The sequence below is a fragment of the Mustela nivalis genome, assembly GCF_964662115.1.
Source record: "Mustela nivalis genome assembly, chromosome: 13".
Classification (NCBI taxonomy): Eukaryota; Metazoa; Chordata; class Mammalia; order Carnivora; family Mustelidae; genus Mustela; species Mustela nivalis.
The window spans coordinates 15,780,875-15,925,053 of NC_139032.1; the positions used below are offsets into that span (position 1 = coordinate 15,780,875).

The 144,179-nt window shown below is 42.3% G+C and overlaps 2 protein-coding genes and 1 pseudogene across 13 annotated transcripts; 1 reads left to right on the top strand and 2 right to left on the bottom strand.

Annotated features, from left to right (window-relative positions):
• Positions 1-4,290: 4,290 nt before the first annotated feature.
• On the bottom strand, positions 4,291-28,342 carry NMRK1 (nicotinamide riboside kinase 1). 10 transcript variants are annotated; one of them, XM_082694493.1, is made up of 9 exons: positions 28,109-28,342; positions 24,555-24,608; positions 19,678-19,768; positions 19,311-19,359; positions 13,532-13,679; positions 13,383-13,454; positions 12,661-12,767; positions 10,230-10,313; positions 4,291-5,200 (listed from the first exon to the last, which is right to left on the bottom strand). In XM_082694493.1, exons 2-9 carry the CDS (start codon positions 24,581-24,583, stop codon positions 5,181-5,183), a joined length of 600 nt encoding a protein of 199 aa, XP_082550619.1. In that variant the 5' UTR covers positions 24,584-24,608; positions 28,109-28,342; the 3' UTR covers positions 4,291-5,180. The 10 variants fall into 10 exon arrangements, with proteins under 10 accessions (XP_082550619.1, XP_082550617.1, XP_082550613.1 ...); XM_082694491.1 differs by having other exon boundaries at positions 28,075-28,314; XM_082694487.1 differs by having other exon boundaries at positions 24,368-24,608; positions 28,075-28,199.
• OSTF1 (osteoclast stimulating factor 1) lies at positions 28,270-80,130 on the top strand. 2 transcript variants are annotated; one of them, XM_082694498.1, is made up of 11 exons: positions 28,270-28,705; positions 50,337-50,383; positions 59,020-59,070; positions 62,289-62,352; positions 64,050-64,103; positions 65,985-66,092; positions 67,014-67,063; positions 70,358-70,436; positions 72,990-73,088; positions 79,053-79,083; positions 79,503-80,130. In XM_082694498.1, exons 1-11 carry the CDS (start codon positions 28,672-28,674, stop codon positions 79,540-79,542), a joined length of 657 nt encoding a protein of 218 aa, XP_082550624.1. In that variant the 5' UTR covers positions 28,270-28,671; the 3' UTR covers positions 79,543-80,130. The 2 variants fall into 2 exon arrangements, with proteins under 2 accessions (XP_082550624.1, XP_082550625.1); XM_082694499.1 differs by lacking the exon at positions 79,053-79,083.
• A 41,863-nt stretch (positions 80,131-121,993) lies between these two features.
• On the bottom strand, positions 121,994-122,685 carry LOC309845950 (large ribosomal subunit protein uL6 pseudogene; annotated as a pseudogene). The gene has a single exon. The product of its transcript is annotated as a large ribosomal subunit protein uL6 pseudogene (transcript).
• Positions 122,686-144,179: the final 21,494 nt, after the last annotated feature.

Sequence of the window (144,179 nt, forward strand, 5' to 3'; positions counted from 1 at the left end):
TAGTTACTATACCTCTCAAAACCTCATTATTTCTGTGGTCACTAATGAGAGCCAACCCTTGTTGGAGAAGGTACTGCCATGGCTCACGAATGCCTGGAAAGCAGCTCTGGTGCCATGCTGATCTAACTCTAGAAATCCATCCTCTGGAACTTTCAGGAATCTCCCTCTTTAGGGTGCCATGCCATGAAATGCAGCTCCACAGGGAGCTGCCTCCCCAGAGGTCCTCAGCTATAGTTGCCAACCCACAAGAACCAGAGAAAATCCTTTTCTTCTGCTGTGTCTCTCCAGCGCCTTCTATGCACAAAGACTAACATCATTCTACCTGGGAAGGGAAAAATATATGAAGGGCCCAGATTAACTTTTGCAGATGAGGCAAAAAGGAAGAATCTGGAGTGATCAATCCAATAACTAGCACATGCGTGATTCTATAATATCTTTCAGGGCTGAGAATACTGATCCTTTCAGGCTGGTAGTGTCCAAGTAACAGCCAGCGGGGCCCGTTCTGGGTCTGTGAGCTGCTGTTGGTCATTCTGAAATGTGTGGTCCCTAGGTCAGCACCATGGGCATCACACGGGGAACTTGTTGGAAATGCAAATTCTAAGGGGTGCCTGGGTGGCTCAGTCAGTTAAGCAGTGAAGTGTCTGCCTGCAGCTCGGGTCATGATTCCAGGACCCTAGGATCGAGAGGCTCACACTGAGCTTCTTGTTCACTGGGGAGCCTACTTCTCCCTCTCCTTCTGGCACTTCCCCTGGCTTGTGGTCTCTCACTTTCTCTGTCAAATAAATAAATACAATCTTAAAAAAAAGAAAGAAAGAAAAAAAAATGCAAATTCTACTACCTTATCCTGGGCTTACTGAGTCAGAAACTCAGTAATGTGTTGAACAGGGCATTGGGGACCTGCTTCTCTGTTCTAACAAGCTGTCCGAGTGATTCTGGTACATGCTAAGGTTTGAAAACCACTGGTATAACAGTAAGTTCCAGGATCTTGTTGTGCAGGTTTGGAGGCAACAGTCAATACAGATTTCTTTGGCCAAGCTTTAGTCTCAGTTTTTAACCTTGAAGAATGTGACCTAACTTCTCTGGAATCTGGAAGCTCACAGGGAGCCCATTATTCTATCTCCAGGTCTGAGTTGACAATGTGTTTCTGGACTTGTGGGCATGCACATATCAGATATGCTCGCTTTGGTAAGAAAGTCTGTTTCTGATGTTCTCTTAACATTTCTTTAATGTTCTCAAGGTCATACTCCCCTGATTAGAGCCCTGAGCCAACTACTGCCATTTCCATCTATTTCTGCATGTTTGTAAAAAAGGAGTGCAATGCCTGTTCTACTTTTCCCATATCCTTGCTCTTCCCTACTCTCCACCCCCACGGATGGACGGTTGGAGGAGCCGCTAGAGCCTCAAGCCGAGGGTCAGCCCAGCCAGAGAGCAGCACGGAGCACACATTAGCTTCCCCCCTCGTGAGCAGGCTTGCCTCCTTGACCAGGTTCCAACAGCCCAAAGCAGGAAGTTTCACGTTTCCCTGACTCAGCCCTTGTCTTCCCAGGCTCCTCAATTTGCAGTCTTCAAAGGAGAGAGAACAGATGATGCAGTCTGGCAGACGACTTTTCTGCCCTTCTTTGCTTTGAAATTAAAATGTGTGCGTGTGTGTGTGCGTGTGGGTGCGCGCATGTTTGAGCGGTGTGGGGATGGTGGCCTGGCTCCGGTCCCTCCACTAACTAGCTGCGTGGGGCTGGTCAGGTCACCAGCTCTGGTTTTAACTTCCATCCTGAAATACAGAAGGTTGAACCAGCTGTTACTGCTCCAACATTTTATGATTCTGTGTACTGCCACAAGCATGGCCTTAAAAGGTTAACTTGGTTTGAATCTTACCCTGTGATAGTCTTTGTGATTCCCTCCTCTGTGTGATATTAAGTATGATGAAGCCTTCCTACAGCACAGTCACCTAAAAGGACTGAGGCTACTTACGTACAGAGAGTGGAGATGTCAACCAGGATTGCTCCTTTCAATATATAAAGAGCTTGTGCTTTTTGAAATAGATGTAATGTCTCATCAATTGTGTGGGTAAGAGGAGCTGCACTGTGAAAATACTCAGCCAGAAATCAGAAAGGAGGTAGTCTTCATTTTGAATTCCTGATTTATTTCCCACCGAGAGTAGCAAGCATAAAGATACTTATTGCCTCTCAAAATGATTCGGCTATTTTTATTTTTAATATCCTTTAAGCTTTTTCATCTCCACTTCAAGGTAAAGAGTCTTTCTCTGACCTAGATTTGCATGCTGAAGTGGGGAGAAAAGTCAAGTGTAGTGATCCTCAGTCAGCAGGGACATCCTTCTTGGGGGGAGGGAGGGGTGCGGGGAGAGAGGGTCTTTCAGAAAATTATTGGAAATGATGTTTAAAGAGTTATGTCTAGACTTTTAGTCCTTTTTTTGGTTGTTGTTTAAGATTTTTTAAAAAATCTATTTATTTGTCAGAGAGAGAGAGAGAGAACACAAGCAGGGGGAGCAGCAGGCAGAGGGAGAAGCAGGCTCCCTGCTGAGCAAGGAGCCCAATACGGGACTCGATCCCAGGACTCTGGGATCATGACCTGAGCAGAAGGCAGACATTCAATGAACTGAGCCACCCAGGCATCCCTAGACTTTCATATTTAAAAAATAATAGTGATAAAATTAAAAAATTAAAAAAAATTCCTACTGTTTTGAAAACGGTAATTTGGAATGTGGAATTAGAGCAATCCAATCTTGATGAAATCATGGCCAGGGAGGGTAGGCAGAGAAAAGGTTGTGGTAGGCACTTTGGGTTGCTCATCTGTTCCCTCCTCCTTCCTTGCTAAAAGAGGCTTGATTTTGTTCCCGTGGCAACATCCCCAGACAATGAATCATAATCAGTTCAAATCTGTCATGACAGCCTCCGACTCGCCTCCCTTGCAGTGAGAAGTGGCCATGTGAGCCAATCCTGGCTCCAGAGACATCTGAAGGAGTCTGCTGGGGACACTGTTGGGGGATGTTGGAAGACGTGGGGCTATCTGTACCCCCATACCCCCACACCATCTTTCTGCTTTGATAGCTGACAATATGCTGGAAACTTTCAATGCCTTCCTGTGACCTCCTAGTGATAGGGCCACAAGCTAAGGATGGAAAATCTTGCCTTTTCTCTGAATTTTCGAGTTGCTGCAAAAGCAGAGGTGCCGGATAAAACACAGACACCCAATTAAATTTGAGTTTCAGAGAAACAACAGTCTTACATATGTAGTATTTGGGACTTACTTATACTGCAGTTATTTATAAATAACTCTAGTTTATCTGAAATTCAAATTTAACTGTGTGTCCTCTACTTGTGTTTTTGGGGATTCCCCCCCTAAACCTGACAACTCTATGTTGGACTGCCTGCCTTGAACTTTCTTCTTATGTAAAAAAAAATAAATAAATCCCAATGAGTTTAAGCTACTACTACTCAAATAACATATTGGTTGCCTGTGGATTCATTCTTGGTGTAATAGGAATTTACTTTTGTACCCAATTCTTCTTTGGGTGCTTCTCATGTACTAGACACTGTGCTGGCTCGCAGGGATGTGTGTGTGACTCAGTCACAGAGGCAAGACCTGCCTTTATGGAGCTTCTGTGTAGCTGGAAAGACTGTTGCTAAATGAGCGATTCTGGAAGTGGTAGTGTGATTCCAGGTGTGATGAGTGCTCTGAAGGACGAGTAGGGAGGCTTTGCCAGCATCTGCAGAGGGAAGTTCTCCTTGAAGCAGGACATCAGGGCACTCTGAAGGAGGGGTGTAGGGGGGCAGGCTGATTGGAGGGGAGGGTTGTGGAAGTTTGCTCTGAGCCCCAGGAACAGCATGTGTGCCCACTACAAGGCAGGAAGTGTTCTGGAAAGTTTGAGGAGAGGAGGTCACGGTACTGAACAGCAATGGGTTGAGTGATGGGCAACGAGAATAGAGAGGCACAGAGAAGCTAGTTCAGGCAGTGACTCGGAGGCCATATTAAGGATTTTGAACTTGATCCTCACTCAATACTACACCCATACTAAGTACTGTTGATACCCCCATCTTACCAAGAGGAAATAGAGACTTTGAATTGTTTGCAGTAAAGACTTTCCATAATTTGATCAGAGTCACACAGCTGTTGGGGAAAGAAGTGCCACTTGGGTTCAGGGTTTGTTTTTGTTGTTGTTGTTTGCTTGTTTAGTGTGTATGACCAAAACACCCTCCTTAATTGCCACTGAGTGCAAGCTAGTTAGAAATACAGAAATAACGAGAGCTGATCAAGTGAATCTGTAAAGATCAATTAACGTTAATGTAACAATATATTTCTATTTGTAAAGATTGAGAGGATTGGGAGCAATCTCTAAAAAATAAGAGGTTGATCAATACAGTAGATATTTAAATTCCAGCATTGAATAAGGCCCCCCAAAATTATACAATTCAGATCTTCTGAGTAACCATAAGTGGTTTCTGTGACTTTAGACCATTGGTTTGACAGAAATAAAATAAAACATCAACAACAAAAATACTCCCTATTATAATAAAGTATCAAAACAAGTGACACAATGATCCAGTGGTTTTACACACATGTAAGAAACAGTAACAAAACACACACAAGAAGGACACTCTAGGTAAATTGTTGATCTATTCAATGTGACTGCTACTCTCACTAAAGCCTTTATTTGTAGGAAATAGGCATTGATATTAGATGGTAAAGAATATTTAAAATGAATTTAAAAATAGAAAAATATTGGTGTGCATTGAATCTAAGGTAAATGCTTTGTGATACTTGATAGGTGTGTATACACACACACACACACACACACACACAGCCACATTCAAGCACAAGAGATTACATAAATACTGGATTGTGATGAATCTTATTTTGTACTCTGGGTCCCATTCAGAAAAGTTTGACAATCATTGGTCCGGACGAACTGACTCATTGTGAGCTATGCTATCTCTCCGTACATCTTAGAGGAAGAACAACTCCTGAAGGTAAATCCCTGTCTGGTGCTGTGTGGATAACCATTTACTGTTCCACATGTCAGAGAAACCACGTGTGATAACACAAACAAACGAACCAGCAGCTGTTATCAGACCAAAGCACTTATTGAATCTTGGTTAAGGTTCTCAGATACACTCCTTTGAGTTTCCTAATTCATCCCAGGAAGGATTCCGCGTACTCCGACTTTATGTTGTTACTTGCAAGCCTTGCAAACAAACACAAGTAGAAAGAAATTCATAGAGAATTCCAATTTTCATTGTATTTAATCTTCACATTATCAACAGTGAATCTTAATCTACTATTAAGATGACAGGGATTCTGGAGCCAGAAATGCTGCTTTTCCATCGAGAACTAAATAAAGTCTAAAAAGAACTCATTCTTTGAATCCTTAGACTAAATTTTTTTTAAAAGATTTTATTTATTTATTTGACAGATAGAGATCACAAGTAGGCAGAGAGGCAGGCAGAGAGAGAGGAGGAGGCAGGCTCCCTGCTGAGCAGAGAGCCCGATGCGGGACTCGATCCCAGGACCCTGGGATCATGACCTGAGCCGAAGGCAGAGGCTTCAACCCACTGAGCCACCCAGACGCCCCCCCTTAGACTAAATTTAAGCCTATCTTAAGGTATCAGATATCTAACATCATTTGCAATTGGTGTAATAATTGCTGGCTTCAAGGAATGAAATAGTTTGAAAATTAGAAGAATATCACAAAGGGTGGCTGGTTGTAGTAGAATTATTGTTTTAGAGCATTTTCCTTGATCTGGGGAAAGAGCATGGGTACATTTACTTTTTTTTTTTGCTTAAACCAAGGAAGCCGAGTTGAACATTTGGTGACTTTGGTTTGAAACTCAACGATAAACCTATTGAATTCGTATCATAGAGTTAGTGTTGGAGAAACAAAGTTTTTTAGTGTAGTATTTAATTTCTGAAGTATATACATATAGGTATGACTATACTCTTTGATCGTTACTTCTGAAAATTTTTTTTAAAGATTTTTATTTATTTATTTGACAGAGATCACAAGCAGGCAGAGAGGCAGGCAGAGAGAGAGGAGGAAGCAGGCTCCCCTGCTGAGCAGAGAGCCAGATGCAGGGGCTGGATCCCAGGACCGAGATCATGACCTGAGCCGAAGGCAGAGGCTTTAACCCACTGAGCCACCCAGGCGCCCCACTTCTGAAAATTTTTAATAAAATTTCAGGAGAAGAAAATAAGTGATATGTGTAAATATTTTTATAGCATGTTACTTGCCAATGTGAAAAACTTGTAAAGGTACTAAACACTCAGCAGCTGTGAAATGGGTCATTAATCCTATGATAATTCTGGCTATTATATCAGATAATTATAGTATTACTTTTAATTGGACATTATATTTTAAATACAAGGTAGAAAAATGCTGCAAGAAAAATAAACACCTTTTACTAAATTTTTATTTTGCAATTTCTTATTCCTTTGATTTGAAACGAGACATGTGACCTCTTTCTTTTGCACTGAGATGTTAATGCCAAGTCTTTTAACTCATTCTTAATGAGGAAAGCAGAACTCGGCCTTGACTCCTTTAATTGGAAGAGCTGTTTAGTTTTACTCAGTTTCATTATATAATAAGCTCTATAAAGCTCCTTTAAGTATTAAATACTAGTGTAAAAACATTGCAAAAAAGAAATGCGTATGGCGATTAACCATGTAATCACGTAAGAGGCTGATGTGAACAGCAAAAATGCTGATTGTGTACTCACTAAGATGTTAACATTGCTGATTGGGGGGAATTCGAGTGACTATTTTCTTTTTAATATTAAAAGTTTTTCATAATGAATATGCTTTTATAATGAGATGGTAATAGACACTCCCTCCCCATCCCCCGCCTTTTCCTCTCTACATGTGGAGCCAATCTCCCATCAAGACTTGCCAGCTTCTATCTCGCATATGTGGTAGAGTCAGGCTCCCTTGAAAACGCAACCAAGCGTGCCAGAAAGCAAGCCATCACCATGAAAATAAACATTCTCCAAAGGGATCTGAAATTTCTGGTAGCTAGACAGCCTTGTCCTTGTGAGGAGAGGCAATGATTAAATCTTGCCCCAAACACTGAATGTAAGTAAGGATTAAATTAACATATGACTTTATGTTCTTACTCTCTTGGGTCATTTGTTTCATTAATCATTACATTCGATCTCTGTTTTCCTCCCATTATTGTGACTTGATCACAGTTACGATTTTATGGGCTTAGAATGGGAAGTTGGTGCAGCAGGTTTCAGAGAGGTTCTGAGGAGCCTACAGAGTGGTCTGTGGAAACCTAGGAAAGGCCTCCCTGCTCGCTCAGCCCCTGAGTGTGGGTTTAACCAGGCCATGGTTTAACCATGGCCTGGTTTAACCCACCAGGCAGCTCTGCCAAGGCACCGCGGTTGTGAGAACTGGGAAAGGTGGTGGGTTACTATAAATAAGACTGTAACTTATTTATGCAACTGGAAAAAAAAAAAAAGCTGATATAGATCTTAAGAGGTAAGAAAAGCAGATCTGCTTTGGATTTTATGTCTCTTCTAATATTTGTTATGATTTTTTTTTTCCTACTTAACTTTATCTGATATCTAGAACCCAAGCAAGAGAGCCTGGAAAGGCTCAGGTGAACACTTCTCAGCGGCCTCTAGGACGTGAGCAAGGAGAGAGGGCTGCCGCCCGCACACGGACGTGTACTCCCTCGTGGGGTTTCGGTGTCTGTCAAAACAGACCTGCTGTTCTCGGGTCTTGGAACAGACGGGAAAGACCGGCATTCGATCTGCAACAAGCTGCGGTCTGAGCCACCTGGCGAGGGCTCCCTTCATCTTTATCAGTAGATGGGCCGCAAGGCTGAACTCCAGAGTATGACTTAGCCACTTAAAAACGGACTTCAGCGCTGGCCATTACCAAGGGATGGAAAGGCATAGGTGTCCAGCAGCTAAAACACCCTGAAGTATCTCATTAGGGTCAGAAAGGGGGACAGCCACTCTCAGCAAAGTGGCTCTGCCTCAGAGCTGGACTCCTCGCTTCACTCTATACTCTATAGCTATCACGTTGGCGCCCTGAGCTTCCCCGGGTTTCACCAAAGAAACAGACGACAGGGGTGGGGTTGGGGGACAGGCATATCAGCCAAGGACTCTAAGCTCCACTTACAAGAAGCTTTCAAATGGTCCTGAAATTTCTCCAAATGGGAATGGCTACATGAAGGGCTGATGCTGGAATCAGGAGTGTGTAGGGTCAGTGCACGGGCTGGGCTCCGTCCCCTTGTAACATAGGAATTTACTGAGAACAAGGGAAATCTAATTCCTTTTTTTGTCTTAGATTTTATTTATTTATTTGACACAGAGAGAGATCACAAGTAGGCAGAGAAGCAGGCAGAGAGAGAGGGGGAAGCAGGCTCCCTGCTGAGCAGAGAGCCCTGTGCAGGATCGATCACCCAGGTCCGAGATCACGACCTGAGCCGAAGGCAAAGGCTTAACCCACTGAGCCACCTAGGTGCGCCACAAAATCTAATACTTTTTTTTTTTTTAATTTATTTGATAGAGATTACAAGTAGGCAGAGAGGCAGGCAGAGAGAGAGAGGAGGAAGCAGGCTCCCTGCTGAGCTGAGAGCCCAATGAGGGGCTGGATCCCAGGACCCTGGGATCATGACCCGAGCCGAAGGCACAGGCTTTAACCCACTGAGCCACCCAGGTGCCCCAGGAAATCTAATTCTTTTTTTTTTTTTTTTTAGGAAATCTAATTCTTATTAAGAGATGATTACATCTGGCCTAGGGGAGTTCTCAGGACTCACACTGTCCTCTTCAATGAGCGAATGACTACATTTTGCACATGTCAACTGTGAAAACCCTTTTAGTTGCAATAGTTCAAATACAACAGCAGCTGGGGGAGGGGTGGGCATCTGGTGGCTCAGTCCTTAAAGTGTCTGTCTGCCTTTGGCTCAGGTCATGGTCCCAGGAGCGTGGGATTGAGCCTCATCTTGGGCTCCCTGCTTGCTAATAAGCCTGCTACCCCTCCCCCCCCACCACTCCCCCTGCTTGTATTCCCTCTCTCACTGTCAAATAAATAAATAAACTCTTAAAACAAAACAAAACAAAACACAACAAAACAGCAGCTGGGTCTATAGTTTTGCTCTCCCAGCACGCTTTTCCAACCTCCTTCTGGTTTCTACCTCCTGCTGTTTTCCTTCTGGGGAATTTCTTCTGCTAAACAGGAGGCCTTAGGAGAGGCGTTCAAGGACAAGATGAGTCCATGAGTCCGCGATCCAGTCCTAGCCAATCAGAGTATCCCATCTCCCTGGCTGAAGTGATTAGGTTAGCACAAGCCCTGCGACCCAAGCGGGACCAATCAAAATCTCCCGTTGGGTTAAAATGCAAAACGGCTTTTTACAAAAGTGTTTAAAATAAAAAAACCTTAAACAAATGCTAGAGTAGTGAAAATTATAAACAAGCTCCTTGGAGCCCAACACTCAGCCCTGACATCCATCAATTCCTGGGAAAGCTAGAGAAAGGATGAACTGTCTTTCTCTACTGGGCACGCTGCATCTGGGAGCCTGGTGCTGCCAACAGCCATCGGATCTGTCGGTGGAGAGAGTCTGCCTCCAGAAGAAACCCCAAGAGCAGCGTGGAATTGTGGCAGAGCCTTGAAGGCTACATTGAGCTGCTCAGTGCGGCTGAGCCTGAATCCGCAGCTACCCTGTACTTTCTTCCCACTCAAGCCAGACGGAGGAGGGGTTCCGGTAATTGAAAAATGGGTCATCTAAGATGAAAACCTTAAAGAAACACTCCATAAATATATATTTTTTAACATCCTGTGTTTATTTTTGAGGTATCTGGGAAAAATAAGTTCATGGGAAATCTTCAAGAGAACTGAAGCAGAAGGGGAGCTCTAGACATCTTAAAAGGGGATCATTAGCCTTTTAACTTCACTCTGCCCAAAGGATGTCAGTCCCACTGAAATGACAGCCACCTACTAGAAAATTTAAACTATGTAACATAACCATCGTTAAGGGCTGTAACGTTGGGTGGGCATTTTCACCCTTAAAAAAACAGCAACAACAAAAAACAAAGCCTCATAAACAAAATAATCAAGGCCTCAAACCCATTCGGAGTCTCTGATTTGAAATTGTCTTCAAAGCAACGAGGGAAAGGAGACAACCGCTCCTACAGGAGCACTCTGGGAAGCCCCTTTTGGGTGTGCAATGAACGCTTCTTCCTGGCCGTTCCTTCACCGTCCACGACACTTACACTTATGCTTTGCTAGTTCTTGTTTTAGCTCTTCATACACTTGTGAAAAGAGGTCCTCTTCTGATTTGGTTCCATCTAGGTAAACTAGGAAGGAGAAAGGAGAGTGGTTCAAATGCCAGGGGGCCTCTTAGCCGTGGATTCTTACTCTGCCATCTGCCATCCCTTAAGAATACTACCAGGTTCAGGTTCAGGGGCGCCTGGGTGGTTCAGTTGGTTAACTGGCTGACTCTAGATTTTATTCAGCTGAGGTCATGACTGCAAGGTACTGAGACGGAGCCCCTTGTCCGGTTCTGTGCTGGGCATGCAGCCTGCTTCAGATTCTCTTTCTCCCTCTTGCTCTGCCACTACCCCCTCAAAAAAAGAGAATATTAACAGGTTTAAATAAAGAACACAGGACCTTAGACACTTAAAAAGAAATTGATAGCCATTAAAGACAGAAATAGATTAGAGTCAGGAATAATAGGTAAAGAAAAATTGGTTTAATAGGGGGAAATCCATATTAACAGGTATGGAAATTATTTTTTGAAAAAGAAAGAGTCAAATGGCATTGGGTATGTGGTCCTTTAGCAGCCCTGAGGAATCATTCCAGGGGCTTGTTCTCCAACTGTCTTATATATCAGGATCCCTGTGAAACTTTTTTTTGGGGGGGTGTGCAAAAGGTGATTTTCTTAAAGCACAGGGATAGGACCTGTGGGCAGAAAGAACCATGCAGGGGTCTGGGCTCTGCCATGTTCTCCAGGCCCAGGAGATATGCATTTTTACCCAAACTGGCACAGGTAATTTTGGAGAAAAAGTAGAAGTTATATAGGTTAAAGGAAGAAAAGAACACTTTTTTAAAAAAAATTTATTTATGACACACAGAGATCACAAACAGGCAGAGAGGCAGGCAGAGGGAGAGGAGGAAGCAGGTTCCCTGCTGAGCAGAGAGCCTGATGTGGGGCTCGATCCCAGGACCCTGGGCTTATGACCTGAGCCGAAGGCAGAGGCTTTTACCCACTGAGCCACCCAGGAGCCCTAAAAAGAACACTTTAATCAGAAAACTGGTGGTAAGTGATCAGTTTGCTTGTTCAGCAAGGGATGCACAGTTTGGAGGGGCTAGAATGTGGGAACCAGGGACACTAGAGAGATGAGACTTTAGAGCAAGCCTGTCTAGGCCTTAGTCTTTAGGGGCCTTGAAGCCTGACTGTTTGGATTTTATGCCCAAAAGTTGAAGACTCTTTGTAGGTATTTAAGCAAAGTGGGTGTGTGGTTAGATCTGCATTTTTTTAAAAGATTTTATTTATTTATTTGACAGAGAGAGAGATCACAAGTAGGCAGAGAGGCAGGCAGAGAGAGAAGGGGAAGTAAGCTCCCCGCTGAGCAGAGAGTCTGATGCGGGGCTCGATCCCAGGACCCTGAGATCATGACCTGAGCCGAAGGCAGAGGCTTTAATCCACTGAGCCACCCAGGCGCCCAGCATTTTTTTCTTTTTTAAGGTTTCATTTTAAGCAATCTCCCCACCAAACATGAGTCTTGAACTCATAACCCTGAGATCAAGACTTGCATGCTGCACTGACTGAGCCAGCCTGGCACCCCCAGATCGGTAAATTAGATGGAGAAGGAGAGAGAGGCACCCTCCAAATCTCTTCTCTCATTCTGTTCTATTGAGCACCTGCATCTACGCTCACATAGCTAGGGGAATCTCACTAACACAATAATTTGTTATTTACCATGTCCTTGTTTAAAATCTCTCTGTGGAGGGCTTCCCATTTCTCCTACGATAAGGACTGAAGTCCTTAATTGGCTTATGGCCTTGCAGAGTTTAGATCTTCCTTATGTCTCCAGCATCACTCCTTCTTCTTGGTTCTCTACCAAAAATACACCAACCTTCTTTCAGATGCTATTCATTCCTTACCTATCCTGGCCTTTTTGTGCACTGTTTGGGGTGATTTGCTGTCCACCCAACCTACCTCCCTTTGTCCAGTGGTTTAAGTGACTTCCTCAAGGAAGCCTTCCCTGGTGGCTGGGACTCGCATAGTCCCCCTGGAACTTGGTGTCACAGCACTTAGCATAGCTAGAAAGGGCATGCTCGTGCAGCTAGTGTCCCCAATGCCTGTTTCCCTGAGAGAATGTTGGCTCATAAGAGTAGTGGCTGGGTTTGTCTTATTTTCCTCAATATCACCAGGGCAGTGCCTTGTACACAGAAGGCATTCAGTTAATATCTGTTTCACGAAGGACCCTCTAGAAGCTGACAGGCTTTGACAAGAGCCTTAGAGAGAGAAACAGAAACCAGGACAGTCCATTGTGGAAGGGCCTGGAGTATTCTGTCTGGTTTAAAGTGTTCCTTTATAATGTAATCCATGAGAAAAATTGCCTCCTAAAAATCCTTTCTCCTGCGGACTTTGAGCAACGACAAGCGAAGGCCTTCTGCGGAGGAAGAAAAGGTACTTACTAATCTCCCACGTGATGTTCTCTATTTCTTGTCTGTGCTTCAGATACATGGGCCACACGTGGCCATCAAAGTACCCTGGGACGTCTGGGGGCTCATAGACCCTTGTACTATCAAAACACAGAGGAAACTTTATGTGGACAGAAACGCACAATTGATACAAGTAAAATAATAATGGTCAGAATAATGGGAAAAATCACTGAGACTTAACTCTAAACAGAATTAAGGGTATACATTTTAGATTCAACACTAGTTACAAAGACAACAAAATGGATTTAAAGTTCTGACCCAAACAAATTACTTTTGTAATTCGCTATCATTCATAATCATCTCCCCTGCCTTCAGTAGAGAATTAAGAGACAAATGTCAGTGTAAATAATGACAGAGAACTTGCTATGTTGGGTTAAGCTTTCAATTAATTGGTGTTCTTTGTGTTTGTAGCAGAGTTACGGCTCATGAATGGAAAATCGTAATCAACATATTTTTTTACTTAAAAATTTTTCATTGTTAATTGAAGTATGGTTGACACACAATGTCACTTTAGTTTTGATCGTACAGCATAGAGATTCAACTTCTCTGTACGTTAGGCTATGCTCACCGTGAGTGTAGCCACTACCCACTGTGTTGTTACAAATACTACTGACCCGACACCCTATGCTGTGATTTGCACCCCTGTGTGAACTGTCTTTTGAATTAGGATCCACAAAGCTGATTTCAACACTCACCTCCTCCTCCTCTTACACTCTTCATAAGGAATTGTCAGAAAGTAGCTTCTGTTCCACAGAGCGTCAAGGGGCCTAAAATCACAGCATCTTTAGTTCACAAGGTTTCCCCCCCATTCATTCTGAGTCAGTATTAGGTTGAGGACGCTTACTTATAGTTAAAGAGAAGGAAGCCTTCAATGATTAATATGGGAATTTCCTCGGTGCTACCGGAGTCTGTTGATACCGGAGAGTGTCTTGGGCTTTCCATCCAGCGGGAAATGGCAGACATCATTTTTTCCATGTTAAGCGCTTCAAGCACTTCAAACAAAAATACAAGAATATGAAGTCAATATAACAAAATGTTTATGATGTGGCTTTCTATGATGAGTATATCCAGGGCTCTAAAAATATATAGAATAATGCTATTTTACTTACCCTTCAAAATATGGAATAAATATTTTAGACAAATTGGTATGTTTGCAACATTTCTAATATGGAACATTTCAAATCTATATATAAAAGTAGAGAGCAGGGTACAATGAATTCCCATGTCCATACTACCAGCTTCGACAATCATAAACTCATGGCCAATATTACTTTACTTATGATGTCTGTTCCCTCCTGACTATACAAAAGTTCAATATTTTTGGATGACAAAGTATCTATAAATTAGTTAGAAAGATAAATGACACACTGGGGAAAATATCCACTATGTATTTCACAAAGAGCTAAAAAAAATTTCTCTTAAAAAAATATTTATTTATTTGAGAGAGAGAACCAGAGAGCATAGACAAGAGGGGTAGAGGGGAAGGGAGAAAGAATCTGAAGCCAACTAAGCACTAAGCGTGGAGCCCGACGTGGGGCTCCATCCCAAGACTGCAAGATTGTGACCTGAGCCAAAACCAAGAGTCAGGCGCTTAACCAACTGAGCCACTCAGGCACCCCAAAAGCTAATATCTTTAATATATATACGGCTCTTACAAGTAAATAAGAGAAAAATCATTAAAATTTTATAAAGGACACAAATATGTCCTTTTTAAACTCTAAAATGTACATACTTTTTGAGCTTACAATTATAGTTCTAGAAAATTATTCCAAAATACCAATTCTCAAAGTGTAGGACCTAGACCAGCAGTGTTACTATCACCTGGGAATTGACCAGAATTACAATTTCTGGGTGCGTGGATGGCTTAGTCGTTAAGTGTCTGCCCTTCGGCTCAGGGCCTGATCCCAGGGTCCTGCAATCAAGCCGCACATTGAGCTCCTTGCACAGTGGGAAGCCTGCTTCTCCCTCTCCCAGTCCCCATTCGTGTTCCCATTCTTGCTATTCTCTGTCAAATAAATAAATAGAATCTTAAAAAAAAGAAGTATAATTTCTAAGCCTTACTCCAGAACTACTGTATTGAGCCATCTGGACTTAAGAGTCTTTTTAGTGGAAAGTTTATAAATTATGGATTAACTTACTCAGTAGACATAGGACTATTAGGATTTTCTTTTTGATCTGGTGTTAGTTTCGGTAAGTTGCATTCTTCTAGGAAATTGTCAATTTCATTAAAGTTTTCCAATTTAGCTGCACTGATTGTTCATAATATACTCTTTCAATGTCTGTTGGATCCGTAGTGGTATTACCTTTTTTGTTCTTGGTATCTGCAACTTGTGCCTTCCCTTTTTATTTTCTTGGTCAGTCTTGTTTAATCTGTTTGGGGATCAGATTCTTGAATTTGTAAGTTTATGTCTTATGCCACGTTTGCAATGTTTTACACACATTTACTTATTTTTATTTTTATTTTTTAAGATTTTATTTGTCAGAGAGACAGAGAGATAGAGAGAGCACAAGCAGGGGGAGCAGCAGGTAGAAGGGGAAGCAGGCTTCCAACTGAGCAAGGAGGCTGATGCGGGACTCCATCCCTGAGCTCTGGGACCATGACCCAAGCTGAAGGCAGATGCTTAATGGACTGAGCCACCCAGGTGTCCCCATTTCCTTTCTGAGGGTCCAATGATATAAATGTAACAGCTTTTGTTATTGTCCCATATTTCTCTTAACTTTTTTTAAGTCTCTCTCTGTTGTTCAGATAGAGTAATTTCTATTGTTCTGTCCTCAAATTTCACAGATTCTTCCCTCTATCACATTTATCCTGCCGTTAAGTCCCTCTGGTGAGTTTTAAAATTTTGGTAACTATATGTTGTCAATTAAAAAATTTCTATTTGGAACACCTGGGTGGATCAGTGGGTTAAAGCCTCTGCCTTCGGCTCAGGTCATGGTCTCAGGGTCCTGGGATCGAGCCCCGCATCGGGTTCTCTCTGCTCAGCAGGGAGCCTGCTTCCCCCCTCTTTCTGCCTGCCTCTCTACTTGTGATCTCTCTCTGTCAAATAAATAAATAAATAAAATCTTTAAAAAAAAATTTTCTATTTGGTTCTTTTTATATCTTCTATTTCTTTACTGAGGTTTTCTAACTTTTTACTAGATTCAACAATGTTCACCATCACTCACGGAAGCCTTTTTATGAATGCTGCTTTTATTATCCTTGTCAGATAATTCCAATATCTCTGTTGTCACGGAGTTGGTGTCTGTTGATTGTCTTTCCTCACTCAAGTTGAGAGTTGCCTGGTTCTTGGTATGACAAGTGTCTTTCAGTCTCGTCCTAGATAGTTGAGGTATCATGTTGTGAGGCTCTGGATCTCATTTAATCTTCTTTTTTATAGGCAGTGACCCAGCTTAGCTGTAGTACGCAGGTCCGCGAGGGCGTGGACGGTCACCCCCCCTGCTGAGCCTCATCAACATGGAGGGGGAGGCTGCCACGGGAGGAGGAAGAGACACGTGGAATGCTGGTGTGGCTTCACTTGGTGGGGACTGCCAGCAGCTGATGCTGTTTGGGTGAGGAGAGTGGAGAGCCAACTGGCACCACCTCACACTGCCTCATTCGGTCGCTGCTGCTAGATGGGTGTGGAAATTCAGTTCGCCATCTGGCTCTACTGATAGGATCACTGTGGGGTTCCCTGCCTGGCTGGTGCCACGTGGGTCTAGAAGTCTTGCTCCCCACGTGGCCCTGTTGACGCCATGAAAGGAGGATGGTTTTCCTTTTTATGTTTGGCTACAGTAAGCTGGGAGATTATCAAGACGATTTTCTGTTTGGTGTGCCCCTCTCTTCCCGATCTTTTGACTCCAGGGAACAGTCTTCTTGGGGACTCTTTTGTCTATACATTGATGACATCATGTTCCACACCCCTTCAGGACCCCTTCCTGGATATATGACCTAGAGCATCACAGCTCCATCATTCCTCAAATCCCAAAGGTCTAGCCAGTCTGCTTTCTTTTCATCTTTGAGTCTCCCTTTGTTGCTGTGCTCCATCCAAGATTTTCAGTTATAAGAGGGAGCAAGCGTAAGGGACGGGGCTAATCCATCTTAGCTGGAACCAGAAACATCATTAGTTCTAATATATTTTCATTATTGTTTAATTAAAAGTATCTTCTAATTTTCACCGTGACTCATTCCCTAACCCACAGGATGTACAGAAGTGCTTTGCTTCAGAAGAAACGTGATGGCATCTGGAATTTACTTCAAAAAATATAGAAGGAGAGAGTGGGTAAGGGCATAGATGAAATATATATAGGTCAAGAGGGCATCATTTTAAAAGATGGATGAGAAATTCATGAGAGGTCATTATACTTTTCTGCCTACTTTTGTGTATGTTTAAATTTTTCCAGAAAAAAAAAGGGTACTGATTAATTTCCAAACAGGAATTTTCTACTTACTCTTTTGTTACTGATTTCTAATTCAGTTCTCTGTAGTTAGAGGATATCTCTATTTTACTCCAATCTACTGAAATTTACTAGGACTTGCTCCATGCCCTTGTGTATGCCTGCCATTTTAATTAATGTTCCTGTTTAAAGAAAACAAAAATGCGTATTCTGCTGTAACTGGCCACATGTTCTATATATGTTAATTCCGTTAACTTTGTTAATTGTGTTGTTCAAATCTGCTATACCCTTACAACTTTTGTCTGCTTTTTCCATTAGTTATTGAAGAACTTGTACTAGAAATCTCCCACAATAATTAAAGATTTGTGTATTTCCCCATTTAGTTTTGTCAGTTTTTGCTTAATGTATTGTGAGGTTGTTATTAGATCATTTATCTTCCTGCTGCATTAACCCATTTATCTCTGTTTATCTCTAATAAAAGTATCTCTAGTGATACTCTTTGTGTTTACTTTGTCTCATATCAGTAGTTACACCAGATTCTTTCAGTAGGTGTTCATATGGCAGATCTTTTTCTAGCCTTGTCTACTTTTCTTTGTCCTAATATTTAAATATATCTTGTGTAAGGTACTTATACTTGGGCTTTTCTTTCTTTCCTTCTTCTTCTTCTTCTTTTTTTTAATAAATTTGACAACCTTTGGCGTACTTTAGTTCATTTAACTTAATATAGCTACTGATGTATTTGGCTTAAATTTATCATTTAAATCTCTTTTTCTACTTTTCTATCATCTTTCGACTTCTTTAAGTTCTCTATTTTTTATTTCTGACTTTGTCTTTATCAACTACATTTTAATGATTCCATCTCTTTATAAACTTGTCAGCTATACATCTTTAAACTATTCTTATGGTGGTTATTGTAAGGTTTCACCATTACCTTGATTTACTTTAAATTTGTACACTTACCTAAAAATTTCAGATTTTTTCCCGGGATAGATTCCTGGAAGTGGGACACTTGACACATGGCATGAGTGTTTTAAGATCTTTGGGATATATGCTCAATCTCCCTTCCAGAAGGGTTATGTCAATTAATATTTCCATCTAAGAGAGTTTTTGTTTTACTGAGCCATCATTAGATAATTAGACAGCTGTGCCATCATTAGGTAATCATTGCTTTAAAAATCTGTTTATTAGGTAAGTGAGAAAAAGAAGTAATTTACAACTCTTTGACTACTTCTGAGGTTGACTTTTTATTGTAATATTTATTAATCAAATAAACTTTCGCTTTTATGAATAGCTTATTTATATCCTTGGACATTTTTCAATTGGAATATTAGTATTTTTCTTATCAGCTTATAAGAACTCATTTGAACTACGAATAATTCTTTGTCAAGTGTTGAAAACAGTTTTTCTTTGTTTAACGCTGTTTAAGAATCGTCCTCACTAGCCATTAGACATGGGACAAAAAGAAAAGCATATTCTGGCTGGATCTCAAGACACAAGAACAGGCAGTGAGTCAAGGATTTTGCTTCTCTTAAAACTATCAAGTGTCTGTAAGAACTGATTACACAACATTTTTCCTTAAAGGTCGTCGAAGTTAAAAATAACATAGTTTATGGCTTTTTAAGAGAGATGTTTCTGTTGCCAGTTTGCTTAAGTACTCAGTGATCATTTTGTTTGTCATAAAAGTTGATAAGACCATTAAATATAGTTTATTAGCATGATATTCTCGTTAGCAAAATAAATATCTTCTCATGGACCTTATACTCTTCTGGCTTCAGTGTTAGATTGGGCAAGGGAGAGAGGTGAATCCATCTCAAAAACATCCACTAACCTTTATGAGCAGTGGAAAGAAGAAACCAGCTGTCCAGGGCCCCTGGGTCACTGGGAAGGGAAGCCCAGAGGAGGTGCTTAGAGTTTGCTTCAGGGGAGATTACAGGGACGGGGTGAGGGAAGTATCCTTAGTTCTGTGTGCCCCAGGCAGGGATGAGTGGAGTACCAGCAAACTTACCTTGCTCTACCTTTAGAAGAAAAATCTATTTTTTCAATGTTTTCAGTCTTACACATAAAACCGGGGAAAAGGTTTCATCTATTTAAATAGCTGGATATAAATCAGAAACCTTTACAAAGGTATGCGTAAAGTACAGCAATATATTTAAGCACATTTTTGAGACGGTCTTTATAGATAGAAAAGGTATTCAGGTTTGGAAAAGAAAATGAACATTGGCGAATGAGTCACAAACTCATCTACTTACCGTCATACTGCAGAAATCCGTTTGTATCTGTCTCTATCTCTGACTGTGGCTGGAAAAAAGAACAAAGCACCCATCAAAACTGTGCACTGCAGAAATAACACAATTACAGAATGAAGAGGGCAAAAAACTTTTACTAAATACTCTGGAGGAGGAGAAGACCAAATCAGAGCCACGCCAATAAGTAATGCCATCTAGTGGATAAGGGACGTTACTGCATGGAACCGATCTTCGCTACAAAAACTTATTACTCAGCAAACGCTTTTTGGATGTAATTTCTTTTTTCCTTTTTAAATAATGTAATTTCATTAACTTTGCTATTAGAACTTTGTTGTATTAAGTGAATTATCGAAGAAATTTTTATAGATACCTTAAAGAAATCATCCTGAGAGATGACACTGCAGTTTGGGAGGTGTTTCTGCAACTTCTTAGCCAGTGTTGTCTTCCCGCCATTTGTTACCCTGAACAGAAAAAGGAAAAGAAAAAAAAAATTGAGCATACTAAGAAGGAAGATGCATTTAATATAAAACGTTTATTTTATTTTTTTTAAAGATTTTTATTTATTTGTCAAAGAGAGAGAGCGAGAGAGAGAGCACACACACACATACATGTACATGCATGCACAAGCAGAGGGAGCCCTAGGCCAGACGGAGAAGCAGGCTCCCCATGAAGCAAGGAGCCTAATGTGGGGCTAGATCCCAGGACCCGGGGATCGGGACCAGAGCTGAAGGCAGACCCTTAACCGACTGATCCACCCAGGCATCCCTAAAACATTTTAAAGTGATCCCAAAAAAGGGTATTTAAAACAATATGTAATACCTAAGAAGAAATTTATTTCTTTCATAGATGTGTTGGTAATAGCATAAGCCTGAGTAGATCTACTGTGGTAAATGAGGACAAATAAACTGGAAAAGATGGAGGAGAAAAGTCACTAAGCACCGGGCAAATAGACTGGGTGATACTAAGACTTAAAATGACAGCTACTGGGTGGGAAGCAAAAGAATGTTCCGTCTATACGGAGCCATTCCCAGGGCTCATGAGCAACACTGAGAATACGAGTAGCATGTTTTAGTGCGAGTCTGTCCATCCGCTCGTGGTCCCTGTGATTTTGTTTCAGTGCGCCATGGAGCAAAATGGAGGACGGGCTTCTGACAAGCCAAACAGCATGTCTCCCCATCTCCGCTGTGCGGCTCCCTCCCAATGGAGTCAGTTACTTGTCCCTCCTGGCTGGGCTGTCACAGTGGGGAGAACAGGGAACTTGGCTAACTTCCCTGTGTATCTAGTTTTCCAGAACCACACATGGCACCTGAGAGGGGCTTCTGCAGTCAGTCGCTCAGTCAGAGGTTTTTTTTTTTTTTTAACCCGGGGCTGCTGCCTCAAAAGGTCTGTGGCCCCATCTGTGGACTCTGTGAACTTGAATGGGAAAGAAATTACATCTTTATGATTATTACATTCTAACAGAATTTTAGCCTTCCCTTTAATTATAAGTAACAAACATCAGTAGTGGTAACAGCACCTGTGGCTCTATCACCACTAGAAATCATAGATATTTTCATATCCTGGTGCAGGGGGTGCAGAGATCTTGAAGCATGATTGATATTCACTATTATTTCAAACTGATGGCAGTTGTTAGAGCCCCCCCTGGACACTGTTATTTAATAAGCTAACTATGTAAATATCACAAAGCAACAATTTTTAAAAATATATTTTTAAAGATTTTATTTATTTATTTGACAGAGAGAGATCACAAGTAGGCAGAGAGGCAGGCAGAGAGAGAGAGAGGGAAGCAGGCTCCCTGCTGAGCAGAGAGCCCGACTCGGGACTTAATCCCAAGACCCTGAGATCATGACCTGAGCCGAAGGCAGCGGCTTAACCCACTGAGCCACCCAGGCATCTTGTTTTTTTAAAAAATATTTTTATAACTGTATTTCAACACAACTGGTTTCTTTTGTATTTCTGTATTTTATTTTGTGCATTTAAAACCATTACTCTAAATCAAGATTTCATGATGCCACCAAATGTTGGCGGCACACAAAAAAACCTCTTAACTGCACATTTTTATGCAGGAACCTGTGCTTAATCCCAGATGACAGATTGCAATGTATTCATAATCTAGAAAAGAAACAAATACTCATTCATCAAAACTATGTATTGGCTGTAATTCAATTATTACCTAAATAGCTCATACTTACAAAAGTACAAGGAACTTGATTCAAAGCTTTTTTTCATTAATTTTTAAAAAAATATTTTATTTATTTATTTGAGAGAGAGAGAGTGAGCCCAAGGTGGGGGAGAAGGGGAAGGGGCAGAAGGGCAGAGGGAGAGGGCAGAGCCTTCAATTCCAGGACCCTGAGATCATGACCCGAGCTGAAGGTAGCCACTTAACTGACTGAGCCACCCAGGCGCCTCGTAAAGTTTTTTCACTTAAACTAAGAATACACAATTGGGTAGGATACGGTCCATCTCCTTGAAAAGACAGAAGTGCCTGCGTGACTCAGTCAGTTTAGCGTCTGACTCTTGATTTTGGCTCAAGTCCTGATCTCAGCGTCCTGGGATCCAGCAGGCTTGTCAGCTCAGTGGGGAGTCTGCTTCCTCCTTTTCCCTCTCCTTTTGCCCCTCCCCCTGCTCAAGCTCTCTCTCTCTCTCTTCCCCTGCCCCCTCAAACAAATAAATCAAAATTTTTTTTTTTTAAAGAAAAGACAAGGAAGTGGTGGGTATTACCCTTTGCCTTGAGAAAATATTGGTACAAAATTTCTCCCTTTTAACAAAAATGTCTGTAATTCATACTTCGCTTCCATAGTTCAGATATTGAACGTTGGTTTAAAAGGGAGAGTATGGGGTGCCTGGGTGGCTCAGTGGGGTAAGCCTCTGCCTTCGGCTAGGGTCATGATCTCGGGGTCCTGGGATCGAGCCCCGCATCGGGCCGTCTGTTAGCAGGGAGCCTACTTTCCTTTCTCTTTCTGCCTGCCTCTCTGCCTACTTGTGATCTCTGTTTGTCAAATAAATAAATAATTTTTAAAAATCTTAAAAAAAAATAAATAAAAGAGAGCAAACAGGGCTAACTTTTTTGAACAACCTGGCCAGAAAATGCGTCATTTTCTAGACTTATCTCTTTCAGATGATATAGTCAAACCAACCGTACATAGATCCCTTCTCACTGACTTAGCTGGAGACAATGAGAAGCAAGCACTCCAGTGTCACAGACTTGGAGGAGACAGACCAGACAGAAGGTAGTACAGGTCAGGGAGAGGAGAGGGCTTTAATGAGAATTTAACAAGTCAGAATGACGCAAGTTCAAGCCTATGATCTATACTTGGAATTCTGGTCAGGGGACACCTTAAAACTAACTCTTCCCTTACAGCATAAATGCACAAGTCCTGTCCATTTGTTTTTTTATGTGCCAAGAGACAGGAAGGGTGAGTGTTTTCGGAACATGACAGGGGAAGTTAAAAAGACTGTCTGCAGGTACTTTAGAGGCAAATCCATTCTGTAGCAGGTAGGTATTAATATTACCATTTTACAGCTGAGGAAACTACGGACTGAAAGACTATATACTCATAAAACTTGCCAAAGGTAACAACTAGCAAGTAATGGGGATGAGATATAAAGTCTAACTCCAAAGCCCATGGATCTTTTTTTTCCCCCCCAAAGCCCATGAAACTTCTATATTCTAACATCACAGAATTCTGTGAGCCTCTGATGAAGATTATATGTCCCTTCCCCAGAAAAATGAACATCTTCACACATGCATTCCATTTTCGGGAGGATCTTGAATGATCTTGGAATCCTTTGAAATCCCTGTTGTTCCCTGATGTCTTAACTGAATGACCCCTTTGCAGCGTAGCAAGTGGTAAGTACACAAGGAGTCTGGACTCCACAGAGTCTGGACGAAGGAGTAATGGCAGGAGCAGAGGTCACTGTGGCTGAGTGTGGCAGGTGCTTCTGTGAAGCCCTGAAAGGAAATCCTGGCCCTTGCTGAGGAAAAGAGAGTGAAGGGGAGGCTTTCTTAGGGAAGTGTGGTTAGCACCTAACGCATGGGGCAAAAAAGCACGAGGCAGGTTTCTACACCTGGAACATGGAGGAGAAGGGAATGCTCCTCCTACACATGCAGAATGAAAGTTGGTTTGGATGCCAGAGTTGACCTGGTAGAATCTGGAATCTCCCCAGATTCTACCCTGGTTGCTGAGGTCTGGTTTGGGCTCCAGAGCAGGGCCAAGAACCTCTGCTAACCCCCTGTACCCCAAAAGTGCAGCCAACTCTAGGAAGACCAAAGAAGAGAAGAAAAGTCATGGAGTCTTTGGTGATACCCCTGAGCTCCTGGATCAAACCTTCCCTGCAGCCTCCATGCCACCGAAGCTAATACATTTCTTTTACTATGTATGGATGGTCTTCACACACCCGGATATTCAGATTTTGTTCTAGATAACTGGTAACCACTGTATACTGTTCACTAGGTGAGAGAATATTTAAACATTTCTGCAAGAAGATTCAGCTGGTGGAGAGGTGCCTAGGAAAGGATAAGAGGGGGAGGCTGGAATTAGGGAACAAAGGCTTGATTTACAATGGTGGCAGTGAGCGCAGAGGGGAAAGCCTGTCCAAGAAAAGCAAGGCAGAGAAAAACAGAACTCTGGTTCTGGTCAGATGGGAGAAAACGAGGTAGAATTCTGACACTGGATTCATTCCCTTTTACCTCTGATTACTTGCTATAGTAACATAATACAACAATACAACAAATCACAAACGTTTAATTTTAACAGTCTCAAGTATTTTGTTCATTGGACCATACCTAGTATGAAGGTACTCAGAAGAAAGATGTACACAAAAATGCAGCCAAACAAACAAAGTCCTTTGGAGCTGTTGTTGGTGTCTTATTTGCATGCATACCTCTGGTACCACGGGAAGGGTGACCCTATAATTTAGGACACTTTTGAGAGGGAGGGGCACACAACTAATAATTATGCCAGGGCAATCAGGATGTCAGGATAATAAGGATAAAACATGTCTCGTGTCAACCCCAGAAAAGAAATGGTAAGGCAGGCAGATTTTGCTTACCTACTTACCCTGTGTCTCTGTTTAGGGGAGACTCTCTCATCTCCTGTTGCCATTTCTGTAGCCGGTGGCCCCCTGTTTGATATCCAGTGGCCTGCTCTCTTCCTGAGGACTCAGGAATCCTGACCCTCCATCCCCTACAATACCCCTGGGACATCTGCAGTATCTCCACCAGCTGTTTGTAGCAGAATTACTCACCCACTGATTCCAATGACAAATGTTTTCATAATTAGCTTTGAAAATCACGTCTTCCTAAAATTAAAGACAAAACAAAAGAAGACAAATTGAATTCTTATCAGTGAGATGTCGAAAGAAAAAAAAGAAAGAGACCTACAATAGGAGAGCCAGCTGAGGGGGAAAGTTGACCATGATCTCTGGGGAACCCCTGCTCCTGGATTAGCCACAGTCCTTAAAAGAGCTTTACAAAGTATCAGCTTCTCTCTGCGAGATGCTCTCCCCACTAGACTCCATAGCTAAATCCAACAGAGGGTCTGTGCCCAGTAGGCCACACCACAGTGTCTCAGAACTCTGAAACTCAAGAGTTTCAAGATTCAATCACCTGGGTACACCCCATTTATTTCCCCAATGCCAGGGAACACCACAGAGCTTGCCCCTCTCCTCTTCTGAAATGGGGAAAACATCACTGCTGGCCGGAGCCAAAAGGCAGTTAATTCTCTTTAACGGTGCAATTTCCTCATTCAGAAACCTAAGTCCAGGGCCAGTGCAGGGAAACTCTTTCCAAAAAGGGCCAGGTAGGAAAATATTTGAGGTTTCCGTGGGCCCAGAGGCAAACTGAAAGTTACTACGGAGGTACTTATGTAACGAGAGAGAAAACACATTTCCACAATGTTTTTGACGAAAGTCAACGCGTAACCATTGAGTACAATTTTGTTGGTGGTGGTTGTAATAATACAACTTCTACTTATGAGAAGAATGGAATTCCTTTCTTATTGGGATAATATTTCTCTTACCGGATTTCAGAGTTAGTGTTCTCAAATCAGACACGTGACTGCAAATGTTCAGGCTGAGGGCCAAATTTTAGACACTGGCCATTGTTTGTTGACCCCTGGCTCTGGGGAGGTGGGAGGTTGAGGGCAGTTTCACACGGGGCCCCCTGAGGTCCAGTCAAGCCGTCCTATGGATATTCTAATGAACCATTTTCACCTCTTTCTGTGAAAAGGTGGGGCTCAGCTGGAGGGAACCTCAGATCAGAGGTTCCTGAGGGTTGCCTGACCTAAGGCTGCTCTTTATTCCAGACTGCTCCGGTTGGGTGATCAGGGACCTAAGCTGGGCCTCCGGGGTGAGGTGAGTGGCTCCTGGGCTGGAGACCCCCAGCGGCCCTCCCAGTTCCTATCCCTGACCTGTGTCCTAGCGAGTTAATTTCTTTCTTCTTTCCAGCCTGTTAAAAAGCACTTTATTGCCAAAAGCAAAGAAAGGATGCTGCACATGGGCTGGCTTAATTGTGAGGCTCTCATGTATAATGGATGCCATTTTTATTGATATATTATTAATGGTTGAGCACACTGAATGGCAAGGACTAAGGGTCCCCCTGCTTCGTGCCACATCTGTGCACACATGGGAGGAGACCGAATCAGTTACATAGTATGCAAATAACGAGTGTGGCTGTGGCACTGGAAACATCCTTGAGGGGGGTTATTTGGGTGGAAGCTAGCAATTCTGAAATGAAGACTTAAGGAGAGTCAAGAACCTACTTATAAAATTGTTTGGGTTCAGGAGGGAATTCCTACCATCAAAGGCAAGTTTTTAACCGAAACAGGAACCCTTGGTCCTATATTAGTTAGCTAACAGAGCTATTACCCAAGACAGGGTTTGGGTAAATACTGGGCACAGTCTATTAGCCCTAAAGGGGTGACAATTGTGGGGGAAGGGGTAGGGAACTGGGAGAAGCCAAAGCAGGGCAGGTGCTGGGGTGACAGCAGGCCTAGCAATCCCAAAAGTCATTCATTTCAAAAACCTTGCCGGATGCACAGGGCAGCACCAGGCGGACTCCAAATTCGGGACTGGAATCCTCTACCTCCATACTACTTGGTGCTATGACACCCCCTGTTGCCCTCTCAGGGGACTATTTCAAAGCACACTTACTGAAAAACTTACAACCAGGAGCTGTCAGGTTCCAAATACATGCAACAGACTCCATGAGGCAAAGACAAGCTCATCAACTACACTCAATCACTGGGTGTCTCCAGAGACAACCACCTGAACTTTGCAGTTTCATCAACTCGGGGCATCTGATTACTTGGAATATAGACCCCCCCCCCATCTCATGGGATGTTTATGTACCTTATCCTCCCCATAAGTGCCAGGTTTTCCTCCACAGCAGAGTTATTTGCATAGAGGCAGGAGAACAAGTGAAGATCGCCAGGGGCAAACCCCAAAAGGAGTATTTTAATTTCTTTTTTAAACCCTAAGTAAGAGAGATTGTCCAGTCCTTTGTTTCTTATTATGCGGATTCCTCTAATAAACAAGGTACGTTTTGCACTTTAAAACGGTCAGGGGTGGTATGTGCGGAAGTCAGCAGATGATAAGGAAGCCAGCAGCCTTCTAACACAAATGAATGACAACATGCTAAGGAATCGTTGTGCTTGTCCCTGACTCCACAGAGCAGCCTGGTATTTTTAAACCAGTGAAGTGTTTCAGGACTTCTCACTCACTTGCCTTACTCAACAGGTATTTTGATTATCTTCTTCCACCCACCAGGCAAGTCTTTTCCTACTATTGTTTCAACTTTGCCCCCTTTCAGTAAACAGAAATCACCCACGGTTAGAATTTCTGAATCCCTTAACCCATGCCTCTTCCCCGTGGAATCACTTTTATCTCTCACTGATCCCTAACAAAAACTTGCAGGCTTCATTTTAGGTAGACTCTCACGTCAAGGTTTTTCCATTTTGTCTTCCCTCGGACATTCTACGGGTCTGGAACACCGAGCCATCTCGAACCGAAGGCGCGCTGCGTTTCTGGGTCGCTCCGGCCCTCGCCTCCCCTTGGAGGACCGATCTGCTGGGTCTGGGGTCGGCCGACCTCGTTTGAGTCAACGTTTTAGGCTTCGAGGGCAGCGTGTTGGGAAGAGCAAAGCGGCCATAAGCAAATAAGCGCGGCCGTGCTCTCGCAAAACTTTATGGACACCGAAATTTCAATTTCTTATCACTCCCAGTGCCACAAAAATCTTCTGATAGCTCTGCAACCCTCTGAAATGGTAAAGCCATCCTCAGCGGGCAGGCCGTCCGGTCAACAGGTGGCAGGCGGTCGTACTCGGTGCACCCTCCTACTGGTGGAGCAGAAGCCTGCCTCGTCCCGCAGGGATCAAGACCTGACCCCGAACCCTGGCGACTTCTCTCCACAACCCGCACCGTGTCTTGGAGGTTGCCTCCCTTTTTCAGGATCGGTACCGGGGGTTAAAAGCGCACACACTCCCTGGCAGGCCAGCCATCAGCCCGCTCAGAGCGGTAAGAGTTCCCCCCAAGGCTTGCAAGACGCAACCCGGTTCAGGCTCCAGCGCAGCCGCACGTCGCGAGCACCTCCAGGCCTCGGCGAGGCGGCGCCGCGCGGCCGGGTCGCGCAGGTAGTCACCGGGCGCCAGTTCGACCCGCCGCAGCAAAGCCGCAGAAGCGCGGGCCGAACCTGCGCCTCTCGCCCACCCGCCGCGACCCCCGAAGCTCCTAGCCTAGAGGCCCACAGGCCCCCCACTCCGCGCCCCTACCGGGTCAGAGGCGGCCCCGGTAGAAGACGCCAACCTGGAGGTGGATCCGTCCGACCCGAGCCGGACGCGGTGCGGGTTCCAGCGCCCGGGTGGGGCGGGGCGAGGCGGGGCGGGGCGGGACTCCCGCGACCCGGGCCCCACGAGCGCGCCCCCGCAGGGTCTTGGCCCTTTCTCGTCGGGGGCGCGCGCGGCCCGGCCTGTCCCGGCGTGAGCTTGCTGCGCCCTCTCTCGGCTCCGGCTGGTTCCGCCGGCGTCATCGCCGCCGCGCGCGCTGCCGTGCGCGCCGCCCGCGCTCCCGCCGCGCCGAAGCTGCCCGCCCGAGAGCCAATTAGCGCTCGGCGAGACGGCGGCCACTTCCTCGTCGCGGGGGCGCGCGCTCGGGCGGCTCGGGCGGCGGCGCGGCGGGGCGGGGCATCGCGCGGAGCGGCTCTGCCTGCGTCCGCTCGTCCGACGGCCAAGGGTGGGCGCAGATCCCTGCAGGCGCTCCGCTGCGAACCCGGCAGAAAGAAACTTTGGGGCCCCCGGAGTGCCGGCTGGCGGGGCGTTCGGCCGGCTTCTCGTGCTTGGTCTTGAGGCTCAGCCGCTCCAGGAAGCGCGATGTCGAAGCCGCCACCCAAACCGGTCAAACCAGGTAAGGGAGGCGCTCGCCGGGTCCCCTGGCCGCCGCGGGTCCCCTGGCCGCCGCGGTGCCCTGCGCTTCCTCTGCCGCTTGGCAAGGGCGGACCGCGCACGTACCCGGCCTGCAGCCCCGCTCTCGGGAGCCGACCCGCCGGGATGGGTCGCTTTGTTGCGTTCGCTGCAGGGAGGGATCGTTGGGGATAGCAAGAGGATTTCGAGGATTTTTTAAAATTTTATTTTATGTTTAAAGAGGAGTCGCCCTCGATATTGCGATATTGTCATTCGCGGCAACTTTCTAGTGGGTGGGATGGTTACGTCCCATTGAAGCTTGACTGGAAGACGGGGATATTGATTCCCTTAGGGGGGAAAATTATATATATGCCTTGAAATGGTCTTTTGACCACTTCCTCTTTTTTTTTTTTTTTTTTTTTTCGTGTATGTGCAGTGTCAAGTTAGAGTTCTTGACCGGCCGGAGCGAACGGGAAGTGCGCTGTTTGCAGGGTGGGGTGGGGGAGCGAGTCTCCTTTGGGACTTTGGAGAGGAGCCGCGGACGGCATTGCCCTCGGGATCTTGGGAAAAGCATTTGGAAAACTCTGTGCGCGAGCCCTCGCGGCGAGAAAAATGTAGGCTGCGGCAGAGTAATCTCGGCTTGTTGCTCTTCGGGAGTGTCCCTGTAGCGTGCATTGCAAGTCCTTTGCCTCCGCTTCCCCCAGGGAGCTTGCCCTGCGAAACTGGAGAGGTCGAGGTGACCAGTTTCCTCAAAGCGCTGGTCGTGGCGGGTAGTCTGTGCATTTTTTATTCTATTCTTAGCCTGTTTTCTGTGATAGGGAAACTCGAGAATGTAACAGAGAGTGACGTATTTCAATTCAAGACTGTAACAAACTCGTGCATTCATTTGGTGAGTAATTACGGGAACCGTAGGATGTGGAAGATAAATGGCTTTGATGCACTTGGGGGCGTTTCCTTAGAATCTCCCCTAATTTAAGTATAGCACGAGCTGAAATGTACCCACTTAACATCAAACTTCGAAGTGATCGTGGTTGCAGGCAGTACACCTTTCATGATTTTCTAGTTTTCTTTCTTCACCATCACACAGTGGCGGTTTCAAGTCATTTTATATGAAAATTAAGTACATACTCCTATACTTGACAGTCATTCACTGGGGACTGAATTTTTTTTGTTGGGCTGGGTGTGAAGGAAGTTGCGGGGACTTTGGCTTTGCGGTGAGCAGAGATGGGGTGTGGCTAGTATTGGGCTCCCAGCTTTTTTATAAGTGGAATCTGATGAGGGGTTTGCTTTTTAAGTGCAAGTGTAGGAGGAGGTGGCAGCTTTCTCAATTTGGATGTAAATCAGGACCTCAAGCACCCAACAAAGCAGAGTTGTTCTTTGCTGGCTAAACAAAGTACTTTATTTTAAAGAATGACCCGAGAAGTTAGCTGTTCAAGAGGTTTTTCATCTCCAGACTTTAAGTGATGTCAGTGCTGCGGCTGGAGGGGCACTGACTGTGGTGTGCAAGCGTGTCCATGACTTGTGCGTACACTGGTTTGGTTGAAGGATCGGATTGTTACCAGTTAGGAATACACACCCAGGAAACCATCTTCGCGGTTGGACCCGGCTGCTTTCTCCTTCTCTTTAGCAAATCAGAAAGCAGAGGGTTGAAAATGTCTCCTGTTTTAGAGATGGTTTTGACCCCATACTGATTTATAAATGAGATCCAAACTCAAGGTCAGCGTAGACATCAGTTTGTTAGTTTACGAATTTACAATGAGAAATACTACTTTCAGCCCGCCTGGAAACGTTGGGTGGCCTGGCTTAATTGAAAACAAAACTGTCCTATTACTGGTCTACATTTACCATGTGCCCGGCACTGATGTAATCACTTTATATATATTAACTCATTTGCTCCTCCTCACCCTGTGAGGTCAGGACCATTATTGTTTCCATTGCACAGGTTGGGAAATTAAGGCATGGCACAGAAAGGTTAAGTCACTTGCCCAGAGTCAGTGGCCCAGTGGGGGAGGAACAGGCAGGATTAGTAAGCACTCAAGTAGTCTGATTTAAGAATCTGCATTCCTGGGGCTCCATGAAGGCTCAGTCGATAAGCATCTGCCTTTGGTTCAGGTGATGATCCCAGCGTCCTAAGATCTAGCTCCACACAGGCACCCGGCTCTGCCAGAAGCCTGCTTCTCCCTCTCCCACTCCCCACGCTTGTGTTCTCTCTCTCTCACTGTCTCTCTGTTAAATAAATAAACAAAATCTTAAAAAAAAAAATCTGCTTTCCTAGTCATAATGTTCTTCTGCCTTATATCACCATTCCTGCGTGAGGTCTTACGTAGTTTTGAACTAGTGAGTGGAATTGGAAAGGAAAATGCCTCTCGTCCTCAGTCAGATCTTGTGGTCACAGATGCACAGAAAGGGTTGGTAGCCGTGAGGAGAGTAAGCTTGACTTCCTTGTCCTGCAGGCAAGATGCATGGGTGAAAAGTGTCTGAAGCTATTTGGAATTGGGAGTAGATGGTTGTATTAAATTTTTGATTTCCTGGTTTGTTTATACTGAGCCTCATCCCAGATGAGAGTTTAGAAAGAAGGGAAGAAAAAAAAGAAAGAAAGGGCCAAATAGAGGGAAGAATAAGAGGGAGCCAGAGAAAAGGTTAACTTACAGACATGTGTGTCCTAAGGTCTACCAAGGTTTCTGAAGAGTAGCTATAGATTTGGCTCTTGGCTTCCTGCATAAAGGTAAAAAAATCAATTATAAGATTCCTACTCTTTGTAATGATAAAATGTGTTACTTTCTCCGAGAAGAGATATGTTGATGGTACTGAGATCCAAAAAGCTTCCCATGCGGCCTCTCAAAGTGTTGGAGCGGACTGTACGTCTCTGTTAAGAAACACAAGCAGGGCATCCTGATCGTGGTCCCTCTAGCTTCCTGCAGGGCAAGACCCGGGCAAAACAGCATGGTTCAATTCCATCGGCTGTGCTGAAGAGTAGTGTATCTATTGGGATGATTGGCATATATCCCATAAAGAGACTGTTTTCTCTTGTACCTTCCTAAGGTTATACCAGACTTTGGGTTTGTAGCCACATCCAAAATTCATTTGCTAAACATTTCTTGATGTATGCGGCTAATGTTTTTGGCCTTGTGCTAGACATTGGGGTTCCTGGGAACAATAAAATAAGGTCTCCTCCATGAAAATATTGAGTCTGATGGGGGAGATTTAGGTATCTATAGATAATAACTTAAGTTGACCCCTATCCGTAATTGGATGGCTGATCTTTTACCCGTTTTGTTAGGAAAAAATCTTGTCATTAAAAATAAAAGTAATATTTTTTTCTTCTTTCTTCTTTTCTTCAAACCTTGTAGTACATTTTTAATGGGAAAGTTAGAAAATACATATAGAAAAATGTATGAAAATATAAATATTATCCCTACTTATCTGGTGATAATCACTGCTTTCTATCAGGTGTTGTTTTTCTTCATCAAATTTTCATTAAAAAAAAGAAAATACAAGCAATTATTTTCAGAATGGAGTCTCAGTTTCAATTTTCAAGTGTTTTACTGTTGATTGGCTTGTTTCCTATAGTGGGTATACTGTTGCCGAAGCTCTGCTTGAAAAATCAATTTTCATGTTTTTGACCTTTCCTTGCCTACTGATGTATTTTTTTTTTTTTTAAGATTTTTTTCATTTATTTGAGAGAGAGAGTGCAAGAGAGCAAGAGTGAGAGAGCATGAGCGGGGAAGAGGGAGAAGTAACCACCCCATCGGGCAGGGAGCCCAATGTGGGGCTCCATCCCAGGACCCTGGACCATGACCCAAGCCTAAGGCAGATGCTTAACCCACTGAGTCACCCAGGCGCCCCTCCTACTGAGGTCTTTCTGTAGGGTCACTTTTGGCCACTCAAGGTCTGTCATTGAAACTCTCCCCTCTCATTGTTAGATGTGCCACCAAGGTGCTCAGCTGCTAAAAAATGTCATGTTTCATGGTCTTCAGTTCATTCATCGTGGGACCCTCCTCCTTCTTCGGGACCAGTGTGGCCTCTCAGGTTTATCCATCAAGCTCTTTGGTTCTTGTCGGCTACCCTCCCAAGCCTTGCAGTTCAATTAGGGTGAACCCGCAGGGCATGGTAGAGTGTAGATGACACCTTGTGTTCTCACAAAAACTCTTCTTTTTAAAAGACACTTTATTCTGAGACTGTGTCCTATAAAAATGGCCAAAGGATATTGAGTGAGATTTGGACTAGAATCCTCTCGTTCTAAGTCAGTTTGATAACCCTCCACTGTAGTTGGAAGCCAGAGGTCTGACCTTGACCAGTTCTTTCAAATGGCTGATTGATCTTGGTGGTGGAAGTAAAGCAGCATAAATATTTTATGTGTCTTAGGAAAATAAATTCATGGGACTTTGAAGAAGCAAATGCCAGTATTTTGGGTTCTTTTGTATTTACAGTAAAAACATCATAAGCTTCAAAGATGTCACCCATATGCTGCTTATATAACATTTTTGAGAGGAAAAAAAGGCTTCTTCTAAAATGATCTGAGCTTTTGTGTATTTTTTTCCGCTCTGAATAAATGAATTAGTCAAAGGCGAGAGTATGGGATTGGCTGGAAATACACATATGGATAGTGTCCTTCTTAAACTTCATGCTCCATGGATGTCTGGTGGCATCAAAGTTCAGGAAGCATTTTGGAAATTCCAGAATGATGGTGATGATTACAATAGGAATACTTAACATTTATTTGGCCCTGAGTGTCAGGTACTGTGCAAAGTGCTTGATATGCTCCATCTCATTTAATTATTCTAACTTCCCTAGGAGGTAGGTCCTAATATCCCCATTTTTCTGGGTGAAGTAGGACTTAGTGAGGTTAAGTAAACCACTTAAGGTCTCAGAGCTAGGAAGTGGTTGGTTTGACCTGGGAATGGAACACAAACTTTAAGTGGAAGCTGTGCTTTTTGGGCAGAGAAATCTATGAAGACTCCATTAGTTTGGACCGACTTTTGTTGGACAGTCAGCTTCATTAACTTACGCGATTGTATTATTTGCAATTTTGTTGTTTAACTCCCCTCTTTCAGTGCATCTGTATTAGGCTATTAGACACTTTTTAAGAGTAGAATAACCTTTAGTTTTCTTGTACCTTTGCAGCAACTAAACTTTTTTGTTCATGGCAAATAAATACAAACTCTTGATACATAACCAAGTTTTTGTCTGGAAGAAGGTGGGGTAGGCCAGGGTTGGGTACCTCTTAAAGCTTTACTATAAAGCAGCAAAGGCTGCATGCAGTATCCATCAGCACTAGTTCTGGAAATAGTGGGGTCAACATTCACACAGCTTGACTCCCTCTTCTTATGTTTCAACATTCACACAGCTTGACTCCGGTGTGACTAGTGCCATGAACTTTTCTGACATACTTGTGTAAGGGAGGGAAAATAAAACCTTTCCTCTCTACCCTCTTATGTTCTGTTTCTGGGTCCTGCAAATTAAGCTGACACAAAATCAGATTAACAGGAAGAAAAGGCATACAAGTTTAGTTGATATTTTCAGGTTTACCTGCACAGAGGCTGTGCAGAAAAGAGGTGAAAATCCAAAGAAGGGGTAGATTTGGAAGATTATTGGGCATTTTAACAAAGGGTGATACATTGTGGAGAAGTGACGGAAGGAAAGAGGGGTTTTGTTTTCTAGAGGCAGTACATTGTGGGAAGGTAAATATATGGGGAAACTAGTGGAAGCTAAGGGTTATTTTAGTAAGGTTTCTTTATGCAGACACATTTAGATGTCATCTCCATCTGATAGTAAGAGTTGTTCTCTTGTATGGAGCAGAACTCCTTCACAAGGGGAATTTATGCCCTGCTTTTAGGCAAGTGAGGGGAAGGTAGAGAGTTCTTCTGTGTCTGCTTTTTCTCAGTAGAGGTCATTTCGGGTCAGAATAATTCTTACACCTAGTGGCATACTGACGGTGGCATATTGTGATCTGCATTTACTTCATACCTCATGTCCAGTGAAAACCATTGCCAAAGTAGTACTCAGTTGCTTAGTGCTTAGGGGAAGACAAAATACATGAGAGAAGGAGACTGGGAGAAAGAGAGAGGCAGAGGGAGAGCAGGAGAGGGATGCAGAAGCAGCTTTCAGTGGACTGATGGGAGCTGTCACATCAAGATTGTCTTATCACTTTGGGTTGCCAGGGTGGCTCAGTCAGTTAAGTGTTTACCTTTGGTTCAGGTTTGGGATGGAGCCCCATATCAGACTCCCTGCTTAGCAGAGAGCCTATTTCTCCCTCTCCCTCTGGTGCTCCCCCGGCTTAGGTGCTTGTGTGCACTTGCTCTCTCTGACAAATAAATAAATAAAATCTTAAAAAAAAAAAGATTTTCTATCAATTTGTCAATACTTCAAAAAAGCTGGGCATGTGGGTGCCTTAGTCGGGTAAAAGTCAGCCTTTGGCTCAGGTCATGATCCCAGGGTGCTGGGATCGAGCCCCTTGTCTGCTTCTCCCTCCTCCCCTCTGCCTGCTTATGCTCTCTCTCTCTCCCTGGCAAAAATAAAGTCTTAAAAAAAAAAATTCAAAAAAGCTTAAAAAAAAAACCCTTCAAAAAAAAGCCCCCTCCCTCCGAAAAACATACTCAAGTATATTAAAGGAGTTTGGGGACAACATTGCAGATAACAGCACAGAGAGAGTTCCCCATGTGCTTTTGAACAAGGCTTGACAGTGCATTGCGTCTGTTTAATCAGATCCCCATTGATGCACATCTAGATTGTTTCCCTCTTTAGTTAGTTACAACAGCCTTGTTCCTTACTAGGGTGGGAGTAAATCCCTGAGGGACGGTCCTGGCAGTGGATTGTTGTAGCAGAGTGTATGGGCAATGTTGTTTTCTTTCTTTCTTTCTTTCCTTTTTTTTTTTTTTTTTTTTTAAGATTTTATTTATTTATTTGACAGACAGGGATCACAAGTAGGCAGAGAGGCAGGCAGAGAGAGAGGGGAAAGCAGGCTCCCGGCCGAGTAGGGAGCCCGATGCGGGGCTCGATCCCAGGACCCTGAGATCATGACCTGAGCCACTGAGCCACCAGGCGCCCCGCAATGTTGTTTTCACAGACGTTTCCAAAATGCTCTCTAAAGAGGGTTTTACCACTAGACCTTCCTACCAAAAACGTGTGAGCATGCCTTAAACAGAAACTTCACGATGCATGGGCTGGGAGATGGGAATCGAGAGGCTGGGCCACAGTCCAAGGCAGAGAGTTCGAGGAAGCTGGGAGGGTGTCATCTAAGCGGGGAAATTTAAGCAGAGTCTGGAATGCTGTGTCGGAGTTGGGTAGGCAGAAGAGGGGAGACCATCATTGAACTCAGGCAAAATTAGATCACTTGATGTGCTCTTCTCTTCCTTTGCTTGACTGCATAGGGCTAGTCTTCTCTCAGAGAAGCCAAGAAGACAAGGTGGACGCATGTGGAAGCTGTGACCTGGAGAAGTTTGTTCCGAATTAAAGAGAAAGCCATTTGCCTTGTGCTAACAGTTTGTGGAAAACCGTACTTTCCACGCAGAAAGCGAGACTTGGGGTGCCGGCCCGTGGGTCCTCTGGGTTCGCATCTGCGTATCCGTCTGTCAGGACGTCAGCAAGAGCTGTGGTGTTTGGGGGAAGCCATGTGTTAGGGTCACAGCTCAAAGTCACTTCAGTCACTGGTGGGACTGCTGTGGCCACTTCCTCCTAATGGATTCTCGCTTGTTGTTTGCCACTTTATGTTTGGGCGGCTGTCGAGTTTTCAGAGAGTCACAGGGCAAATTCCTCAACTTGCTCTTAGGGTCCGAGTTGGGGGGGAGAGTTTTGTATTTGCATTTTGGTTAGCGTGGGATTTTAAAACTCATTAGCATCCCTTAGAATTTGATAAACTACTCTGATTTAATATTCTTGGGCCCAAAGAATGCCCTGAACAGGAGTCCTTTCCTAGCCTCTTGCTCCTGATTTCCAGGGAGCCTGAGGTGATCTGAATTTAAATTAAGAAAGGCCTTAGAGACTAGCTGGTTTACTCTCCCGCTGGAGGGTCTGTCTCGGGCCCCTTACAAGGGTCTGGAGGCAGCCTTGAAGTCTTTCTGGCATCCCTGCACTCCAGGGGTTTTGCTTGATTCTGGGAAACGTGTAGATTTCTATCAAGGGAATCCCTCATCAGGGCAGAGAGACTTAAATCAACTCACTTGCATGAGACAAAGAAATGACTTCCTCCTGGAGAGTATTCTGGGGTGGCTCTGTCTTCTAGAAACCTCTTGACCCAATCCATTACGTGCGGACACCTGCCTCCAAGTCCCAGGTCTCCGAGCCGTGCTAGGGGCAGCCAGGCAGAGCGAAGTCCCTTTTGCCACAGTTGGCAGGTCTCTCAGATTCCAGATTTGGAAGGTTCCAGAAAGTCTTAGATTTCCTTGCTTGAAAACACCAGAATCTGAAGACGTTCTCTAAAATGTTGCTTACGCAGGTTTACAGGATTCTACGGCTGCATTTGGGCCTCTTGTTTTGATGAGTCAGTGTGAGTTTGTTGATAGTAACCCAGAGAACAGAAGGTATTCTTGCTGGGTTTTTTTTTTTTTTTTTTTTTTTGGGTAAGGAAGCTGGCTGTGGAGCATTGCAACAGAAACCTGTCCCTCCAGAGTTCATCTCTGAATGGTGCGTCAGGTTGACATTGTCCTCAGCCTAATTTTTCTGTTAGGGAATAATAATAATAATAATAATAATAACGACGATGATGATGATGTTAGGGATTCCTCCGCACTCAGGTTCTTCATTAGAGTCACCCAAGCAGCTGCCCTCTGGGACCTGGGCCTCTGAGAAGTGGGAGTCACGGCTTAGGGGGACCGCCTACTTGGTCTTTCAGGGAGCCTGTCCCCTCGACAGGGCTGCCTCTTGTCCTTGCCCAGTGCCTTCCTACTCTCAACGACCAGTTCTGTACCTAAGTACTGGGGCTCTGAAGGGTGCCCCGCACTTGACCCTGGCTTGGTAGGAGCTCTATTCTCCACAGTGGGCTCCTGCCCATTTCCTGATTTCTGCTCGACACCAGGTCTCTCCTGTGTCTTGACATCTGGCCCAGCACTCTGTGTTGAGCAGCACTGGGAAATCTGCTCCTTAGTCTCTCCTGAGTCCTGGTCATTGGCTGCTTTTTCCCTTCTTGGATACGTGCTCCCTGTCACATGGACCTTTGGCCAACACATTGGTGCCTTTCTGATGTACTGTGACCGAAAGACTAGTATGGGTCTGTGTCTACTGTTTTGTTTGTTTTTTAATTTTATTTATTTGAGAGAGTGAGAGCATGAGCAGGGAGAGGGGCAGAGGCAGAGGAAGAGAATCTCAGGTAGACTCCGCACTGAATGCTGAGCCTGTTCTGGGGCTCCATCTCCCAACCCCAAGATCGTGACCTATGTGATCGCGACCTGAGCCAAAATCAGGAGTCAGATGGTTATCTGCCTGAGCCACCCAGGTACCCCACTTAACCAACTGATTTCACTTAGACTGGAGCTACCAAGGACAGGGGAGTTTGTTTTGTCTGTCGATTCTGCTTTTTTTCTCACTTGCCTGGAGCAAGATTACCTTGGGTGGCCTTGCGGAAACGTGTCCCATGAGATTCCAGTTGGGACAGTTGCAAAAAATATGTGTGTGTGTGTGTGTGTGTGTGTGTGTGTGTGTGTATAATTCATGAATGGCTATTGGGACGTTGAGGACTTTTAATATTTGGAAAACATGTAAAGTTAACTCTAACTCAGTAACATCAAGCCTGTAGATTGGAGCTCTAAGAATATATATATTCTGCTAGTTTTTTGAAATTAAGTCTCTGTAAAATACTGTTCTCCCATCTTTTTCCTGTCCTTTTGGGAGGTGACCGTTTTAAGCCATGGACTCAAGTTCAGAGCTTGCTTGGTAGAAAGTCTCAGGAAGGTTTCAGAGCTTCTCTTAGCCCACCCATCACTTTGTAAGTTATGTAGGGCTCACACAGAAACCAGAAGCCTTTTTTAAAGAAGCAATTGAGAGAGAGAGATTGAGGACGAGTTTACGTGCATGAGTGGGACGGACCGAGGGAGAGGGAGAGACCATCCCAGGCAGCCTCCGTGCTCAGCGTGGAGCCCCAGGTGGGGTTTGATCTCACAACCCAGAGCTGCAACCAAGATTTGGATGCTTAACCAACTGTGCCACCCAGGTGCCCCTCTTTTTTCTTTCTTTTTTTTTTTTTTTAAAGGAAGCAACATTTATATACTCATAGGGTTATAATGACAAATTTAAGAATGTAGCATTGTGATGATGGGAATAAATGTGATTGCTATAATTTTAGAACTCAAAAAGAATTCTGTTCATAGTGAAAAACCAAATGGGAAGTTACTGTCCCCGAGAGCACAGAGTTTTCCTCTTCTCTCCCTGGGGGCAGAAGTGATTTTCACTGTCATTCCATCCACATTGTAAACAGCAAATGTTTCTTCGGGCTCAAGGGTTTGGGAGGGGGCTGAGTTCTTCCTAGACATTTTAGGGAAAATTCCAGTGTCTCAGTCCCCTGCCTTCCCCCCACCGATGACCCCACGTTCAGAGAATGATACATGATCTTCTGGACATCCGTTAATGAAAAAAAGTTAACAACACACACAAATTCCGGGAGCTCATTGCAGCCCCAGGAACAGGTGTCAAAGGTGCTGTGGGTCTTTCTTAGAGCTGCTGAGGTTAGTTGTTGAATGTGAATGTATGACCCTGGGGAGTGCCATCCAGGCTCCTGCCCAGAGGTTAGGGAGATTTTCCTAAGAATGGTCCTGTAATTACCCTGTTTTAATTACAACCCAAGAATGCCACAGCTTTTCATTTGTCCTGCCTTGCTCTTCAGGGGAAATCCAAGTTCATTCTCTCACATCCTTCTTCCTCCTCCCCAGGCCCAATTCTGGGAAAATACCTGAGCATTTCTTTGGGTCTAACATTCTCCCCTGGCCTTTTCTGGAGTTACTTGGACTCCTTGGGTTTTCCCAGACCCCCAGACCTCTGTCTAGCCCCTCCTTCCCATAAATAGTCTGGACTTTGGGGACCCAGGCAAGTTGGGAGGAAGAATGGGTCAATCACCTGGGCCATCGCCCTGCCTGGGCCACACCTTCAGCAAGGTGCCACGTGCGTGGGGCCCTGGGATGGCGGTGGGTGGAGCTTGCACCAGTGTCCTGGCCCACGTGTCCAGGGCCACTAAGTGAGGCTCAGCACTTTCACAGTCCATCAGAATGCAGCCCTCTGGAACACTTAGTGAACCTTGGGAAGGGGCACCCTTGTGTGTCTTGAGAGAGGCTGAAATTAGGGAAATAGTTTCTAATTTAAAGGCTGTTGTCCTAGTAAGTAGCTGATGAAGAAGTAACTATCATAGACCTCTTGTTGGTTTCCTATGGGCGTCCTCTCTAGACCCACTCCCTAGTTTCGGTTCTGTTGTAATTTGGGATTTTTTTTTTTTTTTAAGATTTTATGTATTTACTTGAGAGAGAGAATGAGAGAGCATGAGATGGGGGAGGGTGGGAGGGAGAAGCAGACTCCCTGTGGAGCCGGGAGCCGGATGCGGGACTCGATCCTGGGATTCCAGGATCATGACCTGAACTGAAGGCAGTTGCTTAACCAACTGAGCCACCCAGGCACCCGGGATATGGGTTTTGGCAGAGTTTCTTATATGTGTTGCAGAAAATTTGAATCCTTTTGTTTCCTGAATGAGGGGAGCTCAGTTTCAAGGTTATTGCTTATTCATTGCTCTCTACTTAGTTTTTCCTGCTGTGTTTGATAATATTTCTCACTCATCCAGAGTTTGTATTAGTATACGAGAGCCTTTGTATTGAGTAGAAATAGAAAAATGCCCTCAGCTACAGCTCTGTCCCCTGTGTGTCTATCAGGTAAACTTCAAGTAAGCACCTTCTTTAAGCTTGGGTCTATGTCTCTAGAGAGTTTTTCTTTTGGAGACAAAGAGAGAGAGAGCACACAAATGAGCACCGGGGGTAGGGACAGAGGAGAAGAAGAGAATCAAAAGCAGACTCAGCAGAACACAGAGTTCTTCGAGGGGACTCACTCTCACAACCCTGAGATCATGCCCTAGACCTGAGCCAAATCCAAGAGTCACGACTGAACCATCTAGGCACGCCTGTCAGGACTAGCATCTCAATAAAAAAAGAAGGAAAGAGAATAGAGCAAGAATAGAAAATTTCAGAGGGGATCATTCAAAGTAAGGATAAGCATTTTTCTTTTTTTAAAGATTTTATTTATTTATTTGACAGACAGAGATCACAAGTAGGCAGAGAGGCAGGCAGAGAGAGAGGAAGGGAAGCAGGCTCCCTGCGAAGCAGAGAGCCCAATGCGGGGCTTGATCCCAGGACCCTGAGATCATGACCCGAGCCAAAGGCAGAGGCCTTAACCTACTGAGCCACCCAGGCGCCCCAGGATAAGCATTTTTTCGTGAAACAGTGTTTCATTGTGTGTGTGTTTCCTAAGCCCTGATGTACAATATGTTTCTTAATGTAGGTCTCAGAAATATCTGAGAAACCTGTGCCCTGTCTGTGCTCATGTCAGCATTTCTCCCACCCAGCCTCAGGCACCTGTTTCCTTCACGCTCGTCCTGGTTCCTCCGCGCTGGTCCTGGTCTCCAGGCGTCTGGGCCTGTATTCTGGGTCTGCCCTGCCCCTCTTTCATTGGCAACTCCTCTTATCCTGCCAAAACCAAAGTGGATGCCACCTCTGGTACAGCCTGCACTGACCTACGAGTCTCCCCACGGTCGGCATGACGCACACTTTCCTCCATCTGAATTCTCACCCCTCTAAGCACAGTTGGCAATGTGGTTGCTTGGCCCCCCCTCCCGAAAAGCCGATTTTTCAAGGTCACAATAAATCTTTTTTAATTACTATTGTTGGACCTCTATTCCAACATATGTACACCTTTACATGTTCTTTCTATAATTCTATATTCATAGGTGTTGAATGTGGGCTGAATGTTTATGTGCCTCCAGAGGTTTAAAAGCCGATTTTTCAATTACTATTGTTGGACCTCTATTCCAACATATGTACACCTTTACATGTTCTTTCTATAATTCTATATTCATAGGTGTTGAATGTGGGCTGAATGTTTATGTGCCTCCAAAGTTCCTGTGTCAAAGCCCTAACCCCAGTGTGATGGTGTCTGGAGACGGAACTCGAGGAAGCATTAGGTTTAGAGGAGGCCATGAAGGTGGGGCCCACGTGGTGGGGTTAGTGGTTTTGTAAGAGAGACTCTCTCTGTGTGTCCTTGCACACAGGAAGGGCCGTGCGAGCACACGGTGGGCGAGCAGCCATCTGCCTGGCAGGAAGAGGGTTCTCACCAGAAACCAAATTGGGTAATATCTTGATGTTGGACTTCTCAGCCTCCAGAATGGTGCGAAATTAATGTCGTGGTGTTCAGACCACCCAGTCTGTGACATTTTGTTATGGTGGCTTGAGCAGATTAAAGACAGTAGCTGTAGGGTTCAAAAATGACAGTTTTAAACTCACATTGAATCCTTGAATTGTCCATAAGAGGTATAAATAATATTACATATCATGCTTTGTTGGCTTAACAAAAGCATGAAGATTTCTTGGCTGGGGTGTTGTAAATGTTAAATTCTCAGATCTAGAGGAATGGGATTTGGGTAAATGCCTGCCTTGATAGTGGGGATAAAGACGCAAGGAATAGCCCCCCCCCCCCCCCAGATTAGCTAAAGATTTGTAGCAGTTTGTAATAGCTAACACTCATGGGCACAGAAAGTGCCTCAGGAACAGCACTCAGTGCTTTATGTACATTGATTTGTCTTGCTGAATCCCAGCATGTGGGCATCGAAAGCTCAGATCTCTTGAGCCACATCCAGAGTTCAGAGCATGAGCTCTGAGTCAGACAACCTGGGTTTACACCCATCTCTGCCCCCCTTTTTAGCTGTGTAGACCTGGAGTAGCTACTTCACTTCTCTAACCTCAGCTTTTTCATCTGTAAAATGGGCTAATGAATACATAAAGTATTTTCGGCCCAGGATTACTTTGAGGATCAAATGAGTTGTGGCAAGTCAGCGCTTTGTATGGTGCCTGGCACATGGTAGGTGTCCCATAAAAATGAGTTTAGATGGGTAATACCATTTTGGATGAAAGATTTTAGTGTCAGAGGATCTTCTGTTTCAGCCTTGGGTGTATAGATGACCAGTCATTTCACATAGGATGGGGCTGAGAACCACACTGCTTGTGGTCTGTGAGAGACCGATTTGAGCCCTTCATGCTGTGATGCTCCTGTGGTCTGACTTGTTACCAACAGGAGTAGGGACCAGAGGAGAGGGGGGCGCAGACTTTCTTCGGTAAAGGTCCAATTGGGAAATATTCTAGGCTTTGTGAGTCACGGATGGTTTCTGTTGCAACGATTCAACTCTGTCACCGCAGAGCGAGAGCAGCCATAGATGGTGTGCAAGTACGGGCTCCATTCCAATAAAACTTTATTTATGGACACTGCAATTTACATTGCAGATAAATTTCATGTGTCTTGAAATAGTAGTATTCTCTGACCCTCCCACTTGCCCCCAACCATTAAAAAATGCAAAACCGTCTTAGTTCCTGGGTCACAGAGTAACCAATTGTTGTCTGTCATGGGTCAGCCCTCTTGCCTTTTGCAAGAAAGTGGCGTGACCAGTGTTGCCTTTTTTAGTTAAATTCCAAGGATTGAAATAAAGATTTTTCTAACATTCTTTACAGTGGGTCTCCTCAGAGTGACTTTGGAAGCAGTTTGTCTGGGAGCAAAAGGGACTTCCAGGCCACTGCTCCCTCTCTAATGTTTAGCCAGTCAAGACATACATAGTTGACAATGAGCGCGTCATTTGAAATTTTGCTCTTTGGGACTTTTATATTAGACCACGAGAAGAAATAAAAATAACCAGCAGTTATGGCTCCTGAAGACATAAAAGTCACCACATTTGCTGAAAGGCACTGAAAAAGTATAAGCAAAGGAAAAAATGGATAAGAAAGGCACAGTGTTAATAAACAGAACCCTCTTGTCAGAAAACACACTGGCTACTGTTTTTAACGAGTATGCCATTCCTGCAGCTGAAATCAAGACACGTTTCAAATTCTTCAGTTTTTTTTTTGTGGTTTTTTTTGGAGGGGGGTCGGATGAGGGGAGGCAGCAGGGAAGAGGTGATATTGGTGTAAGGAGGGATGGAAATATTATGTTCATAATCTTTTTTATTAGTTATAATCCTTTAAGGTATATATGCAAATGGGATTCATTGGATTTGATTTTATTACTCCAAGAATAGAAGTTTGAGGGAAGAGACTTCCCCTTACACTGGAAACTCTTAGGCATTGCTGTGCTCACAAGATGGTTGTCTCTGCAAGGCTGATAGCTTCTGGGTTTTATCTTCAAGAGCAGTGTACTTTTGTGGAATGACATGAATAGAGATGTTCACCCAGAAGCCTGTTCTGAGTTAACTACCTCCTTTATGGGTGTTGGAATCCACAAAGCCCAGGGGAGCCCATGTTGGCCCAACAAAGCACACAGCTGTTTCCTCTTACCGCGCAGTCGAAATGATGGCCTTGACTCTTGGATGTTATCACATTCTGTTTTGTTTTTGAGCAGAAAACATCCTGTTTCATCATGCATGTTTAATAGAATCATTTAAATATGTCTAGTAGAAATAGCAATATTTTTATTTGCCCTGAGAATATTCGAAGGGGATGACGGGTGTTTCATACCGAGGGGGGTATAAATCAAGAAGCGACAGTCCTTTCTCTTCAATAAATACGAGAACTTTATGTGGTAAATTGTACCTTTCTCTTCGACAAACAGGAGAACTCTGTGTATGTGGTAAATTCTTATTTTTCCAGGATGTTCCCTTGTTCAAAGAATTCTCTTCCTTTCCTTTCCTTCTTTCTTTTTTTAAGATGTTATTTATTTATTTGACAGACAGAGATCACAAGTAGAGGCAGGCAGAGAGAGAGAGAGAGAAGGAAGCAGGCTCCCTGCTGAGCACACACACATACACACACACACACACACACGACCGTGAAGTTCACCTTAGCCTCAAATTTCTTCGTAAATCTGCCAGTCAGCTTCAGCTAACTGGTCAAATGGTGGAAAGCCTCACTTCAGGGTTGGTTCTGGTACGCCTAGACTTGAACGTGAACAAGGATTGTAGACTGCACAGGTAACTCTCCTTTCTCACCATGTAAGTAAGGCAAATGGGGCATGCCATTTGGATTTGTTACCGTAATATTTGCTTTGAAAAGCAGGTAGATACTCTAAATGTAACTGTGGCGGTGTCCCATTTTATGCTCTGTGTATGGAAATTGAGTCAACCAAGAGTACCAATGTCTAATTTTTATTGGAGAGTAAATACTGCAAACATTGACGATGGTGAGGCACTCAATTCTATGTGTCTGAAAATGATGATATAAATATTAAAAAGTGCAGGTGTAGATTGAGAATTAGCCTTAAGAGAGGACAGTTGCTAATAATTTGGGGGAAACCGTTGTCTCCTTTGTGGGATAGGCTTCAGTGAAATTGCATCATCAGCATTAAGCAAGTCTTCAGGCCCAGAAGGTGAAGAGGAGGGACGTCTTGACCTCGCTCTGTTTCTGTCAGGGAGGAAGGAAGGCTTGGCAAGTCTCTGGCAGAATCCTTCCAGGCAACAGCTAGGCTGGCACCCGAACATCTTGCTTTTACACAGACCTAATTTTTAAAACACTTATTCAGTTTTGCAGAAGTCTCATCAGGCCACAGTTGGTCATGCTGAGGAATTACGGCTCCTGCCCTTTTATGTCAAACGTTTAAAATGGGTCTGCCAGAATTTTTAATAATAAAATTGTGATCGTAATGAATTTTTTCAACAACATTTCAGAATTCTTCTTGTTTCCCAGCAGTCCCTTCTGTAAAGCAGTCTCTGGCTTCGGCAAATACTGATTTTCTTATTTTGGCCATTTGGCAGTATGCCAAAAGGTGTATTTGGTAGAATTGCTAGAATCAACACGAATCTGTCCATCCATCTGTCCAGTCCCCCACGAAAGAATCTCACAAAGCCATAATTGTTTCTGTCATGTGCACTGTGCCATGGTCATTTCTGTTCTATTTAATATTTTTGAAAGCCACTAAATCAGTTTCTTGATGTGCAGTTAAAAAAACGTTGAGACTTCCTGTCCTTGGTGGCGGGGGGCGGGGGCGCTGACACCGTCCTGGAGGGGTCATTTTTGTATGGAGCATCTTATCCACAAAGGATGAGACGAGGGTTTCCTCGTTAAGTTCCTTTCCCAGAAATGTAATTTAAGGTGTCAAAGGCATGTGAGGACTTCCAAACAAATGAATGGATGTCAGAGCCAAAGAATTTTCTCCAGTGGTCTTAACAGTTTAGACACCCACGCAGACAGTGTGTCTGAGAATTCCGGTTGTTCTGTATCCTGAACACTTAGCGTTGCCACTATTTTTCATTTTAGCTGTCATAGTGGGTATGTAGTGGTTCTCGTGGCCATTTTATCTTTTATTTAATTTTTAATTTTTTAAAAGATTGTTTACTTGAGAGAGGGAGCAAAGGAGAGTGAGTGAGCAGGAGCGGGGGCGGGGGGCCGAGGGAGAGGGAGAGGGAGAAGCAGACTCCCCGCTGAGCAGGGAGCCCCATTCAGGACTTGATCCCAGGACCCTGAGATCATGGCCTGAGCCAAAGGCAGATGCTTAACCGACTGAGCCACCCAGGCACCCCCTGTCATGGCTGTTTTAAATGAAGTCCTTCTAAGATGTCTTGGGCCTTCGAATGTCTTTAAGCAGAACGTAAACGAAATGGTCGATCTGTTGCGGATCACTAGGTTTGGGTATTTCGAATGGTCATTCCTTTTGGGGTTGATGGTATGCCCACTCATTATAATAAGCGGTCCTTTGTCAATGCTGTCATCGCGGCTCACTCTGCAGGCTTCTCTACCCCGTCACCAACAGAGGACACACTAGACTGGAAACCGTGTTTGAGTTTTTACATCCGAGGTCCTTCAAGTGCAGCACCAGGGCCGCAGGAGCCGTATGTGTACATATCTGTTGGCAGACTTCAGACACAGAAGAGTCTCGTACCCTTTGCCGGCACAGGGCTCTGTCCCAGAGTCCCTGCTCTCTGCCTTGCTTGCTGCAGACTAGGATTCCTTTACTGTCGCCGGGGTCAGCCTTCCGGTGTTTGGCAGCTGCCCCGCGCTCTCATCCCTGCTCTGCAGGGCCAGGGTGGGTTTGCAGGGAAAAGGGAAGGGTGTGGCCCCCTAGGTGAGGGGCCCGCGAGGGGAAAAGCCAGCAGGCCCGGCTGCTGCCAGAGGAAAATGGGAATCTGCCTATCTTGTTGACGTCAGGAGGCCAGTCCTCCTGTAACTCTGAATACCATTCCCTCGGGATTCCCTGAAGACATTGGACAAAAGACTGGGTCTCTTCCCAGTCTCCATTCAGGGTGAATTTCAGGGTGAATTCCAGGGTGATGTCAGGTAACGCGGACAGTCGTCTCAGTTCCACGTCCTCCTTGGCACGTCTCCAGGCTTCCATGAGAAAATGGTCAAGGTGGAGGGTGCCCGGAGGAGGCGTCTGATTGAGCCTCCCCGCCTACCCAAGAACACCGTGATTTTACATTTCTGAATCTGTCTTCTTTACATATATTTGCAGTGGATCAGTGCCTGCTTTTGATGATTCGTGATGTTTACGAATACTTTTTTAGATGTCTGCCAGGACATATGATAGAAACCCAGAGTACCCTGATTCCTTCCCTTCACGGCTCCGTGTGAACCCCTGCCCCCACAGAACAGTGAAATATGATGTAAAAATGCACCGTGAATTATCTCCTATTGATTATTACTCTCTTGAGAGACCATCCAGGGTTGTAGACTGTAATCATCAAAGTCATCTGGTTTTCATCTGTATGCGGTTCTTTCCTATCCTCTGGCTGTTTCTTTGGCATTCTTTCATTTCTGTTTGAGTCAGGGTTGAGAGCTGAATAAATTAAGGCCCAGAACTTTTATAATTTAAGGATTAAAAAGGAGTCTCACGAGGCTAATGTTCCAACATTAGTCAGTAAATAGGATAGCGGAGGTGAGAGTGTTTTCTACAGCTTCGCACAGAGAACGTTCCCTTGCGTAATGGCCTCAGAGTGGCCTGATGTTCAATGTGTTGTAGAAGTCAAAATGTAAATAAATCCCCCACTTCCTTTTAGCTGTGAACATTTTAAGTTGGACACAAAAGATATAGTTATAAAAGTCGGCTTAGATACACTCCTAAATATTTACTTATTTTAAAGGATTATTTATTTATTTGAGAGAGGGAGGGAGGGAGACAGAGAGAGAGAAGGAACAGGGAGAGGGAGAAGCAGACTCCCCACTGAGCAGGGAGCCCAATGCCGGGGCTCAGTCCCGGGACCCTGGGATCATGACCTGAGCTGAAGGCAGACATTAACAGACTGAGCCACGCAGGCAACCCAAGGATGTTTTTTTCATGTTCTTTAACTTGTACTGAATTTTATCTAAGTCCATTAAGTTCCTATTGGATCTGGTTTCCACAATTAGCCATTCGTAGGCCATCTCATTGCTTGCCATTCCCTCAAAGCAACAAGAAAGTTCTGTCATTATTGATTTTGGTCACCAGGATCTGCTTCCTCGTGTAACTTCTCTTTGGAAAGTTTGAAGTAATCCAGATAACGGATCTCCCCTCTCGGAGAGGCAGTCAGGTCAGCGGCTATCTCTCCTGGCAGCTCTTCCTTCCTTTTGGTGTTTCCTTTCTCAGGCCTGTGGTGTGTGTAAAAAACACACTCCAGAAGAAAAAAGGTTTCACCTTTGCTTCTGCCTTCCTCCTTCCTCCTAGAAGAGCAGGGAAGGAGTGGCACTAGAACTCAGATCGCAAAAATCACGTTTTTTTGCAAACACGCTAAGTTAAGTCACAAGGGATCTGAGCAGGGGATTGACTGTATAGGGGGCATTTAGGAGGAAGAAATGATTGCCAACCCCACATCCCCCAAACCCCACCGCCTGCCATGAAAGTATCTGTTTTTATTGGTTATAAAAGTAATACGTGCTGAACATAATAAATATAAACAGTATTTGTGAAGTAGAAGGTTCCCCATAGTCAGTGCTGTTCTTCGAGGGTTATATGTGCGTGTATATTGTCAACAGGAATGGAATGGTCCTTGGCATACTGTTCTGTAGTTGCTTTTTTCCCACTGAATACCTTGCAGGATCTTCTCTACGTCAGGGTCTGCGGATCTGTCTGCAGCATTCTTACGATGAGTCAGAGTTGATTTGCATAATCCCGCTCAGTGGACATTGTGGTCATTTCCTGTCTTCTAATATTCTAAACATGGTTCCATAGGTAGCCACCAGCCACCTGTGACAATTCAACTTAATCAAAGTCAAATAATGTTTAAAAATCAGTTCACAGTCAGACTTGCCACATTCCAAGCGCCCGGTAGCTGTACGTGGCTAGCACCGAGGAAGAACTTCCCCAGTGTGGGGTGAAGTTTATATTGGACAACACTGTTCCAAACTGCTGGTTTTCAGATTTTTTTTTCAAGTACATGTTTCCATTCCTTTATTCATCCATTCAACAAATGATTCCTGAGTGCCTCCTGTGTGCCAGGCGCCGTGCTTGGTACATGGATGTCTCACTCAACCAAACATAAATACCTGTCCTCATAGTGCTTGACTTTCTACCAGCGAAAGGTTTTGAGTGTTCACTCCCAATAGCTACATATGTATCCTTTTATGTTGTTTAAAGATTTTATTTATTTATTTGCCAGAGAGAGAGATGGCGAGAGAGGGAACACAAATAGGAGGAGTGGAAGAGGGAGAAGTAGGGGCTTCCCACTGAGTAGGGAGCCTGATGCGGGGCTCAGTCCCAGGACTTGGGAGCAAGACCTGAGCTGAGATGCTTAAGGACTGAGCCCCCCCAGATGCCCCCTGTTTTTTTTTTTTTTTTTCCTATATGTAGGCTTTTTCCTACAGTTTGAATTTGTTCTTTTATTTACATATTAATTTAGTAAGCATTTATGAAGTTCTTACTGTATGCTAGTGGATGCCAGGAAATGGAACAGGTCAGGATTCCTGCTCTCAGATGAGACAGGCCAGCAAAGCATTTATTCTAATACAAGGTATTATGGAAATGCAAGAAAGAGGCGGGCATATAATGAGAGGCCTTGTTGGTGAGAATGGAAGACAGCTTTCATGACCACCTCTTTGCTGAGTTACTGCACTCTGTTTTGGGACTTAATGGAGTCACATATTTCTCCAACAGATACCATGTTTCTCCATGGTATTTTCTTTCGAAAAATATAAAATTCTAAATCATCAGTTTAAGGATATTAAACCGCTGTCGACTGTCTTTATGTTAAATGCTTACCTTTCGATTTTTAAACTTAGATCTTAGGGTTGGAAGGGCTCTGTATAGGACAGAAACGAAGTCCAAATAATTTTGTAGCTCCTGTTTGAGAAGGGGAAACAAATTCATCCCCAGAGATATGTGTTGATTCATGCCTTCCTTTAATACATATTTACAAAATATCCTCTATGCAGAAAAAAGCATTTTAATTCCAAAATAAATTTCTCACATGGGCATTTAATTAGGGAATTCTGAAGACTATAATGGATAGTATTATTTAGAGTAAACTTAAAATGAAAGAATTGATCATGTGTTGTTTATTCCCTCTCTTTTAGGGCAAGTTAAAGTGTTCAGAGCTCTTTATACGTTTGAACCCAGAACTGTAAGTATTCAATCTTTAACCTCAAAATTGGCATAAAAACTTAAGGTGATTTTTTTAGATACTTCCTCTGGCCTAAATGGCCTGTCTTTTCTCTGATAGCCGTAAATGATTCACCGGAATGGATGGTCAGTCACTTCCCAGGCGGTCCAGAGGTGTGAGAGCTAAGTCCCTTGGGTTGACCTGAAAGTGTTCCCCACCTTGAGGTCATGCAGTCCATCCTATTTTGCCTTTTCCCCTAGGGTGACATCATTCACTTTAAAAATCACTAAGTGACCCACATGTAAAGCACATGACCTTGTCTTAGTCATCCTTCCTGTGAATCTCAACGCTGACCTTCCTCTTCTTCCTGTTGACCCTCTACCTCAGCCCACCTCATAATGGCACCTTTAACCAACTATCTAGAATAATTTTTTCTGTTTTTGCTCTTTCTGGTGTTTATCCATCCATCTACCCATCCATGCTTGGTTTAGTGAGCACTTACTATATGCCAGACCCTGACCCAGGCCTTGGGGACAGTGCCACGTCAACAGAAAGGTTGGCCCCATGAAGCTCCCCTCCCAATGGGGGGAGACAGACAGTTAGCAGACAAATGAACATGGCTGTCAAGGCCTGATCAGTGCAACGAAGAAAAATACAGAGGGTACGGGGCCAGAAGTTTCATGGAGAAAAGAGTTCTTTTCAGCAGGGTGTTCGGGGATGAGCTTTCTATAAAGGTGACATTCGCGTGGAGATCTGAGGGAAGTGAGAGAGCCATGGGAACAGCAAGGAGCGTCTTTGGTGGGTTCTAGAAACAACAGGGAGGACAGCAGCTTAGAAAGTTGCGCATAAAGAAGAGGGAGGTAGGAGATAGGTCCAGAGAGCCTGGGAGGAGGAGGAGGAGGGCAGATTGCGTAGGGGCTTCGTTGTGGGGGGATGGATGGTGTTGAGTCCAGGGTTGACCAGACAAGTTTTAGAAGAGCCACTCTCCTGCGGAGTGGGAAACCATCCCGCAGAGTGAGCGTGGGAGCAGAAGGTCCAGATAGTTAGGAGGCAGAGGAGAGAGACTGAGCAAGGAAACCCACCCTCTCTACTTCCCCGTCCTACTCACTAGCGACAGGAGCCTTCGTGCTGGGGGTAGCTAGCTTGCCACTGGTTTTGTCTGGTTTTGCCCTAGACCCTGACCTCCCCAGAGCTGAGCATCTCAGAAGGTAACACAGAACCAGACGGTGCCAAGCGTTGGCTCATTGCCTTCAGGAGGCGGCCGGCCCTCAAATTCCAGATCTCTGTGGCCATCTGTGTCCTCATCAGCCATGCTGCAGAATTTGGCTGTGAGCGGGGAATGAGATCGATATTTGAAGTAGGGAGTAGTACACTAATACGGGATGTGCTCGTGCTCCGATGAATCCTCCCAAGACTTCATAAACAAAGTGTTCCTGGACCAAGAAAGGGGTGGGGTGGGTAGAGGTAGATCTTAGGTTTTCATTTTTATTACCGGGATGTTCCAGTGGCATCTGGCCTGTGTTGGAGGAGGCGGTAACGAACGGGCCGCATGTCAGCTGGCTACGGCTACAGAGCAAAGTCCTTTGCTTAACCGACAAAAATTTTTCTTAGAGGTTCGGAAGCAAAGAGTCACATGGAGGTGTGGACAGGGTTGGTTTCTTCCAGAGCCTCTCTCTGTGGCTTGTAGATGACTGTGTTCTCCTGGTGTCCCCAAGTGGGTCATTTTTCCTCTATGCTTGTCAGTTTCCCAGTCTGCTCTTTAAAGGGCACCAGTCCTATATGGGTTAGGGTTCACTTGAATGACCTAATATTAACTTAATTACCTCTTTAAAGAATCTGTCTCTAAATACTCTCAACATCCTGAGGTATTAAGGGTTAGGACTTCACCATATGAATTGGGCGGGGTGGAGGTGCACAAAAAGGTAAGGAAGTATGAGCCCCAGAAGTTGTTGTCTTTGTGTTTGTCCCTTGCTCACAGGAAGGCTGTCATTTCCTGCATCTGGTTGTCCTGATCGATGGTTTCCTAGGTTGCAAGCCCCCTGAGGCTGATGGAAGTGGGGGTTGGGGCGTGCGCATCAGCTGCCCTCCTGGGCTGGTCAGTGAATAAATACTAGATCATTCTCTAAAGCCTCCCTCACTCCAGGAAGGGACCTGCATGTGCTCAGTTTGAGACCAGACATGAGTCCTGACTCTCCCCCCAATATCCTGTTGGTCATCACCTTTGTCCTTTGTTACTGACCTCCTCCTCCTTTGGTTCTCTTGTGCTTTTTCTTGCTTCTGGCTCAAGGACTCCAGCTTCTCTCCATTCCTTCCGCATTCTTCTTCCTGATTTATTTTCCTAAAATGTAGCTTTGCTTCCGTTATCTGCTTCACCTCTTTATTTGACTTCGGAGTCCCCTAGACTCCAGCGTGTTTCTAGCCCCGCAGTCCTCTGCTCCTTTCCCTTCTTAGACCATTCTAGCCTGGATTTGATGCACAGCAGAACCCATCTCTGAACCCTTTCTAGACTCATAGTATTGCCCCTCTCTAGGCTCTAATAACATACTTCCTTTTCTATAAAGACTCTCTGAGTAACCCAGCCAAGAGCGGGTTGCCTTTTACACTTGGCATTTCTGTCCAGCTCCCCATAACACGTGTCTGGGTCGGGGGCAGAACACAGGGCTGTTCAGAGCTGGCCATAGGTTTTAGGACCCACTCTGCCTCGTTAGCATCTGTGTGACCTGAGAAATTTGGGAATTCCCTATCTTTGTACCCCGGCGTGCTCCTCTGTCAAGTGAGAATAATAATAATCTCACAGGGTTTTAATGCAGAGTAGGTGAGATTAATGTGTGAAGCTGCTATTACGGTTCGGAGGGATCGTGGGTGCTATCTTTATAGACATTTAGCTAATAGTTTTGGTGGGTTGACATATTGATTATTTTAATTCACCTCCAGTTCTGCTGCAGGATGGAATTCTCTACAACTTTTTTTTTTCTTTTTTTAAATCTTCGTTATTGCGGCTCCCGCATGGCTCAGTTGGTTATGCATCTGCCTTTGGCTCAGGGCATGATCCCAGGGTCTTGGGATGGAGCCCCACGACTGGCCCCCTGCGCAGTGGAGGGGGGGGTCTGCTTTTCTCTCTCTCCCTCGGCCCTCCCCTCCTGTTCTTGCTCGCACTTTCTGTTTCTGTCTCTCAAATAAATAAAATCTTAAAAAAAAAAATCTTTGTTATTATTGATGTGCAGAAGGAAAAAGATATTTAATTCACTAGGGTTTTTGAAGAGTCCATATTTAAAATGTTTTTTTTTTTTTTTTTTTAATATCCCTGGTCCCAGGGATCCTGAGCTGTGGCGCAGGCGCTAATCCACCCGGGATGTACTGCGTGCTCAGTAATTAGTATCCCGCGCCTGGTGCCCCCGCAGTCTGCCGTTTCCCACCTCCCCTCGATGCAGATGTTAAAGGGGAGGTGGCTGGCTGGGCAAGGAGCCTCTAGCTCCCGGCCTTCCTTGCTGCTTAAGTGCCTGTGCTAGACCAGTTACTCGATGTTCTGAGTGTCATCCCAGTGCTAGTTTAGTTTTACATTCTTTTTCTGAGTAAGGAGTTCTGTTGGATGATGCGGGAAGCTCAGTTTGTCTCTCTCTCCCGTCTCCCCGAGTAGCCACGCCCGGCAGGATGGGTGCGGACCAGGCCTCCTCAGAGTCACTGGGACCAGGCAAGATGCAAGGGCTGAGCTGGCTTCTGTGGGACACTTGCTGACAAGGGCGGCACCCTGGGAAGGCCTACATCCAGCTTTTAACTGCTCTTCTCTCATCAGGGAATAGGGCTGGCAGTGCCAGCTTCAGTCTCGGCAATCTATGGGACAGCAAAAACACTAGGCAGTTTGTCACTTCTGGTTCTTCCTGCCAACCCATTTCTGTTCAGTTTTGCTTGAAGGCAGGGGAGTCCTGGCACCACCCATACATGTTTGGTTCTTCATTCTTGCTCAACCCCTCCGTCCAATAAAGTCTCATACAGAGATCTGGCTGGACTGGATAGACCAGTGTCAAGATGCACCAGGAGAAAGGGAACAGCATTTTCTGTGTGTTGGTGGTGTATTGGGAAAAGGGAAAGCAGCAGGACCCCGCTCTGTTGTGTCCCATTTTCTGGGCTTCACTAGGTTTATCACACTCAGCGGAGAGGCAGGAACCCTAGAATGGGGACTGCAAAAGCTGAAGCAGGAGCCCAGCCCCGCCACTCTCTCACTGTGTGGTTTGTGGCAAGTTCTTCAGCACCCCTCTGAGCCTGGTTATGAAATGGAGATGATACCCGTATTTCAGCCCTGCCCTAATTAATGGGTCATCATGAGGATTAAACGAGGTTAAGCATGCTTTGCAAGTGTAAGGGGTTGCTGTTGGTTCTGTTGTACTGCATCACGAAGGGATGGGAGTAGCGGCAAACCACAGATGCTTTCCGTGGCCACCACGTTTTAACCTGGTCTTGATACCAAGATGACCAGTTATGGCTATACATGACCCTCCCGTAAGAGAGCAAGCATAGGTGCTGGTGAAGATTCCAGACTCTAACTGTCGTGGTTCAAGTCTAGTGTCTACCATATACTTGCTCTATGGCCTTGGATAAGCTTCTCATCTACAGGGTGTTGATAAGAGTAACACCCACCTCATGGGGTTGCTGGTGAGGATTCATGTGTTAATATTTGCCAGGCTAGTGCCTGCACTTTGTAGTCCTATAAAGTGGTAAATAAAAATATCCAGAGAAAATTTGATTTGTAAAAATATTTTTATCAGTTCTTGGGGTTCCAGGTTGACACACCTGAAAAGTTTCATAAGGATGTTATAGTCTCTAAACTTTTTCATAAAATATATTTTTTCATAAACCAAGCAAACGAATGCCTTGGGAATTACATGTCACCAAGAATACATGAAACAGGAATGAGAATATATATTACCAAGTTTGTACTCATCACTCTGACATTCCAGTGGCCAACAATTTGCTTGTCCTGATACCTTGTGGTTCTTCAAGGAGAGGGGAAAAGAGGAATGTGGTTGAAAACCAAAGAACAATCTAGAAATAAAGTGCTTGCTTGATTGTGTCACTATTTCCCCATTTCTTCTCCATGAGTATAATGCCAGGAATTTAAAAGTAGACCCTCATCAAATCATTTAAGTGCCCTACAGGCAGTTTCTTAAGGGAAAGTGTGAATATTGTAGGTAAAATCTATTTACGTTCTAAAATCATGATAATGACCTTATTGTCTATACAGCTAGTAACAGTGTGAAGAATTCGGTGGCTAGGTTAGGAAAAACTGCCCCTGGTTCCTTTGGAAGAGCTATTTTATGGGCAGTAGCACTCTCCGACTGGGAGCTATTGATTAAAAAGAAAATAAACTGTCCACTCTTTTTTCTTAGTATTGAAAAATAGTGAGACCTTTTTCTCCCCTGACTGAAATCGGCGGCAGTTGTCATCCCCTCAGCTGAAAAAAACAGTCTCACCTAATAGGTGGCTTGTGGCAGACAACAGTGTTTGAACAACAGCCATTATTTTAAAAACCAAAGCAGCACTGAGAAGTATCGAAATGACCGTGCCGAGTGACATTTTCCAAATGATGCGTTTTACCAAACCGCAAAGGACGAGAATTACTTAAAAGACAATAAGAACTGTAACTGTTCTGGGTTTTTTATTGCCTCTAAATTTATTTTATTTTTTATTGCCATTTGAAAAATTGAGGTAAAAATTCACATAACATAAAATTCACCGTTTTGAAGGGAACAGTTCAATGTTATTTAGTAAATTTATGGTGTTGTACAACCCCCACCTCTATCCAGTTCCAAAACATTTTCATCCTCCTGAAAGAAAATCCTATACCCATTAAGCACTTATGGTCCATTGTTGTGGGTTTTTTGTTTTTTTGTTTTGTTTTGTTTTTTGTTTTTTGTTTTGTTTTCATGAGAAGGTCTCATCACAGGGTTTTTTGTGTGTGTGTGCTTTTTTGAACCTGTTTGTTCGGTTCCTTTTCAGACACACCTTTTTGGTTCAAGGGTGAATGAACTTACTGCGTGTTGAAATTTAGGCAAACTTGACTTGCGGTTTTAAAAGGAGGCCAACACCATAAGTAGATCTTTAACTTCCGTGAAAGCCCCTTGCTAGACATAAGTGGCAAGGTTAGGTCTTGGAGAGGGATGGGGTAAGATGTGCTTTGGATGACTCCAAGACCAGAAATATCTCTTAAAGACGTTGCACTCTTTCGAAACTCCGGGAAACTCAGAGTCCCTCCGGAAAAACGCCAAGCTTGCACATGTATTCTGCTTTCCTTCCTAGTTTACATTCTCCTCATTCTCTCCTCCTAACCCGTATTGTCATCTCAAGGAGACAAGTCAAAGCATGTTGAAATGGCCAGTGAAGGTGGACCCTCCTATTACAGGGATGGCCAGTGGGTCCAGCTGGGGTGCTGGGTGGGCAGTGTGAACCCTTTACGGCCTCACTGGGAGTGATCCAGTTTGCAGCAAGGAAATACTTAAAAAAAAAAGTAGTACGTTTCCCTAGTCACTTTCTATCTCTATCATAATTGGTAGTCTGTTGATCATAAATCATCAGAACATGATAGGAAAGGATTAGGGGACTTTACTTTTTTTTGCCCTAAATGTCTATTTCTAATAATCTTACAAATCTATGTTATTGAGTCAACATAGGCTCAATTAATTTTGCATAGCTTGTGCTGTGTGTTAAGTCTGGATTCAGTGAATGCAACAAATACTTCAGGAGGTACCTTTTAAAGGAACTAGGCAGAGCGCCTGGGTGGTTCAGTGGGTTAAGCATCTGCCTTCAGTCCAGGTCATGATCTCAGGGTCATGGGAGCGAGTCCCACATCAGGCTCCCTGCTCAGCAGGAAGTCTGTTTCTCCTTCAGTCTCTGTTCTTCTCACTACTCATTTTCTCTCTCTCGCAAATAAATAAATAAAATCTTTAAAAAAATAAAGGAACTCATCAATTTTTTAGTATCATTAATTACCATTTGGTAATTTTTATATTTGAATGCATAATGTGCCTGAGTGATTTATGTGTGTGGTTGGTTTCAGCATGGTGTAGCTGATCTAGTCTTCATTTATATTCAGGAGGATATAGTTATAATAATACAGATCAGCTTAGAAACTAAATAAATTAGTAGCTCAGAGTCATATTTGCCACTGTGGTCTGTAACAGAGAGGAGATAAACAAATGGAAAAATCAGTCGATGAAATTATTTGTTTGAGTTTTATTTGTATGGAACAGTAACTATAATCAGAACTATCAAAGCATGTTTAAAAAATATTTTTCCAACCCAAATTATGAAAGTAACACAAGCTCATGATAGAAAATTTGGAAAAATTTTTCTACATATTTCATATTTCATACATAATTGTGATCTTATCCTACATCACATTCTGTGCTCCACATTCTTCATTCAACATGACAACGTGACTATTTCCCAGTATCTGAAACTTGATCCTAATAGGCAAGGTCCTATATACTTACAGAGTCATGCTGGTAAGCGTTAATTTCGTGATAGAAAAAAGATGCTTATTAAAGCACATGGCTGTATTCAGAGCATTTGCAGGACAAGCTGGAGTGCATGTCGTCTGTGTGGTCAGCTAAGCCCTGAGAGCTGCTTATGGTCTGGACTGACCGAGTTACTGCTTCCTGTTTTCCCCACTCTTTAGCCTTATTAATGGTTGAATTACATATTAACTATTCTTTTTTTTTTTTTTTAAGATTTTTTTTATTTATTTGACAGAGAGAGATGACAAGCAGGCAGAGAGGCAGGCAGAGAGAGAGGAGGAAGCAGGCTCCCTGCTGAGCAGAGAGCCCGATTTGGGGCTCGATCCCAGGACCCTGGGATCATGACCTGAGTGGAAGACAGTGGCTTAACCCACTGAACCACCCAGGCGTCCCCATATTAACTATTCTTATATAGGAAATGTTCATTCTCTCTGAGCATGAAAAGATAGGATAATTGTTTTCTCAAAATAAGCAGGTAGCAGATGTTGATCTGAAAGTGGATTTAAGGTTGCCTGGGTGGCTCAGTGGGTTAAAGCCTTTGCCTTCAGCTCAGGTCATGATCCCAGAGTCCTGGGATCAAGGCCCGTATCGGGCTCTCTGCTTGGCGGGGTGCCTGCCCCACCCCCCGCCTCTCTGCCTGTTTGTGATCTCTGTCAAATAAAAAAATAAAATCTTAAAAAAAAAAAAAGAACGTATATTTAAGGATTGAACCTAATCCCTTAGACAAGAGCCAAGCTCCTGGCTATTTTGCCTGGTTTTAAATTCTAGACATTTATCCTCTTACGAAAAAATGTGTATCACCTTTTAGACTTTTTATGAGAAAAGTTTTATTAATATTTTATTTTGATAGAAAATGCTTTGCTTTCATTGTGAAAGAATGTAAGATGTGTGCGTAGGGGGAAATCTTATATGTCATGTATGCAATTCTTTGAAGTTCATCACAGGAAAAATTCAGCTTTCTATACATATGTTAGTTTGTCAGTGATGTTTCGTTAAGTGGTCTGTGTGCAGATTTAAGTATTTAAAACCACATTGTCTGTAAGGTACTTTAGTATTTGAAATTTGTGTAATTATTAGCATCATCATTATATTCTAATTCATGAAAAATCACATGAAGTCAAACTGTGTATATTTTCTTTCTTTCAGCCAGATGAGTTGTACTTTGAGGAAGGTGATATTATCTACATTACTGACATGGTAAGCCCCGCTAATATTTTGTAATACTACATATGAACTAAAGATACATAAGGCTATTTTGTGTAGCTGTAATATTGTACAGTGTTTAAATGTTTATTTGTATAGAAATGCATATGCCCGTGTTTGTTCATTTTAGCACAATTTGTAATAATAGCATAAAATTAGAGGTAGCCCTTATGTCCACCTGTAAGGAGATAGTTGAATAAGCTTTGATATATCCACAGAGTTTTATGCATTTATAAAAAAGAATGAGCAATATTTCCAAATGCTATTATAGAGTAATTTAAGTGAAAAAACTAAAGGTAAAAAAAAAAATGTGAACAGTATGCCTTATTTACCTGAGAGGTGATATGTGTAACGGTTTTCTTCAGTTTAAAACAAAAGGTCAGAGGAGGAATCATCGAGTAAAATTTAAAAAAATAGTTTCTTCTATGTGAGGGAAGGCAGATAGGGTAAAGGAAACATGGAATATAGCCTTTTAAAAAAAAATCACACCTTGTTTTGGAGATCTGACTTTGGAGTCATATACACTTTTGCATAATTATGAAATGAAATGGCAAAAAAGCAGTCCTTGAAATTTAAAAGCAGAATGAATCAAATGAAGTTAGTTACACCCCGGGGAATTGGCACAACCCCACAGAAAGGAACTGTTCCAAGTGAACTTAAAACCCAGCAGTCCGAGGGAACATCTCCAGTAGAATGAACCTGAAGGACAAAAAGGCCTGGCAGGAGGAATGACTATGCCCTGCTTTCAGTCATGGTCCTGTAGCAGAAGCATTGGCGTTTCTGTGCCGAGATTGCTGCGTTGTATTGTGGTTGAGAGTAAATGAGTCATTAGGTCAGTGAAACTGACACGGGGATTTTCAGCCGGCGGGAAAAGGTACACAGATGTTAGATCAAGGAGGCTAAATGAAAACCCCGTGGCTCTGCACCTGTATGGCAAGTACGTTGTACTTCATCTACAGTAAAATAAAAATAGGTCCTGCTCTGTCCTTTGTAAAGGCCTAGAAAAAAGAATGACTGGTTAAGCGGCTACCTTCGACTCGGGTCATGATCCCGGGGTCCTGGGATCGAGCCCCACCTTGGGCTCCCTGCTCAGTGGGATTTTTCTCCCTCTCTCTCTGCCTGCCGCTCTGCCTACTTGTGCATGCGCTCTCTCGCTCTCTCTCTCTCTCTCTCTGGTCAAATAAATAAAATCTTAAAAATATAAAATTCAATTAAATTTAAAAAAGAAAGTAGGAAAGCCTTCAAAACAAGGGTCACAGTAGAAGGACAGGAATGAAGTCGAAGAGGCTGCCACTAGTCAAAGATAGGACAATTCGAGTAGTTAAATAGGGCAACAATCCCCTGGAATTGAAGCACATTTACTGTGTTTAAATCCGTGAGCTGTCAATATACTTCCAAAAACCAAGCATCCTTCTTCACCCTGAGCAGATGCTAGGGAACCAATGTTTTATTCTGTTCAGTTAGGGAAAATCATGAGCATTGATTCTGCCTTTTCTCTATGAACTTCATCTCTGGGTAACCTGAGACTTGATGAGGGAAAATTGTTCTTTAAAGAGATGCTCTGATTGTTTAAGTGAGAAAGGAGTGATAGAATGTTACCATTTTGCAGCTCCCAGCAAATTATGGACCCAGCTGGTGCTCTTCAGTGGCTAACTAACCTTACAAAAGGAGAGACCATAAGACATTATGTGTCTTTTTTTTTTTTTTAAAGATTTTATTTATTTATTTGACAGAGAGGAATCACAAGTAGACAGAGAGGCAGGCAGAGAGAGAGAGAGAAGCAGGCTCCCCGCTGAGCAGAGAGCCCGATGCGGGACTCGATCCCAGGACCCTGAGATCATGACCTGAGCCGAAGGCAGCGGCTTAACCCACTGAGCCACCCAGGCGCCCCATTATGTGTCTCTTGATGGAAGAAGTCGATACTACCTATAAAATAGTCTTGCCCAGAAAACTGAATCTGAATCTAATTAAGCCTCTAGAACTAACAACCAATTTATAGACAATAGGGGGAAGAAAGGAACACATTTTTGGTAAGACAGAGAGAGGGAACAGGCAAAATCCAGACTGTTTGAAACTCAGAGGACCAAATAAACTGGTTCCTTCAACAAGTGTATAATCAAGGAGTGAAGAAAAAAAAAAGAAGAAAAAGAAGAAACCTATATACTAAAAGAGACAAGAGACAAATAAATCCATCATATTGTATGACCCTTACTTGAATTCTAAATTGTGGGACAACTGGAAGAGTTGAATATTGATCTAGATATTTGATGATATTAAGGAATTATTGAAATAAATTTTATGTGATGATAATGGTTTTATGTCTTCGGAAAAAAATCATCTTACTGAAATACGGACAGGTGAGCTAATACAATGTCTGCCGTTTATTTCAAAATAATCCGAAGGGGAGGGAGGTTGTGGGTTCGATAGAGGAAACAGTTGGCCCATGAGTGAATAATTTATGCAGGTGGGAGCTGAGTTTATGTAGGTCCATTATCCTGTTCTTCCTACCTTTTATAGGTTTGAATTTTTCTAAAATAAAGTTTCCCTCCAAATGAAACTAAAATAAGATATGTTTAGGGGCGCCTGGGTGGCTCAGTGGGTTAAAATAAAGACATGTTTAGAAAAAAAAAATCTTCCAGCTACAAGAAATTAGACTCTGGACAAAAAAATTCTATGGGTAGTTTAGCTATAATTGTTTTCTTCCCTTTCCCATGATCTCTGATGTGTGTGGTTGTTGAGGGTCTGTGATGAAGTGTATTGTGTTATGTCGCAGGTCGATGGGGGTACATTTGTACTTTAATGAGAGCGGTAACAGGCGTCCGTAACTAGGGGGTGAGGAAACTTGATGTGACCGGGGCTGATGGACATTCTGTAGGGCAGGGCAGACCATGAGCAAGATGGGTTTTTGTTTTGTTTTTTTTTTTTTTTTGGTTTGGTTTTTGTTTGTTTGTTTGTTTTAAAGATTTTATTTGCTTATTTATTAGAGAGAGAGAATGAGCGGGAGGGGGTGTTGTGGAGAGGGAGAGGGAAAAGCAGGCTTCCTGCTGAACAAGGAGCCTGATATGGGTCTCGATCCCAAGACCCTGGGATTATGGCCAGAGCAGAAGGCAGATACTTTACTAACTGAGCCACCCAAGCGCCCCAAGCCAGATGGTTTTAAAAGTGATTGAATATAAATTTGGTGCCACTTAATCTAACTCTTCTTTCACTAGAGTGATACCAATTGGTGGAAAGGCACGTCCAAAGGCAGGACTGGACTCATCCCAAGCAACTACGGTAAGCTTGGCTGGGTTGGTTATTACTTCGTTTCTACTCTGTGGACTTTCAGTGTTGCAGTTCCTGAAGCCTTTCTGCTTGCTGCCCTAGCCGAGACTCAGTGGAGTCATTGCCAGGATAGGACATTGTGTACTCCATGAAGCTCTCCTTAATAAAAGGCGGAGTGGGCACTGGAGGCACTTGAACTTGACTCTTTGGCTTAAGAAAATGCATTGTTGCACCCTCAGTAGAACCCCAGGTCTCCAAGGAAGTGCTTATGGCTTTCCTTTATCTAGTTCTTAGCATGTTGTTTTTTGTTTTTCTTTTTTTCCCTTTTCCTTTGCTGTTAAACCAAATCTCAGGTGTTTTCTTAGCCTAGCCCTTTCTCTGGTGACGGAGTGACCTTGCCTTGTTCTTTCACGTCTGAGGCAGTTGTGTTCACTGGGTGGGTGTCGAGGCAGTGTGAGGAACTTGGGGAGTGAGAGGCGGCCTCTGCCTTGAAGCCACTATCAGTTGGAAGAGGACAAACAAAGTACTTCTGCAGAAAATGGCAAAGTAGAGTAAAAAGAGCCCGGGATGGGTAAACAGGGTTTTAATCCTTTTTCTTCCACTTCTTAATAACAAGGGGCTTTAGCCAAGGCCCTTCTCCACTGTCCCTGGGACTGTTTCCCCACCGTGTCGTGAGAGGTTTGATTTCAGTCACTTCCAAGATTCCTTTTGACTTCAGCACGGGATGAGTCTCAGGACCACTGGGATGGTGTCAGGCCGAGTTCCAAGCACTGGCACAGGACTTAGAAACTTTCAAGGAAGAGACTGTTGCAAAGTCTGTGGGGAGCTAAGAGGGTGAGGGGAAGGGTGGGGTGGGGAGGGCCCCACGGAGGGGCCCCGCTTGCCCTGGTCTAAAGGTGATACCATTCCGGGTTAAAAAAAGACTCGAAACATTTCTACTCCCCTCCAACCTTTGCACTCCATTTCCAGCGAGTCACAGACAGTGAGCATGTAAAATGCTCCCCCCTGTTGCTTTGCACCCTCCAGTAGCCAAGGGCATGTCCCGTTTTAGCTCTTGATGGCGGGAGGGTGCGGGTCTGACATCTGTTTTGAACCGCAGTCTGCGTGTGGTCGTTCCCGCTGATTGTGGGACAGCAGAGAACTCTTCACCTTCCTCAGAGGCAGGTAGGGACGCCGCTCGCCCTTTGTGAATACGGGAAGTGAACTCTTTCCCCCTCATGCGTGCCCCCCACGTGCACACACACACAAGGGAAACAATTATTTTCGACCGTCTTCGAAGTCGGGTGTTTTTACAGAAGGTACAAATGAACATCGAATGGTTTCCTTCGCATTTCTGTGACTCCGTTGAGGACAGACTTGGGTGTGCTGGTATGCAGGCTGTGATCTGCTTGTTTTTGCTTATCCTTGCAGTTCATTACTGCGTGTGGCTTTGTTTATACACCAGTTCCTTGCCATGGTGTTGCCTTACTGCTCAGTTTGGTTTCATTTGCAAATAATTCAGTTTCTTTTAAAGCAGGAAGCATCTGTTTGATTTTCTGCTTCTTCTTTTTTTTTTTTTTTTTAATTTAAATCCGCACCCAAAGGGCTGCCATGTGGTGAAAGGCCCTGGCACTCGGGGAGCCAGGGGGCTGCGAAGTGGCTTTAGTGAGTCATGAGTCACCGGGGTGGCACTCTCAATGTTGCCTTTGCTCTTTCTGTTTTCAATCTAGTGGCTGAGCAGGCAGAATCCATTGACAATCCATTGCATGAAGCTGCAAAAAGAGGTAGGTGTGATTGTTTTTGATTGAGATACGCAGTAGAGCAAAACACAGATTTTAATTATATCGTCTGATGACTTCTGACTGGTATATACACCCATATCGCCAACACCCAGAGTAAGATCTAGAACACTTGTGTCATCCTAAAATGTTCCCATTCCAGTTAAACCCCCATGTCCTCCAGAGGCGATCTCTGTTCTGCCTTCTAGCACCCTCGAGAGAGAAAATGTGATTAATTTTTTTTTTTTAATTTCTTTAAGTAAGCCCTACACCCCCGAGTGGGGCTTGAACTCACAACCCCGAGATCAAGCATCACATTCTCTACCAACTGAGCTGGCGGGGTGCCCCTGTGATTTTAATTTTTAAAATATCAGCCACCAAACACTTTTTTTTTTTTTTAAAGATTTTTATTTATTTATTTGACAGAGAGAAATCACAAGTAGATGGAGAGGCAGGCAGAGAGAGAGAGAGGGAAGCAAGCTCCCTGCTGAGCAGAGAGCCTGATGCGGGACTCGATCCCAGGTCCCTGAGATCATGACCTGAGCCGAAGGCAGCGGCTTAACCCACTGAGCCACCCAGGCGCCCCCACCAAACACTTTTGAGTCCTTTATTTAGTCTGTGCTCAGTGGCAGGTGGAAAGGCATTGCTTGTAACTCCCGGAGCCCAGAGTCTGGCCGGGGGTGCCATGTGTGTAACAGATCATCACAAGATGATGTCAGAAGAAAAGCAGTTGAAGTATGTTTAAGTTAAGCAGGTTATAGAGGCCGCAGTGAGTAACCAGAGGGCAGGAGGGTGGAGACTTCTTGTGGGCGTTAGCATTTAGGAGAGTGTTGTTGTGTGGGATGAGGTTGAGGTTGGGGAGGAAGCAACAGGGATGGGCCTTGGTCCCATGCATCTGTGGTTTCCTCCGCCAAACCCTGAGATATTCAGCAATGCCTGGAGACATTTTGACTGTAGACGTGGGGATGCTCCTGGCACCTTTTGGATAGTAGATGCTGGGGACATTGTCAAACTTACTATGGGGCACCGGTTAGCCTCAACAGCAAGGAATTCTGCAGGCCCGCCATCGATAGGGCTGCTGTTGAGAAACCCTGCCATAGACAAGGGGAGTTGTTAGTAAGTCCTCAGGGCGCTCTCTTCCATTCTATTCCAGATCTTTCTGAGTTTTTAAAATGATTTTATTTATTTATTTGAGAGAGAGAGAGAGCATTAGAAGGGAGAAGGTCAGAGGGAGAAGCAGACTCCCTATGAAGCTGGGAGTCCGATGTGGGACTTGATCCCAGGACTCTGGGATCATGATCTGAGCCGAAGGCAGTTGCTTAACAAACTGAGCCACCAGATACCCCGGATCTTTTTGAAATGTGAATGTACAAAAGGAAATCACTGGTTTAGAATGGTGCATACGTTATAGAATTGCAAAGATGACATTTAAAAATTCATTAGTACCTGAACCGAATATTACACTCTTTGTTAAATAACTGGAATTTAAATAAGCCCATAGAGACCCCGGGGAGCTCTCCTGCCTTTTCTGTCCAAGGGGTAGAAAGACAGTGTCCATAAACCAGGAAGCAGGCTCTTACTGGACACTGAATCTGCCAGCACCTTGACTCCGGGCGTCTCAGAACGTGACAAATAATTTGTGCTGTTTAAGCTCTTCCAACCTTCCCCCTACCCCATCCCCAAGTCATTGTCAATGTTTTTCATTAGCAAACTGGAAGCAAAAATGTACCATAATGAATGCATTGTGGGTTGGGTCTTAATTTCAGACTTGCTAACAAATCCATTGTAGATGGGAATTTGTGGAGGATGAAATTGATTTTGAAGCAAAACAAAACAAAACAAAAAAACCCTTTTTCTCACGTTTTTATCAATTTGAAACTTTCTCAGGCAACTTGAGCTGGTTGAGAGAGTGTTTGGACAACGGAGTCGGCGTTAATGGCTTAGACAAGGCTGGAAGCACTGCGCTCTACTGGGCCTGCCACGGGGGCCATAAAGGTACTAGCTTCTGTGTGCTGTCCTCACCGTCCGCGCTACCAAAACCGTGCACCGCAGAGAGGAGACGGATTTACAGAAACAAAAAACAATCGATTCTTTTCAAGTCCTTTAGAACTTCGGCCAAAGAGCCTTGTTCCTGGAAGGTCTGGGAAGCAGTCGGTAGAATACTCACTGCGTGGACCTCCCTCACTGGAAAGCCTGGAAACTTCCTTTCCTCTCCCGGGCTTGGAAAGGTTACAGGAAAACAATAGTTGTGTAAAAACAAACCCCACGATCTGATCTTACAGAAGAAAGGGGCAACAGGGACTCCTCCAGCTCAGTTTCTCCCAACATACGCTTTCTTGATTTACATTTTAAGTTAAATGCACGCTGTTAGATGTAGGGGAAGGACAGCATTTGCTTAAGTTAGTGATCAAGTTGATAAACTTCTCCATTAAAATCGATAATAGGACAAGTGGAATTTCTACATGTGTTTCAGCCTGACCCACACCCATTTACCTCTCCCTACAGCACACACACAAAACAAACACAACAACCAGAAACAAAGCATCTAGCAGATTAATAAATAGCAGAGCCAAAGGAGAAGTTTCTGGCTGTTTCCCAAAAGGAAGCCAATCTTATTTTAGCTGATAAACACAGATTAGTTAAATGAATATAAAGTAGCACAACAAATGTAGAGTTAGTTCTACAGTGGTTGCTGTGTCAAAATGCAGAAGCCAGATTATCTGAAAACAACTTTTCCCTAGATAATTCTCCTTTTTAGGTTCTTAAGTCCTGTACTTCCATACATTTAAACAATTTTGTTGTACAGATGTTCTTGAAGATTCTTCTAAAGAATCCTCTCTTTCAAAACTATTATGCCTAGCCTTATCAGCCTTTTCCTTTTCATTCTTAAAAAATATCTCTCCTTTTAAATTTCAGACGTAGTGGAAGTGCTGTTTACTCAACCAAACGTTGAACTGAACCAACAGGTAAGATCGTTTACATGGAAGTCAGTGGTCATAACATACCTACCTTGTTCTCGGCTGCTTATGGGTGGCTTATGGGCGTGCAAAGGCCTGTCTTGGTGCCTTGAACTGACCTCTTCTCATTTCATATCTTCCATACACTTTTTTTTCAAAGATCTTTATTTATTTATTTGACAGAGAGAGACATAGCGAGAGAGAGCACAAGCAGGGGGAGTGGGAAATGGAGAGGGAGCAGCAGGCTTCCCGCTGAGCAGGGATCCCAATGCAGGGCTCGAACCCAGGACCCTGGGAACATGACCTGAGCCGAAGGCAGACACTTAACAACAGAGCCACCCAGGCGCCCCTTTCATACACTTTTTAATCAAAACACTATAAACACGTAGTTAAAAAAGTACTATTGTCCTGAAGTCCAAATTGTTTAAGCCCAAAATGCGTATCGTACTCCATCTTACCCACTCACTCCTTTTGGCTGTTAGCGCTTTCCTCTTGCCGTCATGTTATTAAGGAAGATGCCCACAGAGCTGTCCCCTAAGTCAGTATCTTCATAATGCTCTGGTGTCCTGTCTGAAGGCTTCTGCTTCTTCCTGCCTCCACTCTGATCTGCCATCTCCCAACCTTTGCTCCTCTGGTCATCTGCCAAGTATCCTATTAGAGTTTCCGGTATGCTACTCTGTAGAGTAACATTGTAATGCTTACAAGTATTATGGCTAAATATTGCTCACAGTTTGTGTCATTTCTGTTTCTGGCCTTACTTTTATTCAGCTGGTTTTTAGTTTTTGTATCTCACTGGAGACTTCTACACTGTTTCATGTTCTCTTGACATGCTTTTCCAAAATGTGTAAGATAACTGTTTTCTCCCTGCTGCTGGCCCCACCCCGCCCGGGAATATACTGGTACCTCCCGACGTCCTCCTCCTCATTCTTTGATCTGAGCAGCTTGGTCTCTGCTGCCCGTTGCTGTCTTCCTGCGAAGCCTTTCCTTCCCCTCCCTCCTGTGATATGCCTTCACCTGTTTGCATTCCGCGTTTGTCCTCCTGTTGCTGAGAACCTCTTCAAGCAGATTGCTAAGAAAGGGGTCCAAGGGATTGACTGGGCTGAGAGAATTCCAGGTTGAAAATGAATTCCATTGTATTCCCTTGGAGTTTTGCAGGCAGGCCTCTAGGGTACTCAGTTTTTAGGATTGCTTTCGAGAGGTTTGATGCCATTTTGATTCCCATTCTTCTGCGTGTGGTCTGCTTTTTCTCTCACCCAGAATTGTCCCTGTGTCCGTGGTGGTCTGAAATTTTACCATGATGTGGGTCTCTTCCCAGTAACAGTGGTGGACTCTTTCAGCCTAGAAAAATATTGTCTGGTGTTTCTTTTCCAGCTTTTACTGATGATTGTCTTTGTTCTTTGGTTCTGGAATGCTTGTTCGTAATGAGGTAGGACCTCTTAGCATTGAGGCTCCAGTTATTTTAGTTTTGCTCAGAGATCTTCTTACCTTCGTGTTTTATCTTGGTTACCTCTTTAGTTCCTTTCTGTCCTGTGTAAGTTTTCTGTTGCTGTGTAACAAAACACCACAGACTCAGCAGCTTAAAACAACACCCATTTGCCTTATACTTTTGTAGATAGACTGGAATTCTGGGTGTGGCACAGCTGGGTTCTCTGCACAGGGTCTCAGGGGCCAGAAGCAAGGGATTAGTTGGACTGGTTTCTCCTCTGGAGCTCAGCTCCTGCTCCAGGCTCACTCAGGTTTGCCAGGAGGATTGAGTTTCTTGCGCCCATAGTGCTCTGGCCCTTAGCTTTCAGTTTCTTGCACCTGTAGTGTCTGTGGCTCTCTCCACAGACATTTCGCAACATGGCTGTTTGCTTTCTTCTTGAAGGCCAGTGGAAGATTGTGTCTCCGATGCTCCCCCTTTGGAAAAGGGCTCACCTGATTAGGCCAGGCCCACTCCGTATAATATCCCTTTTGATGAAGTCAGCATCAACCGATTAGAAACCTAATTAGGGGAGTGATATCCCATTGTATTCCTTAGTCTCACCCATACTCAAGGTGGAGGGATTCTTCAGGGGGTGGATCCCAGGAGGCAGGGACCTTAGGCACCGTCTTAGAATTCTGCCCACTAAAAGCTTTCTCTTTTACTCTGATTATTATTTTCAAGTAGCATTTTTTTGTTCCATTATGCTCTTTCATGTTATACCTCAGATCTATGAATTGGAGCTTTTTAAAACATTTTCTGCCATTCACTGTGTCTTTTTCCCCTGAGCTCCATTAATTTTGGTTTAATCTTTTCTCAAATAATGGAGGCTTTGCTAGTACCTAGTATTTCCACATACCTACTGTCTGAAGTGTGGTAGATGTTCTGCCTGCTCACGGGGCTTCTCTGTAGGGTGACGTAAGATATTGGCTGTTTCGCTGGGTGATAACCAGATGTCAGCATGAATACCCTCTTCCTCCTCTGCATGTGAGGCTGTTGAGCTCCACTGGAGAACTGTCCTGCAGCCTCCTGCCTGGGGGTAGATGCTAGACCATGCACTCTGGGGCAACTTGTCGGTTTCAAGCTTAGCCACTGCTTTTAGCTCCTAGCCTCATTGCCACCTTACCTTGTACCTCTACGTCCCATGGGCTTGGAAACGATCTGGTTAATTTCTTGACAGGGTAAGTCTGCCATCTGCACAGGGTCACCTGACAGCAAGGAGTGAGGAGGGTGATCTAATTACTTCCATAATAAACACTTTCACCCAGTCCTCTTGTTTTCACTCCCACGCCTCTTGCCCGCTCTAATGTCTCCGGGCATCTCCAGTTGCTAATTCATGTAGGGTTTCTGCAGGGACAGATCTGCTTGCTTCCTCCTGGTGTCTCCTGCGGGCATCTGCAGGTCACCTGGTGTTCTTCCCAGTTGGTTTCTGCTCCTCCAGCCCATCCCCTCCCCCCACATGACTTTTCTGTCATCTTCTGACTCTTCTTTCTCTCTCTGGAATTTTATATGATTTTGTGACTTGTTCTTGTTGTAGGTTTACTTGGGGTGAACCTGAATTCATGCACATTTTCTTTTCTTTTTTTTTTTTTTATGATTTCATTTATTTATTTGACAGACAGAGATCACAAGTAGGCAGAGAGGCAGGCAAAGAGAGAGGGAGGAAGCAGTCTTCCAGCCGAGCAGAGAGCCCGATACGGGGCTCGATCCCACCCTGAGATCACGACCTGAGCCAAATGCAGAGGCTTTAACCCACTAAGACACCCAGGTGCCCCTCATGCACATCTTCAATCCACACTCTATTTTTAAAATGCTGCTTTCTCTCTCTTAATTCACTGTAGAACAAGTTGGGAGACACAGCCTTACACGCTGCCGCCTGGAAGGGTTATGCAGATATTGTCCAGTTGCTTCTGGAAAAAGGTAAAGGGTGTGCCCAGTTTATCCAGCCTTCACGTACCCTGGAAAAATAGGCTACGTTCAATTATATTATTTGAGATAGTAGGAAGAATAATAGTCTCTGTGTTTTGAAACTGGGATTTTAACTCACTCTGTCTGTATCACAGGGTTGTTACAATAAGATGAAATTACAGTATTGAGGTGAATTGTGTGAAGCTTTTAGTATTAAATTGAAAGTTTGGTAAGCTTTAAGGTTACACATATTACTTTCAGGACTTGTTTATTGTATATTTCTGCAGGATTAAAGGGCCTTAGAAGAAAGGTGTGCGTGTGTGTGTGCCTGTGTGTGTGCATGTGTAGAGAAGATTCTATCTCGGAAGGCTGTGTGGGTAAAGTTGCTGAGGTCTCTGTTCACACAGGAAAGTCTTGATAGATAAGAAAGCAAGCTGTAGCTATAACGTTCAGCTTTGAGACGGACGAAGAATGAGAAGATCCCTTGATTCCCTATTTCTCTACAAGTCAGAGGAGACAGTGAAATTATGGGCTGACCATCCATCTGTCCATCCACTTGTCCCGCACATATTCATTATAACCGTTTCAGAGGGCCAGGCATCCCCCCCACCCCAACCATGCTGTACCCTGGTCCAGAAGGCTATAAGTAGCTTGAATTCCAAGGTGTCCTATAGGTGCGCTGTCATTAGGGCTCCTCGGAGCAATGTTGTGGGATATATGAAGAAAAATGTTAACTGGTTTAAAGTGTGTTGATGGTGTAAACCTCAGGTGTAAAAAAGATCAGCGTGAGGACCACTATAGCGCCCCCTTAAGATTATGCCTAGAACTGCGCCTTCTGTGCCTCTGCCACTAAGCTGGGAAAATGAGCCTCGTCTGAACTGAGATGTGCTGCATGTGTAAAATGCACGTCGAATGTCAAAGACTTGGTGAAAAAAAGATGTAAAGCATCAGAATCATTTTTATGTTGGTTCTATGATAGACCAGTCACCTTTTGGATATACCGGGTTAAAGAAAATGTATTACGAAAACGAATTCCTCTTTTTTGAAAATGTGGCCACTAGAAAACTTAGAAATGACATATATGGCTCACATCGCATTGCTGTTGGGTAGTGTGGGTGGAGAGGGACACAGGAAATGGTTATTTCTTCTCCTGCAATGCTGGCTCTGAACATTTCCTGGCCTGACAGAAATCATGTACATGAGTTCTAAAGTGTAATTTAATGTAGGATACAATTAGCCACAGTACTCTTAACCCTCAGGATTTTTTTTAACCTGTAGCACAACAAGAAAATGAGGTTTCTAGACCCTTCGCTATGGGTAGATCGGGATCTGCTCATGAGGGAGATTTTTATACACGTCGCCATATTCCTAATTAAATAGGCCAAGCTTTCTTAACTATTTTTGTGCCTTTGAGTTTCATACATTTATTTTTTTGTTTATGGAAGAGGATGTGGTTACAAAGAGAACGGCGCTCTCCTATACTGTGGCAGAAAGTGCAGATGGGTAAAGCCTTCTTGGAAAGCAATCTGACAGTACCTTGCAGAATGAAAAATGTACATATCCTTACATTCCAGCATCACTTCTAGAAAACCAGACCTTAAAAAGATGTTCAAGGAGGTATACAGCAGTGCTGTTTGTAATAAAGGAGCAGCCTAAGTGCCCCTGGTGATTAAATAAATTTTACAGTGTCCACAAAATTGAATACTTAAACAAATGTTTAAATAGATTGAGTTATAAGGATGTGTATTAATAAGGAATAGTATGAAGGAATACCACTATGTATTGTCAGGTTAAAAAATCAGTTTATAGGCCAATGTATGTGCTATGAATTTGTGTATATATGCATAGAAGTCTGTGAATGCATTCACGCACCTAAGGGAGATGAGGGTTGATGCCCACTTGCTGGGAATGGTTTCCTGTGGACGAGCTAGAAGAAGGGGAAGGGATGGGTGAGTTGGAGGATGAAGTGGGACTTCAGCATACTTCTATGTTTTTAAATCTCTAACAACGAAAATGTACTCTTAAGTTCTGATGTAACTTTTACCATCGTGAAGACAAAGAAAAAAAGCAAGTAGAAGCTGGGCTGTGGGAACAATGGATTGCCTCTAGGTTTTATTGGGTGACTTTTCTAATTTGCACAGGAGTCCACTTACAGATATAAAATATTAATCCCCTCAGGCACCAGCCATGTGTATTTTTTCAAGAAGCAACGGGTGTATTATACTGAGTCTCCAAAAACTAGTGCCAAGACACTGTGGAGTCTGACTGGCTCAGGATTCACCTTCGGGAGGGGCCCCCTCCCTGCTAAAAACTCACATGCAGTATTCTAGGCACTTGAAAGGAAAGGGTAATTTTAATGGTGCCTAATTATCAGGGGTACAGCAGCAGGCCCCTGGATTAAAGATGCCAAGTGGGCTCTTACTGTTCTGAAAAAGCTGACTTTAGCACCAGAGGGGTTTTCTCGTTCGTTTGGGCCCAGCTGATTAGTTCGAGTGGAAGGAAGACTGTCTGCTACTCTAGATTCTTCAGAAACACCTGATGTGCTTTTCTTGTGTTGCGGAAAAGGTGCGAGAACAGACTTAAGAAACAATGAGAAGAAGCTGGCCCTGGACATGGCTACGAATGCCGCCTGCGCGTCTCTCCTGAAAAAGAAACAGGGCACAGGTATTCAGCTTTCATCCTTTTTTTTTTTTTTTTTTAAAGATTTTATTTATTTATTTGACAGAGATCACAAGTAGGCAGAGAGGTTGGGGGGCGGGGAGCAGGCTCCCCGCTGAGCAGAGAGCCTGATGTGGGGCTCCATCCCTGGACCCTGGGATCACAACGTGAGCCTAAGGCAGAGGATTTAACCCACTGAGCCACCCAGGCGCCCCTCAGCTTTCATTCTCTGTTCTCCTCTGGCACCATCATGACCAAAGGTTATCATCTTAGAATGGGCAAAAAACCACTCTTCTCAGGAAACTCTTCATGTGGTTCTGAAGTTAGGTTTTATCTCCTGGGTCTAATTTGGAACGTTCGCCTTAGAAGAAATACCTTCATGCAAATAAGTTGAAGAGACATTGACCTTTTAGTATTTTATTGTATGTTTCCTTTGTTCCTTACAATCAGGTTGTAATCACCTTGCTTTCCATTAGAGCCCTTATCAGAGAGCCCTGGTCTCCATATGCTCGTTTCAGAGAGGTTTTTACTATCTCTAAATATATTTTTTTCAATTAAGCACTAAAGAGCTCCATGGTTCTATTTGGTTTTTATTTTAAATGAGAGTATCAATAAACGATAATCAGAATATTCTAGACTTGGTAAGCAATTTGGTGTTTACTTAGAGACTCTGGGTGGTTTTTAAAAGTAAAGTTTAGGTATATATCCTTAAAGATAAAAATATCTGTTGGTGTGGGAGAATAGGTTCGAAAGAAAAAAAAAATGAAAGGTTTGTGTGGTTGTTTTGAAAAGGTGTCAAAGAAAAGGTGTTAAACGCATTTGCGTCCTTCATGATTACTGTTCAGAGACCTCTCAGCACATAACCTACTGGACGAACCATTCTAAGGAACATGCAGACATCTGTATTGATTAGAAATACTGGCGGGATGTGTTTTAACTCTTCTTCCCATTCCCCTGTCCTGTCTCTCCCTTTCATCTGCCATCAGCCTCCTGACCCACGAGGAATTCAGAGGTAGAGAAAAGAAAAGTAGGAGATGATTTGGTTGGAGGGCACATTCACTCTCCCTCCTCTGCTTCTCAAGCCTTCCTCTACTCCTGTGTTTGGCTCTTTAATGCCACTTTGAAGGAGAAGCCAATGATTGATGCATCTCTCCCGCCATTTTCTAGAATGGATGCTAGTATAATGGAGAACTTACTTTTCACAAGTCTTCATTTCACATCGCTACTCACCATTCCAACCCTACTCTGTGTTGCTTTGGAGATGGAAGTTGAGACTGATTCATGCTGGTGCAGAATCACCAGATCAGCCTCTGATGCATTTCCGGTATAGAGGCTCCGTCCATTTGTTTCCATTTTAAGCTGAGTCCGATCACTGTCAGAGTTCTGAGCTTGTGTAACGAGGTACTAATTTCTGATCCATCACGTAAATCACACTCCCATTAATTTTTGAACTTTGGGAAAGCTTTTTTCTTCCTTAGCTAAGTACCCTTTGTTTTATAAGAAGAGGCAGCGTTATCTTGTCTTATATATAGCCCAGTTCCAGCAGAAGCAACAAAATAAAGTCAGTCCTCTGGTTTCCTGCTTTAGTCGATCAAAAATCGCAAACAGAGCTTATCTCTTCCTGACTTACCAAGGGAGCCTCCAGAATTATCCTCCTTGTCTGTCCGTCACCACATTCCCCTCCTAGCCCTCCTCATGAATCTGCTGTTCCTTTGTTCTTTACTCCAGATAGGTCTTTGCTCCAGATTTTTATTTCTTTTAGCTTTCAGTTCAGATATAGTGCAAACCATTAAACCATTAAGAAACTTGGGTTCCTTAATTATTTAAGCCATGAATTCTCACTGGCAGAGATAGTGTTTCTTTAAAGTAATTACTCATGCATAGATGGATTGAGGGTCTGCTAAGTGAGTGAGAAAGTATTTACCAGCTGAGGGGTGCTCCTTAGCAATCCTACATTTTGATTGAGAAGCCATATATGTACCTACGAGGGAGAAATACTTTTACTTGGAGCCTGTCTCTACCTTCCTGCTGCCTTGGTTGGGTCTAGAAGTCGGACTATGGCCTAACTTCTTTTTTCTGCCGCTGACTTCCTGTTGCTCTGTTTGCTATGTGGGTCCCTTCAGAATGTCCTGATCATGGAGTAAGACTTCTTATGAGCTGAAGGTTATCAGAGACTCATGTACACTATAAGCTTGATCATGGTAGACAAGGAAAATGCCACACTTGCATTAGACCCCAGCGAGCTGTACCCAGAAGCCTCCACGTGGGCAGCAGGAGCTGGGGGAGGCAGAAGGCAAACTGCTCTTTTCCGCCTCACCTTTCTACAGTCCTTGTAGAATGGGGCTGGGAGGAAAGTCTCTTTTTCTCTGTTCATGCCAAGTGTCTTTAGGCTACTTTCTTAAATTTGTATTGATTAGATAATGGACTCATTAATGAGGTAATCTGGGGGCCTGGCACACAGAGGCAAGAAATGAACTTTCACATTTTAGTTTTCATGTTACCTTTTTCCTCTCTTTTTTCTTGCTTCATTCCATAATCATCCAGTAAAATATTTCAATTTGTATTGTGATCCTAGTTGGAATCAGAGTTGACTATTGGGCCAGATAGGTAATTATCAGCACAAACTCTGCACTGAAAAAAGTATATCCTGATGTTTCTTGCCCACTTTTAAGAGCACATCTTGGATTTTAGGAAGAGAAAAAAAAAGTTCCATTTTTGTAGTTACCTTGGGTAACTTTGGGATATGAGTGCAGGACCAGGGTTCAACCCCACCTTAAGAGTTCCACACTGTAAATTCTTTTTCCAGTTTTTACAAATTGGGGCATAATTTATATTAAGTAAATACATAAATCCCAAGTTTACATCTTGATGCATGTGTGTGTGTGTGTGTGTGTGTGTGTGTGTGTGTGTTTTAACTGTGCTCACACCTATTTGCCGCAACCCAGATCAAGGTAGAGCATATTTTCCATACCCAAGAAGCCCCTTCCATATTCTCCCTTTCTCTCATCATTTGCCTGTGCTTGAACTTGATATAAATGGAACCAAACAGTATGTACTTTTTTTGTGTTTAACTTCTTTTCACTTAATACTCTGTCTGTGAGATATATTTAGCTTACTGTGTCTTTCTTTCTACCACTTATTTATTTATTGTTTGTTTGTTTGTCTTAAATACTGGTGCGTGATTTGGAATGTGCAGTTCTAGGTCAGTGACACTGGGGAGAAATGGAAGTGACGTAGGAAAGAAGGGGATGTATCACTAGGAGATACATTACTATCATCATGGCCACGGCCCAGGATGGGCGGGCTGTGAAGAGATACAGCTCCTCAGCACTTGGCCATATGAGAAGTTTCCAGAGAAACTGCCTGAGCACGATCTTTGAAAGGAAGGAAGGTGGAGGAGTTTATTTGCCTGGCTCATTCCTGTCTCTTGATTTCCTGTCAGTAACGTTTGTATCATGGCGAGCCACCTTCTCTTGCTAACAGGAGAAACGAGGTTGAAATAAAAGGCAGAAGTAACCATGGAAGGACAAAGACTATCTCAAGTGGCAAAACATAGGATTGTAGTAATGAAGTAGAGTAGGAAAGAGCTTTGATATTGTCTTTTTGTCTGTGGCTCAGAAGGCTTCTTTTCCTAAGTTTATAGCCAATCTGAAGGTTGTGAGTATGTGTGGGATAGGACAAAGTATATTCTATCCAGGTCTCCGAATTTCTCATAAGGTGGATGGACACAAATACCGAAACCTGGAGACTTCTAGGAGTTTGGAAGCTGCTGTGAAATCTTTGAAGTTTGCCTCTGTTCTGCTTATATCCACTTGTTCCTTCATGTTTCCTTCTTGTAGATAAATCCATTTCAACTTCCCTTGTACCAACTCTCCCTTGTCCCTTCCTTTTTTGCAATAATTCTAAATTTATAAAGATAATGACTGAAAAAAACTATAGTATCATCAGCATGCATAAAATTAATGATGCCTTTGTATCATCAAATAAATCTTGTCATTGCCCAAATTTCCCCTTTTTTTCCATATATGTTTGTTTATGCTTTATTTACCTATTTTTTAAAGATTTTTTTAAAAGATTTTATTCATTCATTTCACAAAGAGAGAGAAAGAGATCACAAGTAGGCAGAGAAGTGGGGAAGCAGGATCCCTGCTGAGCAGAGAGCCTGATGTGGGGCTCGATCCCAGGACCCTGAGATCATGACCTGAGCTGAAGGCAGAGGCTTTAATCCACTGAGCCACCCAGGTGCCCCCGTGTTTCTAGCATTTAAAAAAACATTTCCACCCTATTTACTATTATTTATTTATTTCACCACTGAGTCACCCAGGCGCCCTTTATTTACCTATTTCTATTAGAGTTTACTTACTTGTTTATAATTTAAGTCAGGGTCTGAATAAGGTCAGGCTCTGATTGGTAGGTACATCTCTTAAATCATTGCTTTCTCTCCCTCTCCACTTCCTCTCTTTTGCTAGCCTGGTGATTTACTTGTTAAAAAGCTGGGTCACTTTTCCTGAAATTTCCGGTCTAGATGGCATACGTGCATATGGGCCTCTCCATAGTGCTCTTTGTCATGTTCCTCTTTCCTCTGTATTTTTGTCAGTTGGTGTTAGATCTAGAGCTTTGATTGGATTTTCCATTTTATCCATCTACCTAAGGGATAGAGGGAAACATGCTTCATGAAGACAGTTGTTTCATCAGAGACACAGAATATCTGTTACTTCTCCTGTGACATTACCATTCATCGATAATCATTGTCTGGATCCACTGTTTCACGGACAGTTGCAAAATGGTGATATTTGAATTCTGTCACTCCTGTCTCAGTTATTAGCTGGAACATTCTGTTAAAAAAAAAAAATTCCCTTCATCCATGGCTTGATTACTCAGAAGTAATAGTTTGTGCAATAGGGGCAGAATAAAGGCTTAATTTTTATCCTTTGTTAATGAATTTTCAAAATAAGGTACTGGTTCCCTATTATTCTCCAAAGAGGTCTGGTGAATTCTCCTTGGTGTATGTCAAAATACGTGCTGTGTTTCAATCCACTGTATTAGTCTTTATTTTTTTAAAAAAACATTTTATTTATTTCTTTGACAGAGAGAGAGATCACAAGTAGGCAGAGCAGCAGGTGGAGTTGGGGGGGGTGAAGCAGGCTTCCCACTGAGCAGAAAGCCCAATACAGGGCTTGGTCCCAGGACCCTGAGATCATGACCTGAGCTGAAGGAAGGGGCTTAACCCAACACTGAGCTACCCAGGTGCCCCAGTATCCTTATTTTTTAAAAAAATTTTTTGAAGATTTTATTTATTTGCGAGAATGCATGAGCACAAGCAGGGGGAGTTGCAGAGGGAGAGGGAGAAGCAGACTCCCCATTCAGTGGGGAGCCCGATGTGGGGCTCGATCCCAGGATCCTACAATCATGACCTGACCTGCCTTAACTGACCGAGCCCCCAGGCGCCCCTAGTATCCCTATTGATAGTCCCTCTTTGGCTAGTGGAGGCCTCTTCAGGTTGGATCATGAGTCTTTTTAAAATGATGCTCTCTTTGATAGCATCCGTGCTTTATGCTAGGTTCCAGGTGAATTTTTACATTTTCTGCCCCAGACTTGGGATCAGTGACATCTCCAGTGAGCATAGGGATTGAGTGTTTAGAAACCATGATCACATACATTTATTGAACTCTAACAGCTCTTATACTTCCATTTCCGTTTCCCCCTAAAGTGATACCTCATGTAACCTGTTGCTTATAGGCATTTAACTAGACACTTGAATAGGTGAACAGTTAAAGATCAGATGCCTTCTTTTTGAACCCTGTCCAAGCCTGATTTAACATATGGTGGGATACTGTTCTTTCCGTTTCACACTTTTATTTATTTTGTTTCGTTCTTTTGCTTCTGAGCCTACTTTATCCGTAGTTTTAAAAGTGAAACTGAAGCTTCTGTGTTTTCATTCTCTTTCTTTTCCTTTTTCCCCCACATTAGTTATCTTTCTACCCAGTGACCTTGCCCTCAGGTAAGGCCTCGCGGGTTGTCGACTGACTGAAGCCACGTGTGTGCACTTGTCTTTGGGAGAGGAGGTTGGAAGTACACTGGTCAGAGTGGAGGGGCTTCCCGTGTGTTCCATGCTGGTCATGGTGCATGGGGCTGGTTGCATTTTGTGCAAGGTAGATTAATGGTGCATTAGCATCACATGCTTTATTTTTTTGCATGTCTAAGGAACATGCAGACATCTGTAATTGTCAGCCTCTGTGGCAGCAAATCCTCAGCAGTTAGGCAAGAAAGCAAAAGTTGAAAAAGATCCTTGGGGGCAGTACAGTCCCAGGGTCTGAGGAAAGATTACAGCTTGTGGAGCTATCAGGAGCTTTGAAAGTGAAAACAAAATCTGAGCAATTTGTAATGTCTCTGTTTTGCTCTGCCCTCCATTCTGTTTAGATGCTGTTCGAACATTAAGCAATGCCGAGGAATATCTTGATGATGAAGACTCCGATTAATTCCCTTCTGGAGATTCGAGAGCTAAAACATCTGTTGCTTTTGCCATTCCAAAACCTTTGTCTTTGCCAGAAGAGTGTTGGTAACTGTTTTTTGTCTTTTTTTTTTTTTTTTAAGTCTATATGAACATGGAAGTATTGCACTGCGTTTGCATAGAATGTGTAAATGGGTAGGTTTTCACCTTCAGTTTGCCAATAAGTGACTGGATACTTTGCTGTATAAAGTACATTTTTGTTCGCCAGAGTAGAACAAGAAGAGATTATTTCTATTTATCAAGTTTTAAAGGAATTAAAAATTTTTTTTCTTTAAAAAATCAGAATGGTTTTTGGTTTTGTTTTTTTGTTTTGTTTCGTTTTATTTTTGTTTTTTTTAAGTTCTTTACCTCAAGGATTGAAATATTTTGAATGGATTTTTCAAGGGAAAAATGCTTGTTATAATAATGAACCAAAAGACTTAACAGAAAGTCGTCAGCTATTCTGACAAAAATAAACATTTAAGAGACTGTATTCCTTTTGTCTGTTTTTGTGGATCACTCTTTGCTGGTAAATAAAGCTCTTTATATTTAGGTAAAGGCTGATTTTATTTTTTAAGTCCTATTTCATATTTATTAGCACAAAGGAATCAAAGTAGCCACATTTCTGTTCAACTTTATATATATATTTGATTTAACCTGATTAAAGTCGAGACAATAATCATGGAGAAGATACATTTATAATGAAATACATAACTTCAGTAATTATTAGACTCCAGTTTTATCTCCAAGGTTATACATAGTATGAAGAAATCCAGCAACTCATTACAGTTTGCTTGTGGTCTGAAAGATTAAAAAAATTGATTTCCTTATCATGGAAGATGTCATCATTTCCTGTAATGGAGTAGCCAGGAGCCATGAAATTTTTTTGTGGTAAGCTTTTCACTTTGATAGCATTTGTTTTCCCAGAGTGTGCCTCTAGCTCATAACAGTTCAGATTCTTTTACTAAAACATCAATTAATATTGCAGGAAGCCTTCTGTAATATTGAAGTGACCCTTGATTTGAGATTCGAGTTCTAATTTTGTCATCACTCTTGGCGTTTGCCTAGATTCTAGGCCCTCGGCCCAGAACCCTATTTTGTAAGAAGACTTAAATGCTGATTTCAAAAAAACACATTGGTGCGGAGAAGGAAATGTTTGAAGAAGGAAGTGGGGTTAGCTCAGGAAATGAATAACTGTAAGAGGTTTCTGTCTGTGACTGTTTTTTTTTTTTCCCCTCTGTGGGTACCTTGAGGAAGGGTATCCTGAGAAGCCTGTTTGAGGTCTTTCAAATACCCCAACCAAATTTTTCTTTTTTTTTAAAGACTTTTTATTTATTTATTTGACAGAGAGAGATCACAAGTAGGCAAAGAGGCAGGCAGAGAGCGGAGAGGAGGAAGCAGGCTCCCTGCTGAGCAGAGAGCCTTATGTGGGACTCAATCCCAGGACCCTGAGATCATGACCTGAGCCGAAGGCAGCGGCTTAACCCACTGAGCCACCCAGGCGCCCACCCCAACCGAATTTTAATAGAAAGAAATCTGTGTAAGTAGCGACAACAGAGATAGAAAACAAAATCTGAAATTGATATCCTCAAAATAAATTGATATCCACAAAATAAAACAGAACTTGAGTTAAGGATTTGCATTCCTTCATAAGCACAAACTTGAAGACAGGAAATCCTTGTTGAAATTGTGTCTGTTTGAACCATAGAACCTTTAAGGATTCATTCTTTATTTTTAAACTTTTTTTTAAAGGAAGAGAGCACAAGCCGGGGGCAGGGGTTGCAGAGGGAGAGAGAGAATCCCAAGCAGGTTCCATGCTCACCACCGAGCCCCACACGGGGCTCCATCTCGTGACCCTGAGACCATGACCTGACTTGAAATCAAGAGTAGGATGCCCAACTGATTGAGCCACCCAGGCGCCTCTAAAGATTCATTCTTTAAAATGGGGTTTGTGTGGGGCTCCTGGCTGGCTCAGTTGGAAAAGTGTGACCCTTGATCTTGGGGTTGTAAGTTTGAGCCCCATGGTAGGTGTCAAGATTGCTTAAAAATAAAATCTTTAAAAGGAAATGATAAAATACATGGCTTCTGCCTTAACAAAAAGCTTTTGGAAATCTCTGACTTCTTGTTCCTGCATACTTTGGGACTGGTGTGATTAGGATAGATGCCAACTAAACACTTTTAATTTTTCACATGGGCAGAGATAATACAGTTTATATGAATACAGATAATTTACAGATAATTTTTATGAAAATGCGGTGTGCTTGATGTGGGTATATTATTTATGTCTTTGAAGAAAAGAATAGTGAGTGGCATCACTAACATTGCTTTTAACATTACTGAACTTAATGAAAATTCTAGAAAGTTGGCCAACCAGAATTTTTGGGGGGTGGAGGGTGGACTTAGGTATATGCATGAGTTGCTGGTGAAACAAAAAAAGGACAACACATTTTGCCGTGGTTGAAACTTCATGGGAAAATTTACTTTTGCTTCTTGTTTCTTTAGCCTTGCCGATCTGAGCTTTTTCAGAGATGTCGAATGCTGAACTCAGCAACAAAAATCAGTTCTAAGAACGTGTCACTCCTCTAATTCTGTGCAGAGGAGAGCTTTGATTATGTTCTGGAAATGACTTTGGAGGTTTTGCTGTAATCTGAGCTTTCTGACAGTCCCTGTGGCCTGAATGCCTTCCCAGTCCATTGTGTGCTTTAGATAGAAAATGGCTCCCAGCCCGTGGGGGCGTGAGATAGACCAGCTTTACACCCAATAGCCTCATGCAAAGAACGGTTTTTATCAGTTTCCCATTTTAGCTTCCTTTCTGGGACTGGTCTGTAGGCATTACATTTGTCAATTTCTGTATTTCTCTGGTGAGCTCACTCCCCCCATTGTCTTGTTTTTTTCAAGTGTGGCCATGTTGTTACCCAAAGGGAAATGTTGAACAAACTGATGATGACCCTATTTTTTCTTAACTCTTAAAAACCGAATTGGAAATAATGCTGAAAATGAAATCTCAGATAATTTTAGGTAGAGGAAAATAAAAATTTTCTATATAAGCTTCCTTCATAAGGTTTCTTTATCGTGTAATTTCTAATTTACTGGCATTTCTTCTTGTGAGCCCTGTGCCTCTTACGTTTGTGAAGGGTAATTTCTTCTCTGATAGGCTGTATGGAGTCTAATGCTTAACATCAGCATTTCCCTGTTGGCTTTGATTTTGTGCTTATTCCCCTGAATTTTATGTTGAAAATAGGTTGATAGTGGTAATGCACAGACAACCATACATTGGACAGCCAAACTGCAAAGTCTGTACTGAAAGTTGAGGTTTTGGGGAGAGAAGGATTGCAAGAGTCTATCCTCCCTATTTTAACCAAAAATACAGCTTCAGTGAAGTTTTCTCAAGTGAAGGAAAAATTGCAGACCACAAATTTATGGTTGCTTTCCCCTTATTTTTTAATAACAAGCCTTTACATCTGCCCGTCCCTTCAAATGACATAAAATTAAATAAAACTACCATTTATTAAATGCCTACCCTGCCCGTTCCTATGCCAAGCAGTTTCGTAGACATGATGTCATTTGATCTTTACAGCAACCCCTGGCAGGGAACATTAATGCCCCTATCTTTTTACAGAAAGGCTGAGTTTTGAAGAAGTAACTAGCTCAAGGTCACACTGCGAAGTTGGAAGTGCAGGTCTGGTCAACTCCTGAGCTAGTGCACCTGCAGCCCTACTGCATCTAGCAGGTGATGCCTTTCATGTTTGGCCAGAAAAATAGGCAGAAACGAACCAGCTTCTTTCTTACTTGAGCCCTGGATCTAGCATCTAATAAATTCAGCATCTCTGCCAATTTACTTAAATGTGTTATGTAAACCAACCCTAAGAGATTTTTTTCTTTGTTTTTTTAAATAAAGTATTTCTCCCTCCCCTCCCCACCCTATCTCATCCCGGAAAATTTTGGCAGAAATTTTTGGTTCCCAGTAATCCTGAAGAAATACAATTTAATGAACAAGTTTCCCAATTTTCCTGTCTGCGCAAAACTATAAATAAGTGCCAAAGGAGAAGAGCCTCAACCAGCAGCTGATCACCTTGCTCAGAGTTTGTACTGCTAACTTCAGCATTTCCTCAGATAGTCCAAGAGCTCCTGACTTGTTTCCATGTAATCATGAAAAGAACTGTGTGTCTGGGAAGGGTCAGGGAATATTGTCTTACCCAAGTCTGGGAGCTCTCACGGACGTGTCGGTTCCCTCCCACTTCCCAGGGAGTTCTGCTGGTGTCTCCTGCCAGCGGCCGCCTGCACGGGGTTCCCATCACGCTCAGCCCTCCACCTACACTCCACTGTTGCCAGTGGGGGGCCGGGGTGAGGTCAGGTTCCTGGCTGTGGCTGAGAAAGAAAACTGAAGACATCCAAAAGTATGAGTTTGAAAGCCTTAGAGGGAGGAGGAAGGAAGGAAGGAGAAGAGAGGAGGAGGGAAGAGGGCGAACAGCAAAGGAGAAATGGCGCCCCCCCTGAGGTACACATGGTCCTGATATGAAATCCTAAAGCTTCGAGAAGTGGGTATGGGCTTTGGGGAGGAACTGTGGATTCGGGTCTGGCTCTGCAGCCCATTGCTGAGTGGCCTTGGACAGATTACGTAAAACATCTAGATCCATAAGCTGTAACACAGGTAAGTAATAGTGTCTATTACTTATAGATACTGAAGTTAAGAAGATTAAATGTAGTGATCTCCGTAAATGACTTAAGAGAGTGCTTGTCAGAATGATCGCCTCATAAACATTGGCTGTACCCATAAGCCCAAAGGAGGACGTTTTCATTAAATAAATTTGTATGAAGGTTGGGTCAAACATGTTTTTTCAAAAACATGGCCATCATTTTAAGATTTCCTAAAATACATTAAAAATGAGTAGAGGACAGTGATACTTCCTTCCGCTCCTTTAGGTATGCTTACATGCGGTAGAGCATTTTTCAATATAAATCTACTTATTGGGGCACCTGGGTGGCTCAGTTGAGTAAGAGTCTGCCTTTGGCTCAGGTCATGATCCTAGGGTCCTGGGATCCAGCCCTGTGTTGGGTTCCCTGCTCCGTGGGGAGGGTGCTTCTCTCTCTCTCTCCCTCTGCTCTTCCCCCTGGCTGTGCTCCCTTTCTCTGTCAAATAAATAAAAACTGTAAAAAAAAAAATTAGAAAAATAAATTTACTGATTGATTGAGAGTTACAGGGAAGACGTATCTAACTCAAGAAGACCTTATTATTCAAATAATTCAAGGTCAAGTGGGGAGAATGCTGGCCACCATTTCAGTTTTACATTGTTGCTCTGTTGCTCTGGAATAACCATTCCAGAGGGAGGGCTTGAATGGGCTTGAGCCATTTTAGATGGGGGGCTTGATGGGCTTGAAAGACCATGGATGGGTTTACTATTTGGTACATTATGATTTCAAATTGCCCTTACATGTCTTCCAACTACGAACAACCCATCTTTTGAATGGATCAGGTTCCTAACTTCATACATTTCCCTGACAAGGTCTAAGTTTCAAGACGTGGGTCTGCGGGTGTTAACGACACAAGAATCTAAGACATGAGAAGTGAAGTGTCATACAGTCCTCCCTCACTGTGACCAAGAAGGCTACAGAGGAGGAATTCAATTGGCCATTTCATTTGCCATCTTAGAAGGGAAATTTGTGGGGCCCCATGAAAATGCTTTCTTAGAAGTGAAGACTAAGGGCGCCTGGGTGGCTCAGTGGGTTAAGCCGCTGCCTTCGGCTCAGGTCATGATCTCAGGGTCCTGGGATCGAGTCCTGCATCGGGCTCTCTGCTCAGCAGGGAGCCTGCTTCCCTCTCTCTCTCTCTGCCTGCCTCTCTGCCTACTTGTGATCTCTGTCTGTCAAATAAATAAATAAAATCTTAAAAAAAAAAAAAAAAAAAGAAGTGAAGACTAAGATGAGGACGTGAGGCCTGTTGGGACACAGGCTGGTGTGAAGGTCACTGACTGACTGACGAGAAGTAGCTTCAGAGAAGCCGACAGCTCTGCAGGGCTCTTCAGTAGAGGGTTTGCACCACCATGACCCCATGGCTCAGGAAAAACCCATCCTGTGGCTGTTACCCACCATTTTGGAGCCCGGTGACTGGCCAGGCCTCTTTGTCCTTTTGATGCACCAATCATGAGGATCGGGGGACACTGGTTTCTGTGAATTCAAAGTGGTGTCGCTCCATCCATCTTTAAGAGGAGCTCGATCAGGGGCCTTTTCCCAGGACCTCAGGTTAGAGCTTAAGCCACTGTGTTGCTGGGTCAGCTTTCCAGCACGGGATACCTCTCGTCTGCAGTTGGATGTGTGATGAACCCCACCTTTAATCTCAGAACAGGGGTTCAGATAGCAGACCTTGGTGGAGAAGAAGAATACTTGGGGTTCCTCCACGTTGCCCCTGTGGGATTTTTGTGAATGGGATGGGGTACGGTGGGAGGTTTTCACTGTATCTCTCCATCTGCCTTTGTCAGAGCTGTAGGTTTTGCCCTTCTGTGAGTCAGATGCGTTTCGTTATATTTTTAACCTTTGGGTTGTCACAGGTAACGGCACGAAACTTGTGGATGCCGTTCTTGTCTTAAAATTGGAAATGGTGCCTTATTTCTCTCTTGCTCCATTTTTCCTTATTAGTTAGCAATGTCTTTCTTCTGAACTGTTACATGAATTCATTAATTATGCCTGCTGCTACTACCTCAAGCTATTGAGCATTTATTCCCCGCAAGGAAATTTCAGCAAGAACAGTGGAACTGCTAATATAAGAATTGTTCTTAAACTTTGTCCTTGAACAGTCCTTGGATGTGATTTATTCAGTCTAATATCTGGCCCGTCTCCTTTTTAAATAGATAGAGCCCGAGGTCCAGAAGTGGCTGGCTTGCTTGCTTTCTTTCAAGATTTTATTTATTTGAGAGAGACAGAGACAGAGACAGAGAACGACTGGGGGAGGGGCAGAGGGGGAAGCAGGCTCCCCGCTTAGCACGAAGCCTGATGGGCTCAATCCCAGCACCCTGAGATCATGACCTGAGCCAACCGCAGATGCTTAACCAACTGAACCACCTAGGCACCCTTTTCCCTGTTGACTTTCTATTATAAACATAGCAAGGTCATGGCAGAAATTGTCATTGATGAGAAATCAGTCTCACAGGATTTGAGATCATTGCCATGGGGCTTGTCTTTCCAGATTGTGTTGTTTTGTGAGAGATTGTTTTCCCACTGTAGACATGCTTTCTTTTTTCCAGGTCCTGTATATTCTTCTCTCTCACCATCTTTCCTTTTTGCCCGCCCCCCCCTTCAACTGCACTTTAGCCACACACAGGGAAATGGGAAAGGTCTGATTGCATCAACTAATTTTTTTTATACTTTTATCTCCCACTAAAAGGTTAATAGGGGGAGAAATTGAACAGCTAGCCAAAATAAAATTTGAAATGACTGAGTTTATTAGCCCTGTTTGTGGCTGGCCTCTGTTAGCTGTCCTAGATGAAAAGGAGTTGAAATTCTTGTGTCCTAATTTTTCTAGTGTCTGAGTCACTACGATAATAAGACGACTGCATTCTGTGGAGTATGTGCAGTCACAGTCTGTCCCTGTTCATTGTGCTTTCTGTCTCGTCCATCAGCAAGGACTGTGGCTGGGTATTTTGTTAACATTTGTATGCCAAAGGTGCCTTCTCTTTAAATTGAAGAATAATAACTAACTATGTTCAATGGTTTGACTTAGTACTAGTCCAGCAGCCTCATCATTTTGACCCACGGACAAGAAATGAAACCGTGGTAAGTAGGCAGTGTTTCACTCAAGGTTTGTGGCTCTTGTGTTTTCCTTTGAATGATGAGCCCTGTAAACTCAGTAATGACTTCAAATGAATAGGAATGCAAGGCTCGGTTTTCATTGATGTGCCTTGCTTTTTAAAATGGTTTGCATATATTTTTTATTGCAGTGTTAATAATGACTTCACATATATTCATACCAAGAGGTATGTTCAAATCAGTCGGTGGGTCGCTTGTATTGCATACAGTTGCGGTTTAATACTAAAACTATAGCAATACACATTTAGTACTATCAAATTTTCCTTTTTACTACAAGCTATATAAGAAACTTTATTCTCTGTATGTTATTCTCATTTCTCTTTCAGCCTAATTTCCTTACTGTGAGAAAAGCTGATTCTCATTTTTAAAGAATTCTTCAATCATATATTATTTTCTTTCTATTTTGTAAAATCCATGATAATTCTTTCCTTCTCTCCATGCCAGTAAGGAGTTTTGTTTGTTTGTTTGTTCTTAAAGATTTTATTTATTTATTTGACAGAGAGAGAGCGTGTGCTCCAAGCAAGCAGAAGGAGAGGAAGAAGTAGGCTCCCCACTGAGTAGGAGCCTGATGTGAGACTTGATCCCAGTACCCCGGGATCATGACCTGAGCTAAAGGCAGTTGATTAACCAACTGAGCCACATAATGTCCGCCAGTAAGGAGTTTTTATTTATGATGTGAAAGATGGTCTATTATTTGATCTCTCAAAATTGGATTACATCATGCTGTTGCTTGAAATACCTTTAAGTTTTTATTTGAAGTTAGAATGGTCTATTCTCAAATATTATTTAATTGCCCGGCATATATTTCTTAAATGAAGAAAAATTTCATTTATAAATATCGATTAAGGCAAACTAATATTTAAATACAGTTGTTTGGGGCATCTGGGTGGCTCAGTTGGTTAAACATCTGCCTTCAGCTCAGGTCATGGTCCCAGGGTCCTGGGAATGCATCAGGGCTCCCTGTTCAGCGGGGAGCCTGCTGTTCCTCTCCCTCTGCCCCTTCCCACTCCCTGCTCATGCTTTCTCTCAAATAAATAAGTTAAGTCATTAAAAAAAAAATAAATGCAGTTGGACAAGAATAAAGCAATCAACAAACTTTCATTTCCTTTAGAACTTTGCTTCCCAATCTGTTTGTTTTCTTCCCAGCTCCTTCATCCCTTCCATCCAATTTGCAACCCAGTCTTATTAGTTAATACTAACTCCCAACCCATGTCCCTTCAAACTGTGCTTTCCCTCCCATTCCCGCTACAATTGCCTGGATTCTCAAGTTGGGAGTTTGTGTCCCTTTTGGGGGGGCACCATCTGTGCAGAGGTTGGTGGAGAATAACGTAAGCTGAGCAGGGACGTTCCTACAGATTTCAGGATATACTGCAGATAAGAGGCAGCATAATTACAATGAGGAAGACCCAATGTTGTAGCAAGGAAGATGAACATATGCCCTGTATTTGTAAATGAGGCCCCAAAACTTAAATGGTGGGAATAAAATGTAGAAGTGAACCAGGTTTATTTTCCACATGGTTTCTAGGTCACGCCTATAGACCTGGGCGGTGGGGGGGGGGGGGTGGGTTCCACTCCCTGCAAAGCCTTGTTGTGCTAGACCGCCAGCACCCCAGCTCAGGCTCTCCCCAAATGCCTTGTCTTCTAACAAGGCACATTTTCTGTCCTCAGGTGCTTCTGTCCCATCCCTGCCGCACACTGCTGACATGACAATATCTCTAAATGATCAGTTGCCTTCTGCTCTTGAAACAGATCCAATGCCATCTCTGCTCTGAAGCATTTTTAAAATTTAATTTTATTTACATTCAATTAATTAACGTAGAGTGTATTATTAGTTTCAGGGGTCGAGTTCAGTGATTCATCAGCTGCTCATTCCTTCGCGTGCTCTCCTTAATGCCCAGCCCCCAGTGGCTCCATCCCCCCGACCCCTCTCCCTGAAGCATTTTCTGCTCAGTTAAACTAGAGATTTCTTTCCTCTTTCATTGCATATAACATTTGCTCCTTTTATTTTTCAGTTATCATAGAGCAAATATGTTTGTGCCGTACTTTGTGCTTATATCTATGCCTTATTTTATGGAGCTCTTTGATGAGAACGGTCCACCATGGCTTTTGCCTCACATAGCATAATGCCTGGCGTAATGCTTACGTTAGAAAAAACAACAACAGAGTTCTGTATAAAACAGACCCCCCCTTTTCTGTGTAAAGTTCTATGAATGTTAGCACACATATAGAGTTTTATAACTATCACCATGATCAGGATACAGAGCAGTTCTGGCACCCCAAATTACTGTGTGCTCCCCCACTCCCCAGCCCTTCCCAATTCCTGATCTGTGCATCCCTCTAGTTTTGTCTTTTCCAGAATATCCTATAAACGGAATCATAAAGCATGTAACGTTTTGGGACATACTTCTTTCCCTCACCATAACGCCTTTGAGATTATCCAAGTTTGCTGCTGATACTGCCGCCTATGAATGGAACACGTTTTCTTGCTGAGCATTTGGGCTGGTTCCAGTTTTCAGCAATTATGAAAAGCGATAAACATTTATGTACAGGTTTAGTAAGTCCTTGTTTAATTAAATTACTTTTTTGTTGTTGTTTTTCCTAATTGAGAGCAAATCAGATTTCCCTTTATTTCTGTTTTTGCCCCCAGGGTGAGGCTGCCGGAAAGGTTTCGGCGCCTCCCACCTCTGCGTGGACGGTTTCCTGCACCCGGGCCTTGCCTGCTTGTCTTTCAGGTGTTTGTGTGTGTGTGTGTTTCCTTCCCCGGGCATCTACTGTGGAAGCCTCCGTTGCGTCCACAACCCAAAACCCAACCACGGCGCAGGCGCACAGGATCCCTGCCGCGGCGTGAAGAACACCGAGCTCTGCCTGCAGATCCAGGCAGGCACCTTCATCACGGGGAAGACTCCGGTCGCCCCACGATCAGTGTCGGTGCTCCTCCGTGCCTCTGCAGCAGCCCGCATCCCTGTTGCGCCAACATTTCCCGTGGCCAGTCTCCCGGATGCGAGCGTCCTTCCTGCCTGCCCCAGCCCCCACCCCGCTGGGCCTCCGGACCCAGTGCCAGCCCCCGTCCCGAGCGCTTTTTGCATAAGCTGGTGAACACAGGATTGGTACAGGTTCAACACTTGGTCCTATGGACTGCACAGGTAAGCAAAATTTGTGATAGGCCTCAGTAGAGAGTAAAACCCCTTCTTTCTCTACTGTCCACGCATCTGACACCGATGTGTGGAGTTTCTACAACAAGCCTTCTCCAAGTCTCTCGACACCCACGGGGTGCCCTGTATTTCAATTCAATTCTGACAACAGTCTACCTGGGGTTAGTGCCAGACCCCACAGATGAAAGCTCAGTCCTTCAAGACTGTCGTCTCCACACCCCCCCCGCCCCCCCAACCCTCACTCCAGAGGCGCGTCACAAGGCCAGGCTGTCACCTGTGCTTCTCATTGGCTGCTTATAAATCAGATGTGCCTGTGAACCCCTATTCAAGTCTGATAAGGTGTGAGAATGGCTCACAGAACTCAGGAGTAAGTTTACTAGTTTGACCGCCAGATGGAAGAGACGCATAGGGCAGGGTATGGGGTAAGCGTGTGGAACTTGATGCCCTGAGTGCACCCCCCCTCCCGGCACCTTCTGGGTTGGTATCGCCAACCCAGAAATTCTTCAAACCCCTTTGGCGGGGGGGTTTTACAGAGGCTTCTTTACACAGGCGCGATTGATGAAACCATTGACCACAGGTGATTAATTCAACCTCCAGTCTCTGTCCCCTCTGATCACAGGGTTGGTCCTTCTGTCAAATAGCTTCCATCCTGAGGCTCTCCAGGAGCCCCCAGCCATTAGTCATAGCATTAATATACAAAAAGACACGTATTACTTAGGAGATTCCAAGGATTTTAGGAATGATGTGCCAGGAAAAGGGGAAGACTATATGTATATTTCTTACTGTGTGCTCTATGTTCTATATATACTTGAAGAATATATATGTAAATGATGTATGTTTATACATGATGAGTCATTCTAAAATCGACATGTCCTTTCAGATTTCAGGAAAAGGTAGGATTAGTTGTGGGTGTCACTGACATATAATTAATACTAAATGAATTCTGAAATGAACTCAATGCTTCCCAGACAGATGCTTGACAGTATGAATCAAGGAAACACATGAACTTGCATAAAGATTTGTTTATTTTGTGACTTATATAGAATTTATTAATTTTGAAATGCTCACGAGAAGTCCAAACTATCAATTTGTATCATTGACAGAATCATTCCCAATGATTCAGAAATACCAAGCACTTTAAATATAGATTTCTTAAGAACTTATCACTGTTGACATTCTGGGAAATTTCAAACAGAGCAAGATATTCTCAGAAAAAGTAAAAACAGTGCAAAATATCCTGACTTCCCCTTTTACTAACAGAAGACAATATGCTTTACAAAGTATGGCAAAGGGAATAGTGCATTCACTTTCAGGGAGAGCTGAATTTGAGTCACAGATTAGCTACAAACTTGCTGAATCATTTCAGGCGGGTCACCCAACCTCTCTGAGCATCTGTTTCCTCATCTCTAAAAGTGAGAGTACTTTTGATTACCACACAGGATGATTGTGCAGATTTAAGAGATAACATGCAGAAACTGCTTGTGATATTATTCATTCAGTAAATGTTAAGTTCCTGCCTTCTTGTCTGAACTTTTTTTCTTCAATTTATTTATTTATTTAATTTTAAAAATTATTTTCATTAAAATATAATGTATTATTTGCCCCAGGGGTACAGGTCTGTGAATCATCAGGTTTACACATTTTACAGCACTCACCATAGCACATACCCTCCCCAATGTCCATAACCCAACCACCCTATCCCTATCCCTCACTCCCAGCAACCCTCACTTTGTTTTGTGAGATTAAGAGTCTCTTATGCTTTGTCTCCCTCCCAATCCCATCTTGTTTCATTTTTTCCCTTCCTATCCCTGGCAACCCCCTGCCCTGCCTCTGAAATTCCTCATATCAGAGAGTCATATGATAATTGTCTTTCTTTGACTGACTTATTTCTTTCAGCATAATATCCTCTAGTTCCATCCACATCATTGCAAATGACAAGATTTCGGGTTTTTTGATGGCTGCACAGTATGCCATTTTTTTAAAAGATTTTTTTAATTTATTTGACAGATGTAGATCACAAGTAGGCAGAGAGGCAGGCAGAGAGAGAGAGGAGGAAGCAGGCTCCCTGCTGAACAGAGAGCCTGATGTGGGGCTCAATCCCAGGACCCTGGGATCATGATCTGAGCCGAAGGCAGAGGCTTTAACCCATTGAGCCACCCAGGCGCCCCTCCATTTTATATATAAATAAAGAAGTTATGAGATATATATCTCATATCTTTTATCCATTCATCTGTTGATGGCCATCTAGGTTTTTTCCATAGTTTGGCTATTGTGGACATTGCTGCTATAAACATTCAGTGCATGTGCCCCTTCAGATCACTACATTTGTATTGTTAGGGTAAATACCCAGTAGTGTGATTTCTGGGTTGTAGGGTAGCTCTATTTTCAACGTTTTGAGATCTCCATGCTGATTTCCCGAGTGGCTGCACAAGCTTGCATTCCTACCAACAGGTAGGAGGGTTTCCTTTTCTCTGCCTCCTTGCAAACATCTGTTGTTTCCTGACTTGTTAATATTAGCCATTCTGACTGGTGTGAGGGGTTATCTCATTGTGGTTTTGATTTGTACTTCCCTGATGCCGAGTGATGTGGAGCAGTTTTTCATGTGTCTGTTGGCCATCTGCATGTCTTCTTTGCAGAAATGTCTGTTCATGTCCTCTGTCCATTTCTTGATTGAATTATTTGCTCTTTGGGTGTTGAGTTTGGTAAGTTCTTTATATATTTTGGATACTGGCCCTTTATTTGATAAGTCATTTGTGAATATCTTCTCCGATTCTTTCAGTTGTCTTTTGTTTTCGTTGACTGTTTCCTTTGCTGTGAAAAAGCTTTTGGTCTTGATGAAGTCCTAACAGTTCATTTTTGTCCTTGCTTTCCTTGCCTTTGGTGATGTTTCTAGGAGGAAGTTGCTGCAGCTGAGGTCGAAGAGGCTGCTGCCTGTGCTCTCCTCAAGGATTTTGACGGATTCCTTTCTCACATTGAGGTCTTTGATCCATTCAGAGTCTATTTTTGTGTGTGGTTTAAGGAAATGGTCCAGTTTCATTTTTCTGCATGCGGCTGTCCATTTTCCCCAACACCATTTGTTGAAGAGACTGTCTTTTTTCCATTGGACATTCTTTCCTGCTTTGTTGAAGATTAATTGACTATAGAGTTGAGGGTCTATTTCTGGGCGCTCTATTCTGTTCCATTGATCTATGTGTCTGTTTTTGTGCCAGTACCGTACTGTCATGATGATGACAGCTTTGTAATAGAGCTTGAAGTCTGGGTTTGTGATGCCACCAACTTTGGCTTTCTTTTTCAACATTCCTCTGGCTATTTGGGTTCTTTTCTGGTTCCATATAAATTTTAGTATTATTTTTTCCATTTCTTTGAAAAAAAAAAAAAGGATGGTATTTTGATAAGGATTGCATTAAATTTGTAGCTTGGTCTAGGTAGCATAGACATTTTCACAATATTTGTCTTCCAATCCATGAGCATGGAACATTTTTCCATTTCTTTGTGTCTTCCTCAATTTCATTCATGGGTACTTTATAGTTTTCTGAGTACTGGTTCTTTGTCTCTTTGGTTAGGTTTATTCTTAGGTATCTTATGGTTTTGGGTGCTGTTGTAAATGGGATCAACTCCTTAATTTCTCTTTCTTCTGTCTTGCTGTTAATGTATAGAAGTGCAACTGATTTCTGAGCACTGATTTTCTATTTGACACTTTACTGGATTCTTTTATGGGTTCTAGCAGTTTTGGAGTGGAATCTTTTGGGTTTTTAATAAAGAGTATCATATCATCTGCAAAGATTGAGAGGTTGACTTTCTTTGCTAATTCGGATGCCTTTTATTTCTTTTTGTTGTCTGATTGCCGAGGCTAGGAATTCTAGTACTATGTTGACTAGTACTATGTATACTAGTACTGTGTTGACGTGTTCCTGACTTTAGGGGGAAAGTTGTAATTTTTTCCCCATTGAGAATATTTTCTGTGGCTTTTTTCATAGATGGCTTTGATGATACCGAGGTATGTACCCTCTATCCCTATACTTTAAAGAGTTTTGATCAAGAAAGGATGCTCTACTTTGCCAAATTCTTTTTCAGGATCTATTGAGAGTATCATATGGTTCTTATTCTTTCTTTTATTAATGTATTATATTAACAACTGATTGATTTGAAGATGTTGAACCATCCTTGCAGCCCAGGAATAAATCCCACTTGGTCTTGTTGAATAATCCTTTTAATGTACTGTTGGATCCTATTGGCTAGTATTTTGGTGAGAATATTTGCATCTGTGTTCGTCAAGAATATTTGTCTGTAATTATCCTTTTTGATGGGATCTTTTTCCGGTTTTGGCATCAAGGTAATGTTGGCTTCATTAAATGAGTTTGGAAGCTTTCCTTCCATTTTAATTTTTTCGAACAGTTTTGGGAGAATAGGTATTAATTCTTTAAATATTTGGTAGAATTCCTCTGGGAAGCCATCTGGCCCTGGACTCTTGTTTGTTGGAAGATTTTGATGACTGCTTCAATTTCCTTACTGGTTATGGGTCTGTTCAGGTTTTCTATTTCTTCCTGGCTCAGTTTTGTTAGTTTATATGTCTCTAGGAATATATCCATTTCTTCCAGATTGTTAAAATTTGCTGGTGTATAGTTGCTCGTAATATGTTCTTATAATTGTTTGTATTCTTTGGTGTTGATTGTGATCTCTTCACTTTCATTCATGCTTTTATTAATTTGGGTCCTTTCTCCTTTCTTTTTGATAAGTCTGGCCAGGGGCTTATTAGTCTTATTAATTCTTTCAAAGAACCAGCTCCTAGTTTCATTGATTTGTTCTTTAGGTTTCTATTTTATTGATTTCTGCTCTAATCTTTATGATTTCTCTTCTCTTACTGAGTTTAGGCTTTCTTTGCTGTTCTTTCTCCAGCTCTTTTAGGTGTATGGTTACTTTGTGTACTTGAGACCTTTCTCATTTCTTGAGAACTGCTTGTATTCCTATATACTTTCCTCTCAGGACTGCCTTTGCTGTGCCCAAAAGATTTTGAAGAGTTGCATTTTCATTTCCATTTGTTTCCATGAATTTTTTCAGTTGTTCTTTAATGTCCTGGTTGACCCACTCATTCTTTAGTAGGATGCTCTTTACCCTCCATGTATTTTAGTTCTTTCCAACTTCCCTCTGGGGATTGAGTTCTAGCTTCAGAGCATTGTGGTCTGAAAATATGCAGGGAATGATCCCAATCTTTTGGTACTGTTGGGATCTGATTTGTGACCCAGAATGTGATCTGTTCTGGAGAATGTTCCATGTACACTAGAGAAGAATGTGTATTCTGTTGCTCTGGGATGGGATGTTCTGGATATATCTGTGATGTCCATCTGATCCAATGTGTCATTTAAGGCCTTTATTTCCTTGCTAATCTTTTGCTTATATGATCTGTCCATTTCAGTGAGGGGGGGGGGGGCTAAAGTCCCCTACTATTATTGTATTATTGTCAATGTGTTTCTTTGATTTTGTTATTAATTGGTTTATATAATTGGCTGCTTCCATGTTAGGGGCATAGATATTTAAAATTGTTAGATCTTCTTGTTGGATAGGCCCTTTAAGTATGATATAGTGTCCTTCCTCATCTCTTATTATTGTCTTTGGCATAAAATCCAATTTATCTGCTATCAGGATTGCCACCCCAGCTTTCTTTTGATGTCCATTAGCATGGTAAATGGCTTTCCACCCCCTCACTTTAAATCTGGAGGTATCTTTGGGTCTAAAATGAGTTTCTTGCAGACAGTATATTGATGGGTCTTGTTTTTTCATCCATTCTGATACCCTGTGTCTTTTTATTGGGGCATTCATTCCATTTACATTCAGGGTAACTACTGAAAGATATGAATTTAGTGCCATTGTATTGCCTGTAAGGTGACTATTACTGTGTTTTGTTTCTGTTCCTTTCTGGTCTACTACTTTTAGACTCTCTCTTTGCTTAGAGGATCCCTTTCAATATTTCCTGTAGGGCTGATTTGGTGTTTGCAAATTCTTTTAGTTTTTGTTTGTCCTGGAAGATTTTCTCTCTCCTTCTGTTTTCAATGACACCCTAGCCGGGTATAGTATTCTTGGCTGCATATTTTTCTCATTTAGTGCTCTGAATATATCATGGCAGACCTTTCTGGCTTGCCAGGTCTCTGTGGATAAGTATGCTGTCAATCTACTAATTCTACCATTGTATGTTACAGACCTTTTGTCCTGAGCTACTTTCAGGATTTTCTCTTTGTCACAAAGACTTGTAAGTTTTACTATTAGGTTATGGGGTGTGGATATATTTTTATTGATTTTGAGGGGGGTTCTCTGTGCCTCCTGGATTTTGATGCTTCTTCCCTATTAGGGAAATTCTCTATTATAATTTGCTCCAATATACCTTCTGCACCCCTCTCTCTTTCTTCTTCTTCTGGGATCCCAATTATCCTAATACTGTTTTGTCTTATGGTATCACTTATTTCTCAAATTCTCCCCTCGTGGTCCAGTACTTGTTTGTCTCTCTTTTGCTCAGCTTCTTTATTTTTAATCATTTGGTCTTCTATATAACTAATTCTCTCTTCTGCCTCATTTATCGTATCAGTAAGAGCCTCCATTTTTTACTGCACCTTATTAATAGCTTTTTGGATTTCAACTTAGTTAGGTTTTTGTTCTTTTATTTCTCCAGAAAGGGATTTCATTTCTCCCTTTAGAGAAAGGGATTCTCTAATATCTTCCATGTCTTTTCTGAGCCCAGCTAGCACTTAGATTATCATCATTCTGAACTTTAGTTATTAATTAGGTCCCTAACCATTGGTACTACCTCTTGTTCTTTTATTTATTTATTTATTTATTTATTTATTGTGGAGAGTTTTTCTGCCTTGTCATTTTATCCATATAAGAATATATGAGTAGAGAGAGTAAAATACTAAGAGGTTGGAAAGACCCCAGAAAAATATACACTAACCAAATCAGAAGAGACCTGAAACTGGGAGGAGATAAAAGGGGAGGGAAATGAATAAAATATGTGTGTATATATATATATATATATATATATATTTATATTTATAATAGGTGAATAGAACAGATCCACCCACTTGGTTTTGTGTTTATTCTGTTCTTTTAGAAGAAACTACCTCTCAAAATTTTAAAGAAAGAAAAAGTTATATATATTAAAAAATAAGGGTAAACATGATGAAGGGATGGACTATGACTGTAAAGATGAAAATAAAGGAAGATTCTGAAAAAGGAATTGATAAGTTGGTTGGAAAAAGAAAAAAAAAAGAGGAGAGAGAATGTGATCAGGGTAGAGCTAGATTTAGGGTATGTTTTGATCTATTAGAAGAAATTATATCCCCAAATTTTAAAGGAAATAAAAACCTATATGTATATAAAAAATATGGTTAAATATAATGAAAGGATAAAATATGACTATGGGGCACCTGGGTGGCTCAGTGGGTTTAAGCCTCTGCCTTCAGCTCAGGTCATGATCCCAGAGTCCTGGGATCGAGCCCCGCATAGGCCCCTCAGCAGGGACCCTGATTCCTCCTCTCTCTGCCTGCCTCTCTGCCTACTTGTGATCTCTGTCTGTCAAATAAATAAATAAAATCTTTTTTTAAAAAAATGACTATGACAATGAAAATTTAAAAAGATTCTTTAAAAAAGATATTGATAAGATAAAATAGTTAAAAGATGTTAAAAGAGGAAAGAGGATAAGTTATAAAAATGGAGTGAGAAAAAAATAAAATTAAAAAAAAAATTAACTTCACAAGGCTAAAGGATCATGGGAAAAAGGCCATGAATTCTGTTTTGCTTTCCCCTCCTCTGCAGTTCCGCAGTTCTCGTTGATCCAGTGAACTTGGTCTTTGTTGGATGTTCTTGCTGATCTTCTGGAGGGCCGGGATCCTGTTGTAGTGATTCTGAAATGTCTTTGCCTGAGGCAGATTTGTGCCACCCTTGCCAGGGGCCAGGCTAGGTAATCTGCTCGAATTTGCTCTCGGGAGCTTTTGTTCCCTGAATGCTTTCTGTAGAGCTTTGGAGGATGGGAATGAAAATGGTGGCCTCCCAATCTCCAGCCCAGAGGAGCTGAGCTCAGGGACCCCCTCCTCAGTGCACCTTCAGAGAAAAGCAGTCAATCACTCCTGTCTCCCTGGTCTCCAGCTGTGCTCTGTGCTCACTTGGCCTGTGAAAAGCAGTCAATCACTCCTGTCTCCCTGGTCTCCAGCTGTGCTCTGTGCTCACTTGGCCTGTGACAGAGCATTTCTATCTCTGGTGCATGGCCCCACTTGGAATCTCCAAACCCTGCAAATTCCTGCCCCACACTTGCATGCCACTCCTCTTGGAGGAGGAAGGAAGGGGTCTCCCTGAATCTGCCACTTGTGGGATCCCTGCTCGAAGAGCTGTGATCCAGCTGTGCCTGGGATCATGGTTTAAGGTAAGCCCAAGCTGAGACCTCACTCTTCAGCTCCGTCTCTGTAGCCAGCTTCCCTACTCTGATACCTGGGAGCTCTGCCACACTCAGACACGTCTTTCTGTGACCCTGTGGGTCCTGAGAACACACTGTCCCCGCCAGGGCTCCACCCCAGCTTAGCCTTTGGAGTTGACATCCTTCAGTGGAGCTGACTTCTAAAAGTTCTGATTTTATGTTTTGTTGCTCCAACGCCTGCCAGGAATCCACCCCTCCCCTCCATAGTCATCTTCCCATAGCTTCGGATTCACTTCTCTGCATGTCCTAAGTTCCTGACAGTGGTCGATTTTGTTTCTAGAATTGTTGCTCTTTTCTCTTTGATCTCCTGTTGAGTTTATAGGTGTTAAGAATGGTTTGAGAACTACTTACCTGAACTCCTGGACCTAATGAGATTTCCATTTCCTACTCCTCTGCCACATTGCTTCCTCACACACACCTCTTCTCTAACTTTAACATCTTTATCTTTAAAATTTGATTTTCAGCTATCTAGTATGGGTCAAACTGGAGTATAAAAGAGGATGTAGGACATAATATTTTACTTGATCTAGAAATGTGGGTGCCCAGAAGATGTACCTTTTTATAATTCACAGAGTCACAGGTGGAAAAAAATCTAGAGTTGGAAAAATTTTATAAATCATCTGGTCTTAGTCCCCCATTTTCATGATTAGGAATTCTTTTCTATCTGAAGTTATTTTGGGGGGGTATGGGGAGAAAGCCTAGTTGCAGAGATCCAGGCTTCCAAATTAAGGAATACAACTTTTTGATAAATAAATAATAATGGTGGGCACCTGGATGGCTCAGTGGGTTAAGCCTCTGCATTTGGCTCAGGTCATGGTCCCAGGGCCCTGGGATTGAGGCCCATATAGGGCCCTCTGCTCAGCAGGAAGCCTGCTACCCCCTTTCTCTCTGCCTGCCTCTCTGCCTAGTTGTGATGTCTCTCTCTGTCAAATAAATAAATAACATTTTTTAAAAAAACAAGTAATAATGGAATTAAGTGTTTTACCTTGAATTCAAAGATTCCCAATGGCTCTATTGAATTTTCAGTCTGAAGTCCCTTTTTGATTTTTTAAAGACTTAATTTTTTTAAGAGCAGATTTAGATTCATTCCAAAATAAAATAAGAGGAAGCTTCAGAGATTTCTTGTAAATTACCTGTCCCCACATTCTCCCTCATGATCCACATCTCCCATCAGGGGGTACATTCATTATAGCTTATGAACTTATATTCACACATCATAATCACCCAAAGTCCATAGTTCACAATAGGGTTCACTCATGGTATGTACTTTCTACGGGTCTGGACAAATGGATAGGGCCAGGTACCCTTCTCTCCCCTATCCCATTATGGTATTGTACAGAGTATTTCCACTGCATTTGTTGTCCATGTTTTGGATTTGGCCATTCCAAGTAGGTGTGTAGTGATATCTTGTTGTTGTAATTTTCCTTTCCCTGATGACATCTGATATGAAGAATCTTTTCTTTTCTTTCTTTTTTTTTTTAAGATTTTATTTATTTATTTGAGAGAGAGAGATCACAGGTAGGCAGAGAGGAAGGCAGAGAGAGAGGGGGAAGCAGGCTTCCTGCTGAGCAAAGAGCCTGTTACGGGGCTCAATTCCAGGACCCTGAGATCGTGACCCGAGCCGAAGGCAGAGACTTAAACCCCTGAGCCACCCAAGGTATCCCTGGAGAATATTTTCTTATGCTTATTTGCCATCTATAGATCTTTGGCGAGATGTCTGTCATGATCTTTGGCCCATTTTAAAATCCAATTATTTGTTTTCTTAATGACTTTTAGGATTTCTTTGTATATTTTGGGTCATATTTATTTATCAGGTATGGTTTTTGTAAACATTTCCTCCCAGTTTGTGGTTGTCTTAGTCTCTTGACATTATCTTTCACAGAGCAGAAGTTTTTAATTTTAATGAAGTTCAATTTAGTATTTATTTCTTTCAAGAGTCAGGTCTTTGGTGTTGTATCTAAAAAGACATTATCAGGGTGCCTGGTTGGCTCAGTTGGTTTAGTGTCTGCCTTCAGCTCAGGTCATGACCCCACTGCTTGTGCTCTGCTCTCTCTCTCTCTCAAATAAATAGATAAAATCTTTAAAAAAATTTATCTTGTAATTATTCTCTGTGGGTGCATCCGAGATTTATCACGTATTTTTTATTGTCAAACAGTATTTCAGTGTATGGTTGCACTATAACCTGTTTGGTCAGATTGTAAAATGATGGATATTTAAATTACTTCAAGTCTTTTATGATTACAAACAGTAAATAAACATTCTATGTATGCCGTTTACCCATGTCTGTCTCTAGGAAGAACTCCCAGAAGAATTGCTGAGTATGTTTATGCATTTTCATAAATATTGTCCAATGACCCCGACACTTTGATCACTCTCCATCAGCAACGCATGAGAATGCCTCTTTACCCAAAGCCTTATCAACAGAGGATTTAGCAAACATTTTGTGATTTTAGGGCCTTCTTGATAGGTTTGGTGTCTTGTGAAAAATTTTCTTTCAAGCTCAGAGGAGTGCCTGAATTCTTCTATTTAGTTTTATCACCCATAAATCATTCTTCATGGAGGTGCCCATAATTGTATTACTACTTTGCCTAAAATCTTTCAGTGGCTACTCCATAGGATAAGATGAGGATTTCTCTGCATGGCAGAGTCTGGTTTTTGCTTATCTCTTTAACTTCATCCTTTGCCACCCCTCAGTGTCCACCACTCCATCCCCAACTCTGCCCCTATCTTGCTCAACTACTAATGGTTCTTCCCTAAGGCCCCATTTCTGTCTCACTAGCTGCCTTTGCAAAACCTGCTGTTCTTGCCCAGAATACTTCGACTCCTTTTAGTCTGCTTTCTTTACTCATTCCAATTTGGGTCAGGGGCTCCTTTTTTTTTTTTTTTTTTTAAAGATTTTATTTATTTATTTATTTGACAGAGAGAAATCACAAGTATTTGACAGAGAGAAATCACAAGTAGACGGAGAGGCAGGCAGAGAGAGAGAGGGAAGCAGGCTCCCTGCCGAGCAGAGAGCCCGATGCGGGACTCGATCCCAGGACCCTGAGATCATGACCTGAGCCGAAGGCAGCGGCTTAACCACTGAGCCACCCAGGCGCCCCAGGGGCTCCTTTTGTGCCCTGTCTTGCTCTCCACATATACATCCATCACTGAATTCATCAGAGTGGGCATTGGGCTTGTCTGCCTGTTCCAGAAGGTTGTAAATTCCTTGAGATCAAGGACCTCAACTTAATGTTTGTTGACCAGTTTATTAGCACAGAGTCTGTACCAAGAAATGTTAGTTAAATAAATACAGTCCCCTACTAAAAGGCAAATATTCTGGTCACATTCTTTTGTTGGTGTACATGTGTTTTTATTTATTTATATATGGGTTTCTTACTGTGGTAAAATATACGAACACAGAATTTACTATTTTAACTGTTTTTTCTTGTACAACTCCATGGCATTAATTACATTTACGCTGTTGAGCAACCATCATCACTCTCTGTTTCTAGAACATTTTCATTACTTCAAACAGAAACTCTGTAACCGTGAGACAATAACTCCCTATTTCCTTCTTCTCCTAGCTGTTGGTAATCTCAAACCTACTTTCTGTCTTTATGCATTTGACTTATCTAATATTTCACATAAGTGAAATCATGTAATAGTTATCCTGTCTGGCTTTTCTCCTAGCATACTGTTTTCAAGATCCATCCATGTTGTAGCATGTTTAAGAACTTCATTCATTTTATGGATGAATAATTTTCCATTAGATGGATGTACATACCATATTTTATTTTTCCATTCATCTGTTGATGGATGGACACCTGAGTTATTTCCACCTGTTGACTCTTGTGAATAGTGCTGCAATGAACATTGTCACACATGGGTCCGAGTCCCTCTTTTAAATTCCTTTTGGGTATTATAACTAAGAGCAGAATTGCTAGATCATATGTTAATTCTCTTTTGTAAGGAACCACCAAACTGTTTTCCACAGCGGCTGTACCATTTCACATTCCCATCAGTAGATTTATAAGGGTTTCAGTTTCTCCACATCCTTGCCAAGACTTGTCATTTTCCATTTTTTGTAGACATCCTAGTATGTTTGAAGTGCTACCATATTGTAGTTTTGATTTGCATTTCCCTAGTGATGAAGGATATTGAACATATTTTCATGTGCTTCTTGGCCATTTGTATATCTTTGTTGTAGAAATGTCTATTTAATATCTATTTAAGTACTTTCCCATTTAAATGTTTACTTAATGTCTATTTAAGTATTTTCCAATTTGTCCTTTTAATATTGAGTTCTAGGAATATATTCTGGTTATTTAAATCTTACATATATGTGATTTACAAATATTTTCTCCCATTCTATAGGTTGTCTTTTCACTTTCCAGATAATGTCATTTGATGCACAAAAGTTCTACTACTGATGAAGTCAATTTATCTATTTTTCTTTTGTTGCTTGTGTCATGTCTAAAGCTCTATCACTAAATCCAAGGTCATGAAGATATACCGCTGTTTTCTTTTAAGAATTTTATCGGTTTTGCTCTTCTATTGGATCATTGACCCATATTAAGTTAATGTTTTGTATATGGTGTGTTGTACTTGGTTCTTTTGCATGTGGGAAACCATTTGTCCCAGCACTATTTGTTGAAGAGCCTGCTTTCTCCATCGAATGAACTTGACACTTTGTCAAGAAATGAATTGGCCATACATGCTTGAGATTATTTCTGGAATCTCAAAGTTACTCCATTGTTCTATATTCTACCCTTTTGTCAGTACCACCCTGTTTTGATTACTATACCTCTGTAGTAAGTTTTTAAGTTGGGACATGTGAGGTCTCTGACCTTGTTATTCTTTTTCAAGATGGTTTTGGCTATTTGAAATTCCATATGAATTTAAGGATTGGCTTTTCCACTTCTGCAAAAAATGCCCTAGGGATTCTGGTAGGAATTACATTAATCTGTAGTTTGCTTTGGATAATGTTGACATCTTAATTTTAACTTTTCCTACCCATGAAGCTGGGATATCTCCCCATTTATTTAAGGTCTTTAAATTTTTTCAACAATGTTTTGTAGTTTTTGGTGCACAGGCCTTTTACCTCCTTGCTTAAATTTATTTCAACCACTAAGTATTTTAGTCTTCTGGATGCTATTGTAAATAGGATTGCTTGCTTAATTTCTTTTTTCAATGGTTCATTACAAATGTATAGGAACACAATGGATTTTTTTTTTTTTAATGTTCATCTTGTATCCTGCAATTTTGCTGAATTTATTCCCTTTAGTGGCTTTCTTCTGGATTGGAATTCTCTGTAATTAGGATCATGTCGTCTGTGAGTATGGAGAGTTTTATTACTTTCTCATTTGGATTACTGTTATTTCTTTTTCTTTTCTAATTGTTCTTTCTAGAACTTTCAGTATCATGTTGAGTAGCAGTGATGGACGTGAGTATGCTTTTATTATTTTCCTTATCTTAGGATGGCTTTCAGTCTTTCATCATCTGGTGTGATGTTAGCTCTGGGTTTTCCATAAATCTTTTTCATGATGTTAAAGCAGTTTTCTTCTCTTCCGAGTTTTCTGAATGTTTTTCTGAATGTTTCTGAGTAGTAATGTTCCCACATTCATTGCAATTTTAGTTACTTGTGCCTTCTCTTTTTTCTTTGTCAGTCTAACTAAAATTTTGTGAATTTGGTTGATTATCTCAGAGAACTGACTTTGGTTTTGTTTATTCTGTTATCTTTCTGTTTTCTATTTTATTTTTCTCCACTCAAATCTTTATTATGTCCTTTCATCTGCCAGCTTTGGATTTAGTATGTTCTTCTGTTTCTAGTTCTTGAAAGCATAAGATTAGGTTATTGACAAGATAATTTTTCTTTTTTAATGTAATTGGTCATAACTATAAATTTCCCTCCGAGCATTTGCCTCCACTACATCCATAAGTTTTGGTATATTGTGTGTCCTTTGTTCATAAGCATTTTCTTATAATTTCCTTTGCGGTTTCTTCTTTAGTCGATTGATAGTTTAAGAATGTGCTGTTTAGGGGTGCCTGGGTGGCCCAGTCATTTAAACACCTGCCTTAGGTTCAGGTCATGATTCCAGGGTCCTGGAATCAAGCCTGCTTCTCCCTTTCCCTCTGTTCCCCACTCCCCATTCATGCTCACTCTCTTGCTCACTCTGTCTCTCAAATAAATAAATACAATCTTAAAAAAAAAAAACCCAAAATCAAGAATGTGCTGTTTATATCCTACATATTTGTGAGATTTACCGTTTTTCTATGTTAGTGTGGTTTCATCCCCATTATCATGATCAGAAAAGACACTTTGTATGACTTCTGCCTTTTAAAATCTACTGTGACATATTGTGGCTTTACATATGCTTTATCCTGGAGACTGTTCCATGTGCATTTCAGAAGAAGGTGTATTCTACTGTTGCTGGGTAGAGTGTTGTATATATCTCAGTGAGATCAAATTGATTGATAGAGTTGTTCAATTCCTCTATTTCCTTACTGATCTTCTGTGCACACATTCTATCCATTACTGAAAGTATATTAAAGTCTCCAGCTGTTATTGTAAAACTGTCCTTTCCCTCCAGTTCTGTAAATGTTTGCTTCACATGCTTGGGTTTCTGTTGTCTGTTGCATATATGTTTAGAGTTGTTATATTTTCTTAATGGATTAGTCCTTTATTAATATATAATGTTCTTCTTAGTTTCTTTTTTTGAAAGATTTTATTTATTTATTTATTTGAGAGCAAGAGAGCGAACAGGAGAGCAGGGGTGGGGGGTAGGCAGAGGGAGAGGGACAGAGAGAGAGAGATGAGGTGCTCTGTGCTGGGGCCCTCCTTCAACACTTTGGCCAGGTTGTCTCCTAACCTAGGGCCGAGCCCAAGGCGGAGGCTTACAATCTTCTCATGTTTTTTTCTCTGCATGTGTCTTGCCCTGGGCACACATGTGGTTTTCTAAATTCCAGTGTACATGTCTGCTTTTGAATGTCCTAATTACCCCCCGAAACTTTCCCTAATTTTGGCTTTAGGCAGCCTGTTGTATATTTAGACTGTAATCTTTGTCCCAGGTGTTGGAAAATTGTTAGTTTGGCTTGCAGTGTTTTGGAGCAACCGGTAGCACTTTTCTGGCTTGATTCTTGAGGTAAGCAAAACAGACAATTGCCTGGTATCAGTCAGTCAGGCCGTCCCCAAACTGCTTCCAACACTTGTGCACAATTCATAGATAAGGTCTGCGCTGCTCCCCCCCGAGCTAGAGAAAAGGGTGCGAGCCCAGGCAGCCACTCAGGACCAAAATGGCTGCCGAGTCAGTGGGGAGCTGAAGCAAGGGCACGTAAAAGTGCCACCAAATGGACTTACCATTTTGAAGTGTCTTTTCTTTTCATGATTCAGTTTGTGTTGTTAAAGCCCTGACAAAGTTGGTTCTGATAGTTTCTGCTTACTTTTCAGCGTTTCTATGGTAAATGAAAACTTGGAGCTTCCAACTCCACTATTTTACTGACGCCACTTACTGCACAGGTTTCACTCTTCAACTGGACTGTATGTTCCTTAGAGGGTAGGAGCTGTGGTTAGTCTTCTTACCCCCTGTTTGATTTGATTTTATTTTGATTTTCTAAAAATATTTTATTTGCTTATTTGAGAGAGAAAGAGATAGTGACAGAGAGCACGAGTGGGGAGGGAAGGAGAGCCCAACATGGGACTCAATCCCAGAACCTGAGCCCAAGGCAGGCACTTAACCACCTGAGCCACCCAGGTGTCCCTGCCCCCGTTTTATTGAGATATAATTGACACACAGCACTGGGTAAGTTTAAAGTGTGCAGCATAATGACATGACTCATATACATTGTGTAATGATTACCACAATCAATTTAGTTAAGATCTGTCATCTCACATAGATATTAAAAAAAGAAAAAAGAAAGAAGTGGTGGGGCGCCTGGGTAGCTCAGTGGGTTAAAGCCTCTGCCTTCAGCTCAGGTCATGATCTCAGGGTCCTGTGATCAGGTCCCACGTCTGGCTCTCTGCTCAGCAGGGAGCCTGCTTCCACCTCTCTATCTGCCTGCCTCTCTGCCTACTTGTGATCTCTACCTATCAAATAAATAAATAAAATCTATAAAAAAAGAAAGAAAGAAAAAAAAAGTGGTGTATGTGCCATAAAGTGGGGTTAACTCTAGACCTCGTATTGTACATTACATTTCTGCTCCTTATGTATCTTCTAACTGGAAGTGTGTACCTTTTGATCACTTCATCCAATCCCCCCACCCCCACCTCCCTGCCTCAGGTACTTTTGACATCCTTTTTGCTTAGATTAGTGGTTAATTTTTATAGTTATCTCCCTCTCAGCAGTTAGTGTACAGTTGTGTATGAACCTGGATTGAATGCATGTTCTACACGAACAGAGCTGTGTACATTCCTTGCCAAACACTCAAGCATTAAGTGGGCTACTCATTCCCTCAACAGTATTCGTTGACCTCCTCTTATATTTGAAGCAATGTTCTAGCTGAGTTATAAGTGCAAATCTGAGATACAAAGTCTCTTTTCTAAAGGGACTTGCATCTGAAATGAGGGAAGACAGACAATACATCCTGAAGCAAAGCAACAAGTTGGTTAGTGTTTGGTTTGGGGGGGGGGGTTCTTTTGTTGGTGACCTCTTATGTAATGGAAGTCTGAGACTAGGCTCTGTGGGAGAATCTAGAACTAACTCCTTTCCTCTTTCTCATTCCTGCCTGGAGTCATTGACCTGGGAAAAGGATATTTAGACATTCAAGGAAGTACTGAAGAGGGAATTTCTCTTAGTTCTCCAGATCCTTTGTTATTTGGTTGGAGACTCTGAAATCTAATTCTTGGCTCCCACCCAATGTTGAGCTTTGGCTTTGATGCTTCTGTAATTTATTTCCACACTTCCTCTCTAACCGCCCCCCTCTAAATTAAGGAGCTCCTAATCTCTTATTTAATATTTCAAATGTGGATTGTTATATCTTAAAAAATACTCTCTGCATGCATAATGATTAATTGAATTTCTTCAAGGTAACAATAGGGAGATTGAATTCTTTTTTTTTTTTTTTTTTTCCAGAGTAGTTGGCTAGGGCACCCTGTGCTTGTCAAGCCTTTGTTTCAACAGAGGATTTGAGAAGTCCTATATGCGTAGAGCATTTCCTTTTTGATTGACTTGTCTTTTATATTCAGATTATTGTACAACAACCTCCAAAAAAAAAAAAAAACCCAGACAAAATAAAGATCATAAAAGAAAACCATCATAAAACAATAATAAAAAATATAGTGCTGATGTCCCCTCTTACTCTAGTTGTGCTGATTTAAATCTTAACTTTAAAATATTGACCGCTGGGATGCCTGGCTGGCTCAGTCAGTGAAGCCTCTTCCTTCAGCTCAGATCATGATCCCAGGGTCCTAGGATCGAGTCCCACATTGGGCTCCTTGCTCAGTGGGGAGCCTGTGCTTGTACTCTCTCTCTTTGACAAATAAATAAATAAAATCTTTAAAAAATTGTTGACTCCTGTGGGTTGATGGTATTATCTAAATGGAGTATAAATCCCACATGTTTACACTGAGTAAGAGAATATTTGTGAGGTTATTTACAGAGATGAGAGAGATTCAGAATGATTTTTCTTTTGCAAAAAGCACCATTAAGACCAGTTAATAGCAGACAATTTTGTCATTAAATAATTTTGGATTTAGTCCTACCCTTCAGGGAATTTTGAATTTAAGTCAATAGTTGCACACAGCCACAGAATAGTGGTATACTTTTGTGTTGCATGTTGACTGAGTTGGCCTGGCCCCACTGCTGAATATTCAAGGATGGATGGCTTGGCTATTAGGGCTGTTCTCCATCAGAAAAACCCCCTCACTTATTTATTCATTCATTCAGTCACTCAACAAATATTTATGGCGTACCTGGTGTACTCCAGATAGTGGTGGTGAATAAAGGTGGCATGGTTCTTGCCTTTGTTGAACCGAGGCCCAACTTAGGAGACAAAGAGTAAACAAGGAAACCAAGAGTGTGAATTATGGTGGTAGGTGAGATGCATTTGGCTGAGGTGCTCTGTTAGAGAAAAACAGATGACTTAGATTGAAAGAGTTATCTGAGAAGATGAAGTTAAAACGAGACTGGGTGAGAAGGACCTCCAGGCAGAGGGGAGTGGTTGGTGGTGGTGGTGTTCAGGTCCAGGAACAGGGATATCCCTTGGAACTGGAAAGAGCTTGTTCTGTTTAAGATCCAGAAAGTAGGGCTGGGAGAATGAGACGGGAGCCACATCACCTAGGTCAGCACCAGTCCTTCAACTGGTCCACGTTGGAATAAATACAGAAACTGAAACTAAGCCTTTAAACCTTTCAAAAAATTGACAGAGTGATTTTATATCTATTCAATCTAATAAAAAAATTGGACTTATATTTTGATAGTTTTTTTCTGGTTTTATCTTTTCTAGTAATTCATTTTTATTATATCTTATAAAAATATCCACCAGCAGGGACGCCTGGGTGGCTCAGTTGGTTAAGCAGCTGCCTTCGGCTCAGGTCATGATCCCAGCGTCCTGGGATCGAGTCCCGCATCGGGCTCCTTGCTCCGCAGGGAGCCTGCTTCTCCCTCTGACTCTGCCTTCCACTCTGTCTGCCTGTGCTCGCTCTCACTCTCTTACAAATAAATAAATAAAAATCTTAAAAAAAAAAATAAAAAAAAATAAAAAAAAAATATCCACCAGCAAGAAATTGGAAATTAAAAAAAGAAAAAGAAAAAGAAGAATGGCCCTTTACCATGAAGAGTTTGAGGAGATGTGTCGGCCTGATGAAAACTCCACAATAGAGTGACATTTTCTTTTCACTCTGGAGGGAAGTCCTTGAAAAATGTTAAGCAGGAGAGTCACATAAATTGTGACCACGATGGAGCTAGTTTGTCCAGCACATGTGTCAAAAGGTGGACTCCCTTGGTAGATGAGGGATATATTCCTTAGGCGTTTCATTGACTTATGAAAAGAAAAAGAACAATAGGGAAGAAGAATAGTGAGAATGGAAACATTGCCTCTTAGAAGTAATAAGGATAAAAACCAAGCTGTTGTTATAGTTGTCTAAAAATTCTGTTAAGTCTTTTTTCTTCTTTGGGGAAGGAAAAATGGAAATACAGATAAGAAAAGCAAATTATTTTCCCAAAGAGCTACAGTGGTTCCTGTGAGGAGAGTGGGTTGAAAATTAACAAAGTGATGTTGGACAGAATAGTTAGGAAGACCATTGCAATGTCCAGGGTAGTTTGTCTTAGGGTTCTGGCAGTGAAGAGGTAGATCGTGGATGGGTTCTAGATATATTTTGTATGTGGACTCAACAACAGAACTTGTTGATAAAGATCAGAAATGATGGAATGAGGGAGAAGTAGGAGTTGAGCATGATTCTTGTGTGTCTGACTAACTGGTTCTATGGTGATGCATCATTACTGAGGGAGGGAAGACTTGGCCACAGACTTGGGGGTGGGGCAATGGGTGAACAAGGAGCAGTGTTGCTCGGGGCAGAATCAAATACCATGTTCCGCTCATGATGAAGTTAAGATGTATGCAGTACACAAGTAGAGATGTCAAGTGGGCAATTGGATAGATATATGATGGTGCTCTGAGGAGAGGTTCTTGTCACAAGACATACATTTTGTGGTGTAAGTGTATAGGTGTTATATAGATGGTATTCAATGATATGGAAAGACAGTGGTTGCCATTACTGGAGCTTGGGGACCTGCAGTCTTTAGAGGTGATGTCAAGGAGAGGGGCCTTGAAAAGGAAACTCACTTGGAAGGAGTAGAGAGTGCATAGAGGAAACCAGAAGAATGTGGAGTTATTGAAACCGAATGAGGAAAGTGTTTAAAGAAGGTGAGAAGAATGGTTAATTGTGTGAAAACCTGCTGAAAGCTACACTGAAATGTGGACAGAAGGTGGTGACTGGCTTTGGCAACAGAGAGGGAATTGGTGACCTTGTGGCTATGATTCTAAATTAAAGACACTTCCTGTAAATTAAGACACTTCCTGGAAGAATGATCTGTGTGGAGATGGTGACCTTCTTTTTTGTGGCAATCTCTCCCTTAGTTACCAAAGTTCTTTCCCAGCCTGATGGCCCAAGCATTCCTGTCCACCTGCCAATGCTGGCTCTTACTTCGTCCTGCCTCACCCAACACAGAGTTTTGGAGGTATGGCCTAAATACTACTAAGTTCAAAGTTCCTACCATTCATTTACTTTTTTCTGCTTTAAAATACTGTAGCTTGTGCATTAACTTTCCTATGGCCCCAAACCCATAGATGTCTCATTTTTTTGGTGTCCAGTTATCTCCATCTGCATTTCTGTGTATGGTACTTTTAGACTTTTCACCTTGGTACAAACATGGAGGTTCTGTGGGATGGCCATTTCACTAATTACTTCTCAGCACACATTGCAAGAGTGGTTTCTCTCCCAAATTCTTCTGGGTGGGTCTATTGAACTGACAGGCTATTGGCCACCTGTGTAGGAATGGGTAATAGATTTTATACGAATATGTTTTTTGCATGTAGATTATAGAATTGTAAAGTATAAAAGAAGTCAGAAAAACAGGCACTGAATTTCATTTAGAATTTATGTAATTCTGGAGTTAGTGGGTACTTGATATCATATGACTAAGTTGTTTACAACTATTTGTTTCAGGAATCCTGTCTGTAACATTCCCACTAAGTAGTGAACCAGACCTGCTACCGGTCCTCCAGGGAGTGGAAGGATGCTACTCCTGGAGGAAGCTTGTTCCATTGGTTGACAATTCTAACAGAAAGAAAATATTTGTCTTTATTAAACCAAGATCTACTGCCCTATGGCTTCCATGTACTGTGACTCAAATTTAAATTCTTTTTACAGATTAGGGGCACCTGGGTGGCTCAGTGGGTTAAGCCTCTGCCTTCAGCTCAGGTCATGATCTCAGGGTCCTGGGATTGAGCCCCACGTCGGGCTTTCTGCTCAACAGGGATCCTGCTTCCCCCGCCTTCTCCCTCTGCCTGCTGCTTGTTTACTTGTGATCTGTCTGTCAAAAATAAGTACACCCTTTAAAATTGTTTTAAAAATTGCTTTTACTTTGGGATTAAGTTTGCTTTTCTTATAGGGCAGCCCTTCAGATATCTGAAGAATTTTTATTGTCACCCTGAATCTTCTCTTTTTCCCTTTCAAAAAATGGAAAGTAATTTAGTAGGTTATCCCTCCTCTCTCAGGGGATGGGATGAGAGGAAAGTCTTGAACTTGCTTTTGGGAAAGTCCTTTCCTGTCTTCTGCCTGATGCCATTCCAAGAGATAGCTGGTATGGGGGAATGGTTCATACATGCCTCTTGAGAAATCTGGAGACAAACGATTATTTGAAAAATGTTCAACATCTCTGGAAAACTATCATTATTATCTATAGTGGCTATGGTTTTTTAAAAAATTTTCTATTTAAATTCAATTTAGTCAACATATACTGTATTATTAGTTTCAGGGGTAGAATTTAGCAATTCATCAGTTGTGTGTAACACCCAGTGCTCGTTATATCATGTGCCCTCCTAAATGCTCATCTCCTAGTTGGTTACCCCATCCCTTACCTACCTCCCCTCCTGCAATCCTATAGTGGCTATGATTATTGAAGAAGGCTGGGAAAACATCCCCTGAAGCAATATAGGGTTAATAAAAATGACAAAATTTTTACCAGAAAATAAAAATATATATTTACTTTGTGTTTCTGTGCTGATTTTAGGAGCCTGAAGCTATTTTGTATCCTATGTTGTGTCTAGTAATGACTCTAAAAGGTTGTAGTAGCTCACAGAATGTGGTGGTTACTGTATAAAACACTTCGTGTGTGGTAGGATCAAAAAGACCACAAATTCTTTACCATTCCACTCAATGATAGGCAGGGAAGGTTTAATTCTTGTCCCCTCAAATCTATGCTGACTTTTGCGACATGCTTCACCAGTAGAATGAAATAAAGGTGATCATCTGGGATCTGAGACTATGTTAAAAAAAAGTTTCTAGCTTCAGTTTAGGCCTCTTAGAACATGAACTCTTGGAACCTAGTTGCCAGACTGTCAGAGAGCCCAAGTAGCCCCGTGGAGAGGCTCACTGGAGAGGAATCAAGGTTTTTGGCCAACAGCCCCGGGAGATGTTCCCACCTGGCAGCCATCTTGGAAGTGTGTCTTCCTGCCTCAACGTAATCACTTCAACTGATGCCTGTGGGGATGAACCCTGATAAAATTCCTGACCCACAAAATAAAACTGCTCTTTTAAGCCCCTAAGTTTGAGTTGTTTTTTAATGTACCACCAGATAACTACACTGGCGTGTATTAACTTATTTTATTCTTACATTTACCCTTTGAGGGACGTACTCTTAGATATACTATTTTGCTGGTGATGAAATGGACCCAGAGGTGTTAAATAATTTGCCTGCGATCCTACAACTAACAAGCTGGGGAGATGGGAATGCAATCGAGGACTGTTTGATTCCCCACAGACCCACTTAAAATGTTTGAGCCAAATTGTTCATATAGTTTCACTGCTTGGATCTCAGTTATCTTGAAAAAATAAATTTGGGTTAATTGAGTGTGTGGACACTTTAGTTTTTCAGACACCAAGTGGCCTCTTTTTAATATTAGGATCATGGTTATTCTTAAACAGGTAAGGACTTTTGGAATCATCTAGAAAGTAAGCAGTTGCTTTTCCCTGATAAAGTGCTCACTTATCCATATCCGTTCTCTGGATCATATCTGAGATCACAGAGGTAAACACAAAGAGGTTCTGACTAGTGAGAAATGAAACAGAAACCATAACTTGCAAAAGAGACAACCTGTACCAAACCACAACACACAAGACAAACCGTTTAAGTACAGACCCCTTCAACCCCAGCCCATTCAGACCCCTGTGTTCAAGTGAAGTCATCAACTTGATTTAATATTAACTGTATAAGGACTCATATCTTGTAGCAGTCAAAACCGCTGGTCTACGAATTCTGACCCATCCCTGTGCAGACCTGCTCATTAAACCACTGCTTTAAACCAGATTATCTTAAACCACCTGATGATAAACCCCTGGCCCCCCCCCCAAACCCTGTAAATATCCTTCCCCAAATGTTTGAGATACGTCACAATTCTCATGCCATGTGTTCCCCTTGCTACAGGAAGCTAAGAAACCAAACCTCCCCCCTGCAACAGGTGTATTTTGGTGATCTTTGGTGGGTGGACTTTAGTAGCGGAAGAAAAGATACAAGGAAGCCTAGCTTAGGTAACAGAAACTTAAAAATCAGACATTATACCTCAAGGAATTTATTAGCTTGAGAGGGCCGCCCTAATAGAGCACCACAGACCCGGCAGCTTAAACAACAGAAACTGGGTTTTCACAGTTCTGGAGGCAGGAGGCCCAAGGTCAAGGTGTCAGCTGTTGACTTCCCCTAGGTTTGTAGACAGCTGCCTTCTTGCTGTACCCTCGCAAACTGTGTGTGTGTGCACCTCAGGCATCTCTTTGTGCCCCTGAATTTGCTCTTCATATAAGGAGACCAGTCTGTTTAGGTGAGGGCTCATCCCAATGGCCTGATTTTAACTTAATCACCTCTTGAAGGGCTCTGTCTCCAAACACATCACATTCTGAGGTGGTGGGGCTTCAACAGGTTAAATTATGGGGGATGAATTTCAGCCCATAACAAGAAATGTAGATGTTTGGGGTCTGTTTCCAGTAGGTAAGCTGGCTTGGGATGCAGGGTACTAGAGTGGTCTTTTCCCCTTGATGCTCTACTCCCATCATTCAGGTGAGTGTGGGCTAGACCTTGATTGAACCTCCCTCGGCTTGAGGCTTGTAAACAACACATTCGATGAATCATGGGCAGGTTCCCTGAGCAAATTTGGCACCATCCAGATTCCCCCCGCACCCCCTACCACCAATGTGATACAAATGAGAAATAATATTCCCAAGTTCAACATGTCCTGCAGTCAGTCCCTTTCACCCTCAGGGTACCTCTTCCTGCCCTTTTCTTAGTCAAATGAAGTGTATCAAACTCAAGTAAATAGAGGTGGTCTTATAGGGATGGAGACCATAGTGCTTCATTTAACACAAAACCAAATAATTTGCAAACTTTAGCTATTTGAAACCCAACTAGTTGTTGGTCTGCATGTCCTCACATCCTGCCGACTTTGGAGATTGCCTGGTCCTTTAATAACTAGTAGAATTGCTGCAACATTCATCCCATACGCTGTTGGAAATCCAGTGTTCTCCCCAGTACCTCCAGAGATCTCTAGAAACTTCTATTTCTTCAGGTCACAGCCTGCTTTAATTTCCTGTTTCTTCGGAATCCCCCTCATTCCTTTCCAGCTACAACTTCTTCCCAGAGGACCTCCTCTTTTTATAAATACCAGTATGCCTTTTAGAAGGCCCAGTACTAACCATAAATTTGCATCCTTGACAGGAATTCTCTACATACATGCTCAGTACATTTTGTCAAAATTGAACTCTCTCGTGGTCTGGTGGTGCCACCTTTTCCACTAGCTAACTCTATACAGCTTAATTTGGCTGTTTATATTTCTTTAATTATTTTAATGGGATTGGGGAGGAAGAAGGGTATGCTTGGTTAGTTATCTTGAACTAACTTCTAGTTTTCAAAGGCAAAAATATATGTAATGATTCCATTATAAATAAAGGAATTTTGAAGAGCTAAAATTTCCATATCAACCTGTATGATTCATAACATCACACCCAGGGCTTCTAAGTTACAGTTATAAATTTCATTCATTTTCATGCATTATGAAGTTTCTGTAATTAACATTTCAGAAAGAAAAATCTTGCTTCCGTGGAAAGTCTGCATAGTTACCCCGATGAACTTGAAATAGTTCATATAGACTCTCTAGTGAAATAAATATTTCAATCATATGATATTCTAGCATTTCTGAAATAATGTGGAGAAAAGTTGAACTGAAGAACAGGGTATGCAATTTGCTTGTCTAGGTCCCTCATTTAGACATCTGCAGTGTCTGACACACATTAGAAACTCAATATGTTTTTATATAATCAGTGAGTGAGAAAAAGGATTCCGGTTTTTAAATCAGTTCCTATATTGGCCACGAGAGGGCGCTAGTTGCAACGATTAAAAAAATCAGAATTCCTAAACATTTATATATAGCATTTTATTGTTATCTGTAGTATTAATTCTAAAATCCGTTTTCATCACACTTTATGTGCAGTGTGACTTCTGATATTTCATCTGATAAAGGCACGTTTATTTGAGGCCTACCCTGACTTTTCTGTTAGCAGAATTGCAGTTTCTAGCGTGAATAAGGCTCTAAGGAGAAGAGTCAGATCGTCATCAGGGACGATCTGAGACAGAGAGAAAAAGTTTAGATAGTGGAAAAGGAGTAGAAAAACATAATCAAAAGAGCACAACGAGGGCGCCTGGGTGGCTCAGTCGCTAAGCGCCTGCCTTCCGCTCGCGTCCTGGTCTCATGGTCTTGGGATCGAGCCCCACATTGGGCTCCCTGCTCAGCGGGAAGCCTGCTTCTCCCTCTCTCACTCCCCCTGCTTGTGCTCCCTCTCTCGCTGTGTCTCTCCCTGTCAAATAAATAAATAAAATCTTAACACACACACACACACACACACACGCAACTATGAAGAGGAGAAAATGAAAAAAGTGGATGTTTAAAAAAAGTATTGTTATTTATTTATTTATTTATTTGAGAGAGAGAGCGCGCGATCAGGGGAAGGGGCAAAGGGAGAGGGAGAAAGAGAACCACAAGCAGGTTCCACATTCAGTGCGGAGCCCCAAACCGGGCTCGATCTCCACCCTGAGATCATGCCTGCAGCTGAAATCAAGAGTCCGATGCCCCCCAGAGTGCATCTTTTGACGTGGAATTTCCTCATTCACTGGTCCTCAACCAGAGTTTCTAAACTTGAGTGTGGTAATGGGTCCAATGGTGCCCTCCCTGCCTCGCGCCAAGAGAGGTCTCCGGAACGCGTGAAGGTGAGCGGAGAGGCGGTTTTCGCAGGTGTCATAACGCGCGGGTCTCCAGCGGGGGGCGCTCTATCCAGGGCCGAGCGTCCTTCGGAGACCCGGCGCATGAGCAGACGCACGGCGGGAAGACGCTGTGAGGACGAGGCGGACGCCGGCGCGGGGCCGCCTGGAGGAGCGCGGCAGCCAGAGCTGGAAGAGGCGAGGAACAGAAGGAGCCTTCCGACGGAGTGCTGCCCTGCCCACCCTTCCAGAACGGTGAGAAATTAAGGTCTTTATTTTTTAATTTTTAAAAGTTTTTTGAATGAGCTACCTGGTTTCTGGTAACCTGCTAGGACCGTCCTAGAAACGAATTCAAGTGTGCAGCACGCTCCCCTGGGGGCGCTTGTGAAAGCCCGGCCGGCCGGCCGCGGGCTCCCAGAGTCTTTGGGATTCCGTGGGTCTGACTTGGGGCCACGAGTTGGCATTTTTAACAAGTTCTCAGGGGACGGCGGTGCTGCGGGTCTGGGAACAGCGCTTCACACTCCGGTTTTCCACGCGGGCTTCACACGACGAGCTCGCTTGGGATGCTTTCAAAGTACCCCGGTCTTCTGGCTGTTCATTCGTATGTGGTGGGACCGAGGGATCACCCCCCCCACACACACACACACCCCGATGCTAATTAATAGCTGACAACGAACTACTTGAGACCTGCCGTTGACCTGAAAAAGTTCTCCGAAGGAGCCTGTGGTAGGAAACAGGGTCTTTCCGTGAGACCGTAAACGCCGTGGCATGGGACCATGAATAAGAAGTTAGCCACGCTTCTTGCTGTATTTCTAAGAAATCAGGAACGAAAATAATCTGTGTGAAAAATGATTTCCTAAAATTGTGGAAAGATCTTGACATTACAGTTCATTGCCAGAGGATCCCGGTCAAAGGACCTGCGGCTGTTGGTTGTGTCCAAATGGTAGAGACAAAGGGTTTGCTTGGTCCCATTCTTCTCAGCAGTGAGTTCTGGGCAGTATCTCGAACATGGTGCCTGGGACTCGGTGGTGTTAGACATGCACATGTTGTGGGGGAGGATTTATGGCTTAAACACCCGAGACATAAAACAAGACATTGCCAGCAAGGCAGAGTCGACACATAGAGGAGTTAAAAAAAAACCACAGATTTTGTGAAACAGACCTGGATCGCAAGCCTCAGTACTACGTGTATGACATGTGGCAAGTTACAATTTAAATTATTTGCTTTATTATACGTCAATTGGATCCTCCTGCTTTAATGATATTCCTCACTATTTTTGTTTTAAGCGTGTTTTATTGATTTTCTACCAGAGAAGTTGAAGTTTTATCTCTCTTGGACTCCCTCAACTCCAGTATCCCCACCAATCCCATCCAAGCTTCTGCTCCCATCTTCCCAGTATCACGTATTTTTCTGAAATCAGTGTTCAGGATTTACACTATTTTGATTATATAACTATGGTTCACAGCATTTATCATATAATGTAATATAGTGTAATATAATTGCAGTTTCTTTCTTTCATATTTTTTGTCTTCCCCAGAATTTAGAATTGCTCTGATTTTTTTTATACACTTACTTCTTCCTCAGATAGTCTGACAGAATGGTAAATGTCCTTTCTGTATAGCCACACGTATTAGATCATCTATTAATCATCTCTTATTCCCCACCTGGAAACAACTTTCTTAGAACCTATCATCCTACTGCTCCAGTCTGGGCTGGTTCATCTCCAGGCCGTGGCCATTCAGGGACCACTCATTTGCACATTCCCCATCACCACTCTCCAGTGTTTAACTCCTTGTTTCTTGGATCCTGTGACTTATGGCTTGCTTCTTCCTTTTGTTTCCTCCTTTCTAGGAGTCTGCACACTATGCTTCCCAGGTACCTTTGCCTACGGGCTCCCTCTTAGGTGCTGTTGTTAAGAGGCTTTTGTGAGATTTAAGAGGTGAGCAGAAAAGGTACACTCTCTGCCTCTGGCTTCCACAGTAGCAACTGCTAGGGGTTGCCTATGATTGCTGTGGAGGTTTTGGGGTTGTGGCAGTTGCACACCAGTAGCCCAGGAAGCAGCAGTAGCACCTTTTTGGTATTTCCACTTCTGCTTTGTCTGGGGAGCCTTCTGCTGCCGTAGGCTGCCATCTTGTAAAGAGAATAAAGGAAAGTGAAAGGCTCATTGATTTGCTGTTTATGAAGTTTATAACCCAACACAACTCTTTTTCAAGGAAGTCAAGTCCAGAGAGAGTAGATAGAAAATCAGTTCACCTCACCAATTCTGGACTGTGTTGACAGGATTTATATAAACTTTACTCTATCATTCTTGAATAAGATGATAAATTACATTTATGTACTGTGTTTTTTACATGAACTACTGGAGTCAGAAGCTAAGGGAACTTGTTGAATTTGAAATAGATTGGTAGCATCTACAGAAAACTTGTTTATGACACAATATTTTGCGTGCTTCAGCAGGAAAATGTCAGATCTGAATTGGAAATATGGATTTGAGGCCATTTATTTCTCTGTGTATGAAAACATACTAGTTTTACTCTCTATCCATAGTAGATTATACCTTTACTCTCTATCCCTAGTAGATTATACCTTTTAAAAGCCATGGAGTCTGGCTTCAATGGATTCATCACCAGGTTCATTTCTCCTTCTGTTACCCAGGGAGAGAGAGAGAGAGTGAGAGAGTGTGTGTGTGTGTGTGTGTGTGTTAACTATGTAACATGATTAGTGCTGAGTACTGTGCCCATGTGGTTCACTGGAATTTTTCCATATTAATTACTTTACACATCAATAAAGAAACAAAGATAAAGGCTGAGGAATTAGAGCCAAGTCTCATGTTCTTTTCAGTACAGCACAGTTTTCCCCTAAATTGGCGAAGTTAAGAAAGTTGGAAAACCCTCAAAAATGCTCTGGTCCACAAGAATTAGATCATTCGGAAGAGATTCCCATTCCAAGCCATCAGGACAACGTAAATTGAACAAGGACTAGATTTTTTTTTCCTTGACTCTGTGTCTTGAAAGGCATATTATTTTAATAATATTCTTATTGTTACAATAATATTGTTAATATTATTATGATGATTATAGTTACACTGGAGTGAGACTTGTATTCACTTGAATTGGGCCATCAATGTAAACTTTTCTGTGTGTGTTTATGGGAATCTAATGTGTTCGTTTCTTTGTTTGTGCAGAATCTATCTCTAACAGATCTAATGTGATCTGAGTTTCCCCAATTTGGCATAGAGAAAAATATATTAGTTGGGATGAGAATTAGGAATCTAGCTCCCGGTCAAAGCTAATTCTTGCATATGAGTAACTTTCTAGGAAACTTACCCACAGAAATGTTTATCCACAGTATTGTTTATAATAATGAAATTTGGAAAATCACTAAATTTCTAACAACTGGGAATTGTTTGGTATATTTACATAATGGAATTTATGCAGCCACTTAAAATATTGCTGTAGAATCATATATACTACCATGAGATAATGTTTTCATATGTAGAGTTTACTTCATATAGTAATAGAGTTTATATACTTCATATAGTAGTAGAGTTCATATACTTCATATAGAAGTAGAGTTACTTCATATAATATATATTTTGGCAAATGGCTGTTAAACAGCTTTATCAGTTTCCAGAAAACTCTTTTCAAAAAAGTAATTATTTTTCACTGAAAGAAAACTAAATGAATGTGCCATCCTAAACATTATAGTTTTAGACTAGTGAACACTCACCAATTTTCTCAACACAGTAGTTTCTAATCAAATAATACCATATGGAACAGTGAAGTGGGCACCATATTTGTTGATTCCAAAGTGATTGCTTTGTGTAAGTTCGCTAGTCAAGTGGGATAAAGATACAGCATTTCTATATGCTCTTCCCATATGTCACCAAGGGCTAGTAGCTTTAGCCTTTATTTTTCCCTTAAAGTGGCTTTCAGTATTATAAGTTATTTCTAAGTCTGATTTCAGTGTAAAATAATAACCACAAATCCCCCCAACTTTAAAAAGTTGGTAAAAATAAATGGTACCCGCAGAATTTATCTTCTAAAAGATCCCTCACTGACACCCACTATCAACATCCTTCTTCCTCATTTTGAGAGAATAATCTTTATTATATTTTAATCAATGTACAAACCAAATCATATCTCTTCAAATATTATTGTGTTGCTTATCTAATTTATTTTAATTTTTCAGTTAGCAATGTGGAAATTGTTTGGGTATCATAAGTTGGCATGAATTGTGTCATGATTTTTCCCATTGAAATCAATGAAAATTTAAAAATTACTGTTTTTCTCACTTAGCAAGGTTTTCTGGAACTAAATAATGTTACGCATGGGATAGGTGAATGATTAAATTAAACAAAGCAGGTTGCAACCTACAGGTAGCAGCAGATAGACATAGTAGAAATATATGCATGCACATATAAATTGTTCCCAGTGATTATGGTTTTGTTTATGGGTGCTTTAATTCTTTGAATTATATCCAACTGTTTTGTACCTGCTTCCTTCTGTCTTTTATTTGCATAAGTGGCAAGTGAATATTTTGAGATCTAAACTACCCCCCCGCCACCTCCCATATATTTTATTCCCCAAATGCTTTATGAGATTTACCTTCATGCCACAGGGGTGGGCTGACACGTAGTCGATTTTTAACTTTTGTATTTTTGAAGTTAAGGCCTACAAAAGCACAGTTTAGAAGACCGTATGAGCAGTTAGAGCCAGTTTCTGCTGCATAAAGATTGGATATCTGCCTTGACTTTGGCGGGGCAGAAGACAATCAGGGAGAACATGAAGGTAATGGGTCCTAGATGGGCCACGTTCAGAATCTGGGGGGAGGAAAAGTGATAGCATCCTCTGATACATTTGATGGTTTCAAAGCAGGAAAGAACTTCTTGCAGAGGAATTCAGACTCCCAGGTAAACAGAGACCTCTGAAATAACACGAGCTATGTTCTTGTGAGATGTTGCCATAGAGCTTGTCACATTTGGATGATTATTGAGGGACAGAAAGAGGGAGAAGGTGAGGGAAAGGGACAGGCCTAGTTTCATCCTAGACTCTCCCCCCCCCCCCATGAAACAGTATAGCTTTTATTGCATCTTTAAAATATCACAAATAAGTCTGAAAAATCATCCGGCTTCTCGCTGTTTCTGCAGATGGACAACTCAGATCTTATTCATCAGCCTGCTGAACTGTTCCTTTTTCAGAAACATAGATACCACCCCAAAATTTTCTGATATCCTTGTTTTTAACAGTTGTGGCTTGCTGAATCAAAGCAGCTGAGTTTGATACAAGTTCAATGTCATTTCCTTCAAGAATTAACTCATCTTTTTGGGCTTGAGATACAGAACAAGCAACACCTGGCCTCATCCGAACCCTGCGGATATATTTTTCACCCAAGAAATTTCGGATTTCAAAAAGAGAACCATTCTCCTGAATAACAGCATTGATGGGGAAGTGAGCATACACAGACCTCATCTTGTATCGGAAGCCCAGTGTAACGCCCTTGATCATGTTCTGCATGTGACTACAGATGGTGTGAACCATAGCCAGTTCTTTTCTGTTCCCCCACCACTTGTCAACTCGGAGCCTCTTCTTTTTCTTTCCAAGGAGACTGAGTTCTACATTGATGTGGTTGAAGTCCCTTCGCAGGGTTTCTCTGGGGCCCTTCACGATCACCGTGCGTCCCTTCAGGGTGATGTCGACATTCTCCGGGATGTCGACCATCTGATTGCCGAGACTGGTCTTCATCCTCGCAGTAGATGTGGCAAAAAGAGCTCATCCTAGACTCTTGACAATACTCCAGAGATTTCCATCTCAATAATGGATTAGTGAAGTTCTGGTTCAATACAGGTCATCTGATTTTAGTAATGTACAGAATATTATCTTCAAATAATAATAATGGCAACCAGCATTGCAATGCACAAAGATAACTTTCCTGGAATTTGCCTGGTTTCGGAATGTGTTTGTAGTTGCTCTCAGGCCACTTTACAAATAAACAAAAGTAACAGTTTTGAAAGCTCAGAGATTCACGAGGCTTTGTTTCTATTAAAAGCTAATCTGAGCAAAATATACCAATCTAGTTCCACATGAGGTTGAAATGTGACTTCATTTCTAACCTGCCAAATAGCCTAATTTAAAAAATAGCATTGCACAAATAAAGTATCTCTTTATGCCTTTTAGTAATGAATTCTGTGTTACTATTTACATCTATTTAAAAAAATTACAACTCCAGGGTAAAAAATTTGCAAATATGCATTGACCTTATTTCTTGTGTTGTTCTGCCTTCATTTCTGTCCCAGTTCATTCTGCTGCTGCAGCCCTTAACTCTCTGCTCCCCGGCTGCTGCCGCCTCTTACTCCAGCACGGGAAGTCCTCCCTTTCGGGTCCTCAGCAGCATCCTGGCTGCTGGTGAATTCACCCGGGGATCCCTGCTTGGTCCTAATCTGACTTCATCTCCCATTGACATCTGACATTATGGTTCATGCCTTTCTTCTCCTCCTCCTTCTTGATTTTATTTATTTATTTGAGGGGGAGAGAGTGAATGAGAGGGAGAGAGAATCTGAAGCAGACTCTGCATGGAGCACAGAGCCCCACCCGGGGCTTAATCCCACAACCATGAGATCATGATCTGAGCGGAAACGAAGAGTTGGATGCCCAACAGACTGAGCCCCCTGGGGTGCCCCATCATGCTCTCCCTCTTGATGTTCCATCCCCTCTGTTTTGTCTGCCGTGCTTTCTTGGATTCCCCCGCTCCCTGCACTATCGTTCTTAATCCTTCTTCTTTTTTTTTTTTTTTTTTTTAAAGATTTTGTTTATTTATTTGACAGACAGATTACATGTAGGCAGAGAGGCAGGCAGAGAGAGAGGAGGAAGCAGGCTCCCTGACCGATTCGGGGCTCGATTCCAGAACCTTGAGATCATGACCCAAGCTGAAGGCAGAGGCTTAACCCACTGAGCCACCCAGGCGCCCCTGTTCTTAATCCTACTGAAGAGCTCTTCTTTTTCCTTTTCCCATTCCTTAAAAATTGACCATCTTCAAACTTATATCTTCAGGGTTTTTTCTTTTCACCTATACTTTCCCTGAGAAATGTCATTTATTTTCAAGTCTTTAATGATCATTTATAAACTGATTATTCCCAAACATGTATCTCTAATATAGCTTTTTCTCCTGAGCAGCAGACTCATGTAATGCGCTGTTGACTGGACATCTTCATGAGGATCCCCGTTGTCTCTCATACACTGTATGCCTAGAACCGAACTCAACCTCCTCCACAAGCCTGTTTCTCCTCTTCTTTATGTAGTGACCAGCTAGAGCCCCGCATATTCCATTGAATTCCTTCCCCTCCCTGAATCCCCATCTGTGTTAACCGATTTGTACTGCTACAACCAAATTCCATCATCTGTGCTGTTTAAACAATAGGAATTTTTCCTTCCCATTTCTTTAGGCCGGGAAGTCCAGGATCATGGTGTTGACAAATTTGGTTTCTGGTGAAGACTCCCCTCCTGGCTTTCAGACATCTGGTTTCTCTCTGTGTCCTCACATGGCAGAGAGTGAGAGAGAGAGAGAGAGAGAGAGAGTCCAAGTGCTCTGGATTCTCTTCCTTTGAAGATACTAAAGCCATCAGATCAGGACCCCATCCTTATGACCTCATTTGACCTTAATTACTTATTTCCTTAGAGGCTTATCTCCAAATCTAGCTGCACTGGCTTTTAGTATAGGAATTTTGAGGGGGACACAAACATTTGGTCTATGACATATCAATCATCAAAATGTTTCAAGTCTTCCTAATAAATAGTGTGTGAAGCACCTGCTTCTCCTGCCTCCTACCATCATGAATCTAATTCTGAGCACCGTTATCTCTCACCCCATTTACCGTGGCAGGTGTCCTTCCTCCTCTCCCAGCTTCCTGTCTGCCCCTGTGTCCTCTAGTTCTCATGCCACAGCTAAGGTCCAAATCTGATCACATCACTCTTCTCTGACATGGTTCCTATGCCTCTCTGTTACTCATGCAAAAGCTCTGATTCCTAAATCCTGCTCACAAGGCCCTTTGTGAACTGGGCCTTGCTTGCACCCTGGCCTCCTCTCTCACCACTTCCAGGCCCTCCCTGACAGCTCCCTGCCTCCATGGAAACAAATGGCCACAAACCTGAATGATAGCCAAAACATTTAACAATTACAGTGCTTGTATACATAAATAAATGAATAAGAATAGGAGAAATATATTTCTTTCTTTTTTTTTTTTAAGATTTCATTTATTTGACAGTGAGAGAGACTGTGAGAGAGGGAACACAAGCAGGGGGAGTGGGAGAGGGAGAAGCAGGAAGCCTGATGGGGGGCTCAAACCCAGGACCCTGGGATCATGACCCGAGCCGAAGGCAGACACTTAACCACTGAGCCACCCAGGTACCCCGAGAAATATCTTTATTATTCTCTGCCTAAACTAAAGTTTATGTCATAAAAGAAGAGCTATAAATTCTAGTGTAAATCATTTATCTAGTTACTTTAATAATTCCCACAGTATTTGTTGATTTTAGAAAAAAAAAAACACCTTTTTGGCAGCAACTGAGTAATTCATGTTTCTGTCTGAGCTATGATTTAACACAGGGAGTGACATTGAGGCCTTTCAAGGACTTTTTCAGCCCCTCTGGTGCAGCCGGAAGTGCCCAGGTTGGGTGCATACCCAACTACCAGCATTTCCCACGTGGCGGGATCTGGAGAGCCCTTGTGCCGGCCCCACCCACAAGGCCACCAAGAAAGTACATGCCCTCCATGTACTTTGGTGTCCCAGCCCAGGTCCATGCTGAGCCATGCAGAAAAAGGGGACCTTGGTGCTTTGACCATTGGCTTGGTCAGCTGAGTGACCCCCTGGGGCCACCCCTCCCTGCCCCATCAGTGCTTCCAGAATCTTTGTTTATTTTTTAAGATTTTATTTATTTATTTGACAAAGAGAGAGAGACACAGAGAGACGGAACACAAGCCAGGGGAGAGAGAGAGAGGGAGAAGCAGGCTTCCCGCTGAGCAGGGAACCCGATGCAAGGCGAGATCCCAGGACCCTGGGATCATGACCGAGCTGAAGGCAGAGGCTTAATGATGAGCAATCCAGGAGCCCCCTTTTAAAAAAATATTTTATTTATTTATTTGAAAGAAGAGAAGGAGGGCAAGGGGCAGCAGAGGGAGAGGGAGAAGCAGACTCCCAGTTCAGTGGGGAGCCGGAGACGCGGGGCTCCATCCTGGGACCCTGAGATCACGACTTGAGCCAGTGTCAGACTCTTAACCATAAGAGCCCCCAGGGCTCCTCACCAGACCCTTTTCTTGCCTTTGTGGCCCCAGCAATAACAAGCCTAGATGTAGGAATGAAGGGTGGGTGAAGTGACTCTGTACCAGCGTCTGAATGGGTGCCTTTCAGTGTGGGAGGGGGACTCAAGCCTTCAGTAGCGGAGGAAGGTTCTACTAACGAACCTTCTTTCTTTCTGGTAGGGAATACTTAAATACAAATCCCCTCGGGGTGGCCTAGGGAACCCTCTATGGAATGTTCCAGTCTGTCTCACTGCTCTGTGTCATTTTGTTTTCTAAACGTGCCCTGTATTGCAGGCAAACTGGATCACTCCTTTTTACAGATGCGTACACACACACACACACACACACACACACATACATGCATACACACAGGGTCTTGCCTTTTTGACTGCATTTGGCCGGTTGCCTCTTACTGAATTTTTCTCCCTCTCTCCTCCCCCTTGATTCTGCTTGTTAATATTTTATCCTTCCTTCAAGGCATATTTGACATGCTGCCACCTCCTATGAAGGGATTCTTGATCCTGCCAACCGGATTATAATCGTTCTCTTATTTGAACTTCCATTTAGTCCTCATATGACCTTGACCCAACTGAGTCTTATATTTTAAACTATCAATTGCCAACTCTTATTTTTCAATTGTCTTCATGTTTTTAGACTAAAGCTCTTAGAGAGAAATAGGTTCTATTTTCCCTTTCTATCCATGGAAGATCTTACTATGGGACCTGCCACCTAACAGGTATATACCCCTTTTCTGGTGGGGGTTGGAATTATTTTTATGTAATATGTGAAAGTGTGAACGGGGGAAAATTTTAGACCCAATGTGAAAGCCACTGGAAGAAATGTTTCTGGTTTCTTTATTTCTCTAAGCCTTAGATGCCTCCTCTTCTGAAATGGGGTGGTAATGATGTATGGCTCATCAGGTTGCTCTGTGGATTAGGTGAGATCCTACATTACATAGCACAAGGCAGGAAGTGATCAGGAAATGGAAGTCCTTCTTCTTATCACCTTACTCCATAGTAAGATCTTCCTAGTAGATGAAGATCTGTCCAAGGATGGAAAAAATCTGTTAATCAATTCTTCCTTCTTTCCCTGGGGTTAGTTGCTTATTCTTTCATTATAATATTATATTTCATTATAATATACTTATATTTATGGAAGTTTGCAATGTGCCAGGTCTGGGTTAGGGCCTGAAAAATCCCATGCTTGGAATAAATGCCAAGTATGATTCTTGCCTTCACTCTTGCTCAGAGTCCAGGGTGAGAAGGGATATTTATCCAGCAGTTCTGCAAGGAGAGGTGCTGGTTCAAGCAGCCTGGTTTAGTGAAGGGAGGTGTCCCTGGAATATTCAACCACAGGAGCCAGCCGCCTGGGGAAAGTGTGCCCAGGGGACAGTTTGATCAGGGTGGGGACAGAGGTGAGGTCAGAGAGGCATTCATTTCAGATGCAAGAATTAAGGGGATGCAGAAAACTCAATAATCAAGATAAACAACACTTGAATGCAATATTTTAAAAATAAAAATGCAGACAAATTAGTGCATAATACTATATAATGAACAAAACATCACAATTTGGGATAAAGAAAGGATCGGGGATTAGTAATAGTACTGTGCTGAGCCGTAGTGGAGACTTAGGCAGAAGGAAAAGTCAAATACCTTAGTCTTAGCCCTGGGTTTGAACAAATAAAAATAACTTCAATAGTTTCTTCCTACCCAGAGAATCTGGAAAATCATCTGTTCTCGTGGAAACTTCTAGTTCTATCCAGCAGAGGGCAGTGATACCTAAGTAAACAGTTGGGTACTTGCCATCTCATCCATCATTGTCCGCATCATCAAATTCTTGGAGTTACTTTAAAGGTTAAAAGTTTTTGCGGTGGAAAGTTCCTATGACCGTGGTGTTGGAGGACCAGCAGACTCTTATCAACCACATTATATCAAATTTTCTTTTTGGTGGATACATTGTTGCAGATTTGATCTGAAATGTAGCCAAATCCAGGATTTATAAGCCATGTGGTAAAGGGCAGTCTATAATTTTGCAGGACAAATTTTTGGAAGCAGCAGTTCATATGTGACTGGTTTTCTTTGTTCCTGCTTTTTTGTTCTTTCAATATTAGGGGTTAGAGATCTGGAAGGGAAATTGGATGTCTTGTAGAAAGAGATCATCTGCCAGGTGAGAAAACTAAAGTGAGAGAAGCTGGTTATTTACTTCTCACTGAATATGTTCATCAATTCTTTGTCCCGTTAGGTCAAGGGCTTCCAAATAGTCATTGTCCACCATGTGACAAGCATTGTGGTGGCATCATGGACAAAAAGACTGACATAAGTCACCATTCTCATCTTTGAGGAATGGCTCCAGAGAAGGAAACACTGGCAGAAATAGATATTTGTAGGACTCTGGGTAAGTGGGTGTGTGGAGTTTTGTGCCAAGTGCTCTGGGAACTTGGTGGAGAAGCAACTAAAAAGTATTCATTTGTCCAGTTTATGAATATGTTATGAATACGCTTAGCGGCTTAGTGATGAGGCTTAGTACTTTGTTTTTTCTTAGCTGTGTCTTTGGCACAAAGCATATTTCTAATTAACCTTCATAAATTTCCCAGGTTCTGGTTCAATGGGGGCATCCATCAAATTCGATTTTTAAAAAATGAATTAATTAAATGATTAATTTAGAGAGAGAGAAGGAGAAGTGCAAGCAGGGAAAGGGGCCCAGGGAGAATCTCAAGCAGATGGCCCACTAAGCGTGGAGCCTGATGCAGAGCTCGATCTCGCGACCCTGGTGTCATGACGTGAGCTGAAGAGAGAGTTGGATGCTTAACCGACTGAGTCACCAAGGCTCTCCGTAGATGTGTTTCATGATGACCATCTGAGAATCAGGACAGAAAGGCTTAGAAATCATTCAGGGCTGTGCTTTTAGGAAGCTCGGGCAGGGTTTCACAGTGTTGTCCATGTCACAATGCGTATTAAGTCCTTTGCAACATGCAGACAGTTCTGATCTCCCTTCTTCAGATGTACAGAATCAGCTGTACATTCCAGATGATTCCCAAGCACAGCGAAGAACCCCGGGAACGGTTCCCCATTGCCTCTCCCAGCTGCTGTATACCCTTGAACCAGAACATTTCTCCAAAGTTGTAAGTTCCTTGAGGTCTGAGTTTTACATCTTTTGTGCTCACTACTGTATCTCCAATACTTCAAACAAGGCCAGTGCACAATAAATATTTGTTGATGGAATAAATGAAGAAATATAAAAAGGCTTCTACCTAAGAGTGCATTTTGAATAAGAGTTTCTACTGTCCAAAAAAAAAAAACAAAAACACCCAAAAAACAAAAAACAGAAAACCTCAAAAGTTCCCAGACCAGGAGTTTGGATTATTCTCTTTCTTTAAGAAAAAGAAATATAGTTGAAGGCCCTGAGGTAATTATACTGAACAAAGAACCTAATTAACTACCTTCTCAAGGCCAAGTTTCCATTGCATTCTAATAGTAATCTGTAAACACAAGTATCACCTCAGCATTTATTCCAGTAGAGATTGTGATTTGCCAAATGTCAAGTGTCAATTACTGGGGAGCTGGATTTCCAGTCCAGCTGTCCTGGCTTGTGGGCCAAAGCCCTTCATGCTGGCACGGCTGACGCTCTTGACTCAGGCTGGAGCAGGGAGGTAATGTGATGGAGACTATGTGTGTTACATTGTCAGGGACAGAGCTGGAGCTTGGGTCTTCTTGGATCTTTATATCCTATACAATGGCCTTTCCAATATTTATCTTGCTTTCGTGACCTGTGTGCTCAGTTCTGCAATGGGAAGGTAGCCATTCATCCCCCTATGTTTTCATCTTGAGTAAGTATTGATGGAGTATCTCTGTCTAGGAATGCCTTTAACATTAATTCAGCTGCACAGATAAAATGGGGCAGTCTATTTTTTAAAAAGATTTTATTTATTTATTTTTGCAAGAGAGAGAGAGAGAGAGCATGATTGGGGGGAGGAGGGCAAGGGCTGAGGGAGAAACAGACTTCCCACTCAGCAGGGAGCCTGATGTGGGACTCAATCTCAGGACCCCGTGCTCATGATCTGAGCTGAAGGCAGACACTTAACCGACTGAGCCACCCAGGTGCCCTGGGCAATCTTTATATTTATGAGAACAACCTAATCCTACTTGCTATTTTATTACATGACTTCTGGGTGTATGTGGCTGTGTTTGTGTGGGTGCACTGCTGACAGCAAAGTCCTTGAATAGCATAGGGGATGGTCCATCATTCGGGTTCTTCTCTTCTCAATGTAATAGAGATCAGCTATTTCCTTTGTGTGTGTGCGAGTTATGGAGATAAACTCTTTACATAAACTGGTGGTTGGAAGTAAGGAGGAGGTGGTAATAGGGAAGGAAGCCATGTGGGGTAAAAACAACCTGCTTGGAGGTGGTCTTTGTTTTGATTTTCCCCCAAACACATATTGAGACAAGGATTTGGATGCAGGTAGTTTCCTTGGGAGGTGGCCCCGGGAGGTACTGGGAGGGTAACTGGGAAATGAGCCAGGGCTGGGAGAAAAGATCAGTCTCCCTGTGAGGATGGATGAGTCTCTGAATGTCACCATGAGTGATGAGGAATTTGAGATTATCCTCCAACTCCCACCCTCGTTAGTTAATGGCTGTCCTGGAGCATTCACTTCCTGGTACCTCCAGTCTGCGCTCTTCCTCCCTTGTGTGGTCAGAGGATGCCCTCAAAGAAGGAGATGCTGCAGGAAGCAATGGTGATATGTGGGAGATGATACATGGAAGTGACTTCTGGGTGGGTGGATGGTTTGAGATGACGCATGGGTGCGTCTGCTTGATTTCTTCTGGCTGGGGATCATGGCAGTCATTTGAAACGACTTTTTGAAAAAAGACCAAGTTTTGTTGGTGTTGTGGATTTTATTTTAATTCTGAAGCAGATTGACATTTTAATAAGTTCTCTGAAATTTGGGAAACATTTTGTTTCAATATTTTCTGAAGGTAGCCAAAAGTATAAGGCTGGACAACTTTGAGCTCTTAAAATCAAGTGCCATCAAGGATAGCAGGGTTCTCATTTTGGAGGTGATCTATGATGGGTGATGGGGGTATACAGTGATACAAATCTGTGTTTTTGTTTTTGTTATTCTTTCTGGGATTCTGTATGTAGGCTATATATATATATATATATATATGTATATATATATATATATATATATATATATTTATTGTGGTTTAGTTCATGGTACACAAGCACCATTCGGTGGTACCTAGAGCATATAAAATGGGAATAGAATGAATTCAGTATTTCCCAGAAAGTATTCAAGCGCCTCATTCTTATCTCTGATTCTTCTGGTTCTTAAGTCCTTGAAAACAACTCTTCTTTTTTTTAGATTTTATTTATTTATTTGACAGAAGACAGAGATCACAAGTAGGCAGAGAGGCAGGCAGAGAGAGAGAGAGTGGGGGGAAGCAGGCTCCCTGCGGGGCAGAGAGCCCGATGTGGGGCTCAACCCCAGGGCCCTGGGATCATGGGCCTGAGCTGAAGGCTTTAACCCACTGAGCCACCCAGGCGTCCCCCCTTCAAAACAACTCTTAAGAAGAACTCTGGGTGCAGGATAGTAAAATAAATGTATTCTTGTTTGTATAGTCTGAATTATTTTTTTATTACACATGCTTCAGTGTTTTGCTACATGTCAATATTCAGTTGGAGTCCCTTGAACATCAAAAAGGACTAAGCCAGAAAAGAGGCATTAAATATGATCTTATTTTCTACATTAAAAAACTAATTTTCAGAGCAGCCATTTGTATGAAGCCACTAATCAGCTTATTTCCTTTATCTCTAAGTGTCTCCCAGATGGAACAGCCAATATAATAGTATATTATGCAGCTGAAGTTGGACATATATCAAAACCCATTAGCTTCCTTTAGAAGCTCCACTGGGAAGATAAGAACTTGAGTCAGGATGAAACTTACTCTTTGAAGAAGAATCCTAACAAGGTAAAGCCAAGTATGTGGGAAAAAGCATCTTTTGAAAAAATACTTATCAATTGTATTTAATATTCTTGGATTTCCATTGGACGATCAAAAGTGAAGAATGAGTGACAGAATAAATTATTAAGAGATGAAATTGTGAGAATATTGTTCTCAGCTCTTCCTCTTTTCCTCATGACACCTTGCCTATTATTCGAAGAATAATAGTTCTAATTGTATCAGTCAAAATTCTGGGAAGGAAGTGACAGCACAGCCAAGCTGTAGGAGGGTTGAGGTTGGGCAGAAGGATATGTAGAACTGAGGACTTGATGAACAATGGCAAGATTCTCTTACCCTGAAATTCACCATCTCACTGGGTGTCAGCTTTGTTCTTTATGGACACATCTTCTCTCCACAGGGCAGGAGATAGGACCATTGACAGTTACCAAGTTTTGTATCTTCAATTTCATTCATTGGAGAGAGTTTGGCTTAACGTTCATGGACTCAAGGAGATACGGGATATATACACACAACCCTCCTCAAGTTGGGTGAAGGCACTCATCGATTTAGCTTGGGGCCTTGACCTTGTCCAGTGGTAGGTTTACACCTCTGGGTACGCACCACATTCCAGGGCAGGCCCTACCTAGGGGTGTGCATGCATCATCTCCAGTCATGGGACTTGTGAGGGAAGTCTTATTATTCATTTCTCTTTTCCAGATCAGACTCAAAGATGTTAAATTACCCACAGTCACATTGCTGGAAAGTGATTGATAGACCTTGGGTTTGGCCCCCAAGACCATCTGTGCTCTTTCCTCTGCACCGTGGTGCTTGGGTAAAAAGTTTTTGTTGTTGTTGGGTTTTTTTGTTTGTTTGTTTGTTTTTGTTTTTGTTTGTTTGTTTTTTTTTTAACTGTGTGACATTTATGATGCAGTTTGGTCACCAACATGCTCTTTTGCCTGTTAGATACCTTCAGATTTCATCATATTTGCTGTTATCGCCAAGCAGTGGAAAGAAAGTCATCTAAAGTTGTCTCAACTTCTGCAAGGGTTAAAATGCTCAACTGTGACTCAGATGAGTTTTACTTCTAGAGATTAACTAGAAGTTAACTCAGTAACCAGTGATATCATGAAGTTGTGTGTTTCCTATCAGAGTCTCAGGTACCCAGTTATATTTTCCTCTTGGAAGTTCATTGAGTCTGATGATGTGGAATTTCTTCTGAGCCCTGAAAACACCAGCAGTTAAGGCATCCCCATACCCTTTCGCCTTCTAGGAAACAGTTTGCCACACTCCGTATGACTTTTAGGTAAGGCGTACTGTCTACTCTTCACTCTTTCTCATGACCTCTATCCGACCTTTCCCCTTTGGCCTGAACCTGCTGACAATGCCAGATGCAGACTCACCAACTTCCCATGCTTTGTCTCACAAATAAATAGCTCAACTGTGTGTTTCCTTGAAACTAGCTAGACATGGGAGAAAAAGTTTGTGTGTGTATGTGTGTGTATGAGAGAGTCAGTGTTCTAAAAGGAACCATGGAAGTTATCCCAAATAGGAGTAACAGATCTCAAATTTGACAGCAGTGGTAGTATACAGTATATATTGTTGTCACCATCATAGGTACAGAGGCACACTAACTCTCCTTAGATGCAAACCTCACCAGTTGTCATTGCCATTAAGATTTATGCCAAGGGCCAAGATAGTTTTATGTCCAGGTTTATCTATATTTTCTTTAATTCTGGAGTCCTTATATATTTATATATTTAATGTGTCTTGCTCCTACCACATACTTGGAACCTGTATATAACAAGAGCACCGTGAGGACTGGTCTTTATTAAGCACAGACTGGCAGAAATAGCAGGTGTAATGATAACAATAAAATCTTAGAGTTTCTCAAGAAAACATCAAAAGGAATCCTTTTTATAATGCACAGTTATGCATTTTTTTTCAGTTATGCATTTTTAAAACCTTTCTTCCACATCAGTCTTTTAACCACCTGAAAATCCTTCCAGTTGACTTTAGCTGTTTTCTCCCTCTGCTCCAAATACCCAAGGATGCAAGGGAGACAAGTAATTGATTAGTGTGTAAATATATATAGTGTTCCCTTCTCTCTCATCCTCTAGGGAAAGTTCTGTCTTTGCCTTACTCAGTTTCTTGGCTTTTGTGATGCCCAATCAAGGTAAGAACTGGAAAAACCAAGATGGAGGGAGGCTTAACTCCAGGAGAAAAAAGGGAGGAAAATGGCCCCCAAAAGGGAGAAAAAAAAAGGGGGGGGAAGAAGAGTGATTTAAAAAAATGTAGAGGCATTAAGTGTTGTAGGGGGTTAGCAAGAGTACAACAGGAAATCACCACCTTTATATGATTCCATTTTCTTAACACAGAACTTTGTAGATGGTAAATTTAGAGAAGCTATCGGAAATGGATAAATGGCTACCCACCATTTTTTTCTTAAAAATCAGTGGAATCGTTTTTTAAAAATCTTAAGTGAAACTTTATTATACAAAATAAAACTGAATTTTGAACAAGGGTCGTGGATATCTGCCCCCTCTGCCTCCCTCCTTGGGAAGACTTAAATCCAGTTAGAAATGCCAGCTTAGTTACTTTTTAAAATTAACAAACAAATTATCATTCATTTTTCTTTTATTATGAAAGCAATGTATGTTTATTTGGGGAAAAATTAAAAATTCAGACAACTACAGAGAATACTATAATCTCAACACCCCAAGATAACTTTGATTTACGACACTGTTAACATTTTCCTGGAGACACACTGATTTTTAAATACACCAGTGTTGAAGGCAATAACACCATAGATTTTTGTTTCTGATTCATAGAAGGAATCCCATCACATCATTAAAAGCTCAAAAGTGATCTGATGTATAGTCATAAGTATATTAAACTGTGATCTCTGGGTTATGGAGAAATTGAGTTTTCTTTGAGTTTTTTTTTTTTTTTCCTTAAGTTTCCTGTTATCTGTCACATCAAAGGTATGTCACATCAAAGGTGATGATCTTTCTACTCATTTCTTACACCTGGGTAAATTCTCTGGCTCCACTGAATTGGGTTCATAAATACCCAAGTAAATGAAAATCCAAATGGTCTAATTAAATTGTGATGCATTCAGCCTCCCCTGTCAGAAAGCATTGCCTGGGACTCCAACAAGTCAGGGAATCCATTAGCAGCAGGGACAAAATGGCGGGCTCAAAACTGCACCATTAGAGAGGACTTGAGAGGACTCCCCAATTTATAAGGTGTCCGCAATCTGAATGAATTAAGAGATTATTTATTTATTTGCATTCTGTTTCATCTAGGAAGGAAGCCCAGGACACTAATAAAAGGGGGTTGAAACTGGGGTTTGAGATTAACCATGAAATTAATTTGGCCTTGTTATGCATGACTCTCATTTGGCCAGATAACTGAGAATTACACTCTCTTCCTAAGGAAAGAGCAGTTCTGGTGTGGGGGAGATAACAGCCATAATGAAGAAGGGACAAGGAATTTCAGAGTAATCTTCTCTCCCATTCCTACCTCGCTTAGGGCAGAGAGTCTAGTCTCCCCTGTAGCAAAGCCAACCTTCAAATCACTTACTTGACTTTAAAAGTGCAAAGCAGGTTCTGCTTTATGGTTTAAACTCTTGACCCCCGATCATTATCAGGTAAGAACCATATCAATTACCATAACTGTAATTGCATTGCTTTTAATATTATCTAGAAAAATCATGCACATTAATAGTGAAGCTTTTTATCTCCGTGGAAGAACAATTACTCCTAAAAATTTATTATACTGTGAAAGTAGATGATTTTTGTTTCATTTTTCTGCAAAAGAAATCCCAGGATTGAAGTACTTTAAAAAATTGTTTTGGGGAGAAATACATTAAGTTCCTTCAACAACACAGATCTTTGAGTGCAGGAGTAATTTCGCATTATAGAAATGCAAATGTTCCTTCCTTCAGGATTAATGTGCTTTTTTCTTGACTGGTGATCAGCCTCTTTATCTGGCAGGGGTGTGATAAGCCCAGTTGGACGACTTATAGGTTCTGTTTTGCAAAGCTTTATAGTTTCTATGCTATTTTGTTTCGCCTGTGGGCTATAACAGCTTAAAATAATTATTTTAATATCTGGAATTGATAAGAGCAGTCTAAAAAGAAATACAGCATTGTTTGTATTATATCTCCACTTAGAAGGTAATGGTTGTAATGAGATTAAACTCCTATGTGAATTAATCATATTGCCGCTTCATCTTTCCAGCAAAATTCTCTTGAACAACATACAAAACAACACAGCACATTTGTAGGTTGTGTTTGCTTTTATATCTTGGCTTGTAATATATTTGTTGCTTGTTTTTATATCTTTGCTTGTAATATATTTGTTGGTTCAACAGAGAGCAATTATCTTTACTGAGGACTACCACATAAGGTACTCTTTTTAAGGTTCTGGTTATAAAATGGATTTCTGATAATAATTTGCAAGGCCAAATGCTGGAGCATGTTTCTTTTCCTTGGTATATAAAAATTCTTGATTAAAAGATCACTTTCTTAAGTAAAAAACAAATATAATGTCTTTCTTTTCAGGTCTTTTGTTCCTACAGATATTTTTTTTTCCCTTGTCAGCATCTTTCCCCCTCAACATTATTTCCTTTCTCTGGAAACTATCCCAACTGGATGTATTTTGGGATATATTCTCAGTGATATTTTATTCTATGAGAAATAATAATCATAAACATGGCCCCAATTATCATGGTTGACTTGATTTTATGTTTGAGTAAAATACATACAGTCAGCTATGTTAGGGATAAATATCTTCAAAGCTGAGATTAAAAAGAAAATTGAGGTGAAATTTATATAACATGAAGTAAGCCATTTTAAAGTGAGTGATTCGGTGGCATTTAGTCCATTGACTGTGTTGTCCAACCACCACCTCTGTCTACTCCCAGAACGTTTTAATCACCCCAGAAAGGAAACGCCCTCTTGTTATCCAGTACATTCCACTTCCATCTCCTCTCTGGGCTTGGGAATGACCAATCTGCCTTCTGTCTCTGTGGATTTACCTATTCTGGGTATTTTAAATGGAAATAATTCCATTTAAATGGAATCCCAGTATTTATCCTTTTGTATCTTTCTCATTCATCATGTTTATGTTCTTTTTGTTTTTGTTTTGTTCTTTTTGTTTTTTCTTAAAGATTTTATTTATTTAACAGACAGAGATCACAAGTAGGCAGAGAGGCAGGCAGAGAGAGAGAGGAGGAAGCAGGCTCCCCACTGAGCAAAGAGCCCAATGCGGGGCTCAATCCCAGGACCCTGGGATCATGACCTGAGCTGAAGGCAGAGGCTTTAACCTACTGAGACACCCAGACACCCCTTGTTGAACATGTTCTTGAGATTTATTTGCATTGCTGCACAATCAGTATTCCATTCCTTTTTATGGCTGAATAATATGCCATTGTATGGATATACCACAGTTTGTTTATCCGTCACCCATTGATGCACATTTGGATTGTTTCCACCATACTGTGAATACGTATAATACTGTTATGAACATGCATCTGTGTGTGTACTTCTTTGAGTAGCTCTCTGATTTTTGGGGGAATATATCTTGGGATGGAATTGCTGGGTTATATGCTAATTCCATGGGAAATTTTTGAGGGACAAAATTTTTTACTTCAAATTTTGGGCAAATATTTCTATCAGTAATGCTAGTTAGATCACTAGCTGTGCTGGATTCATCTAATGACTCACTAGGCAAACTTTAAAAAAAGCTTCTCAACTAAAGTATGTGAAATGAATGAGATATAATACAGAATATGAACAACAGTATTCACCCTAGGGCAACTGCCTGAGTCCTAGGCCTCAGAGGGCCCCAAATTTCAGTATGCCTTCATCGAAGATTTGTAACTCTCTCAGGCCTGGGTTTGGCCAGGGTCAGAGTACACATGGGGTTGACCATGTGCACCCTTGAACTCATGCTTGTGGGGTTGTCCTGGGGCCCTGTGGCTGGTCTTGTTCCTGGAGGGTAGCTAATTGCTCCCACCGATTGGTCCTGCTACAGATCATGTGAGATTGAGCCACCAGAATAATGCTAAGGCTGGCTGACTTTGGGTGATTCTTATCATATCAGACTCAGGACAAGTCTGGGCTTCTAAGAGTCCACCTTGGGCTTGAGCCATGTGTGTGGGCTTGTGTGTCTTCTCTTCTCATCTGCACAACTTGACTTCAATGCCTACAGGAACATGATCATGGCAGGGATGAGGTCACGTGTCCTTTACCTGGGGTGTCCCCTTCCATTAACACCATTGGTGGTCACTCCACCTTTCTGCAGTCTCTGCACCACTGGTCAGACAGTCTTCCTGGTGTGATGTGCTGACGTTCTCCAGGAACTTCAAGACTTTCGTTCATGACACCAGTGGACCCTTCCGGTCCATGTCCTCTTTTGTCTCTAATCAATATGGGGATACTGTACTCTCTCAGGTTGTTCATAAGGGATGACATTTCCTTGCATGAATGGGTCTCCTTCTCTTACAGCAAACTCGGGGCCCTGCCTGTCCTCCTTAAACATGGCAGGATGTGGAAGGCAGATGTATGGTTAACATGAAAAAATTCGTACATTAAGAATCCAGTAATTACAGGGAAGACATGGCTGGAAGATATATTGTTTTGTTTATGCTATCAAATTTTGGATGATGAATTTAACATAGCCAGAAAACAAATCACTGTCTGTGTTTTCCCTTACTACTCTGGGTAACTCTTGTGTTTATGGTCTTCACCAATGAAGCACAGTAACCTCTGAGAGAATCATTAGAAGCCAGCTTCATGGGCAGTACAGTGCATGGTCCCTCATTGTGACTAATTGAATACCCAGTAAAAAATAAATGGTATTTGGGAACTGCGAAGACAAGAAGATCTATGTCGTTCCCATACAAAGAGCTTCTGAAGATCTAGAGTATCGTGAACAAGTGTGTGGCTGTTTTTTCTCCTAGGACATTTTATACTCCTGACACATTTGACAGGGAAAAAAAGAGAAGAAATTATGGACCTGAATAGGAAGAAATGGCACCTGGATATTCTGAAGAATCTTCACTGACTGAACAATAATTTAATTCTAAGTATTTTTCTCTATCCACTATTTGTGATTAATAATCACTATGCTTCATATCGGCCCTTGGATTTTGCAATACATTTGAAAATCACCCTGAGGGCTCCACACAGCCTGGGGGTGGCCCTAGTGGACAGTACTGCGGCCTTGTGTAACTAATGGATGCTTTCTATAACTCAAGACTACAGTTTCTCTAATGATGGAGAGGGTAGTCCTTTGCAAACAGAGATTGCTCTTCACAGCAGGTGATAAAAAGAATACTGCACTCCAAATCAAATTACAAGTGATGTCAGCAGAGGCTGGCATCCATATTCTTCCATTCCATATTCTTTCAGAATTCAGAAAACTGGTGTAGAGAGACTGTTAGTTAGTAGAGAATCATTTTGGAAAAGCCAAGGCCAGACAAAATGATACTATTTATGAAACCAGTGCAACCATTCTGGGAGAGATAATGAGAGTCATTACATGTACAAGGACTGGACATAATGGATTTTCCCTACAAGGCTATCTATTATATATTAAATTGATGCTCAACTTCTTCATTAACAAGGAACTGATTAAAAAGTTATGATACATTCATACAATGGAAAATAATTGAATTACAAGTGATGCAAATCTATATTTGATGTGGGGAGTTATTCACATTTAAAAAAATATTTATTTATTTGAGAGAGAGAGGGAGTGAGCAAACATGAGCAGGGGGAAGAGCAGAGAGAGAGGGACAAGCAGACTCTCTGCTGAGTACAGAGCCCAATGTGCAGGGCTTAAACCTAAGACCATGACCAAGTCCAAATCAAGAGTTGGATGCCCAACTGACCAAACCTCCCCATGCCCTAGTAATTCACATTTTTTTACAATGAGGAAACAGACCATAAAACAGTTTCTACAGTATAATCTAATTTTGATGGGACTAACTCTGTCTCATATCTGCATTTGTATATTTACTCAGGAAATATTTCTGAAAGTATATATCCCCCAACATCAAACAGTATTTGATTCTCAGTGGTTGGATTAAAGATGTTCTTTAAAAAATACCCCCTTCTCGGGGCACCTGTGTGGCTCAGTTGATTGAGCAACTGCCTTTGGCTCAGGTCATGATCCCAGACTTCCAGGATCGAGTCCCACATCGGGCTCCCAGCTCCTTGGGGAGTCTGCTTCTCCCTCTGACCTTCTCCTTCTCATGCTCTCTCTCACTCATTCTCCCTCAAATAAATACATAAAATCTTTTAAAAAAAAATACCCCCTTCTCCCCAACCTACTTAACAGCATCAATATAAAACATACTGCTATATATCTATCTCATTAGCTCGGGGTATAATAAGATCACAACGTATTTAATATCCAAGTGAATTTGGCTTTGTATCCCATCCTAACATGGAAAAGTTCATTTTTAAAAAACATTTATTTGTTTTTTTGGAAGAGAGATTAAGAGTGAGTGCGATTGGGGGAGAGGCAGAGGGAGAGCGAATCTTTGGTAGACTCCATACTGAGCACAGAGTCTGACGTGGGGCTCGATCTCACGACCCTGAGATCATGACCTGAATCAAAATCCAAATTCAGAGGCTTAACATACTGTGCCACCCAGATGCCCCAGAAAAGTTCATTTTTATTCAGAAGTTCTCTTTGCTATTTCCTGGGACCCCTTGGTTTATTTATTAAGTCCAAAGGGTTCAGGAATGGGTACCATCATTAAAAGTTTAGGCTGCTGAAGAGTCCAGTATTTTTGCTGCTAGTTTTGCTTCTGCTGGTAAGTAGTGTTACCTCCAAGATCAGATGATCCAGGGTATGAACAAGACTGGGCCCTTGGCAGAAATCATCATGGTGGTTGAGGACCTATGTACTGTAACTCTGGTCATGCAGTCATTCCTCAGGATCTAGATCAAAAATAATTCCAGCATCTGCTTTTTTATGTCCAGGATTATCCTTTTTCTTCCAATTTGCTCCAAATGCAAATATAGCTATCTTTCTTAACTGCTTCAAATCATGGTCCAGTGTACATTTTCTGGTTGTGCCTGGGCATCACAGTAGTCCACAGCACAGTTTTCAAAGTGTGGGCCATTCTTCCTTAAATCCCCCAATATGATTGTATGTATGTCTCCTACAGGGGAGGGGAGGAACACGGAGGACCTCATATATAATAATCATCATCTCTCCTGGGACATCTTTTCCTTTTCCCTCCTTAAGGGCATAGTTCAGTTAAACCAACCCTTAGTTTTCATGATTAGACTCAGCAAATGACATCTCACTCAGTACTTTTTTGCATTCAGATGTCCTGTGGCCTTCCATTTTCCTCTAAAAGCAATGACTGGATTATTACCTTACATTGATGTAAATAAAGGATACATTCCTGTAGGTCTTCCAAACAGGATAGCTTTAGAGGTCTTCCAAAATGTTCAGAAGTTCCCTAAAAGATGACACTCTTTTTAAAAGAATTTTTAAAAAGTTAGGAAAATACAACCCCTACCCCCATCACATTTCTGCAATGTTAGGCAAGAGTAAACATTCTGGAAAACCTTGTTTGGTCACCTGTCCTTGTACACGGTGGTTACCTGTGAGAACGCCATTGTTCCAGACCACATGGTCCCTCGAGGTGCAGCTTTCCTGGGGCTTTCAGGTTGTACTTGGTTCCTGATGAGCTTTGGCAATTCTGGGAACCCCAAGTCTAGAAGATTAGCTTTAATCATGTCCTGTGAGTTTCTTTCTTGGCATCCATCCCCTTCTGGGCATTTCCAGGGAATAGTCTACAAGTCATCTGCTTCCTGTATTTGCAGACCTCTTTCTCCTCAACTTTCATCTTTTGAATTCTTTTCTCCTATAGTCTTGGTTGTTTTGAAAATAAAAGCTAGGGAAGAAATTGCACATAGGCTACTTCTGATTTCTAGCCTGCCCTGGGCTTCCTCTGAAGAGTGGATGCATTAACTTCTACCCTCTTAAATAGGAAAGAGGAAAATATAAGAAGATTATAATTAGTAAGTCACGACATTGTTCTGCCAAATTGTGAGCAGTCAGATCTACAAGTGTGTTGAGGAGATGCATGCATTCAGAGAAGCAGAGACCTTGGTGATCACCGGGTCCATGTTTCTCATTTTTCACAGGACGAATCCAAGGGCCCAAGAGGGCTGATGACCTGGTGAAGGTCGCATGGATCTTGGTTACTGTTTCTGTTGACTCCAAACAAATGCTGAATAACTCTCTTCCAGGCTTTTGGGCTAACCTCTAAGGACAACTCAGAATCGCTTGGTTTTGACTTTTTGTGTTGTTAGGTCATGTTTGGAACCCACTGTTTGCTCTGTACGGTGCCTAGAACACTGTGGACTTGTAATGGCTCTCAGACAGCAGCGGTACATTTCTCTAATGCTGGGTAGATGAGAAAGGTGAACGGGCCCAGAGCTGGTTTTGACAGCATCCTTGTCTGACCCTGTGAGCATGCAGTTTATTTGTGGTTGAAAATAAAGGACAGCTTCATTTTTAACTCTTCTCATGAAGCGGATGGAGGCAGCATTTGGATGATTATGGAAATCACCCTAAACTTCTCTGGTCCTAAAAACTGTCGTCTATAAAATGAGTTTAATGCATCTTTGCATCCCCACCTGCTAGAGTTATAAAAATTACAGGCATACTTTGTTTTATTATGCTTCCCTTTATTGTGCTTCACAAATACTGTGTCCTTTACAAATTGAAGGTTTGTGGAAATAGCATGAAAACCAGACGTAGAAATGGAGCCTGAAGATGTGACTGAATTGTCACAATCTCCTACTAAGATTTTAATGGATGAGGAGTTGCTTCCTATGGAAGAGCGAAGAAAGTGGTTTCTTTTTTTCTTTTCAATTTTTTTCCTTTTTGATTACAATTTCTTTCTTTTTTTTTTTTTTCCTAAAGATTTTATTTATTTATTTGTCAGAGAGAGAGCATAAGCAAGCAGAGAGGCAGGCAGAGGCAGAGAGACGAGCAGGCTCCCTGCTGGACAAGGAGCCTGATGCGGGGCTCGATTTCAGGACCCTGGGATCATGACCTGAGCCGAAGGCAGAGGCTTAACTGACTGAGCCCCCCAGGTGTCCCGAAAGTGGTATTTTGAGATGGTAAAGATGCTGTGAAAATTGTTGACTGACAACAGAGGATTTAAAATATTTAGAATATTACATATTTAGAATATTATATAAATGTATTTGATAAAGCAGGGGCAGGGTTTGAGAAGATCGACTCTAATTTTGGAAGAAGTTCTATCGTAGGTAATATTGTTCACTACAGAGATATTGTTCATGAAAGGAAGAGTCAGTTGATGTGGCAAACTTGACTGTTACCTTAGTTTAAAAAAATTTTTTTTTACCCCCAGCTTTATTGAGGTGTAGTTAATAAAACTTTATAAACATATATGTATAAATGTACACACATGTTGTGGATAATGTTTTGATATAATGTACATTGCGAGGTAATTATCACAATCAAACTATATCACACATTTATAATCTCAGATAGTTACCATTTTTTCCTGTATGAGAGAATATTTAAGATCTACTCTCTTAGAAAACATCAAGTATATAATACATTGTTATTATTATTATTTTCAAAAGATTTTATTGACAGAGCAAGAGAGCATAAACAGGGGGGAGTAGCAGAGGGAGAGGGGTTCAGTTGCAGGACCCTGGGATCATGACCCAAGCAGAAGGCAGATGCTTAACCTACTGAGCCACCCAGGCGCTCCTATGATACATTATTAACTACAGTCACCATGTGACTGACTCTTCTGAGACTACAGACCATAGTCTCTGAAGACTATTTGTCTTATAACAAAAATTTGTACCCTTTGACAAACATCTCCCCATTTCTCCCCCTCCCCCTCCCCACCCCCACACTCCATCCCCTGATCCATCACCCTTCTTTCTTTTCTTTCTCTTTTTTAATTTTTGAAGTTGGAGACAGTTGAGACAATGTTACATTGTACA

Coding starts and splice junctions, on each gene's coding strand:
- NMRK1 (XM_082694487.1), bottom strand. CDS start 24,513: ATGTCCCAGGGGTATTGTAGGGGATGGAGGGTCAGGATTCCTGAGTCC. Junction 19,769..24,367: donor CCCCTAAACAGAGACACAGG/GTAAGTAGGTAA, acceptor TTTTCTGTTCAG/GGTAACAAATGGCGGGAAGA. Junction 13,680..19,310: donor CGGATTTCTGCAGTATGACG/GTAAGTAGATGA, acceptor TTTTGTTTGAAG/TGCTTGAAGCGCTTAACATG.
- OSTF1 (XM_082694498.1), top strand. CDS start 28,672: ATGTCGAAGCCGCCACCCAAACCGGTCAAACCAG. Junction 62,353..64,049: donor ACTCATCCCAAGCAACTACG/GTAAGCTTGGCT, acceptor TTTTCAATCTAG/TGGCTGAGCAGGCAGAATCC. Junction 79,084..79,502: donor CCCAGTGACCTTGCCCTCAG/GTAAGGCCTCGC, acceptor CATTCTGTTTAG/ATGCTGTTCGAACATTAAGC.